Genomic DNA, 144,179 nt, shown 5'->3' on the forward strand with positions numbered 1-144,179 from the left:
TTCCAACTGACTTTCTTCATTTTTAAAAGGAAAATACAAAGTATTTTCGTTTTATTTTTTGCACTCATCATTAATGATGACGGCAAACATTTTTTAAAAGTATCATCAAATTGATTGGGTAATATGAATTACTTCATCACAAGTGCATGATATATAGTGTAACAGATGTGGCAGAAAGGGTCAATTATATATTTCATAGGTCATTTTGTTCTATTTGTTTTTACAAAAATTAAAAAACTCAAACGTGTCATACATAAAAAGTAAGTACATTTTTTTATGAAAAAAAAAATCGAAGATGCTCTAACTAGAAGTTTACATGATAATTATTAACGAAATAGGCATATTTTTGATGGTCTAAAAATACCAATATATACTTTAGTAAACGAATCAGTCAGATCACTACAGCGGTTTTTAAATTTAAGCTAAAATATTTATACACAAACCTTAAGCAGGTAACTATTTTCCATGTCATGGAAATTAGTTATCTGCTTAAGTGTTTCTTTTGAAAAATAAAAATACATTAATACTATTTTACGTAATTTTTATGCCATAAACATATGAATATGAATTTTTTTGGAATTTCCTGACAGCCATATTGTTAAACAATATTCTGTTGCAGCTGGCTATTTAAACCATCGACAAATTTTTTAATCGAGCATTCTTTTGCTATTTCATGCATATTTTTTTATAAAGATTACGAGAAATCTCATTGCCTGGATTAATTCTTTCTTAAATGTTTGAACAGTTGGCATTTTTTAATCGTATCCAATTTACGGAAATATACTTTCACACCGGAAGAAGTAAATTATACATACGTAAAATCACAATAATTTGTATATATGAAATTTGACCGTACATAATAAATGAGTATGAACAGAGAAAAATCAAGACATTATTCACTACGTATTTTCAGGTTCATACAAAGTTGGTTGAAAACCTGTTGAAATTTTGTTCCTTAATAACAGTGAAGAATTGTGCGTAAACAGAATTAAATATGACCTAACAAAAAATTTTTTTATCCGTGTTCATTGGTAGTGAAAGCTTCATGAAAATATTATTTCAAGGGTAAATATATTTTTAACATATGAAGAATTAATTTTTTATTAATATCAAACAATTTTCAATAAAGCACAGCTAGGTTTCACCGCTGTAACTATCGCTTTTATGTTTGTTAGCAGTATATTGTTAATAAAAACTCAAAAAGTTTTACTTTGAAGAGACGAATGCTGACTTTTTACATAGGAATGCTTTTATGCTCTCAAACAAAAGTTTAAATTTAATTTTAATGACAGCATCGTTTGATCAGATCGGTGCTATAATAGATAAATAAAATATATATATATTTACAAATTTTATAACAGTAATAATTTTCTCTTACAATAATTCTATCACAAAGGTAAACCTAGAATAAATGAAATTTTTAGAAATAGAATGACATGTTTCAGTTACAGTACAATTTTTAACTGACAGGCTATTATGCATATTTAATGGAATCAAAAAAACTTGCCATCTCTACTGTTTTAGACAGATTCATAACTATGACTCATCTATATTGTTTTATTATCTAAAGAAAAAAAATTAATTTTATTGAAAAATTCAAAATATATTCAAATTTATACAAGAAAATAGGGTAAAAAGTTTATTGTGAATTAAAGATTTTTAAACAATATTTTCACTCCCAAAAATTATGCGTATGCATCTAAAACAAATAAGCATCCCATATCAGGTATCCTAGGTGAAATATTTTTTATCTTCGACACAGGAACGAATACACCGTTGCATAACAGTAAGCCAAGACGCCGAGATCAGCAGCTGGTAGCGGCTCGTGCGCAAGTTTATCAGGGTGTGTCTAAGAACGATGCCAACGCAACTGTCTACAGGGATTGGCAAGCCAGGTGGGATGCATGCACAAAAGGGTGGTGGACGCATCGTATGATCGCGCACATTGAGCCATGGGCCGGGAGGAAGTTTGGCGAACAGAGATTCTGGCTGACACAATTCCTGACCGGCTATGGGGTCTTTCGTTCATTTCTGTGTGGACGAAGAAGAGCTGAAGACCCCTTCTGCTTCTACTGTCGGGAGACACGCCGGAACACGTGATATTCCAGTGCCCGTGGTGGGACGAGGAACGCCGCGACTGTACTGCCGTAACAGGGCATCTCGAGGTGGGGACCATAATTGGAACGATGTTACGCAGTTCGGTAGACTTCGACACTGTGATGGGTTTGTGTCAGGAATACTGCCCCTGACATATCAAGAACTGACGGGGTGAGGGACAGCTCGGTACAGAGCTGCCGTTCGCCCGTGCTTGTACGAGTGGACGGTGGAGATGAAGTGCGGGGACTTTCGAGCCCCTGAGCTAAAAGACTAAGTCCCGGCAGGGCCGTCCCTCCGGGGGTGTCCCCGCTAGATGCGAAGCAGAAAGGACCGAATCCCGGTTGCTGGATGATGGAGGCCGGGAACGGTATAGCCGGGCCTGGCGTTTCCCTTGTCTGGCAACTGGAGACAAAGGCATCTCCCGGAACCGTGGTCGTGCTTAATTGGAGGTGTGGTTCCGGGTGGCAGGGGGAAAAAAGCCGCCGAGATACAGATGAAATTTAGCCCTACAAGTGTCACCTTCATTTATTCAACACTGGTTATTTAATAAATATGTGCGGAATAAATATAGAGTTATGAGTGCAATGTAGCTGTTGTACACAATAACATATCAACGGTTTTATAATATCTAAATTGGTTTCGCCGCTATGCTTATACAAATATAGCTTTGATAACGAAAGAAGGCACCACACTTTGAGCTATTAACATTTTTTTACCGGTATCAATAAAAAGCAAAAATACAATAAAGTCTACTTTGTTTTAAATTTCGTTAGAATTTGAGTAAAAAGAAAAAGACGTTGATGCACATGACTAAAGATTTTTAAGTAAAAATTTGTTTTAATTAACTTAATTAATTTTGTTCAAACATATAAAAAAGGAATCGAAATAAAGAGGTCGTAATTTATAAAGGGTGATCATTTTTAATTACTTAAAAAAACTGTTTACTAATGTTAAAAAGAATAATTTCGATTCGTAAACTGAATATGGAGATATCACTTTTTTAAATAGAAAAATGCCCGCTATAACAGAAATAATCACTAAAATTCCTGAAACTTGCATAATATAAAGGCCATATTTTTACTTACATTAACGAAATATTTACAAAAAAAAAAAATACTTGTGTTCGCAAAAAATTGCGCGAAAAAACCTGGTTTTATATGTTTTGGTTTAAATATAAATGTTCCTATTTGTTTAAAGGAGTGCTTAATAAAATGTCATGTTATAGGACATCTTTCAATTTTGTTATATTATGAATTTCTTTACTCCATAACTATTAGTTAACAAAAATTATAACAGCTCAAACTCAGAGCCTTTTGTGCATGTATTAGAATTTATCTATGCATGTTATATAAGCTACAATTTAATTTTCATTTTATTACTTTTCTTTTTTTTAGGATACAGTTCAACTTAAACAAAATGGGGGCACAGAAATTTCAACATCAATCAACTGCTATTATTTCAAATCATCTGAACCATGGTATTTATTCAATATTATTCTTTATTTATATTTAATTAAATACTATATTACGATATCGTTAAATTTAAAAAATATTTTATAGTTGTTATGGCAACATAGCAGTTAGCCGATAAGGCCAGACACAACGTTAATATTCATAGTCACTACCCACCACTGATTCACAATTTAAAAAAGTAGTTTACTGAGTCATCCATTATTTACAAAAAATACAGTTTTTCCTACTTTTATAAGCTATTTGATCTGAAAATAAACTTATACAAAATATCGATTATTGTTGAATAGAATTTTATTGAATATGGTTACTTCAAAAATTTACTGAAATGTATTTTTTACGCTGATTGATAACTAGGCTTGTAATTTTTAATTAAATTTTTAAAAATATACCCGAAATTGAAGGCGACTTGCAGCATGGATATTTTTAACAGGTACTGAAAATTTAAATAGGTAGAAGATATAAAAATTAAATGTAATAAAATGTCTTTTGTTACAATTCAAGTAACAAGAATTACAGAGAATATAACTTCTGAAGAAAATATATAAACATTTTTCAAATGGTAAACTCCCAACTCTTCTTCGTAAAATATTTTCATTTTTTTTTTAGTTTAGTCTTTGAGGATGATAAATGACAAGAAAAAATCCAGTGAACAAAAAAATTAAGTAAAATATAATTTGAAATCAACTTAGAATTTTTTTTAACCAAGTTATTAAACAACTTGGGAGCAGCTGAAGAGGATTCAATATCTTCCTCTAGCTGAGCAAACTTATTTTATTTTGTGCTTCAAGGGTTAAAAATGAGATTTAATAGAATGTTAAATAATTTTTATTTAGATTTCATTCAGGGGCTTTACGCCTCAGTAATGGAAAGCCAAAGTTCTTCCGGGACTTTTATAACCTAATCTACACGTGAAAATAATGAAAACAGTTCACGTAAACATATGTCCTAAAATACTTCGTTTGCGAGTTACGACTGGTCAAAGATTTCGCTCAAATTTCAGCAACCTGGTGAAATGAGGTCGTACTGAAATTTTTATGACCTTCATGAAGTGGCAGAATTAGTGATATTTTGTAGTTTGTGACCTGAAATATCGATTAAAATAGAGCCCAGAACTGTATCTGCAGTAGTTTTTGAGAATGTGGAGCAAAAACAAATAAATTGGAGTAAAAAATCCTGTTTTTATGTCTGACGTGCAATAATTTTGTTAAATGGATAATAAATAGAGAAAATGTTAAACAATACTTGTAAAGAATATAATTTCTAATAAAACGGTGTAAAATAAGTTGAATAAAACGAAGAAAAGTTAGAAAAATTTGAAGTTTATTTAAAAACAGTACACTAGACCAAACTGTATCATACGTATCAGTTTATAAAAAATGTTCAAAAATGTGCCAGCCATTTTCAACACACTTCTGTAATTCTTTTGTTGAATTTTTTAGTTCTTTATGGCTGTCCTTAAGTTGCTCAATCACGGTTTTGTCCGCATAACGCGGACAAAATATTGCTCACTAGATGTATTTTTGTTTTGTATACGGTATTTTTCATCCATCCCCAGGCGCAAAAATCTGAAGGTGTTAAATCAGGCGATCTAACACCTAGGTGGCTAGGAATGTGTGGACCTCCATGACCGATCCATTTTTCAGGGAAATGAGGATTTAAGTGAGTGGAAACGGCACAAGAGGAGTGGGGAGGCGCGCCATCGTGCTGGAAGTATACTTGCGTCTCAGCGCTGGAGAAACATCTTCAAGCGATTGCGGCAATTCTTCTTGAAGAAAGTGTGAGTAAACCTCAGCATTTAAGCAGCCAGGTAATATGAACGGTCCAAACAGCTGATTATGAAGAGAGCCGTACCATACACTGATCGGTTTGCTTGCCATTTCTCCCACCACCACCCCATTCGGTCGCCCTAAAGCGTAAGACCCGATGTCTGTGCCACAAACGGCTACTGAGCCTCGAAACAGTTTAGCGATCAGTGTCCTAAATAGCTCCTAGAGCTATGGGTAGGCGCACCCCGTCAACTACTAAAAATATATATGTCATCCGTAATAAAATTTATTTCGTCTAGGCGGCGATTCGCTGCCACGCCTATGTCGCTGAATGCCAGGAAGTACCTGTCCACCACCTTATAGCGCTTGGAGCCATAATAATTGGCTGGTGGGAGCCATACTATACACTGTTACTAAATCTGTGTTGAAAATTGCCTCCCATCTTTTCATGAGGATTCACTTCTGCCCATGAATGCTCATTGCGTAAGTTTTTAACGCCATCTTGAATGAAATTTGCCTTGTCGATAAACAAAATATACTTGTAGAGTTGTCGATTTGTATTCCACCAGTTGCAAAACTCCAAGAGATGCGGGTCGTCTACCGGTTGTATATGTTGAACTGACTGTTTATAATAAGGATAAAACTTTTTTTTAAGTGTCCTCCAAACCATGGAATGCGAAACTCTTATCCGCTTTGAAAGACACCATGTACTGTCGCCTGGATTGCACTGAACTGCATCGATAATAATTTAATGAATAACAGCGTCGTGTTGGACAGATCGTTCGTAGGTGGTACGAATACTAGGTAGTCATTTTGTTTCCCGAAGATTGCTTAAAGTCGAGCTACTTGTGTAAGGATCTGGAATCCTACTATTCGGAAAACGTATTTCATATTCTGAAAACACATGTTTTCAGACATGTATTTTCAGTAGTCGTAACGTTAATATTATACACACCCAAAATGAATACCTTATCTGCGTATTCTTCTGTTTTAAATAAATACGGCATCATTACTTCAATGGAAAAACGATCATCTTCAAAGTAAAATTCACATAAAACCTTCGCTGAAGACAGCACAGTTCACAGTACCTGATACACTTAACGTACCTTGCAGTGTTGATTTAAACATTAAGACAGAATAGAACTAAGTATTGTTGATCTGCTGTAATAAGTTTTTCAAAAAAATTATTATATTTCTGTCATTAATAAAAAAATATTTTCTAAGTAAGTTTTATTTTACAATTGTTTGTGTGATTTCTAATTTCTTTAAAAAATTTTAACGGCAGTTTTTACAATAAATTTTGTTTACATTAAATAAGTATTTTTCTGACAAATGTAGTTACGTACTGTTTCTAAATAAAATTTGAAATTTTGTAACTTTTCTTTTTTTTCAACTTATCTTACACCATTTTTAATGAATTAAATTGTCTGCAAGTTATTTTTACACTTTTATGTGTTTATTACCCGCTTAACAAAATTATAGAACGTCAAATATAAAAACAGGGTTTTTTACCTCAGTTTAGTGGTTTTGACGCCAGATTTTTCAAAAACTACTGCCGATACGATTCTTAGACCTATTTTATTCGAGTTTTCCAAGTCAAAAACCATAATAATCTAATTCTGCTCCTTAATTAAAGTCCTAAAAATTTCAGTACGGCCTCATTTCATCGGGTTACCAGAATATGAGCGAAATCTTTCGCTAGCCGTAACTCGCAAACGAAGCATTTTAGGACGTATTTTTATAATGAATTTTTTCCATTATTTTCTGGAGTAGAATAGGTTATGAAAGTCCCAGGATAACTTCGTGATACACTCTGTGTATATCTATTTGTTATAATATTATATTAAATTAAAATAAATAAAATTTATAAATAACGCGTAAGATTAGAAACAACAATTATACATCCAAAAAAGATCGTGGTGTGCATTATAATATCCACCAAACATATAATTTCATACATTTAACTTCAAGTTTGTTTAAGTACCTTCTTGTATGCTATACAATATATCAGAAAATTCCATGTAATATTAAAGCTATTGTTCATTTCTGTTTGGTAAGCTACTTTAATAAAGTATAGTATACCCGCATTTATAAAAACATAAAATTAGTATAAAGACTGATTAATCATGCATTGTTTCACGAAAACTTATCCTACGTAAAGTTATAGACTATTTGTCATTAGTAATATAATGAGAGTTTTGTGTCCAAAAGTTTGGTGGTGATGAAATTTAGTTGCAGTTGAAATTAAAGTTTGGATCATAATTTTACTCTGAATTAAAATAAGTAAAATTATTAAGTTTAATTAAAAAATTAAGTTTTTCTCTTATTAAAAGTAGTTAATTGGTAATTTAGAAATATTGGTGTTTTATATTTATTAATTTATAGGTTTGTTTTTAATTTTTATTATTATTACTTATTATTTTTAATATTAGTGTTACTTTGTTATAAATATACGTAAATAATGTCTTAACGATTAATAATAACAGTAGAATTGAAATTTGTTGTTATTCTTATGGTAATGAAGATTTGAAAATGTCTTTTAAATAAACGAGACAAGGGTTGTGTAGAGTTTCTGCAAACTAATTGGACGGTTTATGACTATTCGAATACGTATTGATTTTTATATTTTTTTAAAATCAATATCAATTTAATTAAAAAAGGCATATTTTAACTTAAAAATTAAAAAATATAGACGATTACGTTGTTTTGTTAAATATTTCAATTGTAGTAAGAGAAAATTCACTAATTGATTCATTAGTAAAAGAGTATATAAATAACTGAAAAAAGATAAGGTAAAAGACTGAAAATTTAATGTAAAAGCCGCTTAGAAGATAATACAGATAGAATTATTTTGTACATAAGAGTTCAGTTTAACATATATATTTTATAATCTGAAGGAAAACTTCGTACTTGCAAATACCATTAAATTTTAAATAATAATAATTTGAGTAAGATTACTTAATACTTTGTTTTTAATATTTTAATTATTCATAAACTTAAAGAGCAGTGAATTCAATTGTAAATATGCTACTATAATGTTAGTGCAGCTTCTTTGAATATTATGTTTAGATTACTGCACAGTATGTCACTTTATACGAAAAAATCATATTTTCTCGAATAATATAATATTTCCATTCATAATTATAAATTAGTATACAATATTCATCTACGTATTATTTATTTGTTTAATCACTTTTAAAATATAAAAAAAGGAATAATTAATTTCCAAATTCTGCAGGTTTTATTAAGAGATCTGATACAATATTTATTTTAACAAAGTAGAATCTTGAAGTATAATAATAATAATAATAATAATAATAAAATTAAGAAAAATAAAGAAAATCTATCCGGTTTTTGGGTTCTTTAGGTGTCAAAACGTCAAGATCCGGTTGAAACCACATATGCCCAAATTGGATCGATTACAATACTTTCCCTTCTAAAGCTATAGCGCTATCTAGACAGGAAAGTAATAACCAAAATGAGAAATAGTCGATTGACCATCTCTAAACATATTCAAGCTAATCAATATTATTTGAAAGTAGAATATAAACAACCGTGGGAAGAGGAAAACCACGATTACAATATGTGGATGATATCAAAAAAAGAAGAAAATACGAGATGGTAAATAATTAACTATGCAACAAGTAAAACTGTAAGGTCCAGCAACCCTTGAGGTTGAGAAGAGAAACAGAAGCAGAAACTATCTATTAGGAAAAATATGATTACTTTAATTTTAATTTGCCGTATTTGTTAATAACTTAACAAATTAGTTGTTAATTCTATGGACTATAAATGCAAGATAATGTTTTTTTTATTTACTTTGACCTAGAAGGATTAAATAAATCACCCAGTTTTTGTTACACAATGTAATACTGACAAGGACAATGGATAAAACTAACTCAATCACCACTTAATCTTTTGCTAAAGAGGCTGGAGAGATACTACAATAGTAGCATGTTTAAATATAACACAACATTATTTTACTATACTTCCTAGTTCTTCGAGGAATTAATCAATCTGTTGTCTCTTCTTTCTTTTTTTTGTACTATCTACTAACTAATGTCTTGCATTACTTTTCAACCATTTTTTTTAAATTGTAATATATCGACCGGTAAGATAATAACATAATAACATGAATAATTTCATTTCACTTCTTCCTTTAATTATTTTTTCTACAATAACAACTTTTATTACTCTTTGAAAAAATAATATTTGTTATATTATTAAGGAACTAACAGGAAACTAAAGGAAGAATTGCTGTAGGTGGATGTTCATTATCTTTGTAAGGGTTTTAAAGAGAGTGAGGTACAAAAATATTACGTTTCTTGCGGTAATTAAGAGTGGGGCGCTGTATACATCTCACGTAAGATTTATGAGAGTTTCTAACAATCAATATTTCCAAAATTCCCTGGAGATAACAGCCAATTTAGACTTTCCCTTAGCTTTTACTCAATAATCGTAACTAAAAATGTAGTACTCAAAACTAAATAAAAAAAAAATTAATTTTATAAAGTCTTAGTACTTTACAAAAAATTCAATTCTTCTAAAATAGTTGTACTTCTTAAATAATGTACTTTTAAAATAATCGTATAATGAAGTTTTATCGTTTTCAGATACACTAAAAAACTAAAAACATTTTTTTTTTTAATTTAGTGCACTTTTGTTTTAATAAAATTTCAGGAATCTAAAAAAAATTTAATAAAAAAGATTTCAACGCGCTCTAATATTCTGTCAAATCAATTTAATTATTTAAAATTTATAAACTTTTACTAGGAATATCTAAAAACTATATTTTATTTATTAACAGACCAAAAAACTAGGAACTGTGTGGATTGTAATAGATTAACAAAACTTTATGGAAGAAAATGGAAACCAATAATAATTATTATTTTTAATAATATAAGATTTTTGATAAAATACGCCACGAAGAGGTAGTACGTGATTTGGGTGCAAAATTTTAACAGAAAATTTCTATTTACGAATCATGTTGACGAGATTATCGTCAAATCAAGGAGGCATGTTGGGTTGGTCGCCACTTCCGATCATTAAACACCATCTTACGATTATACCTCACCATCGTTTGACCTACTTGAATGCTGGTCAATGATTCGGAATTAGAAGAGAAATATCACCAATGATAAAATTGAAGCGGTCCAGAGAAAAAGATTGTTTTTAAACTTGCATTATCGTGGTCTTACTGAACATTTTCCATCTTACTAGGATGAATGCAGGTAATGGAGAATCATGACTCTTATGAAAAGGAGGGTTTCAGGATGTGATGTTAGTTTATAAGGCTGAACATGAAAGTTCTGAAATCGATATTTCGAGAATTGGTTATAGGATGTCTTACGTGGCTAACAGAAAACTTATTTCGATACATGCAGCACATTCGGCTACCTCCTTTGGCAACATGTTTGAATACACTTAATAAAGTCTGCAACGAAGTTGACCTTTTGTAGTAGTATTTGTGTCTTCAAGAAGAGAGGAAAATCTCTGGCCGCTGATTGTCATTTATGATTGGACGATTAATTAATTATATGAAAGAGATTAGAGGTGAATTATAAAATTATTCAATTTTTTAATTTTATTTTTTGGGGGTAATAAAAAATTGTTTCTATATTTGATATAGATCAATAAATATAGGAAAAATTACATCAGCAACTTGTTAAGAAATGATCCGTTAGAGTGGACAATCCCCTGGGCTGGCTATACTCCACGGTGAATCCAGCCCAGTGGGATGGGGAAACAAACCAAAACAAAAAAAAACATGTTAAGAAACTGATATTGCTTTTCTATTTTAGCCAATATATTGAGGTATCGTTACTGTTCTATTGTCCCAAAATCAAAATGTGATAATAATAATTTACTAATATAATTTAATAATAATAATTATTATTACTATTATATTAGTAAATTATTAATAAATTTAATTCATTCAATTTGTTATTCCAATCCGTTACTTAAAAAAAAATAAATGCATTCTTTTATTATTAAGAAAAATGTATTCTCCATTTTTTTTTTAATAAAAAAGCTGAAAACAAATTTTTTATACTTTTCTGGCATTGGTTATTTATTCTTATACAGTGCAAAATTAATGATGCATGAAAACAGTTAAAAAATTCAAAAAATCGACATCTTTAAACTTTGATCGGCCTTCCATCAAAATAGTGCTCCTATTTTGTCTGAGTCGTTTGCACAACTACTATGCCTAGGAAGACATAAAAAAATTCGGTAAAAAATTTGCAATAAATAAAAAGATAACTTCTTTCGATTTTTGGGGAAGGAGAGAATTTGGAGACAAATTTTTTTTAACGGTAAGAAAAGTTTGTGCTGTGTTAAGCATGTAGCTTTTCTAAAACTCATGTGCTGAGTTTTAGAAAACTGAACCGAAAAAACAATCTACCCCACCGTCTGAAGATGCTGACCACAAACCTTTATCAACAAATTGCCCCGTATATACGAGTCTGCGCCAAATTTCATCAAAATCGGTTTACCTAGTAAAACGTTAATAAGCTTCAGACACGCCAATACACTTACATACGTACGTACTAACATTATCCCCCCCCCATTTTTCTTATTACGGGCCCTGAGGCATGAAACGTTGAGATATATATTGTAAAGAAGCTTTGTATATTAATAATTAACCATTTTTTAACTAGCCAAGAGAATGGTTTAGTTTTATAACTGAAGAAAATGAAAGATAAATAAAGAATTACGAATTGAATTTATTTCATAAACGAGTTTGTACAAAAGAATAAACTGCTTAGAAACTTCATGAAATTTTCAAAACCCTTAGAGAAATATTATTTTTTAAGCATATACAGTTTTGAAGGTAAATTTGAAATTAAAAGCAAATTAAATAGTCCAAAGATATTGTAAACCAAAGAAACTTTTGTATTTTAATCCGTTACATTATTCAAATATTAACATAAATGAAATATGCTTTCTTTGTTATTCTTTAGTTTCGTTCCACTTATTAAATGAATATAGATTACAATGAACGCCAACGTCTTTTCCAATGAGTTTGAATCATAACAACTCTCCGATGTTTTTTCTGGTAAATTTAATTTCATTACTCAAATTTTCATTCAAAAAAACTAACGAATAAAACATTATCTTTTGATCGCTAATTTAAAACGACTTACGCCCCAGTAAACAAGTAAAAGAATTCTAAATAATAAAGAAATATTATACATACGTTTTTTTATCTATAATTCTGGTGAATGCTTTTTAAACTCCTATTCGAACTACATAAGTTATAAACATAGTTCTGATTTTATCAAAACAAAACTTAGAGACAAAAAATGAATTGATGGATATATTAAAAGTTACAATTCGGTCACTGCTCTCGATCAGGTCACCGCCCCGTTACATTAAAACGAAGTTATCCTTATTTTGGAGACAATAAACACATTAATTTACGAGTATATAAACTACTGATAACCATAGAAAATAGAGCGCTATAGAATGGATAGAATAAAAGTCATTTAGATGAAGGAGAAAAGAATTAGAATGATAAAGAAGGAATGATAAATAGGAGAAAGAAGAGGGAGTACGAGAAAAAAAATCATGTGTCAGTTTAGTTGTTTGTGAAGATGCATGTATTTAGGTTTATAAAAAACGTCACAGAAATATTAATATCAGTCGGTCAACAGTTTTACAGTTGTGTTTAATCATAAAAGTATAAAGTTATGTAAACAATAAATTTCTGTTTAAAGAACCACAGCGTTTTATTCATGGATATTTCAAAACACGTGAGTAAATAACAAAAATAGTATAACGAAAAATAAATAATCACCGAAATAATAATAAAGAATTTCAAAAATAATAACACAAATTGGTTAACGTTTAATGAAAATAAAACAAATTAGTCACTTAAATATACAGAGTATAATTTGAAAGTAAGTTCTTCAGTGACACGTAACTAGGATATAAATGTAAATTTTATAACGCGTGAATTCATTATAAATATTCGTAAGGGGAAATGCCTACATAAAATATTACAGAAAACGAATTACGCAAACCATAATTCTGATTTTAGGTGGTATAAAATTAATAAATGAAAATACTGTATCAAAATATATATATAAAATTTTTTTTTTATGTCGGTATTTTCCCCGCCTCCCGGAGCCGGTCACGCAATCAAATAAACTCAGCTCCTAGGGATGCCGTCGCCTCATACTACCTCGGCGGAAACAAAACTCTACCCAAACAGCCGGGATTCGGTCGTTTATTGTCATGCCATGCCTTTAACGAGGGGCCCCCTCACCGGGACTCCGGTCTTCATGCCTCGCCTCTAATCAGGAACCCCTAAAAGGATCCCTTACCGGGAACTACTGTCTTACCTTCCCCCCCAAAAGTGCTCCAAGGGAGTCCCCGCTAAAAATACTGTTTAAAAATTTGCTAACTGTAGAAAACAGAGTTTTAGATTAATTTACAAAAAATCATATATAATAATTATATTTTTTTTTATCTATAGAATAAAGGCTTTTTGTATTCGTTTAAGTTCTTTTTACGGAATGTATTAATTATGAAAGTATTTGTATTATATAAAAATGTATTACTTATTGTAAACAGATGATTACAGAAATAGTTTGTGCAAAATAGGAAGAAATTGAAAAATAAAAATAAAAAATAACATTCTAACCGCTTACGTTTTACTAAGAAAGACTTTTCAACGCCAGCCGCCTACTTAAAATTTGAAAAAATAAAAATATGAACATATTTCCCACCCCTCGAAAAATTGTTTTTTATACGATAAATTCCTCATGTATAAGTTCGTCATGACCAAGTGTGAACAAAATCGGTACATCCAATCCGAAAATATTCAGAGAAAGGTAGTGACATACAGAGATATTTATACGTGCATACGTGATCCAGAAAAATCTGTGGTTTTTGGCTTAATGGGCTCTTTCAGGTGTGTGTCGATTTATAAAAAATACGGGAGGTGATTTTTTTAACTGATTATTATACATTCACTTAAATTTTATATATCTATATATATATATATATATATATATATATATATATATATAATATATATTATATATATATATATATATATATTATATATATTATTATATATATATATTATTATATATTATATATATATATATATATATATATATTATATATATATATATATATATTTATATATATATATATATATATATATATATATAAATGAACATGTCCTGATTGACTGATTCATCAACGCCCACCAAAAACTATTGAACATAAATTGAGGAAAATTCGGATACACATGTTCTTACAGTGTAAGTGTACACTAAGAAAGGTTTTTTTTTTTTTAAATTCGAGTTTAAAAGTTAAAATGGAGTAACAAAGAAATTTACTAATTTTTTTTATTTCTCAGTAGAAAATGACGTTATCAACTCGATTTTTGGTGTGTCTAATTTTCATGTAAGTATCTAAAAACTAATTTCTAGAGTTTTTGAAATTCCGAGTTTAAAGGGTTAAAATGGAGTATGAACTTATTTTGAAACCCGGTATTTTTTTATTTCTTGGTAAGAAATAAAGATATCAACTTGATTTTTTGGGTGTGGAATTTTCACGTAAATATCTTAAAACCGGTTTCTAGATTTTTCAAAATTCAATCTTTAAGGGATCTTAAAGGTAAAAATATTTGAACAAGCTTGCAAATTTTACTCATTTCCAGCTATACTAAACGAGATATTCACTAAATTGGAGCTTAAAAATACTCCTCAGATAAATATGTAAAAACCATTTTCGAGTTGTTTTGAATTTCGATTTTTTAAGAAGTGTGACAGTGTACCGCGCGGCGGCGCAACTGAGGTTACTTCACTAAAAAACATATAAAGTAATTAAAAAAAGAGAGAAAAACCAAGTACGGTCACTTCATAGTGGTGTTTGTCGGGTAACGCTAAGAACCGGGTAAAATTCATTTCTACGCGTACGAAGTACGGGTAACCGGTTATAATTAATATTTTTAAGATTGAGGCCGCTGTTTTCGCACCAATATTCTTATATCGCTCAAAGTTAAGGTCTGTACTGACCAAACTGCTGTTGTGAAGAAATTACTATACACTGATAGTTTTTGTAAACTGACAACCTTTAATTATTTTTTATTATTATTCTCACTAGCAAGAATGTAATGAACACAGGTAGTCCAGGGGATAGAGTCCTTGGCTAGACGGGAAGGGAGAGTGAAACGAGCCCTGACCGGCTAAAAATCCCCTCACCGCGACCGGAAACGCAAGTAACCATACAGCGCGGGCGAAGCCGCCACGGGTCTTCTACTACATATATATATATATATATATAAAATAATATGTCGTGAGTCATTTGTAATCAACGCCTAGCAAAACGTACGGAAGATAAAGTGATGAAAATTGCTACACATGTTCTTATACATTAAGTGCACACTAAAAGAGGATTAAAATAGGGTAACAAATGATTAACACTATTTTTTTTTAATTTTACATTAACAAATATAGATATAAACTTGATTTTTGATGTGTGTAATCTTCATGCAAATATATAAAAACAATTTCTTTTAGATTTCTTCAAATTCCGAGTTTAAAGGATTAAAATGGATTTTTGAATTTTTTTTTTGAAACCTGACTTTTTTTTTTAATTTCCCTGTAACAAATGATGTCAACTTGATTTTTGGTATGTGTAATCTTCATTTGAATACTACCAAAAAGCAATTTCAGATATTCTGAAGTTCAACCTCGAAAATGGTGAAATAAGATAAAAAAATTAGAACAATGATTGCAAATTTTCCCCATTTCCGACTATATAAAACGAAATATTCAGTAATTTAGGTTTAAAAATGTGAAATCACATTTAATATCTAAAAATCTCTTTCGGGTTTTTTTAATTTCGATTTTTTAAGGGGGGTGCAACAGTGTACAGGGGGACGGCTCAACCATCACAGCCACTACCTGTATTTGCGACGCGACTGGCTGTACCTATCTCCATTTACTTGACTAAAAAACATAAAATAAAAAAACAATTGACCGTCACAGGAAACTCAAATAACCATACAGAGCGGACGAAACGGCGACGGATATGCCGTTTAGAAAATATTGTATATTTTGTTAATCTATTTTATATTTTTACTTAAAAAATATGCCTACAAAATAAAGCATTTTACACCTACAAAGCGCATTTTGGATGGAAAAAAATTGTCATCTAAAATTGTATGGATCGGCGAATTATTTATTATTTTTGGGTTTTTACTTCAATATTTTTCAATAATTTTCTTTAAGTTTTGCGTTAAAATACTTTAAATATCAGATTCACTTCAGCCTGCATATGTTACAATAATCCATATTACGTTATATTACGTAATATTAATGTTACGTTATAATAATCCAGTATTAAGTAATGAACCCACCGGGTTGGTCTAGTGGTTAACGCGTCTTCCCAAATCAGCTGATTTGGAAGTCGAGAGTTCCAGCGTTCAAGTCCTAGTAAAGCCAGCTATTTTTACACGGACTTGAATACTATATCGTGGATACCGGTGTTCTTTGGTGGTTGGGTTATAATTAACCACACATCTCAGTTAATTCAAACTGAGAATGTACAAGACTACACTTCATTCACACTCATACACATCATCCTCATTTATCCTCTGAAGTATTATCTAAACGGTAGTTACCGGAGGCTAAACAGGAAAAAGAAAGAAAGAAAGTATTAAGTAATGACGTCAAATCAAATAAAAAGTATTTTTAAATAATTTACGTAATCGTATAATTTTTCGTTAAAAAGATGTCTTTGATGTTATATGGAAGAAATTAATAAATGAACCACCATAGAAGCTTATATATAAATTTAAAAAAATCCAATAAATTTGCGTGTTTAGTACCGAGTAATGTTTGAAAATACCTGGAAAAAAATCCATTCTGATTGTACTGAGAATATTTTCCTTTGTCGTGTCAAAACTGGTAGAAAAAATTTAATTTAAGGAAACTCCTCCCTCATTGTTATTAATACTTGCTTCTTTGTCAATGTGTGTTTATTGAAAATAAAATATTTATTATTTTTTTATAAAGGAAAGAAGAAAAAAGTATAAATTTGAAATCGAGATTTTTACAGTAAATATTTTTTTTGTTTTCACAAATATAAAATATTTTTACATTTTTGGCAAATTTATAATTTAATTTAAATTTAAATTTGATTAAGAAAATAATAATTTTTTTTTAATAATATTTGTTAATATTTTATTCTTATATATTATAAGGATGTTATACATTCTGCACATTTTATAATTAATAAATAATTTTTTTTAAATGTTATGTACTTTTGAAATCCTTTTATTAAATAATTAACTTCGTTTGGCTATTTGAAAAATACCTACATCGTTCTCTTTTATACGGCCTTATTAGTGTTAATCATTAAACTAGGAAGATCATTTTGTAACTATTCAGTAAAGATGAAATAATCTTTTTAGAATTGCATAAGAAACAAATAAATCTACCAGCTAAATATATATTATCCTGCGTTTTGTGAAGCCAGATACAAAAATAATTCAGAGAAATCTCAACTGTTTATAAAAAAGTGAAATTTCATTATTGTTTATTTTTATTTCTTTATTTTAAATATCTATAATAACAAAATAAATTTAAATATTAAAAACATTGATAAAATGAGGAAATTGAGTTAATAGTTTTAAGGGTTCAAACGTTTTTTAATCGAACTTTCCGCTTTCGACTGAGATTGCTTAATAGTTTTAAATAAATATTTTAAAACTACTACATAATTTTTAGTGGAGTTATTTATATTTTATAAAGCAAGTATTAATGTTTTTTCTAATTTTTTTTTTTTAATTATAGTTATGATAATTTTTTTTTTTTTTATTTTCGTTTGCACTACTTAAGGATCACGTTTGCATAATTTTGGCTTTTTCTTTTTCCAGATTATTTTCATGCTGACTTTTGTTGCTCTTTTCTTTCTTCTGTCCATTCTCTTTCAAATTTAAATTGTTTTTCCTTTTCTTAAAATCTTATTTTATGAATTAAATTTCTAAATTCATCTCTTATCTTCTATTTTATCTTTTTTGATTCCTAAACTTCTAAAATCTTTTTTTAATTTATGCGAACCATTTAGGTTGCTTTTTCTTTTATCAAAATAGTTGAATATTTTTTTAGTCAATCTATTATCTTCCATTCTACAGATACGACCAAAAAATCTGTCTTAATGATTACTTATTAGTAATAATTAAGACAGATTTTTTTCTCCTTATTGATATTTAATAAAATTATTCGTTTAAGTAATAAAAAAAGCTAAAAAAAAATATATACAATTAAATAAAACAAATTGCTATTCCACAAAAGATACTCATACATGTAAAAATATTTATTTTTTTTATTACATTATTTCATTAAAAAAAAAGAAATAAATCTTTCAAAAACATCATAAAGAATATTAATATTATTAAAAAAAAATATTAAACGTAAAATTTAATTTAAACAAGGTTACATCATAATTATTAACGTGACGTTTGTTATACACAACTAATACACTATAATTAACGCTACAGTGAAACAAGCCATAGGGATACACTATCCAGTGAGGCAGAATTGATATCAATTATTCAATGGAGAGAGATGGTTTCATAGGTTATGTGACATAGAAAGGGTATCAATATATACATGAAAGTGATAACGTAATTAAGTTTTTAGAACAAGTTTTCAACTTGCAGCGGGCTCATCGAAATGTAAACCTACTTGTAACGGACTACATTTTTCGATTAATCGAAAAGTACGAGTATTTGATTTTTTTTGTGTATATCGTACATTGACATGTTTACATATATATATATAGTCTTATTCAATAAAAATCTGATGTTCAGTCAGTCATATCATGTTATTTATTTCCCCCAGTTTGTTCTTACGATCGTAAACAATTATCAAAAGTCCAGTCGGTTAGAAAATTGTAAATTATATTTTTTCACTTCTGTTACTAAATTTATTAATGAAGAGTACAATAATTTTAGTCCTGTTAGTGACATTATTTTCTAGTATTATCTAAATTCTTAATTTTCTATAATATAATCAGAGAACACTCTTGGACAATGCTTAATTAAAAAAAAAGAAGAAAATCACGAAAAAATGAAAGGAATATAACTTAAAAACAGTCCATTTTTAATCTCATAATACCGGGCGCTTGATTTAAAACGCAACCAAATTTAAAGGTAGATAATGTGATATATATTTAATTTGAATAGTTATAAATATACAATTATTTGTGCAAAACAATATTGAGATTAAATATTTTTATAACAAATATTGAAAGTGTCCACCATTTTTATCAATGCAAGCCTTTACCTTCTTTTTTATATTTCCGGTAACCTTTCGAAGTGTACCTACTCGTATTTCAATTTCTCGTAATTTTTGAGTTAGGTTGACTTTTCAATCCTTCAATGGTGTGTGGATTATTTTTGAATACACAAAGTTTTAGATATCCTCAAAGAATAAAAAGATCAGGTAACCTAGCTGGCCATAAGCCAGTCGATATTACTCCACCAAAGAAAATTTTCATAAGGTCTGTTATTGCTCGTGCCGTGTGACATCTGGCCTTATTTTGTTCAAACGATTATAATTTCTCTCATCTTATTTTAGATTTGCAATAAATTTCGTTATAATTTCTTGGCAGAGTTCTGCATTAACAATGTTTTCAAGGAATATGGAGCCAATTATTCTCCGCCTGGAAATTGCACACCGCACACCAATTTTCTGTCGGTGTAGAGATCATAAATATACTACATAAAAACATTTTCAAATTTGTCTAATTCATAATATATACAGAGAAAGAGCTGTGGTAAACCATTACAATATTAAATTAAAACTGTTTATACGATATACAATATCGTATTGTTTATTGTTTGTACAATATTTGAGATTAAAATTGTTTATACGATTACATATGAAAGACTACAACTAAATGCTTTTTTCAGTTGTTAAAACAGCCATCATCGGCAAAAATAAGTGAATTAAAAGGGCAGATAAAAATACAGTGATCCAATATAGGTTTCCGAACTTATGCTTATATGAAATTTCTATTCATTATTTTCACCATGTAGAACATGTACAAAAGGTTGTTACATTCTTCGTGAATCATTATATATATATAATAATTACTGCACAAATAATAGGTACTTAATAGACATAAAAAATTTTATCTGGATTTTTAAATTAAAAATTAAAAAACTTATTGTTTATAATATTTTGTAATAACCTGTACTGGAGTTCAAATTAAAAGCGTTAAGTTGAATTATAAAAAAGAATAGTCTAACTACTTAATATCTCCACTTCGATTTGCCACCATGCCCCCATTACTATTCACTATTTCATTATTCATTTCCTTCCTATTACATTTCTTGAAGTAGGATGGAATAATATAATAAATTTATCTTAAGAAAGACACAGATAACGTAAACCTTAAACCAAGTCATAGATATATCTCCTACGTTAACCAAATTTAGACGAAATAATTGTTAATTTTTACGATAAAATATTTTTTAATAAATGTAAAATTGTAGAATTATGAATTTAAAAGTCTTGTGATGTTTGACTCCATAAAGAATAAAATATCCTCTTAAGTTTAAGAATTTTGTTTGTGAACAGTTTTTTATCTATTTAAACTTAAGTGTGCTATAGATATTATAATTATTTTTTATTTATTATTTTTTCATAAAAGCTGTTCTAGCTAGTACCTATATATTAAGGATATTTTCCATACTTCGTTAATATTTTATAATTTTACTGCCAAAAAAACAATATCCTGAAATTACCATCGTATAAATTTATTTATCTAATAATAAATAAATGGTAAGTAGATACTTCAGTTATTACACAAAATTCTTGCAAATCGGTGACAATATTTTATATTATAGCGTTGTTATATTAAAAAAAAAGCAAACAAAAACGAAATATATGAAAATTTCATCCTGTTAAAAGGGCTCAATTATCAGGTCAAGTCCTGTTTCGCAACATACAAGGTCAAACATTGTCTTGGAGAGTTTGGGGTATGAGAATGGTGGTTATTATTTTTTTTATAACCTATTTTAGTTTTAGGATGAACTTCCTTTTAACCTAAAAATCGCAGGTTTTGTTTAATTTTTTTTAAATTAATCATACACTTAATTATTTCCATTACTTACAGATTAAACCGGAAATTAAAAACGAATTATAAGCAAAAAGTAAATTAAGATATTGTTTTATAATTTTAAATTTTACATAAAACCTTCCACGATTTATTTATGTGAAATTTTTGATGATATTTATAGATGAATATTTATGAAAGTTCCACAAATTTTAAGTTAATTTATTTTATTTAAGTTAAAATTTAGCTTTTAAGTTAAATTTGATATGATGATGACATTTCGATAATACTTTAGAGCCTGCTCAGGTTTCCCCATACTCTTGAGAATTTTTTTTTAATTTTGTAATACCACAAACATTCACACAGAATCTCGTAATTATAAGTTAAACATTTTTCTTAAATAAAATTAAAAAATAGATAGACCACTCCTTAAATATCTATCCACACAGTAAATGGATCCGTAATTTAAGGTTTCTCAAAATTTGGACCTGAAATTAAACAATTCAATTTCTTCACTCTTTGACACGATAACATTACTCGGTTATGTTCCACTATGAATAGGGAATGCTTGTAATAAATTTAAAAAAAACGTTATAAAATACAAAACCAAGTAAAACTCCAATTAATAAAATTAACTAATGCATAATAAGATTTACATAATAAATTTACTATAATTTGTGATTTACTAAATTACTGAAAGAAATAATTTAAAAAAAAAATTATTATAATAACTAATAAATAAATTTATTATATTTTTGATTAATTAAAAGATAAAATTAAGCTAGTAATATTAATATAAACAGAGAAGTGTACGTAGATTTCATTTTGAGAATAACTTATTCATTAATAAAGATATCAATTAATAATAATATGCCAAAAGCATATAATAACGGTCCCAATCTACTTCCCACACTACATAATAAGGGTACTTTTAATGACCTATATATAATTTTATAAATTGCATCAGAGACAGAATATTACTATTTATAGAATTTAATTTTTATATTTTCTACTTCTGTTAATTCCACCACGTTTAGTATTTATATGATATTAAATACTCGTATATCCCAAAACAAAATACTTTAAATATTAAAACAAAAATTATTTGTAAAAAAATGATGTACCGCATTAATATAGTAATAACTTGATTAAAATCTGCACAAATAAAGATTACTTTAAATATAAAGGAAACTAATATTTATAAGAAGTTATAACAACAGGCTCACTTTTAATACCGTTACGTCCGAGATTTTTTACAATATATGGAAGACGTAAGTTTTTCCGACATAATAAGCACCCATAAAATAAAATCACAGATTTGGTATGATGATAATATTTGATAATAAATACTGAAAAAATCAATTAAACTACTATATAACCCTTAAAAAACTAGTTTTCATCAACCTATACAACAATAATTAGAAATAGAATTCAGTAATACATTTCATATTTCGATAATTAGAAAATTAATGAAGATAAAAATTATTGGTAATACCGGAAAATAGCTAAAAAAAAGGAATAAAAAGAAAAACTACTATTTAATGATTAATAAAGCCCTTAATTATAAGTTTACAAACCAAATTTTAAAGATGAGTCATGTAATTCCTAAAAAAATATCTTTCTTTTCGAAAGAAAACTAAAAGCGTATATAATGATAAATTTAAGAAAACTTAAAGCAGGAATAGAAATTCCGGACAGAGAAAATCAGAAGTTTACCAAGAAAAACGTTGAGGAAACCTCGGAAAGTTTTCTAAAAAGAAGAAACTCTAAAACAAAAATAATAGTAATAGAAAAATTCAGAACGAAGGCCAGTGAGTGACATCAAAATGTATTGACAGGAAAAAAAAGGACGCTATGAAAAAACGTTAAAAATGGTCCGTAGTTGGCCAAAACGAAAAGAAAACATAATTTTAATTTAAAATTTTCAGCATGTAAAGTACTAAATGAAAATTATTTTTAAGAACTGTAAAAACAATTACAAAACTGTAGATTTGAAATTTAATTTAATGGACGGTTGTATTAAAAGTATTACACAAGGGTAATCATTTTATAAAAAATCAATAAAAATATGTCTAATTTTTAAAAAAATTGAACAGTCTTAAAGCCTTTAATAAATAAACAAACGCTTCTTCTTTGTTGTATTGGGTTAAATATTACTTAACTAACACTATTAATTAAAGGAAATTGTGCATATAATTAATGTGCAATTTTTAAAAAGGAATTTAGTTAAGGAGGGAATTCTACGAAGAACTAAGTCCCAAACAAACAAATAGTAGCAACTGAAGAACTCAGGAAAAAGACTAACGAGAAACTTTAAAGAGTGGTAGTTAAAGAAAAAGAGGGACCTGCAAAAAAAGTGTTAAAATTGACATTGATCCGAGACCGAAAAAGAGAAAAAAACTTAATTAAAATCATGAAGTAAATTAATAAATTTCAATTTAAATAAAATAATAAAATAAATTTAAAACATACAAAAAATAGTTTTTTATATTCCTTTAATTATAACAATATCACAATATCTTACGTCTTCCATATATTGTTATGAGTAATAATATCACTCGTAAAATAACAATAAAATATTTTATGAAATAATTAAAAATTATAATATTTATAAGTTCATAATTCCAGAAAAATTGTAAAATATATTTATTTTTCAATGAAAATCTGAAAATTAAACGCTATCAATATTTGTGGAAATATGTTATTTAATTTTTTATACGTAACTTCAGCGTCTTTCTCCTTATAAAAGTGATTTTTTTTACACTAAAGTACGTAATAATAATAATTCTCGATATTATTGTTAGGACTCATGTCTCTTTTTCTTCTTATTCATTTGTAAGAATAAATTTGTTTATATTCAGCTGGCCTATGTTACCAGCTGATATTTTACAGTAACAATGTATCTAATTTATTGTATTGTTCAGTCTTCATCTATACTTATACTATCATTATGTATATATTCATCAACTCAAAGCATATTCATTAATGTAATATTTTATAGCGTAAAGTTTAAAGATTATATTAAATTATATTTATCATGGCTGAGCAATGACTATTATTTATTTGAATTATGAACCGGCGAAATTAAGATATATAATTAGTACGTCTAACCGAGGTATTAAATCAAGGCGGTTATTGATTCGAACAATTATGTTAAGACAACGCCTTTTCCATTTTGTCTCGATAACCACGAAAATTACTAAAGCATTCATGACAAAATTTTAATTGTAGCTTTCTTATAACCCTGGAATGTTTACATCACAGTTTTTAAACTGAACCACACATTTCAATTCTCACAGCTATATAAATCATAAATATATAACCAAAAACTTTATTAAATTTAATGAATTTGTATATATTGATTGTCATTATCTATACTGATCACCATCTGCGTCAATATCGACTTCTTCAGATACTTTATATGATTTACAAAATTTAACGTTATTGTCTCCAAAAGTTCAATTTTTATTATTATCCTATCATACGTAAAAACTAGTTAGTTTGATAATAAAATAAAAGGGAATGACTATTTACACATTACCAACGTTTTTATTATATAATAAATATTAAATTTCGATAATAATATCGATTTTTATAGCAAGTTATTCCTTTTACCAAATTAATGTCGTTGTATAATGCGTTGGCGACCCGCGAGAATTCATTCTCACGCACTCTTAAAGTAGTCTACTTAAAGTAGCACGCTATAGATTTTTATATCATGAACTAAAAAATTCCATCAAGGTTAGCCACATAATCGGCATAGATTCCACTTTCAGTTTAGTATTAATATCTTCATAACGCCTAGGTCTGTGAGGTCACAGATGGAATTTTAGTAGCTCTGGAAGAACTTCCAGGGCAACTAAGATTTATGATCGTAGACGACGTGAATATACGTCAGAGCGTTCTTGAGAGCAAGAGTTGAGAGCAACGTACACTCTCTTGAGAAACGTATTACTTCTCAAATCTAGCTTTAAATTATAACACTGAAATATACCCTGAATTTGAAAGGTATTCAAATAAGTAACACGATTAAAATATGTGACCATTTTTAGCGTTAAAAATAATGCCATGCCTCACCGGGATTCGAGCCTGGGACCTTCGGATGAAAGACCGAGACGCTAACACTTCACCGTGGATATCGGATTTCATTAAACATTTTATTTTAGGAACACATATTTTATCTAAACATTTCTTAGTTAATTTTAAACTCTTCAATATCGTATTTAAAATTGCATTATTCGGCCCAAAAGAGATAATAGAATGGAAGTTGTGAATAGCGTTAACTCTGAGACTACTGCCCAAGTAAAATTACTAAAAAGATATTTCAATTTTTTTAAATTCTATACGAGTAAAGCGCGGGTTAAGACGCGACAGGGGATAGTAATACAAAAAAGGCCCAGTTACATCAGGGAAATAAATGCATATTTTCAAAAAATACAAAAAATTATAGCGATAAGTTTAAATCCATTTTCATCGACAAAATATTAATAATTAAAAAGAAAAATATAATTAATAAATCAAATTTGAACTCGATGATTTCATTAGGGAAATAATATACGTCTTTTTAAATTATTCAAATTTATAATTATAAACAAATATTCAAATTATGAAACTAAAGAACAATAGTTTCATTATCTACCAGTAAATTTAAGTAGTAACACAGTAGTTAATGTTATACCAGTGAATGAGATGATAAGCGTACCTCTCCGAAATATTCATTTATATTTTAGATTAAATTTTATACAAATATATTCTGATGAAGCAGAGAACTTTGTACAATTATTAAATCTAGAGAAAACAACAAAAGAAGTAAGAGAAAAATTAATTTTATAAATTTATATATATTCAATAAGATACTACAGTTATTTACTCGCTCGAATTCTGCTGCATTCTTTACTTACTGTTTTAACTGCTTCTTTTTACTTATTTCTATCAGGTGAAATTTCGATATGAAATCTGTTGTCAGATATCCTTTAACGAGTCGCAAAGATAAAAAACATAATTATATAAAATAATTGAAATTTTTCGAAATTCATCAAATTCAAAGACATTTTTAATTTCTTTAAATTCATTTTATTACTATTGTACAATTGATTGTTTAAATAACAAATTATTATCTTAGGAGCTTAGTTTAAATGTATTTGTTTTATAATTAATCGAAATATTTTATAAATATTTCAGTTTTTAATTAACTTACTCCTATTCGTACCTAAATAGTAAATTTTCAATTTACATTGGCTTGAAACTAACGGTTGTTCTTTTTTAAAACAATGTTAGATTTATATATTCGTTTTATGCATTTTAATATTATTTGTATTTTAAGAATTTTTTTAATGTTTAACCGATTTATACGTAATTACTAAATGGGAATTTATTTTGTATTATCTATATATATTATTTTAATCTGTATGTTTTTCTCAATTAAACCGTCTATGGATCGCACTAACAAACAACTTTGCATTTTCTGCCTTCGGTTGGTTTGCGTTTGGTTTCCTTTTCTCCTAACACACATTAGTTCTTTGACTAACTTCATCTCACTCTCTATCTCTCTCTTTTTGGGAAACTTTTCTTCGCCTTTTTCCTTGTGATTTTCCTTAAAACTCTTGAAATTTTTAACTTTAATTATGAAAGTATTTTGGTTCTAAATTTCTTCTTCTTTACTATTTAATTCTTTTAGATATTTGTCGATTCATGAAACCATATATTTTTGTTGTTTAATTTAGAAAGAAAATTTACGGTCCTTTTTGTTAATCAGTTGTCTACCAGTCTTTTTTAGCTTCTGTAAAAACTTAATCTTCTTTTTCTTATTGATTCCATTATTTTTTCAAATATCTAGTAAGTCTTTTCATTTAATCTTTATATATTTCGATTATTTTTATGTTCAGGTTCTTCTTTCTTTTCTTTATTTTTTTCCAGTCCCGATTAATTGACTGTCATCATATCTTCTGCAGCGTAACCATTATGGTTTAATATTTTTATAATAGTCTTTCGTTAAAAAAGGGATTTTTTGTTATATATACGGAGTGAACCAAAAGTAGGTGAGCAGTAGGTTAAATAGAATTTGTGATAGGGTTATGCTACAACAACGGTAATTGTGTTATATTAAATATTATAATTAAATATATTTACTAAATTTAATCTTTTTCTCTTTTCAGAGAGTTCGGAAACCCATAGGGTCAAATAATTTAAATATTATAGTTTCTGTGTTTAGTACTGCCTACCTTTTTTAGCATTTGTAACTTTTAATATACTTTTAACAAATTTCTTGCATCAGTATTTAAATTGTTGTTAAGATAATAATTACTATCATCTTTTCTGCTAAGATCACTCTAGTTTCTATGTTTAGTATTGCTTACCTTTCTTAGCTTCACTTTTTTATCACTTGTTGACCCGTTTCGGAGCCACTCCGTTATCAAAACTTATTGTAGTAGTATTTTTAAATATCTGTTAATCTTTATATAGCGTTTAGTCAACTCCACTCCCTATATTTGACATCATGTCTTATGTGGCCTTCTTGTTTATTTGTTATTAATGGTTACACGTATCTTTTAATTTTATTCGACTATTTCTTGTTTTCAATAAATTGAGGTTCATGAAAAGGACATCCCCTTGATTGCTGATCTGTTCATTTATGATCGTTTTATTGCTACTTTTTCTAAAAGAAATTTAAGGATTTCTAGATTTTCTAATATGTTCATTTTTCTTCCTTTAACACATGTGTGAATTAGCCTCATTGATTTTTCCATTTTCATTGGGGTATCTCCTTCTTTTATTAAACGCGCTGCATAATTAAAATCATTTCTTTGATTTTTAAAAGATCTCATATGTTGCGTTCATTACATCTTAATTTTAATTTTCTTCTCGTTTGTCCAATGTATTTTTCTTCTATGATAATATTAAAATTTAGTTTTATATATATATATTACTTCTCCATAATATATTATATTTTTCATAGAAAATTTGTAATCCCGTTTTTTCTACGATTTCTTTTAATGATTCTATTTGAATTTTTACTGTATTCGACATTCTTTTTTTTTAATAATATATTTTTACTCATTTAAATATAATTTTATTGTTCTTCAGCTGCCAGAAAAATTATTACAATTATCCAAAATTATCGATCCCGGACCTTAAACACAGAAAGGTTTTTGTGAAAATTTGTATGTTCTTGTTTTAGCCTTAATTGGAGGGGTATTAGATTTATAGAAACCTTTACTTAAGCAAATTTGTTAAGCTTAAACTGTAGGTGGATATTTAAAAACAAACTTTATTTTTAATTTCTTCCCCGCCAGTAAAAAATTTAACATTCTACTTTGTTTTTTCGCTCAAAATATTTTAATATTTATTATTAAAAAATCAGATTTTTTAATATTTTTGTTTATCACTTTAAGGGCAATTAAAATTTAAGTAATTTTGGCCCCTGTAATATATCTCTGATCCAAAACAAGAAGCAATTTTTTTCATTATTATCATAACAGTTATACTTTATTTTTTCAATATTTTTAAACAATTTTTTTTTTTGTGCAAGGATCACTTCTTTATGAAAAATTGTTTACTAAATCGTCCTCATAGAATAGGGACACTACAAAATCAAACATTTTTTTATTTGAAATTTTTAGGCTTATGTTTTACTTTGGTAATCTATAAACTCATTGATAAGGGAGCCCCAAATTTTTTAAAAATTCGTAAATTTTTGTTTTTGTTAGTTATATTTAAACTTTATTATGAAAATAAAAATAAAACTTAGTGGATGAATTGCAACGACATTCCGGCTTCGTCGAAAAGGTCTTACAATGAAAAAGCTGTGCAAGTTATTGTATGATTTGACCGGCAGAGCCTGGAACGTCAAACAAAACATTTCTAGCGTTTTCTTAATTATTATCATTATTATTTTAATAATATTTTTATACTCATTTAAAGTAAAGTTATACAAAAGTAACCTTTAATAATGTGAAAAGTAAATAAGTTAAATTGATAAATTACTGAATACAGTATATCTTAAAGTTTCATTCCCGCCTAACATCGTTAGTTCCTGATATTCTCACTAGGTGGCACGTGCGAATGAGTAATTTCAACAGTCATCATAGAGACATTTTGCGATGCAAGCGAGCTCTGTGTTGTTTATGGTTTCATGAATCCAAATCGATTACTACCGTTCGGAGACAATTCATGACTAAATATCGCAAGAAACCACCTCAAACACGGTCTGTTATTGCACGATACAATCGTAATATTGAATAAGGTTGTGTGTCATATAGAACACCAGGTCAGGGCAGACCTTCAGTTTCTGAAGCGGTAATCGAACAAGTGCGGCAGACATTGATCGATTTATAGTCCAGGTAAATCAACAGGACGAGCCAGCTTAGAATTGAATATTCCTAGAGTTACAGTGTGGAGGGAATTACGTAATCGACTGTTATTTAAACGCTACAAATTACAACTGATACAACCTTTGAGTTAAGATGATAAAGAGAGTTTTGCGTAAACGTGTTAAACAAAATTGAGATTGAAGATAATTATCTTAATAAGATTGTGTCCAGACGAAACAACCTTCTGTACCAGCGGTAATGTGGTTCAACATAATGTTCGGATATGAGGTGAGCAGAATCCACTTCACACAATCGAACATGTACGGGACATGCTTAAAGTAAACGTTTTTTGGGCTGTAAGCTGTCACAAAATTTACGATTCTTTTTTCTCGAGTCTACTGTAACTGGAATATCGTACCTGGACATGCTTCAGATTATTATAAACAACATTTAATGCTACAATTACAAGATATGGGCACAGAATTCACTTTCCAGTAAGATGGCACGCCACCACTTTATCATCGAGTAGTTGTCGCGTATCTCAATAGCAAAGTGTTGATTTGGATTGGACGTGGTTGAACAATTTCCTTTCCACCACGATCGCCTGATTAACTCCAATGAATCTCCGTACGGGATTAAGTTATAGACAAACTGTTTGTTTCTCCACTTTCAGGAAATGTCGACGAGCTGCGACACCGTATAACATAAACAGTTGCCAACATAGATCAAGACATGCTTCATAGGATTTGGCAGGAAAATGATTGCAAATGAGACAATAGTATACATCATAAATTAATAATTTATAATAAATTGTTTTTTTTTGTTTATAAATCCAAATACGCTTGAATTTTGCGTTGTAGCTAGAAAAAAATTCCCTCTGATTTACGTTCCAAAATTTTAGAATTTAAATTAATGCGTAAATTTAATAGTTCAAACTAAACATTTAAATAAAATTGATCTTAAAACCGTACCAATATTTTGTAAGGAAATTATTGTTTAACGCAATAAACTAGTGTCGTAAAACATAATGCTTTTATGTTTGATGTACAAAGAAGTTGTGAGTAAATAAATAAAATTGTGTAGCAAATTTTTAGAGAATTTAATTATATAAAATCTGTGTAAGTAACATTAACAGAACATAAAGAAGAGTTTATGACACTTGGCTTTTATTAAGAACAAAACAGACCGAAAGTGAAAGAAAAATACTGTATTATAATTTTAAACCAAAATAAAACGTCATTTCAAGATTGGAAATATTTAGAAGCAGTGCCTATTATTAAAAAAAATAATAAAAATTGAAATAAAAAATCATTTAATAGCGTTATTTAAATTTTTTTTCTTAAAAATGTTCTTTAGAAATAGTTTTGAAAAACTATATTGAGAAATTTTTTTCGTTAAGTTAGCAATATTAATATATAACAACGTTTAATTACTGAAATACGTTTATTTTACATAAATGTATTGATTTAAGACAAAGTGATTAATTAAATATTAAAGCTTAATAATTAAATTTAATATCATATTTAAATTTACGATGTAGGTTTTTATAATCTAATTAACAAACATTTTCTCTATAATTTTACATTTTATTATATCAATTTAATTTTAGAAACTGTAAAAGTTTACTTTTAATTTTTTGAAATGCTGAGCAAGACATAATTTGATATAATAAGTTTATTTAATTTTCACAATTTATAGGTTTATTTTTATTTACAATTTACTTACTAAAAAAATTAAGATGTATTTGAATAAATATTATCAATGGGATCTTCTTATACTTATAAATGTAGACTTACAATTCGTCGATTTCACCTAAGTTTTCATGACAAATTTATTGACTTTTTGTTTATTTTGTTCAGGGAATCTGTTTGTTAGACGGTTTTTCTGCTTCAATAAAGTACGTTATTTTTGTTCAACGTCAGTAATTTCTTTCCTGCAAACCTCGTAATTTTGATAAGTTTGTTTTCATCGAACAAAAATTTGTTGATTGTAAAAATGAAATTTTCAAAATGTTCAATTAATGAGTTATTCGTTATTCATCAAACTCTTCTTTTTGTTCTCAGGATGCTAAATTGATATATCTATATACGCATACACGCACACGCGCGCGCACGAATCTTTTTCTTGACTGTTTTATTTCATAAAGTTTGGTAGAAGTATTGATATAATATAAAATTTTCTTTTTAATATTACAACTTTTGATTTCCATTTACGTTGCATATAATTTACAGTTATCTACATACTCATATTTACCTACTCTTGCTTATAATTAAATTAGAAAGATACTAATTAGAAATAAACGTTAATAAATATTTTGACAGTATATTTAAAAATGTAATAATCATTTATTAATTTTCAAAATAAATTTTCAGCCCCCCTAAAACTTTTTCACGTTTGGTATTTAACATTCAGTGTCGTTCAAAGATTTAAAATGTAATTGGATATCTAATACCTGGCCTTTTATTAATTTTCCGTAAGTTAATAATTTTGTTTTAATTCATTCTTAGAAATTCCTAATTCTAATTCGGCAATTTTTTATTTATTTATAATAAAAAATACCACAATAATTGAAAAAAATAGTTATTAAATGTATTTTCATCTCATTAACACTAATATAAATTTGTATTAATAAAATAAACTTCTCGCAACAAATTTATTTCTAGTAAAGTCCCTTTTTATCAAATTTATACATGACTTAAATGCGTTCTTTGAGTATTCAAAAGACAGTCTTTGAATTTTCATTCTCTTTGTATGAAACGGATCTTGTAAGCCTTCTTTTAGTAATAGTTGTTCTGAAATTGGATTTTAATGGATTGTCAAAGAAAACTGGTGAGTTAAGGAAAATTTATACAAAAAGGATATAAGAATTAATTTAAATACAAATAGTTATGTTATACCATCGAAATTTCTATTTGTATTTGCGTAACATCATATTTTACAAAGAGATAACGTATACGCTTAAGCTATGTTTTTAATCAAACGTATATTTTTTAAAGTCAAGAACCGCTCTATAATTTCATTTGTATAACGTTAGTTCCGCTTAAAATTTCATAATATAAAAATGTATTTTTTGAAACGAAAAAATATACACGTTGCCAAAAGCTACGTTTACATTTTTTCAAGTGTTTATGCGATTAGGAAAAAAATTCTTTGTAAATTTTATTTAAGATTTTAATACGGTAAGTTTACCTATTCGTTTACAAACAGCTCGACTCCTGATTTTGTCCTGAATTTAACACACAACAACCACTGAGAAAGATATGGAGTAATTTGTTTATATAACCGTGTACAGTAACGTTGTACCGTACGTAAGGTACAAACTATAATGAGTTAGTCAACGTATTCTGGATGTATAAAATTCTGCTTAAAATTTACCATTAAAGTGAATACAGAAAACCTTAGATTTCATCTAAGTTTATCCTGAACTTTTAATTTAATTAAAAGTTCCCAGTATTTTTTAATTTAGTTTGAACCGGAGTTCCATAAATTAGCAAACGTATTAAACGAATGGACCAACACCAAAAATTACTTGTTACTTATAAAAGCGTAGTTAATGAAGTTGGTATTTAACTTGATTAATGTAAATCATTTATTAATTAAGTGATTTACATTATTCTTGACCCAAATAAACTTATAAATAAATCACAGTAAATGAATAATTCATTTTTACCGAGAGAGTTTGGAATAATATTTACAGAAGATAGGTAAAAATATATCACCGCACATTACGGACTAATTTTTTATTGTATTCATAACTATGCTTTTTAGATTTGTACATCATATGAAATATTTTTTTATGTTCATTAATTCATTTAAAATATTTGAAAAATTAGCGTGACTGCTTACAGATTAAACTAAATATTTCGTTCAAATTAAAAAAAAAAAAAAAAACAACAAATGTGCTCAGGAAAAAGGAAAATTTAAAAACAAATAATTTTTAAGTAAAAAAGTTAATTTGACAAAATTTTTGACACTTCCTTTAGATAAAATTCTACAGAAAATGAAAACTTATGAAATCAGAGGAATTATAAAACTCTAAAACTCTCTAGAGTTTAGGAGAAGGATCTCAAATAATTACATCTTTTCGTTTTTCTTTTTTTCTATTTAGCCTCCGAAACCACCGTAAGGTATTACTTCAGAGGATGATATGTATGAATGAAGTGTAGTCTTGTACAGTCTCAGGTCGACCGTTCCTGAGATGTGGTAAATTGAAACCCGACCACCAAAGAGCACCGGTAACCACAATCTAGTATTCAAATCCGTATAAAAGTAACTGCCTTTACTAGGATCTGAACCTTAGAACTCTCGACTTCAAATCAGCTGACTTTCAACGACGAGTTCCCCACTAGACCAAATAATTTCACCTGATGTTCTATAAATGTAACACGTGTATCAGTTACACGTGCAAAACATAACATGTGTGCATTAGTACATGTGCGAGGTTCAATTTTGGATAGCAATAAGGAACTGTGATTTCACCTCTACTGTTGTCATTACATGTCAATGACACAATAAATAACATTAGTTATAAACGATAAAAAATGAGAATTGTAAAATTATCTCGTCTGTGGTTAACGCTGAATTATTTTAAATTTTATGACGTATGGGTTAATACATTGCGAACATCTTAAACACGAATATAACAAAGAAAAAATGCATGATATTTTTCAATAATAAAACTAGATAGTAGTTTGTCTACTATTAGAAAATGTATTTTACCTTAAATGCCATTAAATACCATTATGTGGGAAATTTCTTAAATGGGATCACCACGCCGCATATATTTGTCAAAAAATTAAATTTACTTTTTATATACAATAAATATCAATGCTAAAAACTGTATTGTGGTTTTGTAAAGTCAGTGCTCCAATAAGAGGTAGAGATTTTGGGTGGGAATACGATTAACGTCTGATACTCCGAGTAAACAAAGGATATTAAAGCCATCACGAACATGCCTAGATGTGTTTAATGAATTCAGGGATCCCTAATTCTGCAGCTAAATTTTATAAATTTACTCAAGTATTAATTTAAAGTCAGCTTTACTATAAATATAAAAAATAGTTGTAAATTCAGAGTTTCTACTATAAATGTATTTTCAAATTAATAGTACTGATTTATCAATTGAAGAATGGTACATTATAGCCTATAATGGTAGCCATTTAAAAAAACGTTAATGGCTACTATAGAGAGTTGTATAACGTATTTTTTCTACGGCTGAGAAAATATTGAGATTATTTATTTAAATCAATGATATAATACGTTATTTACAGAATAATTGTTTTTTAAGTTTTCAAAAAAAAAAACGTTTCTGTGACAATAGGTTGTAGTCATAAGTTCTGCCTTTTCTTTAATATCGATCGGTGTTAAAGACATTTTTTCCTCGGAATTCGATATAATTAACAAAGGATAATCAGTGTAACATAGAAACTTAGTACTCTATTTGTGTATTTTCAAATTAACCACAGTTTGCTACCTACAAAATCAAATTAAAATCAAAGTTAAAAAAAAAAAAAAAAAACAGCAGATATATTAAGCAATACCCGGTTCTAATCGGTCAGTGGTTAAAAAGGGTAGGCTTTTGATTGGTTGAACAAGTGTATCGCAATGAAAATGTGTTTCTTAATAGTCATTATGATACACGTTCCAGCCGCGTAATTTAAACATTATAAAACAGCCGCAGAAAAAAGACTATTTTATTTTGTTTCATTCGAACAAAATTTATTAACTTCACTCCAAAAATTTAATAATTAATAATATTAACAGAAGCTGTTTAAGTAAGTAACAAATTTTACCAGCAGAAAACAGTTTCGACATTTCTTACAGACTGCACTTCAAAAGCCTCTACAACACCGTTTTGCAAAATTTATGTGCTACTTTCACCGTAGCTACCGATATTTATTCTGGTTTCCTTGATCTTTTTCTTTTCCTGTTTAGCCTCCGGGAATTACCGTTCGGTATTACTTCAGAGGATGATGTGTATAAGTGTAAATGAAGTGTAGTCTTGTACAGTCTCAGTTCGACCATTCCTGAGATGTGTGGTTAATTGAAACTCAAACACCAAATAACACCGGTATCCACGATCTAGGATTCAATTCCGCATAAAAGTAACTGCCTTTACTAGGACTTGAACGCTGGAACTCTCGACTTCCAAATCAGCTGATTTGGGAAGAATCGCTCACAACTAGACCAACCCGGTGGGTTGGTTTCCTTGATCTTTGAAGTTACCTTTATCACTCTGCTTTCCGTGACGACCACTCATAATGATTGTTATTTGACCTATATACAGTATGTCACAACTTAGTCGATCAATAGTTTCTTATCGCTTCAGACTAACAGCTTTATACAGAACGTACTTACACAACCGGATAACATCTTGGTTTGCAAGGCACTTCTCCCGCCACCACCCCATTCGGTCGCCCTAAAGCATAAGACCGAATGTCTGTGCCACAAACGGCTACTGAGCCCCGAAACAGTTAAGCGACCAGTCCTAACTAGCTGCTGGAGCTAACCTAATTGCATGAGCGAAATAAGGGTGGTACCACACAACACTCGCTTTGTGTCCCACCGCTCACTTCTCATATTACCAAAAAAAAATGGGTAGGCGCACCCCGTCAACTAATAAAATATATATGACACTCAATAAATTAATTCACATCGGCAAGATAGCAATTCGATAGACCTCCCCGCAGACGCACAGTTCATCAGCTGCCAGACGGAACCGAAACAAATATTGGTTCAAGTTTGCGTGGTTGGAGAGCACCTGGGCAACCATTGCCCTTAAAAACAAAGGAGAGGCATATCATCCCCTAAGTCCTGTATAAATCTGTACAAGGACCTTTTCTTAGTCGTGGCGTGCCATTCTTGCTGCCATGCATCCATCTCGACGCTGTAAAGCCTCCTACGCTGGCGGGAGATGGGCTACTGTTCGAAATTTAGATCCGGTGCACTGAGATCACCGTTCCGCTCCGGTATGTATCTAGATATATCATGTATATATCGCTCCGGAGTATAGCTAATAATTTATTAAGCAAATAATCCGGTTAAAAACGCCATCGATTGAAAGAAGATAATTGACAACACAGATCAAGCCGGCTGGTTTACTGATTAATCTGTTCAAGTTCCGTTTCGGCCGCCGGATGACAAAGTAGATAATTTTTTATAAAAATCTAGCCGTAGTTTATATTCCTAAGGTGACCAACCAAATGCGTTGATTAATTCTGTAAACTCACTGGTCAAACGGCTCTTTTCACAGCTAACCTATTGGAATGAATGGTCATTAGCCTATAAGCCCAATCACCAATCAACCCTTCTCTAGGACCCGCAATATTTAATATACCTTTTGTTATCTGACGGTAACTAATGAATATTTATATATAATGTAATGTGAAGTTTAAAGTTCATTATTAAATTAAAATTCATTTTCTTTTTTAAAATTAATTTTAAAAAATAATTTTTCAATTATAAAATAAATAATGAATGAATTCGTTTTAATATATAGTGGTTTATTTACTTTATTTTCACTAGTACATACCGGTCAATTCAACGTGTAAATTGAAATTCAGGTCTATTTATATTGGATAAGCGAATAAATAAAGTGGTAGTCTATTTCCCGCAATATCACGGAGTAAATACTACAAGTTGAAATGGTATTTGACCTTAACCTCAAGCCTTAAAGCTTTATATACATATATATAAGCTAACTCGTACAGCGTCATCCATTCAGCAAATAGTAAACTGTTTAAATACATTTTATTAGAGTAAATAAACCGTTTAATAAACTACACTAATCAAAATCTCTTTCAAAATATCCGCAATTTTTTAATCTATTTTTAATTAAATAATGTAAAATTAATATTTTGAAATAAAAATAAAAATACATTAAAAATTTTGAATAATTTATTATATTAACTATTAATTACGAGTACAAATAATTAATTTTAATAGTAATTATTATTAATTTTACCTTGACCATGAACGCGATATTTTAGAGATCGAAACTGATAAATGTGTGATTACGCTGTTATAATTATTATTTTAAGTTATGTTTTTTTACGATTAAGGCTTAAAGATAATTCTTGTTTTTTGTATGGAAAATTAAACGATATATCTTTATAAAATATAATTTGATAAAAATATTTACTTTACAACTCAAAAAAAAAGAAAAAAAATTAAACAAAATTAAATGATAAATGCGGGAGAATTTATTAAAGAAATCTATAATACAATTAACTAATATTTTTTATCATAGTCACTGAAAGAATTAAATATTATAATTTAACCAAGATTTTTTTAACCGCATTAATAGATAATACATGCGCAATATTTACAACCCGCTTTTTATAATTAAGTGATTTAAAATATACGATTTCTTATTAAATATCTTGTAACACAACTAACTGATTTGACCGTTGTTCTCCAAAAAGCCGATTTTAAATTTGATTACATTTTTAATTTTGAGAAATAAAATTCATAAAACTCAGTCGTCGATTCGGGTTTCAAGATTTCGAGACTCCAACTCCTAAAATTATTTATCTTTTTATAAAGAAAGACATTGCAATTAGAAAAAGGCTTTTTTTAAATTATTTAAGCTGTTTTAATACCAATTAATCGATTCAAACAAACTGTTTTGTTAGAATACCTAACCGTATCGCTAAATTTGAAACTCCTATAAGTATAAAAAGTTATAGTTTCAATGTAGCAATACTGATTTCAATTTAATAAACATTCTGGAAAGAAAAACTTGGTTTTTTTTACTCGAAATATCATTTCAAGAAAGAAAAAAAATTATAAAAATTAATCCTAAAATTAAATTTAATCGGTTAAAGAACTCTTTTTTACTATAAAATAAATAAAACATACTTAAATAGAAGCCGATCTCCTTGGCGAAGTGGTTGCATCTCAACCTTTCACCCGGGAGTCCCGGGTTCGAATACCGGTCAGGCGGTAATTTTCATTAATTACAAAATTCTACTTCCATATTCGTGGGAACATGATAAAACTTCCAACTTGGTAGGAATCTGTTTTTTTAATTTTTTAAGCTTGTACGTGGGTACAAGATTTTCTGTAAGCTTCTGTGGTGAATTAATTTATGAAAAAAAAAAGAAAAGGAACATTTTTGAGATCAAATGTGTAATAATTCGTTAAAGCAAAATTCAAGATATGGAATTAATTACAAAATCAAAAATTATCTTAAATTTTAAAATTATTCTTGTCTAAATAAAATAAATTATTCAACCTTCAAAGGAAAAGGAAAAATGACTAGTGAGAAACGGAAGATAATAAAAACTGAACAATATAAAAAAGGAATGAGTAGATTATTATAAAATGAAAGACGTAGAAAGACAAGGCAATAATGACTGATATGAAAAAGGTATATAAGAAAACTGAAAAAAAGAAATAGTTGAAAGATAATACACAATAATAGATTTATACAATAATATTTTTACACGACTAATAAATTCAAACAAATACGAAAAAAGAAATACGTCCTGAAGAAAAGTTATTTTATTTAAATAATTTTTGAATATGTTAAACTCTTTTGTATTTGAAACTGAAAATATGAATTAATTAGTTAAACAAATGGACATATTTTCGTGGAATATATTTACCTAATACTTTTAAGGATGCGTTTACATAAAGCATAACAATATCTAGTCTCGGTAAAATATATTGCTGAAAATAAACTTACTAACAAAAGAAACTTTATTCTATACATAATCTACTTAGATTGTAATTTATTTTAAACATAATTTTTATTTGGTTTTTAAACAGCTGTATAGAAAAACAAAACATATTATTTGCTTTTTTAACATAAAAAATAACAATACATTTTACAAAAATTTTAAATATTTAAAAAAGGGCAAAAATATACTACCAGATAAATAAAAATAAAATCAATCCCCAAAAAATAAAATAGAATGGTAAAAAAAGTTATTATATATATATATATATATATATATATATATATATATATATACTAGCATCCCTCAATATCCATATCCCGTACTATATTCATACAGAACTTCAAAAAATTTGAAATAATTTTTCAGTAATTATGACTGTTCCTCACAAAGTTACCGTTACTCATAAACTTACCAGAAAATATAAATTTTAATGAATAACTTTTCAGTTATTAAATATGTATATAGTCGTTATGAAATAAATTTTGTAAATCACGTCTGAAGAAGCTGATATTGACATAATCGACCAATAATGCTTTATCAATTGACAATAATCGATATAAACAACGACATTTAAATTTAGTAAAAGAATCTGATGTGGACAACACATGACTTCCTTTTACGCCTATTATATTACATTTACACATTTTTTAAAATGAACTTCTGATATTTTTTTTTCATATTCTATTCTTTATTGTTATTATTGAATTATTATTTATCGTAAAACATTTTTACAATCAGAGGTTAATAAACCAATTTATTTAAAGTGGAAGTCGACCCGATGTGCCTTCCCCTTGTAAAATCCAAATATTTCATTAATTAAAATTTCATTAGGCTGTAACTCTGAAACCAATGAAATTAAGTACCACTTATAATATAGCGTTGAAAATCTCTCAATGAGGGCTTATTACTGCAGTTAAGAAAACGTCCAAAATCTAAATGTTTTGGATTTTGGGCTTTTTTGTCCAGTCGATTGCAATCAAAAGGGAAGGTGTACAGCTATATGTAGCAAGAGTCCTTAATCCAAAATTTCAACTTCCTACGGCTAATCGTTTTAGTGGTTATTCGAGATACATACGTACGTACAGACGTTACGCCGAAACTAGTTAAAATGGATTCAGGGATGGTCAAATTGTATATTTCCGTTGAAATCTGGAAACCGAAATTTTTCGCGATCACAGTATATCCTTTACTTCGTACAAGGAAATAAAAGGTTCCTACATTATTTATTTATATATTTTTTACTTCCGTGTATGAAGTAAATTAATTTCAACGGAAATATCCATTTTGACCACTCCTGAATCCATTCTGACTAGATTCGGCGTTACGTCTGTACGTGCGTATGTATCTCGCATAACTCAAAAACGATTAACCGTGGTATGTTGAAATTTTCGGTTTAGAACTGTTTTAATATCTAGTTGTGCACCTCTCCTTTTTATTGCAATCGACTGAATTAAAAGTGTCCGAAAAAGCCCAAAATCAAATATATTTGGATTTTGGACGTTTTCTTAGCTGCAGTAATAAGACCTCATTGAGAGCTTTTCAAAGATATATTATCAGTGGTACATATTTTCATTGGTTCCAAAATTACATCAAGATAAAATTTTAATTAATGAAATACGTGGAGAAGAAGGCACATCGGTTTGAATCAGACTTCATCTCCTTTTTTTTAACTTGTTTTTTTTTTAATTTAAATATATTGATTTACTAACAATTACTAACCGGTGATTGCAAAAAAAAATTACGATAAATAATAATTCAATAATAACAATAAAAAAATATTTAAAAAAATGAAGTTATTAATGAAATAAAATTTTACGTACTTTTCATTTAAAAAAAAATGTGTATATGTAGTTTAATAGGCGGACAAGGAAGTTATGTGGTGTCCACATCAGATATTTTTTATGACTTATATATTAGTGAGGTAGGTGAGTTTTAAACTGTAGTAAACATTCCGGGGGTCGTAAGAAACTACAGTTATAATTTGGTAATGATTCGTTCAAAAAATTTCACAATAATCGGAAACAAAGACGTCTCATATACGAAAAAAGATAAAAAGATGTCTCATATAGTAGTAAGATATATCGTGTGGCTGAAAAGTAACTTACCGCTCTAACATTTTTTGTAATTGAGATAACTGGATACGGTTTGTGGCATTCTTCCTTGTACCTCGGGGCTACTTCAATGAACGTATATTTCACTCTTTTCGATATTTGGTCAAATTTTTGGTGTAGGGAGGGCAACTCAAAAATTTCAAACGGAACCAATAGTGATTTGATATATCATTGTAAAGAGTGTGATGCGACGAGAAAAATTATACAATTAAAACTAAATTCTGTTAGCCAATCCAAAATGGGCATCAATGTATTTGTTTCAGATAGATAGAACTACCCTTTAATTTTAGCTAGAACTAAATAAAACTAAAGAGGGTTGTATGCTCCCCTTTAATTGTTTTTATTTAATGTATTCCGATTCTCTCTTTGAAGAGCGGGTCGTCGGGGGGGGGGAGCGTCTCTACGATTTAAAATGGGATATATGGTCATGTGATACTTTATTTTAAAGGTTTTTGCGAGGCTAGCAAAACGAAATCAAAAAGTTTCAATTCTGACTATTAAACCAAAATGGTGACCACAGATGTCAGTCATGAAGTTAATTAAACATTTAAAAAGTTAATTATCAAAAAATTTTTAAATAAATATTCATATATATTAAGTAAAAATTGTGTAAGCTTTTTAATTAAAAATTAACAGTTGGTTAACTATTTAATAAGTTAGATCTGAAGATTAAAAAGTACGTGAACTAACGATAAATTCTTAATTTACTCACCAGTAACTTTTGTACATTTTCATTATTAATATTGTTAATTTTGTACCACGGTTGGGCTTTGATTTGATGCAGTGAATAACTATTTCCATCTTTACACGCGCACTAACACATAATCAATTTTAAAAAATATGTATATTCTAAAAATACCCCCAAGCCATAATAGTATGCAATTTTATTCGTTTGGTTGATGATAATTTCCATATAATCGATAAGATTTTAATCAATTTTTCAATAAATTTTCACTGAACCACAAAAAAATAATATAGTCATAAAATTTTAAAGTAATGATCTCCTCATCACGTACAATTAATTATGAAAACTCTTCAAATTTTATTGCCAGAAATACCATTTGATGAATAATAAAATGTTTTTTACGTAAACATTGCATTATTGTATTAGGTATGTACATCAAACATACATTCTTATTGAAAGAAAAATTAGTCTTTGCTGGATTAGTTATGTACTGTTACTTCAAATATTATGATAATATTATTATATGTAGAATTATTATTAATAATTCCATTATTAAATTCCAGAAATTTGAATTCCTGTAATAGGAATTTTACCAATTGTAAACTAATGAATTATAAATTAATAATATTATTAACAAACATTATTGACTTCGAATAAATTTCATGAAATTAACTTTGCATTATTATTTCATTTAAAATAATAAAAAACAATAATATTTAGTTAATATTTAATATTTTTCAAACAAACTCTATAAGTACCAGTAGTTATATTCAATAACGGAATAAAATAAAAAATGCAACGTTACTTAAATGATTTCTGTTGTAAAAAAATAAAATAATTAAATAGTTACAGTAAAATTTATTTTAAAACACTTTTTCAAACCGAAACGTCACCAAATTAAAAATAAATATAGATAGCCAACCTTAAAAAACTAACGATTAAAAAAAAATACGCGCGTTTTCATATACCTACTATTTATATACTTTTTCTTTTTTTTTATCGTTTAACCTCCGGGTCCGCAGTCAAGCAATTCTTTCCGCAGAGGATGAGATGAGTGTTTTGTAGCGTGTGTAAAAATGCCATGCCTGCCCGGGATTCCAACGCAGGACCTCCGGGTTAAAGGCCGAGACGCTACCACTCGCGCCACGGAGCCCGGCACTATTTATATGCCTAACATGTCACACCTGTGACAGGAAAAACATTTTTTTTTTTTTAAAAACAGCGCTATCTGTTGGACGTAAGAGCAACACACGCTATACTAAATATTTTACGATTCCATTTCAGTGTTTCCGACATGTGTGTCCGCTATAGACTAAAAAACTACTGGACCGATTTGCGCGCGGGGAAAAGGGAGAAATGGAAGAAACGGAAAAGGGGAAAATCGATAAAGGTAAAATTGAAGAGGGTAAAAAGGGGAAAAGGAAAAAATAAAAACGGGGAAAAGGAAATGGAAAAGGTAAAACAGAAAAAAATTAAAAGAGGAAAGAGGAAAGGAAGGGGAAAAGTGGAAAGAAAAGTGGTGTGAGGATGGGAAAGGAAAGAGAAAACGGGAAAAAGGGAAAGGGAATATAGTAAAATGAAACTGTGAAAAGGGGAAAAAGGAAAGGGAAAGGGAGAAAGCGTAAAAGAGAAAAAGGAAAGGTTAAATTTTGTGAAGTTTCGTAATGTTCATTTTGTTAATGTTTTATCAAACTTTTAATTGTGTTCATTTATTCTATATATATACTCAAATACTCAAATCTGGTAATAGCGAATCATTGCCGGGTTTGCTAGTACATGTATGGATAGTAACGTAAATGTAATTTATTTAAGTTTATTTTCGTCTTGAATGGATAGAATTAAATATAATAACACATATTTTACTTTAAAATATTATCTCTCTCTTGGGTTAGCCAATCAACTACAAAAAATTAAATTAAATTCACTACGTTTCATTTAGAATTCTCTAAGCTTACTCAGGTGGCAATACACATCATACAAAACTCTCTTGCATACTGTCTTACATATTAAGTATGTAAGAGAATTTTGCATAATGTGTGTATGAATGTGTACTGTCACCTGAGGAATCTTAGAGAATTCTAACTGAAACGTAGTGAATTTAATTTATATGTTTGTATAGTTGATTGGTTAGCCCAAGAGATTAATAAAGATAATATTTTTAAGTAAAATATAGCTTGTTATTATTATTATTATTATTATTATTATTATTATAATATATATATATATATATATATATATATATATATATATATATATATATATTATAACTTCAAATTCTTTAGGTACTCGTACAAAGCAAATTTTTCGTTTAAAAATTCTTCAAAATAATTTATCTGGAAAAAATTTACAACGGAACTACGAAACGGAATTTTAAGAAATAATAAAAAAGAACTACAGAGATCGGCCCTTTTGATGATAATTGAAATTTAAATAAATAAAAAATAAATATGGAACGAAATCGAGAACTTTTTTCTTTGTATACGATAAGGAATTCTTCCAATTAATAAATTAGACTTGTTAAAACATAATTTTAGTAAATAACATATTAATTTAACACTTTATAAAAGATTCAGATGATGATCCGAAGATGGTGTTTTTTCTTCTTTTAAAATTAATTAATAAAATTTAATTAAAAAACACTTCTTGTAAGATTAATATTATGACAGAATATTTTCTCTTTTAGAACTACACTTTTCGTCATTTTCAACCAAATTTTTTTTTTCTCCAGATCAAATACAGAAGTTTAATTTTAAGTTATAAAATATATTGCATATCATTAATTAAATAAGTTTGCGCCTTTCTCTATTTTTCTCTTTCCGCTCATAAAAACTCGCAATGAATTATTAAATTGCTACGCTAAGAGAAATTTGTAATGTCTAATTGGAAAGTTTTTAATAAAATTTAACAGGTATTTCTTTTTTTAATATGATTAAGTAAATTTTCAAAAGACAGCTTAACATGTTTAGTTTATATGAAGTTGGTATTATTGAATAACAGTATCGAGAAGCGAGTTGTAGAAATAATAATAATAGTAACAGGTTGGCAACTATTGAGAGAGATGACGTGCTAGTAGCAGAACGGTATGAGTGAACGTGGTTGGTAGTGGGTTATGAGCAATAAGACTAGTATAGCGGAGTGGTGGGATGTTGTATGATATTTGAGTGGTGGAACCCAAGTGTTCTTTATAAAGAGCAGTTGACTGGAGAGGGAATTTCAAGTTACTCACTCACCCCAGTCGCCGTATCCTTCGAACAAACTTCCTCCTCTCAACCAATGAACATAAATATAATCTTCAACCTTATCTTTCCATGTTACGTACATCTACTACAACACACGGCCGTGAACAACTATTTATTTCTTGCCACTGCGTTGTAGAAAACGTATTATCAAGCGACTGTATTCACAGGTCGCAACACCTGTTTACTTTGCATATGTTTCATTTTTTGTTTACATAACAAATTATATATTAAATTAAAATGACGTTTTATTATTATTAATATTGTTATTATTATTATCGGAATGATGAAAAAGGGCAATGAAAACAAACTGACTTCCACCAAAGGTCTGGCATTTAAAATTTTTCAGGCCAAAAATTAAAAAATTTTCTGACCAAAAAAAAATATAAATTATGTTTTTTTTACATAGTACAAACTGCCTTACTTTATCTACGGAAAAAAATCTTCTGAGTTTAATGTATATAAATTTTGTAAAGCTCATTTTTAAAACTCATTTTATACAACTGTAAACTCGTGCTCTTTGTTACATCGTTATATTAAGATGTCTTATATTTTTAGGTAAACGCAGAAATATAACATTTTACATTTTAATGTTGGTATACACGATTTCTAACCTCAATAAAACAATTTTTAGTACTATTGTAGAATCTGTGTATAAATTTATTTTGTCAAGCTGTATTTTTAAGGCATTAATTACCTTTAATAATAAACGACTAAGTAGTAAACCATCACAAAATTCAAGTCTTGAAAGTATAATTTGTTTTAAGGGTGCCAATTTTGATTTAGAACAAAGTAAATTAGAAATTGTATGAGTAGTAGTCAGTTTTTATATAAATACAACAGCCTTCCTTTATGGAGGCATCGGAGAATCCATGTATTTGAATAGAATTAATTCTATTATCAATAATGGGTTTGATGGAACGTATTATTTTAATGGATTCAATCAAACGCAACTGGCTGTATAAATTGAGTCGTTGTGTTCGTAATGTATTAGGTAATGTTTCGTCCCAATTAATTTTAAGTTGTCACAATGATTGCACAAAATGTCTATGTGAGAAAACAATAGGATCAATGAGTCCTAAAGGATCAAATACTCCTGCTATGATGGACAGATTATTTCTTTTAATGTTTTTTTTTTTAGAATCACAAGCATGAGTAATTTGGAAAGTAGCATGTCTGAGGAATTATTCCATAGAACTCCTAGAGTACATAAGTTCTGTTTTTGATTTAAAGGAATGGAAGTATTGTGTTCAGAAGTAGAAATGATGCTATTATTGGAAAATTATTGAAAATTGATGGAGTTTAAAACCATTCTGTTGTAATAATTTATAAATATCAATTTTTAATTGAATAACTTCATTAAGGTTGTCTGAACCCGTTATGAGATCATAAGCATTAAAATCATTTCGAATGGACTTACGTGCAAGTGGAAATTCATTTTCATTTTCAATTTAAGTTAAATACCGTGTGTCTAAATATGGTGTGCACAAGCGGTTAAGAACGTTAACGTACGTAATGCGTAGTGTTTTATCTCCGAATCTGGAGAATCACGCCAAAGAATACGTTGTAAATCGAAATCACCATATTTAACTAATACTTGATGATACATTTTAGGTATGTCAGAAGTAATGACGTAATAATGGATTCTGAATCTAAGCAATAGGGAAATTAGATCTTGTTGAACTGCAGGTCCAACTAATAGAGTATCGTTGAGGGATAAACCATTAGTGGTTTTCGCTAAAGCGTCAAAGACAACTCAAATTTTAGTAGTTAAACTTTATGATTTAAATACCGGATGGTGAGGTAAATAACAGACATTCCATTTGTTAATTAACAAATCATTGGAATTAAGTAACGACTAAAGCTAAATGTAAATGAGCTATATGTAAATCTTCTTCTATGAAAGTGGTATAGTCCTTTTTAAGCTTAGGATTGTTAATCAATTTCCTTTCTGAAGGTACAGATTTGTTTTTAGCGTTAATAAAGGATTCGCCCAAATGAATAGTGTCAGTTTTGTATGGTAACGTTACAACAAATCTGCCCTGGTTTTTTTCGAGTAGTATTCGATTAAAAATGTTCTTCACATCTGGAACTCTTATTGACTGACGTATCTGTGGTAATCTCTTCTGTTTTCCAGAATTTTTCAAGTATGTTTGATAGATTTTTATGATCGTTACGAGTAAGAAAGGATGCTACAGTATTATTACTCATATTAATAGGAATGCAACCGCTAATTATGTATTCTAATTTAGTCTCTTGAATAATAGGATATCTAAAGTTTTGAATATATTTCCCTGGCAGGATAAAACTCAAGTAATATTGATCCTATCAGGATGTCAGTGGTATTTGATACATTGAAACTAGGATCACCTAGAAATATATTATGAGGTAATTTGAAATGAAAAATGTCAAATGCAGATTAAAGGAGGCTGTCAGTAATATCTGGTAAAACAGTACATTGAAGCTTGAAAGTAAGTTTCTGTATCTGGAATGTAATTTCGACACTATATTCTGATTGTGATAACGAATTGTTTATTCCTAAAATAGGAAGATCACTTTTCCTAAGTTTGAGTCCAAGTTTGCGGGCAAAACTAAATGTGAAAAAATTTGCCGGTAAACCAGAATCTAAAGTAATCTACATGAATATGTATTACCGTGTATGTTAATGATATCACATACAACTGTTGACAGAATTAGATTTTAATTTAAATGATTTTTAAACGAACAATATATATTAATTTCGGATTTATTATTTCCTAACTTAGAATCATTAAATTTGTCCATGCGAATTAGTGTATTATGTTTCTTTGCGCAAATTTTACAAAAAATCTTAGAATAGTATTGATTAATAGAATGACCTTTACTCAGATAATTAGAACAATAATTATTATTTTACAAAAACGTTTCACGATCATCAATGGACAAGTTTAAGAATTCCTTACGTTGATATAAGTAATGATTTAAATTACAGAATGAACATAGATTAAAATTAGATTTTGCATAATAACTAACATTATGCTCTTTAAATTGTTTATTAGGATTTAAATTAAAACATTTGGTTAAAGATCTGATTGTATTTTTATGACGTTGTTCCGTGGTTTCTTTTTCTGTATTCACTTGCGTGTTGGACGTGGATGGATTGATATTTTCTAAAAGTTGTCGTCTGGAATTAAGGAATTCAATGAAGTGGGAAACCTTTCATTTGACAATCTATCTTTCCACAATCTTGAGGTGTTATAATCCAATTTAGATGATAGAAATTGACTGCTATAAATTCATATGTATTTACAGGAAGTTGTACACTTTAAGCGAGTTTACATTTGAGGAAATATCATTAATAAATTTTGACAAAGTATCTACAGATTCTCTTTTTAAAGAATCTGATCTAAAAATGCGTTCAGCATTGTGAAAAGCAATTATATATTTATTATCAAACCGTACGTTTTTCTAGAACAACATAATTTTCATTTGTTATTGGAAGATCTTTAATGATAGCTAAAGCCTCATTCATCAAAGAAGAATGTAGGTAGTGTAATTTTTGAATGTTGGTTAAATCATCTCTATTATGTATTAAATCAATAATTATATTAAAATAATACTGCCTTTCTAACACATTGCCTTTAAATATGGGTATGTTTATATGTTGTAATTCAGTTTGTTTAAATATTGTATTCGGATTAATTTCTTTATTTGATGATTTTTGATTATTATTGGTATCATTTATTAAATGTTTTAATTTGTGTCCTCTGATACACAAGTTTTGTTTGACTTGTTCACGATCTAAAAATAAATCATCATCATCAAATTCCATTTCAATCTTTGATTGAATGATATTATATCTGTCTTGTAAATCAAAAAGATTCCTTAACTTAATTTGTAAGTTAATTCTATCATCTTGTGACCGATCAAATTTATCAGTAAAGTTGCGAATTCTCGTTATAGAAACATTTATTGGCCCTTTTTGTCTTATTAATTGTTCCAATTCCATAATGCTATTAAATAACTTAAATTAATAATACGAAATGTTAATAAAGTAATTTAAATGTGAAACGAATCAATTATATTACATAAGTGAAGAAATAATGTAAATTAAATGTAATAAATTAAAATAAATTTCGATAGATAAAATGGTAGCTATATTTGTTGCGATCCCTGGTAGTATGAAGTTTGCTGTTATTTAAGATTCTTGAAAAATTATAACCACGGTTTTGGAAGATCAAATGTTGATTCTTTAAATTTTTCAAAGAAATATATTATTTGCAATTGGTAAAAGCCATAATTTATGAATAGGCCTTCTTAATGGACTGTTAACTGTTTGCAAATCAACAACTCTTACAAAATTGTCAGAACTCGATAAACCCGGGTGACAATTCCATGTTTCCAATGCACGGGTTAGGAATTTTCGTCGGTAACTAACAATAAGTCTCAAACACAAAGATTACATGATGAAAAACACCATTTATTGTGTGGCTGTAAATAATGTAAATAGTCCTTTGACCATCGTCTCCAGACAGATTGAAAAAATTTTTGGAGTAATTGCCAGCGGCCTAATCTATTAATTTTAAGTTCTTGGTAATAGGGATTAGGTAAGGAAATGAGGGGTCATCCAATAAGAAAGTGTCCCGGTGATAGTGGTTCTGGGTCTCTGTGATCATTTGAAATAGGGAAGATAGAACGGGAATTGAGACAGGCTTCAATCTGTATTATACGACGCATATGGTATTTAACGCTTTTGATTGCGCTTTCCCATAAACCACCAAAATGGGGTGAAGGGGAAGGAATGAATGACAAAGTAATACCTTGTATTATAGAAAATGCTCCAATGTCTGATTTTAAGTTTTCTGAATCTACAAATTGATACATATTATAAAGTACATATAAGTCATATATATATAAAGTATATATATATATAAGTTATATATAACGGAAATTGGAAACTTTATCAGAAAAGACTTGAGTGGGAATCCCTTACGTGATATGAATCTTTTAAGTGCTGCTATAAAGGTTTAGATGAGATCAGAAACTAGTTCTGAATGAGTAGCTTTAGTGGTTAGACGTATGAAAAGTGCCATATATGCTTTACTTAATGTTTTAGACCTCTGCCCGCCAAGACGAATCATAATTGGACCGCCGTAGTCGTCTGCGCAAGTAGAAAATAGTCAGGAAGGAGTGACTCTGGAAGATGGTAGCTGACCAAACTGCTGTAATTGGGTTTTTGAAATATATAATACATTTACGAATGATAGAGGAAATAATTTTCTTGCCATTATTATCCAATATTTTTGTCGTAACGAATGATAAATAAGTTGAACACCAGCATGCGATAATCGCAAGTGTTCAGCATTAATAATTAGTTTCGTGACGTTAGCATTAGAATGAATAACAATAGGATGTTTGACTTAGTAATGTAACAGAGAGTGTTGCATTCTGCCACCTACGCGTAGTAAGCCTGAATTATCGAGAAATGGATCAAGTAATATAAGTTTGCTTTGTTTAGAAACAGTTTGATTGTTTTTAAGATTCATCACTAAAACGCATGTGTTGTGATTGTTGAATAAAAAAGGTAAGAATGTGGTTTAGTTCCTGAGTAGTTAAAGGACCAGAAATTCGTTCTGATTGTCTTGTTTGGGCATTATGAATAAATCTGAAACAAAAATTAAAAGTGCGAATTAAAGTATGTAGTGATGAAACCGTTCTGTGTATTCGAATACAACAGCAGATAACATCATGTTACAATATGTTTACGTTTTTCTATTAAACATTCAGCTCTTATATACAGTTATTAATATCCAATATTTAATATCTTTTGGCCAACGGGCAGAATTTTTTGAAAGCCAATGAAATGACGTAACATTCCACCAAAGTGACATGTCAATTAAGGTAGTTGATGATCAACCACTAGACAATACATCTGCTGGATTATCAGAGGATTTGACGTAATGCCGATTAGCATTTGGGAAAATTTTTTGAATCTCAGAAATTATATTGCTGACAAATACTTTCCAATTAGATGGTTGTCTACAATTCTAAAAGTAATTCGCTGAGACGGTCGCCTTGAATGTAGGATGTGGATGAATCCTGATAAAAAATTTAGAGGAAGAATAAAATTTAAATACATAACCGGATTATTGAGGATGTAAGGTGTTGTAAAGATAGTGATTTTAAAAGATAAGCGTACAACTGGATGAAAATGAGAATAGCATCATATCCGTAAGGAAACGTGACTTCTCCAAGAAGGAAATTTTATATACAAAAAAATTTCATTTAACTCTTGGTAAATTTTTAATTTTTAACTCTTACTCTTTTTATCGTTTCTAAGATTAGTTTAACAAAATAAGTGGTAACTTTTATTGTTAAAAAATTTTGTAGAATAATTTTTCTTTCCTCAAAAGGTTTTCTTCTATATATCTACTAAATATTTTATTAATTCATCCCCCTTCATTTAATTCCTTACTTTACTTTGTTTGTGTGTACGTGGGCGTTCTAGCGCGTGATAACGTACCTTCCCTTCTTAAACGTCACTGACTGTTGTCTATTGGATGTCATTCGTATAGTCTATGTTCCGGGCGAATGATTGGGTAAGCTATACCGTTTAACTTAGTAGTGGAAGTATTTCTCCATTGATGGAAAGAGCGATGAGCGTGGAAGGTATCTCTTTGTAACATTATGAGAAAAGAAAAAATGATTCTGCTATAGTTTCTTTACAGATATAATTAACCTAAAAATTTGTTTTTTATTTGTTATCAGACCAGTGCAGTACTTATTTTTGTAGTTATCAACCCAACAACGTCTACCACATTCCTATAAATTTATTTTTCTAATGCTTCAATACTTCCATTATAATGGCTTTCTTTATTTTTCGATATTTTAAAATCGGTACTCCCCGAGTATTTTTCTTTATAGATTACTACTTTAAATTAAGCTAAGCGGGTAAATTTCTTAGGAAAATTTCACACACAATTTCGGAAAATGAGCTACGTTACATTCCTTTAGTTCTCATCGGGCTCTTTAATTTCAAAACATTTTTTCTTACTTCATCCAGGATAAAAATACAACAATCTCCCGAAGAATTTCAAGCGGAATGAACGCTTGCTTCCTGAAATGTATCTTGCAGGTTTCCTCTAGCTGGGAATTTTTGTTTCGTACATTTTAGTTCATCAAAGGATAGATTATCTTTCTCATCGCTATTCCTTTCCATTATCATTGATTCCTTTGTCATTTTCGGTTCTGTACGTGTATGTTTGATGTTTTTAGGTCTTACCAAGGATATTAAAAGCTAGTACTTACTTATTGTGATCCAGATATGCTACTTGTGAACCAACTTGGAAATTTCATTTCCTGTCTAGTGGCTAAACAGTAAGCCATGAACAAAAAACTAAGTCTCAAGGAAAATAGAAATCAGCCGCTCTTTTACAGAAGTGATCAGTTAGAAACGAAGTAACTGTGTCGATCATTTATTACGTCATTTGACGTAATGTTGTTCATTGCTTGGGGAAGGAATGGTAGCGGGAAAATAGTAAGAGGATGATAATAATAGCTTTCCTGAACCGCGACATATGTCATAATATCAAATCAAACAGCTGGATTAAGAGATAAAATCCTTGGAAGATGATTATAGTACACAACAACCGTTGATTTAAATAATGAAAGAAGAGATGGAATAAAGTATTATGAGAAAAAAAGTTTCGTTAAAACAGCTTAAATAAATATTTCTTATATAGGTCCCGAGTTCGAATCCCGGTCAGGCATGGCATTTTTACACGCTACAAAAATTGTCATTCATCTCATCCTCTGAAGTAATACCTAACGGTGGCCCTGGTTAAAAACAAAAAATAAAATAGTTCACAAATTTTCCATGAACGTTTTACGGTATAAAAGTAATTCAAATAATTTTAAATAATCAATGAGAATTTATCTGAATAATAATTGTTTTCCTTTGTTTTCATTAAATAATTTAAGATACAAAAAACACCTCAAAATGAATATTTTTTTGGGAGCGATTAATTTATAAACTTCTGAGAAAAATATAAAAAGATTTCAATATTATCATACGAGCTTTCACTTTAATTTTTTCTACCATCTTATTTTTAAAAATCTTCTATATATCTAATCGATAAGTCAGAAATTAAGCTCAGAAATAAATAACCTTCTTAATAGGTAATATTTCAGTCAAGTTGTTAAGCTGGAATTCGTTATAAATTAATTTATATAAATTTTCTCCAAAATTATTTTATTGATCAGCTGTAATCACCCACATAAATAAGGAAATAACATAGCAACTACACTTTCTGATTAATATTTAATCTGGTTTGGGGATATTAATTTGAGAAACTGAATTTAAACTCAGATTTATTAATAAACCACCACTTTAATTTTTTTTTTGGAATTTTTATTAACAGTTATAGTTTACAGAGCTTTTTTATTGAAAAATTGTGATAACATTAAAAAAGCATTCGAAATTTCAAGAAATACGAGAAAGAAATACATAAAAGAAATGTCATAGCAGTTCGAAATCTGTCAAATCCCATTACCAGCCGTATCAATCGTATATGCATAATGTCATAGCTTTTATTTTACAGAAGCGACTTTTTGTGTCATAAATAAATAAGTTATTATACTGCAAAAAAAAAACAGTATTTTTTATGTAAGTTTTCTTATTATTTAAAGATTTTTAAAATCGGCTCTAAACAATAAAAAAAAGCTGACAATATAGTTGTAGGATTTTTCTACAAAGCCGACACGCGGCTTTTTTCTGACACAGGCTTATACACAAAATTTAAAATATTTATTATTTTATTTAAGGTTTAAGGCAACAGTTACCAAGTTAAACGGGCGATAGAGTTCGAAACCTAACGAGACAAGTTACTTTTTTTACATTTTAAATATTACTCATTTATTATTTCTACCGTTCACCTGTGACGTCACAACATAGTAGAATACAACAGCTGTACGTCAGTACTACACTAGCGTTCCTTGTGGGGACAAGGAATGTCGCCACAACAGTGGGTATTGACGCAGTATACCCACTTAAGACATTAGTTTAGAGTATGTTTTGGGATGGTGGTGCGATTTTGCAAAAACTTATTTTTTTGAAAATATTATTTTTTAATTGTTAACAAATGTGTCCAAGAAAAATAAGATCTTAATTACGCGAAATCTCGAGATACTGAGCTTGCTGTACAGCCTTACCTCCTTAAGTTGAAAATTTAATAGCATCAGTGCCCCATATAAAAAAGTAATCTGACCAAGTTTGGTCAAAATTGGTCCAGTAATTCTAGAGATATAAGTTGTGAAATACAGAACACACACACGTACCTACGAACATCCGGAAAATTTCCATTCTGTTTTTTGGGTTCCTTCGGTGTCAGAACGTCAAGATCCGCTGAAAACCGCATATGCCCAAATTGAACAGATTACAATACTTTCCCTTCTACAGCTATAGCTCTGCTATAGCGCAGGATGGAAAAATAAAACTAAAAATCTTTAAAAAGAGTAAGTGTTTTGAAAATATATATCAGATGAAAATAAATTTTATATACATACATTAGTAATATTTAAAAACATATAATTAATAAACTTACTTAACATGCGGTGTTCTTATATTGCAGTAAAGTAATAAAGAAAAAATGTTGATATATTCGTTGTTATACTGTGCTAATTACAAAAAGAATTACTTTTTTCAATTATTATTAACAGATTTACAAAATTTCACCAACTTTATTAAAAATTTGTGTACAGTTTCATATGGGACAACCGTTATAATAACGTAACTTATTGGACACATCAGAAATAAGTAGATTTGTTGCTCTAGATAAAAAATAATGGCAGCTAGATCTCTTAAATTTATACTAAAACCTTATTTTTTTTAGTCACTCGATCTTGCAATTTTTTAACTGTTTAAAAATTGCAAGATTTTTGCAATTATCACAAAATTATATCAGTATCAGTATAATATCTTATAATATAATATTTATTATATTATATATTATTATAATAAATAATATATATTTTATATATATATATATATATATATATATATATATATATACAGATACATTATATTATAATGTATCTGATAATATCTTATCAGTTTTAATAATGTGCACATATTGTCGTGTGTCATTATATATGTATGTATTTTGTGTACGAAAGGTATAAAAAAATTGATTTCCGATTGAATTTCTTCTACAATTTCAGAAATTTAATTTTTCGAAAACCACAAAAATGGTTGCCATACGTCCAAATAGGCTTTAAAACTAGTCACATACAGCAAAAATCATCAACTCTAACGAGATTACTTAGTTAAGCTGTAGTGTTTTAATTCAATCTGATTACATTTTTTGCATGTTATACACTTACACCGTAAGAGGTACAATCGAAATGTAAAACAGAGAATCTCACATCACATTATTAATATGCTACAAGAATATGTTCAACATTACAAGGACAGATGTTCTTTCTCAGAGTAAAAGCAATATGAGCCGATTCTCATTCATCTGAAACCGCTATTTGGACAGCTAGTTTTTTGAACTAGCTGTTATTCAACTATCTTGGGAAAGACCTAAAAATATTTTTTCCATTTTCTGGAAATCGACAACTTGCTCTGTCTACTATTGCTGTACCATCTGCAAATAAATTTCAACAGCTTTTTCTGGATACAAGATAAATCTAATGTTTAGGAAAGATATCATAAGGACCGAGACGCTGTTATTAATACACGCGAGTTAGTTCACCACCAAAGTTAACTCTTAAAACATATTCAATCATTTAAGCTTGAATATAATACGATATAAAATAAGTATGAAGCAATCTGTTACACCAAATGTTTGGAAAAGCCTAGAAAATCTTAATACGTTGGTTATCAGAGAAAAATATCTGATGTGGACACCATATTGCTTCTATGCACGTCTACTAAATTACATATACACATTTTTTGCTGCATTTCATTTAAACTTATTTCATTTGAAAGTGATATACGATACTCCAATTCTTTAATAAGGTGGACGTTTACACAATTACATTGCGGCTAATACCATATTGCATCAATTTTTTTTAGTGGTGATCGTATCAGCAATTTATATTAGTTTTGTTTCATGTCGCTCAAGCAGTTAGGTTGTGTAAGTGAGAACCTGTCGGATCCGTAACCGTGGACACATCGGTTCGAATCCGACTTCATATACATATTTTTTTTTTTTTAAATATACTAATTTATTAATAATTACTAACCTCTGAAAAAAGTTTTGAATTAAAATGAAAAGTAGATAAAATTTTATTCATAAATTAATATATTTAAATTAAAAAAAGGAAATGAAATCGGATTCGAATCGATGTACCTTCCCCTTGTAAGATCCAAATATTTCATTAATTAAAGTTTTATTTGGTTATAACTCTGGAAGTAATGAAAATAAGTACCACGTATAATATATCGTTGAAAAGCTGTCAATGAGGGATTATTGAAATTAAGAAAACGTCCAAAATCCAGATTTTTTGGGGATTTTGGTTTTTTTTTGGACACTTTTGGTCCAGTCGATTCCAATGAAAAGAGGAGGTGTACAACTAGATTTTACAACAGTCCTAATTCCAAAATTTCAACATTCTACGGCTAATCGTTTTTTAGTTACGTGAGATACATACGTACATACAGACGTTACATCGAAACTAATCAAAATGGATTCAGGGATGGTCAAGATGGATATTTCCGTTGAAATCTGAAAACCAAGATTTTTTTGCGATCACAATACTTTCTTTGCTTCGTACAAGGAAATAATTAAAGATTGACTAAATTAATTATTCTGTTAACTCGTTCACCGACGGCACACTACACACGAAAGCTCAACAGTTTCGTTACATCTTCCAAAGACGTCATTATCTTTTCATGAAAAATTCTTTTTACAGAGAATAAATGTTAACACAATAACAAAATTAAAGATAACGTGGATTTTTCTTAGGTTTCAGTGTCACAATTTCAGTTATTTTTAACTGACTCGGGTTTTAGCCTGATCATTAACTGGCATTTAATGAATTAAAAAAGGCGCAGTTTTGTCTCAGAATTTTTCCGTTATTAAATCATATACTAGTATTCAAGGAAAAAGCGTCAGAAAGAACGTAGAGAAATTTATTAAGAAATAAATTAATGAAAGATTTTCCATCAACATTTTAATGAACCAATTTTGTATTAAATAATACAAAATCATTAAGATTAAATTAATTAAAACAAAATTAGACAAGATCACTATTTGCCAGGTAGATACACACCCGGTTCATAGAGATCGTAGATGCATACAAGATATTCTTGGGAGTAACCAGTTTACCTATAGCCACAATACGTGTATATGTACTAATCGGAATATCTCCTATGGCATCCAGTTCGATGGTTTGAGTTTTACTAGGGTAAGTCAGTTTCTGGGCTACGGTGGCGTAGCCCACCGTACCGTAACTTAAGGGTCTGTTCGTCTGCCCAGTGAGACGGGTGTCATTCCCTGAACGATCAGCTTCATTCAATGGTTCACCATGATTACTCCAGATTGTTTGTAGTTCGTTTCTGTCAGGCGTCTTCTCACATACATTTTTACAAATCGTATCTTGGTCGGTCACATTCATAAGTATTCCCCTTACTCAGAGGAACCAGCAGAATCGAGATATTTGTTTACAACGATCAGCTGGGCCGAGCGTCGAAATAGTTACACTTAGAAAGTATGTGGGGGTTATCTAGTCGAACTACCCCAATTATAAAATATTAATTCCCGAGCGGGCTATTTCAAATATTATCTAGTAGTTACCAGTTCCAAGGCCGATTTAAACACAAATAAAATCCCTTACTGAATCACAAATCAAAAAAATATATTGAAAATAGGTCACCTAAATAGTACAACTAACACGTCGCACAGACAGCTGATGTCTATGTGAGAATGTGCTCCGGGAGAATGCGTTCGAGAAACCTCTTTCCCCGAGCAACAGAGGAGACCAAGTCATCTTAACTCGGCTAAGGATTGGACACACCGGGCTTATCCACGTTCATCTATTTTGCTCTCCTCAGCAGATCTGTGAGGTGTGCAAGGTCAAATGGTCCGTGCACCATCTGCATTTTCATTGCCCAATCTTTGGAACCATCCGATAAACCTAGACCTGGGTTCCGATATGAAATCTCTACTACCCAAAAATAGTCTGTTGCGGTTCCTCTCCTACAGTGAAATGAAGAGTGCAATTTAGTGGTTTTTGTCTGATTTATGTATTTTATTGTGTTTATTGTTACTTGACTGTTTATTCTTTATTGTTCCTGTTTCTTTATTGCTTATTTTACTTTTTTATGATCATGTAGTGTTATTTTAGTCGCTAATGACTGTAATTGTGGATGCGACTGTAAATAAAAGCATTAAAAAAATATTTACAAGCAAATAAGATTTCAACAAACAATTTATTTTTCTACTATTTCTATTTAAATTCATTTAAACGCTACAAAAATAAAATTTATGAAAAATGAATCATTTTGACAAAAAAATAAATTTAATACCTTCAAATTTTGAAAAGTTTTGTCGGTTGTTATTCCAGTCATTGTAATTTTGTACCATTCTTTACATATTCATTAAATCACTAAAAAATTTTAATTTAGTACTGTTGTAATGTTTGACGATTATTTAAAATGAGTTTTGGTCGATCAAATAAATATAATTTTTAAATAAATTCTTCGCCAAAAAACTTTTAATTTTGATCTACTATATAATTTTGAAGTTCTTAAAAATAATTTTACGTGAATACTTTGAAAAATCTTGGTTAAAGGTTTAAAGAAAAAATGCAAGCAGTATTATTGGAAGAAGAAATAATGAAATCAGAACGAATGTAGCTTTTACTGAGATATATATAATGAAGATAAAACATTTCAGCAGCAAAATTAGAAAAAAATACGTTACGGTGCTGTTGAATAAATGTAAAGCTACTATTATCTCACGTGCTATAGTTTCAATCATGATTTAGTTGACATCATTCACATTTACAAAATATTTTTAATTTCTTTTCTTTCCAGGTTGTTTAAACATGTTTTATGTATTCTTTTATAAAAATGTAGAAAACTACCTTTATAATAAAATATAATTAATATTGCTAGGCAATTAAAGTAACAATGAAAAATTAAATAATAATAAAATATAATATTGCTAGGCAATTAAAGTAAGAATGAAAAATTAAATTTTTAACGTGTAAAATCTATAAATCTAATACAATTATTTATAATGCGGTCGTTCTTGTGCACGCATCACGCAAAAACTCCTGGACAGATTATAATAATTTTTTTAAGATTTATTCCTTAGAGGCTTCATCATTATCTCCAATCAGAATTATCACGATATTTTTAATGGGGGTTACAATACCAAATATATCATAAAAGAAAATGCTTTTACTCTTTAAATTTCTGTTACCGTGGGTAAAAGAAATATAATAGAGTGAAAGCGATAAGTTTTCCTTTAATGAATATGTGTAAAATATTTAATATCTATTAGCTTATTATTATTATTATTGCAACTACGTTAAATTAGCACATTTAGAGAATTTTTATGGATTATGATTGTTTATTATGGCTGTCAATAATGGATTGTCAAAACTGAAAAAAATATATCTCCAAGAAAGATTAGTAATCTTTCTTCAAAGCATTCATTTTGACAAAAAAATAAATTTAATACCTTAAAATGTTTTAAAAATCATTTCCTCTGTTCCTCTCAGTCAGTTCCTCAGTTCCTCTGAAACAGCTGAAGTGTGTGATTCTCGGTTAGCTGCTGATCGAGAGCGCTACTCTCAGACTGGAACTGTAGATTCGTCTACAGCAGAAGCGTATCAATGTCAAGTACGAGAGAAACGTTGGAGGAAACAGAGCTTTTTCAGGCTTTATTTATCATTATTATTATTCTCACAACCATGACGATAACGAACACAGCAAGAGTCCAGAGACTTCACCCCTGGCTAGACGAGAAACTAGCCTGACCGGCTAGTTCTATATAATATAAAAGAACATTTTATATATATATATATATTCTTGATTAGAATCTGAAATTAAATTGAAAATATAACTTTCATAAGAAAAAAAATTTAAAACGTTCTTCGCACATATAAATATTGAATATTTAAGTTTTTATTCAAATTTTCTCTTTCGAGCTTAAGACATTTCGTGTATGTATAGCCAACTTTACTTTTTTTTTTTTTTAGGAAAACCCCGGATATTAATATAATTTTAAAATGTTTGTAACGATTATATAATACGAAGTTTAATTCGTTTATTCTACTTGAATTTTAGGGGTGGAGTGATGAGTTTTAGGGAAATTAATGAACTTTTATAAACTTTTTCTCTAAGAACTATTGGAGTAATTATTCCTGAATAATTTATTTGGTACTTCCTACTATCTCATTTTATGCCCGTTTTGAAAAATTCTTGGTTTGAGTCTCCTTTTATTCCTTTAGGAGATAGTAGAATAAATCTACTAAAGTTTATTATGTAAAGGAAACATTTGCAGGATATTTCAAGTTTCCAGCTGTTTCAGTCATGGCACTACATTTTTCTTTAAAATGTTAAATTTAAATTAAATAAAAAGGTAATAAAATTAAATAAAATTCATTTTATTAAAGGTTTTTAGGTATACATATATATATTATATAGAGTATACTTATTTATTTAATGCATAGCTCTTACGATAGCAAACCACCATCGTTTAGTTTGGCTATTTTGGATAATATTTTACTTTTAACAGTTAACTTTAAATTCAGCTTTAAAAAAAAATATTGAAAATTATAGTCTTCCACCAATAGCACTAATCGTTAGATAAAAACAATGCTTCCTCGTAAGTAATAATTTAAATGGAAATGGGAAGAGGAATTTAAAATGCGAATCATTAAAAAACTTTGTTATACGATAACCCTAATCAAAATGACGGTCATTTACTTTTTACAGAAGTAGTTTCAAAGTTGTCTACAGTTCCTATAAAATAACCACTCATGATCCTATCTTAAAATCATGTATTAATCAGATAAGACCGCTATTTGTAGTGTATTGCTGGTCCCTTTTGAAACTAGCTGTACAAAAATATTTAATGACTGTTATTTTGATTAGGGTTGTCATACCCCGAAGTTTTTTATATCAAAATTCTTTTTGTTCACTGTCATTTAAAATGATAAGGCACAACCCATCACTTACGTTTAAATCTTTTGAGTTGAAACATTATCTCCCCAAATAGATTTTCTTCTGCTGATGATCTCATACCAATCATTTTGAGATAAGAGCGTTTACTAAATTAAATTTTTCAATGTATAATTTTTAGAACGTTAATAAAGGTTTCCGTTTGCCCTTTGTTAACTTTATATATATATATATAGAGTGTGTGCGCGCGCGCGTGTGTGTGTGTGTGTGTGTGTGTGTGTAAAAATGAAACTTAAGTATACTCCAAAACAAGTACGTATAACGCTTAGGTAAAATATATATTTTAATATTTATTAAACAGCTAACATAATTTATACGTACAAAGTGTATATTTGTATTCATAGATTTAACTATTCATAAGTTCATGTTTATGCATTATAGTTAGTAATATCATTCATTCAACAATTATTTAATCATGTATATATAATGAATACAATAAATTGTTAAAGTAAAAATAATATAAATTTTGTTCGCAGGTGAGTGATTTTGATTTCATTTTAATCTACGATTAAATTCGCTTACGTGAGTAAATCTGAATTTATTTAAATCTAATTATTCTGTAAATAAATACAGTTTATTTAATGAAGACACTTTTACGTTCCAAATAAAATAATAGAAGCGGTGGTATATCAAGAACAGCTCAAAACAGATAAACACAGTCTATCCTGCTTATATATATTGAAATATAAATATTGTTTTCCGTTCATGTCGATCCGAATGTCCACGAGCAACTTATATAAAATATGATATCTTTTAAAACTGAAATATTACTTTTTACATGAATAAATAGTATATAATAAAATTAATTGAATGTTATAATCGCGTGCAATTTGATCAGAATTTATGAAGAAACGTTGATACATGAATGTAAAAAAAAATATCGGAGTTTTATATTTTATCTCTTGGATAAGGTGTATACTGTTCATTCGAGTCTAGAATCAAAAAGCATAAAGGACAGTTTTAGTCGGACGGATAGCCGTAGATTGAATCCCTATCTTTCTGTTTGATAGTGCCACTAGCATAGATGGCGTCCTGAACTGAAAGATTTCTATGTTTTGCAGTTTACTAAATGTTAATCTGCGGTTACAGTTCAACGAACATTCCGTAGAAAGTTTAATTGTTGTCCTCCAAATAACAATAATCCGCTGATGGAATAATCAATTTGTAACTACCGTACGTTTGTGTAAAGGGAAGGGTACAGAATAACCGAGAGTGTCTGAAAATAATGTTATCAACTCAGGGAGTCGTTCGTGTGTAGTCCACAAATATTCGTTAGGAAGGCCAGCCGCGAACTAGCGATGCCGGTTATAATAGTATGGAATATTTTAAGAAAACGCTTGCATATGCGTTCTTACCGTTTACAAATGTTACGTGCTTTCAAGTCCACTACACTGTGAGTGCCAAATTGCAATCTAAGTATTCCAGGATAACGATGACTTTCTTGATCGTACTGTTTTTAGTGATGAGTTAACATTTTCTCTTAGCGAATAAGTTAACACATATAAATTCCGTATCTGGTGCGGGGTCAGAAAATCCCCGCAAACCCTTACAGTGCGAAAGGGACTTCCCAAAATTAAATGTTTCCAGTGTGATATCCCGACAGCAAGTTTATAGACCATTCTTTTTCGCCGTTGCAAGCGAAACATGAGCTGCTTATTTGGATGTGCAGCACAGACATTTTTTCCTCAACTCAAGGTGGACCTAAGAATTTCATTTGACAACAAAATGGTACTTTACATAGAAAATTGATATTTTTTAAAGTTTTTCTTAAATTAAAAAACAATTTTTGTTTATGTAATACTGAGGAATTGAAATTTTGTTTAAAAAACATCCTAAAGTTAAACAATTTGAGTTACCTGTTATATTAGAGTCATACAAATCAGAAAAGAAAAGAAATTTAATTTTATGTTGTTGGAGGACTAAAACTTTTTCATACATTTCATAATTCCTGACGAACCAAGGCGGTCGGGTTATTTCCTCAATATTTTGTTCTGTGACCTTTGAATCACTTTAATATTGTTGTCGTCTTTCAGAGCTGAAGCCCATACGTCCATATCGGTTTCAAGAAAGCCTTATGCAGAAGAACCCTGTTATAGAGAGACAACCGAGAACCCCTACCCATTAGCTGATACATACACTTGAATTTTTTGTCAATCTAATCTTCTTTCCCAGTACATGACCTCTCCATCTCGTATGTCGATTTAGGTGTAAGCCAGCTATATCACACTAGTTGTAAGATTTATATTAAAATGTAAAAATTAACTTTTCTACTTACCGCTTTATTTTTCCTTAACTTTTAATTTTTTCACAAAGATATTTGCTTTATATGAACCTTTAGTGGAAATTATAAATTTTTACAATTACGCATATTTTTTATGTAAAAGTTCTCATACACTCTCGAATGTCTCAGCTTAATTTAAAAAAATTTAGCTTATTAATTTCTTTTTTGCTGATTGTTTATTTTGTAAACTTTATTTATTTATATCAGGTGTTTAACTTTTTTTTTAAATAAAAAAATTGATTATAAAAAATTTAAAATTTTCAGTCTGAAGACCGAAATTACAAATTACTATCTTTTATATATGTTTTTTATTAAAAAGTTTCATAAATTTTGTAAACTTTATTTTATACAGATGTATTTTTTTTTTTTTAACCTGAATTGGATTACAATATTTCCCACTAGCCATCAAAAGTCACTGACTTTTATTATGGTGGAATACGAAGAATAGTTTTTGTCAAGTTATACGATAATTCAAATACTTTTTAGCATAATAAATAAAAAAATTTACAAAAAATAATTAAATTATACGGACGTATGTTTACCGTTTCAGTTACTGATATAAAATTAACCATTTTTTTGTTAATCTGTGGCAAATATCAGAAAAATATTCTTGGTGACATAATTTGAATATTTATTTTATGCCGGCCTCCGTGGTGCGGGTGGTAGCGTCTCAGCCTTTCATCCGGAGGTCCTGGGTTCGAATCCCGGTCAGGCACGACATTTTTCATACGCTACATTTCCATATCCCACGCACAAGCTTCGAGCTTATGTGGCGATATCATCAAGCAAAAAAATTTACTAATTTAAATTAAATGTATTATTAATATTAATACATTATTATATTTCCATAATACATTTGATATTTTCGAATTTTATTCATTTATTAATTACATTTTTTTGTTTTTTTATTAAATGTATTTTCTCGAGAGTAAGGAATTTATTTGTAGTTATTAAATTCTAATACTTGTTTTTTTTCCATACTGCTAATAGTATGTCTGTTATTCCTAAAGAATCAGGGTAATTACATTTCTGTTTATTATTACATAACATATGTGTATGTAAATGTTCCTGAAAGGATTTTTTTATTTCTGTTTTCATTTTTGTTTACACTTTTCTCTTTACATCTGTTTTTATAAACATTTGGTTGGCTTTATATAGTATAATTAGATGAATTATTTTATGTAATCTTTCATTATTAGTTTTAAAGCAATTTTCTAATTCATTATTATTATTATTATTTATACCTTATATTCACTTATTACTAACTAGTTATATTAGTTAAGATAAAATTGCTTTATTATTTATTAAAATTTATTTAAAGAGGTTTTTTTAAAGATAAATCTTTTGTCCATATCAAAGAAATAAGTGAGACTATATAGGTTTTAAACGTAAGCGACTCTTATTATAGAACAGCAAATGACTGTGACAAAGAGGATTTCTTCAGCAATTATCTAAACGAATAGGGAATTCGAGAAAGCTAATTAGAGCGTGTGATCTCGGTCTAAATTCCAATTTTCTGAATTCAGTACAAGATAACAACTAAGACAACTTGAATAAGGCAGAAGAGAAGTAGTACTTTAATTAAATAAAATATTTCTTTAATAGGTGTAATGTACATAAATTATATATTTTTTATTATTAATACAAAATATTTTTTAATTTTAAATAAAATTTTCTTACGAATTTATTTTTCTTTATCAGTAAGAAATGGATGAATAATACTGTGAATTTTGACGGTTTTTGTAGAATTTTTAAATACTTGAGAAGAAAATATTCTGTAATTTTACTCTGGTTTGTATACATACGCTTTTTCTGTAAAGTAGATAAATTTCTTAAATATCACATTACATTACTCCTATTTACATAATCTAATATAGTTAAATGAATAAAATTAACACTTCAATAATAATAGTACGTCATTTACTTGTAAAATAATTAACAGTAATATTTTTTATCGTACTTACATTTTCTTTTTTGGAGTTTGGCTGAATGAGGGCCACGTGAAATAACATTTTGCATTCCTTTTATTTCTTTTGGGGGTTCTGTTTACTTTCCTGACCTTTCAATAGTTCTCTATTCTTTTGCTTTGTTTCTGTCTTCTCTTTCCTGACCAGACGTCGGTTTCATTTTTACCTTCTTTGGAAAACCCTTGAAATCTTTTACCAATTTTCTGAAAGTTGCTCTATCTTTTACTATTTATTAAGATTCATTTCTTTTAGATATTTTTAAACCGCTGAGATTTATTCATTTCCGTCCTTTTTGTTGTAAACATGGTGAGCATTTATTTTTTTATTTTATTATCATTCAATCTTAGCTTTATTATCATTCAAAACCTTTCTTCTTTTTCTTGGAATCTGACATCTCATTTTTATTACTTATGAATATTTAATAATTTTCTTTCACCTATATTTATTTTTTCTAGGAGTTTTCTCAAGAATTTTTTCTATTAAATTTATTTCATCTGATTTCAAACAGAATATTCGTTCTGATTCTGATTCTTAACAGCTTTCTGTACATTTTTTCTGCATATTTTTATTATTGATTACATTTATTTTTATTTACAACTTTATATTTTTAAGTCCTTTTTAGTTATTTAAAAATTCTGTAAATAATTGTAAATAAAACCGAACAAAGAGTTATCCTTAATAAATAGGATTGGAAATCATCCACGTGAAAAAAAATCTGAATAAAAATTTATATTTAAACGGTTTAAAACATAAACACCATAAGCAAAATTTAACATTTTATAAGTTTAAGCAAATACATTTATACTTAAGCAAATTCTAAAAATTCTACATGCATATTAAAATACTTGACTACTTAATGTTATATTTGCAAAAATAATGAATGAATTTATTTGATGATAATTTTTAATAAAATGCGTTTAAACGTATCACAATTTCCCAAACCTTTATTAATGTATCATTATTACCCTAAATTCTGCTAAGATAATTTTCATTTATTATTCTGAATATACTAATATTTACCCGATTGGGTCATGAAATCCGTATGAAAAGTCACTTTTTCCGGTTATTCACCGGCCTCGTTTATAAATCCCCCATCACTAATAATATTATCAGAAGAAGAATAAGCAATATTATTGAGGACGAATAAGAAAATTTCATTATCAGTCATCCTATTATAGCCACCATAGTTTTTTTATTAAACAACTAGCCTTTTAAATTACACATATATATCAGTAATATTCAGTAATCAGAAATATCAGTAATATTTAAAAGTACTGAAAAAAATCTGAAAGACGAATATCATCAGACCTTCTTTATTTGAATCACAAACTTCAATAAAAAAAATCTACCAAAATATTGCGTGATTTTTCCGGTTACGCCGATCATGACATGACAACAAAACAAGATTTAAGCATTAAAAATCTCAAATTTCAAATAGTAAATTTACCATTTTAGGGGTTTCCTTACCCTGTTGGGAAAATTTAGAAATAATCTATTTATAAAATTTCCTTAACAAAAAAGTATTATTTAAAAGAGAACTGTTTAAAATTATTGAAAAAACAAAATATAACGTATGAAAATAATGAAAAAAATTATCTCTTACCTTGGGTTCTGAATATAACATAGGTGCCAAAGTTACTTTAATCTTCATTTCATATGAAACGAAATTTTTAAAGAACTTTTTCGTATATATTCCCATGCACAAGCTTCCCCACTTACTCGTATATGGTGAATTAACCATCTAAAAAAAAAATTAATACCCCTTTACGTGATAAAGAGAATTACAAAAAAAAATGTTTAATAATAAAAACAGTTTGAGAAAAAAGAAAATACAAAAAACAGAAATATACTTTTTAGAAGTGGGGAATAAATTTTAAAATATTTTTCTCCAAAAATATATTTATATAGGTTAAGTTTAATAAATTTGCTACATTAAATTTTTCTCTAAATCTAATTCCCATCTCAATGAAACTGAAATAAAACACCTATAATGCTCTGCCTTTTTTGGTCTAGGGATATACCCTATTTCAAAAAAGTGTAGACGTTTCTTGATAGCTCTCCATACATGAAGTATAAACTTTTAAAAACGTTTTGAAAAATATTTAAAAGGAAGGGTATTAGAGTAAAAGAAAAAAAGACATATTTCAATTTTAAGAGGTAGGGTTTGATTTTTTTTTAAATCTTTTTTTTTTATTATCTACATATGCACTGTAGATAACAAATTTGTTTGAATAAATTTTTCTCTAAAATGCCCCTGAAGAAAATGAAAATGGTTTTTCGCGATATCCCCTTTATTTTAAAAAAAGTTCTTTAAATATACTATTCAATAAAAATTAAAAAAAAAAAAAATTAATATTATCAATGCCCCGCCCCGTATGTAGAAATAATGAACCAAATTTGAAGAAAATTCGTTCGGTCAATCCTGAGATTTAAAACCAAAAGCAGCGTAACACAAATACGTGCATACGTCGCACATACATACGTTTCTTTTTATCTAAGTGAATTAGTTGAAACCAATTTCTAAAACATAAAGATTTGAAAAACACTGGATGCCAAATTTTTAAGATGATTACCATATTTTCCTTTAATTAAGTTATTCTAGCTATATTCACAGGTAACATATAATATACTGTATTCATATAAACGGAAATTCGAATCGGAAATGAATCGATAATATTAAAAAATAATATATTTGAAATAACCTTTACCTTTCGTAAACTTAAAAATTAACATTTTTACATAAAATGTTAAAATATAAACATTTTACACTTAAAATAAACTTTAATTTTTTTTTTGTATTTATTTCAAAATATCATTATTTTTATTAGCACTACTTTAAGTCTCTTCCCTATAATAAATGAATTAACATTCTTAAACAAAAAAGCTAGCATTTTCTAGAATTTTAACCTCCGCATAAAAAATTCAATTTTTTTTCTAAAATTACATTACACATTTCCATATACAATCTTTGTAATGTATTACTCTTCTTTCTTTGTTTACTCCAGGAAAACATCTGGTTTTGTGAAGGAACCCTCCTTCACAGGGGAAATTATAATTTTTACGGTTTTCTAAAATACATCATTCGAATTTAATTCATATTTATCATAATGCTTTTATTTTATTCCCAGTTTTATTGTGTTATTAACAAGATAAAACATCTGCGTCGTTTACTGTATATCAAAAGCCATATTGAATGGTATTTTATGCTATTTAATTAAAAATATTAATGCTTTGTAATCAAATATAGCAGTATGTTAAAGAAAAAGGGATTAATTCATTCAATTTTTCCCTTTTAGTTTTACGTTGTAAGTTATTCAAAGGGTTTGAAAAACGTATGTTTGGAAAGAATGAATGAAGGTTAGGTAAAGAAAGCAGCTAGATGTACAATAAAAAAGAACACAAAAAAGAAATTGTATACTACGAAAGAAAAGGGTTATTTACACATTTATTCATTCGATGAAAGAACAAGCTCTATGATGGTGCTTTTCTATTTATAACGTACCGACACAACAGCCATAAATCATAATAATATTATATTACGTTAAATAATAATAAAACATGTTATCTATAATAATAAATTTTTAGGTTAGAATAAATAAAATAAATTTTTAATAAAGCGACTGCTTACATAAGAAATTCGCATTTTTCTTAAATTTTGTTTTACTTAAAATTAAATTAACATATATTTCAACAATAAAACAATCCTTTGAGTTAACTTTAAAGCAGTATGCTTTATAACATATGTAAATTAACTTAAAAGAATAGAAAAACATCATGTTTCTTAAAAAAAATAAAAATAACAAGATTAGGCCAACACCTTCTAAACCTGTGCATTCAATTCTTTATTAATTAAAGCTCATTTCCCTGAAAAAAAGAAGCTGTCTCTCCTCATTTTATTAAAAAAAAGGTCTGTGTAATTACCATAATCCTTGTATAACTTCTTTTTTTTAAATAAGTATTATATAATCGTCTTTTATTCGTATTTAGTAATCTACTGTTTTGTTTATTTAACTGACAAATCGATAAATTAGAACATCAGAGTAAATGCATTGGTTATAACATTAGCACAAAGTTTATGTGGGCAAACCAGGTAGCAAACCGACTGTTTGTTGAACTAAACTTTTCGGTATGTATTATTAATTCTACTTTAAATTATTTTTATTGATATTATCAGAATTAGATCCATATGTATAAATCGAGTAGACCGATATTTAGAAAACTTCAAAACGTTAATTATTCTTGTGTTTATATTTATAAATGTGCAATCTTTGCTACGAAAAATAGTCATTTATTCTTTAAAAGAATTATCTTAAAATAAGCAGCAAAATGTGTTTAAAAAACCTCTACCAAAATCAGACAACAAAAGTGTTTTCGTATAATTCCAAAAAAATAATTCAGCTTATAAGAAAGTGGCTTATTATGATTTCGTTGTCACTTTTTAATAAATTATCCTAATAATTTTTAAAAAACCTTTCTACCAATTAAAAGATTTTTTTACAGAAATTATATTTCTCCATCGATTAATTTTTAATAATACTAATTAAAAATTTAAAAAAAGAACCTGAATTTTATGTATCCCATTTAACGTGTACATAAATACACGTTAAAATTATTTTCAATAGCGCCTTCTAAATTGTGAATTATTTTGTAGTTATTTTTTATATCATCTTCATATATTTTTGTTTTATGTTTTGTTTACCGAATAACTAATTCACCCCAGAAGCTTATACGTGGAAATATGAAAATTGGAATTTGTAGCCTATACAAAATTCCATGCCTGATCGGGAATTCTTACCCGCGAACTCCGGATGAAAGGCTGGGACGCTACCACTTCATCATCTATATTTTAAATGTCTAATATATATTCTTTTAATATTATTATTATGTTGCACTCATTTATAAAGTGATCTATATAACGTATTGTTACATACCGATCAGAATAAAAAATTTATTTATTTGATTTACTTCAGATAAAGAATAGATACTATTTCAATACTGTTTTAAAATCGTTCTAATAAATATCACGAATACTTATATTACTAAAATTAAATATAAGCATATTAAAATGTATATGTAGTCAATTAAATAAAATATACACATACTACTGTACTATTATATAAAGAGGAAGAGGGTTTTTGTTTGTTCGGGATAAACAAAAATACTACTAGATCAATCGCAACCAAATTTTTGCCCATGTTTCTAGGCATAACTGAGAAGGTTTTTAATGAACTCTGAACTGTGAGTCTCTACCACTGTGTGAGCTGGGTTTGAACTGAATTATCCAAATAAATCGAATGAATAATATTACAAAAATTAAATTTACGTTAAATAAAATAATACTGAATAAATTTAAAAAACATTCTGTTTAAAAATAATGGCTTCTCGTGGGGATTGTGTGTGAGGCTAGAGTGGTGAGGTATGCGAGCACCTATGAGGAGGCTAGAACAATCATTACCATCAACTGGTAACAAACGGGGTGCCCCTGGGGCACTGTTTTGGGAAGTGCAATTAGGTACTCTTATAAAATCTCTACAAACAATCGTCCGATTTAAAAAATTCAAACTGGGTATTTGTTAGGAGGGTGATGGATATAACAGATAACGGTTATTTAGAAATGTATATCACGACAAAGTTTGTGTGTTTGTTACCACATCAAGCGAGAACCAACCAACCGATTGCTTATAAATTTGCAGGATATAATCGTATTATCCCACGGAAGGTTTTAAGCCATCGACCGAAGTCCTAGCTGCCTTGACAGTTAGGATATTAAAAATATTAATTATATTTTCGTCTCCCAGGAGGCTGAAGTTGTAAATTAAAAATATTCATTAAGGAAAAATTAATCATTTTACTTCATTCATATATTTCTGCTACCGTGGAAAAGAAATAAATTATGATTTTTCGTTGTCAAAGGTGTGTGTACTCTAGTTGCCATAGGTACTATTATTTATCTTGTGTAATTTAGTTCCCTTTTTAGGTTTCTATACAGCCTGAATACTATAATTATTATTTTTTCAATATTACTCTCACAACCATGAGAATAATGTATAGTTCAGGGGTCCAGGGGGTGGAACCCTCTGGGTAGATGGAAATGGTGACCGAAGCAAGCTTTGCGGGTATCCAGGTCGCCGGTCCCCCTGGTAAATTGGCAATGGCGAGCGAAGCGAGCTCCGTGGCCATGGGGTAGGCGCCTTGGCCCCGGGAGCCCTCGAGGAGCCCCTGAGTTGACTCCGGAATTTTCCTGGACTGAGCCCCGAGTACCGGGTTCTGGCTAGAGGGACCGGCTAGTATGTGTAATATAAGTATATTATAAGTATAATAAACAGATTTTATATGAAAAATTTACATTTTATTTATTTCGAATTCTTTTGGTAATCTTTATTGTATAATAGCGATTAATGTATACTGTAGTCGCAAACATACTACAAAAATTATCGTACTATTCATTAATGGGCAACCTCTTTCTAGCACAACGTAACACTTCTACTGCTTTATCTTGTTACATTGTTTTTCAAGTAGTTAAAAACAGTAGATATCAGACTAATGAATGAATTAGATGGTGCCGATTTATTACTTTTAACTTTCAAAAAATTTTGTTACAGTCGAATTGATAAGATAAAAGGTAATCAATCTTATAAAAATACTAAGTACATAAAATATAACTGTTATATAGGTTGCATTTAATTATTTAATCGTGAGAGGTTAGGTTGAGATCTGTGAGTACAGGCGTGTTATTTTTGATCAGTCTTTGAATGCTTACTGTATCTTCGCTTTCTTGTTTTTTGTTGTTCTTTTTGTTATTCGTTGTTTCGTTTATTGTTTTGGGATCTTTCGTTAAGTTATTTTAGGTTCTTGTGTTTTTTTTTGTTTTCGTTACTTTGTGTTAGTGCCGTACTGGTAACTTTTCTTTACGAGCTAATTAGTGACTTGTATCGTTCGGTTGGTCTGTGATTTCATATTAACTATCGTTTTGGAGATGTTTGCTGTTTCGTGGTTTAATTTAGTGTTTTTTTTTTAATGATATTAAACTTTATTTTAATACTTTGGCCTTCCTTTTCTTGTTTAGCCTCCGGGAATTACCGTCAGGTATTACTTCAGAGGATGAATGAGGATGATATGTATGAGTGTAAGTGAAGTGTAGTCTTGTACAGTCTCAGGCCGACCATTCCTGAGATGTGTGGTTAACTGAAACCCAACCGTCAATGAACACTAGTATCCACGATCTAGTATTCAAATCCGTATAAAACTAATTAATTGCCTTTAATAGGACTTCCAAATCAGCTGATTTGTGAAGACGCGTTCACCACTAGCGTAACTAAAGCTTATTAATTAGTTACGCAGCTGGTGATATTATTTTTTTCGGTTTGTTTACGTTCGAGTTGGGAAGTTACGTAACTCGAACCTTACAAGTTTACATAGACTTAGGAAAATGTTAATCTTTTTTTTTATCGGCTGTTTCAAGCAGGGAAATTTTGAGAAGTAAATTCCCTCTCGCAGTGTTGTTTTATTTATGTTTTGAACTGGAGACTTTCTTTGTACTTAAAGACTACTCTTTTTTTAAGTTTTCCGGCTATTCTTGTTAATTGGATACTTGGTTGATTGAATTAATTTGAATCATTGACTGATTTGAATTAATTAACTGATTTCGTTTATTTATATTTTGTTTTTTTGTTGGACTATGGCTAAACAAGATTAGTCCCGGTTCCTCCTTCTCCAGGTGAAGTTTTCACGCCAGTTGGTGTGGATGAGATCCAGAAGGGGGAGGCCCTCCCGGGTTATCATCCGTGAAGTTAAGTCAAACAGTTGTGAAAGTGACAATCTTGTAGAAATGGCGGTTGAAGAGATCAGGCGTGCGGAGCGGCTGCTGAGTAAACCTCGAGAAAGGAAGAAAGAAGAGGCATCGACCCGGCGGCAGCTGAGGGCTGCGGGTGTGCCGGCTTCAGTCTCTGGAAGCGATGATTGTGCCAAGCCAGTTGTGGAGGGGGGGGGGGGTGTTCAGCCTCCTGAAGCAGACTCTCGTGTTGTTGTGGGTGTTTAACTTAAATATCTAGTTAGTGTAGCCAAACGGATTAAGGCGACGAACAGCCGCATCCCGTAGTCAACTACTGTGAACCGAAATATTTGAAGCCGACCGGGAAACAACGACTGCGTTTCTCTCCTCCGGCTACGGAGAAGAAAAAGAAATCAAAGGCGGCGGGTAGTAGGAGTTTCTTCTCATCATGGGAGGAGGCCTCGGATCTGGATCGGGAGTATGCCTCCCCGATGGAAAAAGGAGAGCTCAAGGAGGAGCGGGTGACGAGTAGTGTGACTTCTGATCCTGGCAAGCGGAGGTGGTGTCTAGCTAATAACACGGCTATTCTTCTCTGTTATGTTAAGCAGCTTAGTTCTCTAGTTAGTCAACATGTAGATACGAATGCAGAGATAAGGGAATGTTCCCATAATATGGATGATATTTCTCGGTTGGGACACTGTTTCGAAACATGTTGGAGGATGCATCTGAAGAGCCAAAGAACGCACGATCGACTCAGTTGTACCCAGGGAATGAAGTACGCAAAGTTATTTCATTAATTCCGATGTGGCCTCTCAAACGACGGATGGAGATACTCCTGAGATAGATGTGCGGAAGGCACTGGAAAGTGGGGTAGTTGACAGCGAATTGCCCCGGCTGATCCTTCAGAGAGGGCCCAAAGAGGTAAATACCTCCTTGGGCCCTCAGTGGACGTAAATACGTCCACTGTGGTACTGGAAAATATCAGTGGAGCTGATATTTTCCAGTACCACAGAGCCCTGCGTGGCTGGTCAACCTGGAACGAGGGGAAAATTATTGGGCCACCTCGGCGTTATTGGGGGAGATCCCCTGGGTGAGCCCGATGCTTTGATCGGGCTCACTGCGGGCTGGTCATGTTGTTGCTGGCAATACCCGTACGATAGATTTTGCCGGTGGCTCAGTGGACGTAGGTGGACTGAGTTACTTGTGTTAGTGGACTCATCGGAGGGTGAAGAACGTTTGGTCAATCGCTTGATGGAATTAGCTCGGTTGATGTTGGGTGAAAATGCCAATGCCTGTTTTTGTGGGCCTCATGGGAGAGTAGGGCTTCTTTTGTATCGAGTGACTGAGTATGAGGCTCAGTGGCGATCTGGTAAGCTCCGACCGTGCACACATATGTCATCACTCGGTCACACATTGGGTAGGGTCTCGCTGAAGAAGCCGGTATGGTCACCAACCGCGATAGTGGTAATGCAGGCGGGAGGCCGCACGTATGCGGATCTCTTTCGCACTGTAAAGGACTCCGTGTCACCGGGCGAAGCAGATATATTCTCAACGCGTCCAGGTCAGGGGAAGGACTTTCATATCACTGTTACAGACACTGGAGACGTTGATGAGCAGCTACGCCGGCAAACATTAGACGAGGTGGAGGGCACGACGTTTACGGCCGGTAGAGGCGTTTGACGTGTTCACTTACTCATAAAGGAAGTAGACGTCCTTATCGCTGAGGTGGATTTAGTGCATGATATCCGCAAGGTTGCTGAAGACTCAGTGACGATAGTTGTCCTCTCCCTGCAGCCCTCATTTGGGAATATAAAGAGGCAACACTGGCGGTTCAGCCTCTGCTCACAAATAAATTGCTGAAGGACGGTCGCATCCGCGTTGGATGGGTGTCTTGCTGGGTTTCAAGGTCAGCTGAGAAGCGTTGCTATAGATGTTGGGGGATTGGGCACCGGACTGGGTCCTGCGGCGGTCCCGATAGGCGAGGAGTTGTTTCAACTGTGTGATTGTGGGGCATCTACGTAAGAATTGCCTAACGGAGGCCAAATGTATCCTTTGTAATTCTCGGGGGAAAGTGGCTGCAGGACCGAGACCAAATAATAAAGTGCTTTTCCTGCGTTTTGGGGGACTTGGGTTGGGAAGTCCTTGATTGGGAATTTTAATAGTCCAGGAGGGATGGGTCGGTCGCTTAGGTGTCCCGCAGCCGGTGATTGGACAGGGACTCCCTGTGTTCCGATCAGACTTCGATGATGGTGGCAAATTAAGACCGTTGTCCCGGTGGGAGATCGCTTTGAGGCTCCTCATTTGAGGTGCGGCATCAAGGTCCCCTCATTAGAGGCATGGCGACTAATAATGACAGAGTCCCGGCTGTGTGGGGGGAACGTCAGTTCCTGACTAGGCATTTTGAGGCGATAGCATCCCCTGGAGCTGTGTTCATGCTTGGTTTCCGGTTTGACTGCAGGGGGCAATAAAAAACTGATGAACTCAACAAAAAAAATTAAATGTAAGCTTGTAAGTAAATGTATTGTAAGTAAATGTAAGCTTGTAAATGTATTGCATGTAAGCTTAATTTATGTATGTTCAGGGTAAATAAATATTAAGGAATGGTTATTACATAGCAGGAAGGATAAAGGAATAATATTAAAGGGAATATAATAATAATATAAAGGGAATATATTAATATCATGTTTCGTTTGTAATTTTATACGATTGTGAGATTTTTATTCTAAGAAAAACTAATTGAGATAAAATAAAAATAATTTAAATATAATAGGAAATCTGATCCTAAAAATCAATGGTTCTCGTAGAGTAAGGAAATAGAAAATTTTACAAAGAAATTTGATCCTTACAATAACGAGTTGAAAAAGAGTCGTAGATTTGAAAATGTTTTGAGAGAGGTATATTTTTCAAGTTGTATAATAGAAAAAACAGTAAAAGTAAGTATGTCAAGAGGAAAAAGGATTCAATTTGTGAATAGTGTGAAACGAAGGGGAATATATCATTATCAACATAACAAGAAAGACGCAATGTATCATGTATAAGGATAACTGTAACCAGCTGAGTAAAGGTCTAAGATTTTTATTTAAATAGTAAATAATTAAATTTACTACTGAATGCTCAGTTACGTCTTTGCACTCAGAATAATTAAACTGCTTTATCACTATCAATAAAGGTATACTTCAGCTAAAATACTCAGTTTCTTCGTCAAATTTGTAAATGTTTGTTCTAAATAATTTTATTTTTTTTTTACTGTACTTCTTTTTTCATTAAAATAATATTTAAAATGAAATCCTTGAATTTTCATTAATTTCAATTCTGAAAATAAAAGTCTGATGTGCAAAAAGTAAATCTTTTGTATTATTAATAAAAATAAAATAAATTTCAGATCCTTTTTTGATTTACACAGAATAGGGGATCACTTGATTGAAAAATCAACATTGTTTATTTAAATTTTTTATACAATCCTTGGGGAACATAAATAACTTTTTTTTTCTTTTAATATAATAAAAATGAATTTAAAAAACAACATACTGCAAAGTAAGAAGTAATATTTTTAAATTTCCTTCATATTATAACATTGAAACCGATGCGAAATTAAATACAGAAATCAATAATTTAACATGTAATTTGACTAAGTTATTAACTGACAAGTTAATAATTTGGCAATGTTAAAGCTTTACAAGATTAATTATTGTATTATTTTTTTATGTCGTTTTATTACATTTTTACAAAATATTTATTATTTAAAAAATAGATGATTAATTGTTTCTTTATTTAAAAGTATCGATTGACCCAAAATAAAACACAATCAGTGTTTTAAAAAATCTGATGCGGACGCCACATGGACTTCCTTGTATGCCTATTAAATTACATATACACATTTTTTTTTAAATGAAAAGTACGTAAAATTTTTTTTCTTTAATAATTTCTGATATTTTCTCATATTTTTTTTAATTTTGTATGGTTATTATTGAATAATTATTTATTGAATTTTTTTTTACAATCAGAGGTTAATAATTATTAATAAATCAATATATCTAAATTTAAAAAAAAAAAACGTTAAAAAAAGGAGATGAAGAGTGATTCTAATCGATGTGCTTTCCCTTGTAAGATTAAAATCTTATTTGGCTATAACTCTGGAACCGATGAAAATAAGTATCACTTATGATATATCGTTGAAAAGTTCTCAATGAGGGCTTATTACTTCAGTTAAGAAAAGGTCCAAAATCTAAATATTTTGGATTTTGAGCTTTTTTGGACACATTTTGTCCAGTCGATTGCAATAAAAAGGGAAGGTGCACAACTTGATGTAACAACAGTCATTAATCCAAAATTTCAACTTCCTACGGCTATTCGTTTTAGTGGTTATACGAGATACATAGGTACGTACAGACGTCACGCCGAAACTAGTCAAAATGGATTCAGTGGTGGTCAAAATGGATATTTCCGTTGAAATCTGATAACCGAAATTTTTCGCGATCACAATACTTCCTTTACGTTGTATAAGGAAGTAAAAACAATCGTTCTGATGAATCGTAAAAGGAAAGAAAGTAACGATAAAAAAAAAGAAATATAGAAAAACTAGATAATGATATTACTAACAACACCCCGCGCCTCAGCTAAAGCTTTTTAAAAAACCTTAACAATGAATATTTTTGAGGCAGATTTCAAATAATTTTTACAATTAAATCCATAAAAATTACATTTAGGGTCAATTAACACAAACTTTTCCAGTTAATTTTGTGGAAGTTACAAGCCACATGGTTTGTGTACTATTTTATAAAAATCCTATAAAAGCGATGAATGATAAAGACAAAAAAATTATCAAATAGTATGTGTAGATCGTATGATAATTCATTTTTAACATTTTCTACTAAAGTTATTTAGAATAATCTTATTACGTGAATATCTAAGAAACTTGCTTTACAAAAAAAAAAAAAAAAAAAAAAATTGTGCATATGGTAATAAGTAAGGCTTAGGAATTCATAAAACAGACACAGGGTTCGAACTGAGAATCTTCTTCTTTTGTTAAGTTAGTTAATAATCACAATAAATCCCGTCTTATTAACTAATTAACTTAAATTAACTACAGTAAAAAGATTAAATTAAAGTAAAGAATAAATTGAGTTAATATAATTTAAAGCAGTTCAAATGATACCATAAAACTTAAACCGATTTAGGGATGGTCTGAACAATAAAAAAACGTTTTTATTAATGGATCGTCCCTGTAAAATAAAATGGAAACTTTATTGTCAGTAATAAATTTAAATACAGATTTCTAATTTCTTTCTAATGCCATATTATTAATCTTATATCATCTGAAATTCGTTGAAAAATATCTTTAAATTACATTCGGACATTTTTATTAAATTTATTCATTTTTTGATAAACCTCTGACCATTTAAGAATTTAGGTAAAAGTAATTTTTTATTTAAAATGTTACAAAAGTGTAGTGTATGTAGTTAAGAATAAAAAACAGAAATAAATAAATCAAATTTAATAAAAATACCTACTATATGACGTGAAAAATGGATAATTTAAGCCCAAAAATGGAAATAATAGAAGTTTTTGAAATGATGAATCAACAAAATTACAAAATTTAATTGAGTTAACAGATTAATAAATAAAACGTATTTTAATGACACTGAAACACTTCGTTAGAAAAATCTAACGCAGCATTTCACGCCTTAATTGAATGCATTAAGTTTATTTTGAACGCAAAAAACGTTAAAAGCGTGTGAAAGTTGTGAAGGAAACAGATCAGAATATCTGGAGCGGATATTGAAGAAATTTTGAAATTAATAGGTCTTCAATATTCGAATCGATCTTTAGAACCAGAATTCGCTGTTAAACTGGCAAGACCAATACAATCACAATCTATTTTCTGAATTAAGTATAAAATAGACATCATAAGAATAATAAATTAATTAAATTCAGGGTGCAATTTTAGAAAAGTCTTTCTAAAACAATTATTTATAATACTTAAATAAATATCTGAGAAACGAAAAATCATGCTTAAAAATGTATGAATCTAATTTATTAATACTTCATTAATTACACTTATTACTTTACAAGCCGATACAACATATTCTTAGCGAGCACGAACGGGATGGTTGTTTTCTTATGAATTACTAAGCTATTTTTGGGAGTAACTTATAACATAAATCAGATTCTTTACCGTTACAGTTATTTATTTATTACATCCTGGTAAGTACAACCTTACGATCAAATATAGCTAATCTTCTGTTTTTTATTCTTTATATTTATAACATGTAAAAAAAAGTAGATTGCCTTTATTTGAATTGTAACCTTCCAGATTAAAGTAGAGATGCAATAGAAATCGGCTAACACACCAATTGTATTTTGTCTTTTGAATTCAAAAAGAAAGGCTGGAATTCCGATGACATTTTAAGTATGATATATAGTTAAATAAATGTGACAATCTGTGAATGTAATAATGTTGCCATGGCATAGAGGGCAAAGTGCTTCCTTTGTTGCCAAAGTTATAATTTCAAGGTCAGGCGTAAAATAATATCTTCCGTACTTTCAAATAAGCTTTTCTTGAAAAACAATGTCGTAAGAAAAGAATATATTTCAAGGTAAAATAACAAAACAAATATCAAATAGTAAGAGAAAAAAAATTGATTGTTCGTAAGAATTTCTGATACGAAAGAACATGTACGAGAAAATATATATAATATAATCTACACAGCGATATATAGTATATAAATGAAAAAACGGATCGGTCATTCCACGGATTATGATTAGTGTTTTATGACATATAAGAACGATATAGAATATAAGTACAAGAAGACAATAGGAAGAACAAGAAAAAGAAAGATAAGAAAAAATGAGTGAACGGCTTACAAGAATGAAAGTTTTATTACTACAGCGATATATGTCTTTTTCTCCCGTAGGAACACCATCTTATACAGCAATCCTATGAAATTCCATTCGTATATAAGAATATTTGTATGACTATTTCCCATCTAACTATGAGGCTTAAGTTATCATCAAAATCTACAAAAGTTTTTTTTTCATGTACCATAAATATACTTACAACTGTGCATGGCTATTTGTGATTTATTATTATTATTATTATTATTATTATTATTATTATTATTATTATTATTATTATTATTATTATTATTATTATTATTATTATTATTATTACTACTATTAAAATAATTCAAAGGAATCCTTCTTCTCTTTACGGTAATAATAATTTTAATAGAAGAACTGCAGATAAAAAAAATTAAATAATAGAATTTCTTTTGAAGCATATTTTAAATAATTATGTTTTCATAGTTTTTAATTTTTATTCCTCTTTGTACATCTAAAGCAGCCTCCTCTGGAGAAGTCACAGAAAGGTGCTTGTTATTCAGAAACGCTTCTACCTATTTCTATGAATGTCCAAATGCCAAAAAGTAATTTATTTCAAAACTAATTTTTTTTTCCTGATGTGAAACGTTTTTCGACCAACACTAAAGCCCAGCAAATGAACCCTTTTCAATCATCTGTCATTACCGTCGTCAGCAGGTTCAAAGCAAGGAGATTTACATGTCTACTTAGCCTAACCATGGATTTAGAACTGAAATGGTCAATCTCATCCCGAAATACGGGATCCCAGGTATTCATGTATTTCAGAATTCCTGACGAACTAAGGCGGTTGTGTCATTTTCTTCATTATCTTCTTCTGTGACTTCTGGATCACTTTAATATTTCTGTCACTAGTCATCCCTCAGAGCTGAATCACATGCATCCATATCGGTTTCAAGAAGGTTTTACGCAGAAGGACCCTGTCAGAAAGAGATCAGTGAGAACCTCTACCCATTAGCCAATACATTAGCTTTAATTTCTGGTCAGTTCGTTTCTTCTTCTTCACTACATAACCTCTATACATCATACATGTATCTAGGTGTAAGCTAAGGTATCTCACACTAGTTTCACGAGGAATTTCATTGTTATCCAAGTAGACTGGAAGGCAGTATTCCCTTCTAGTGATAAAGGTAATATGGGTAGATTTCACCTATTGACTATAATCTTCCATTTGTGCAGCCACAGTGATTGCTTCAAACGCCGACTGAAGCTTCTCCGAGGCTACAATCCGGTCATCATCAACTGCTGAAATCACCGTATCATCCACTTACGATGCGATTGTAACAGATCCTGGTCGAGGGAGATTAGCAGTATACACTAGGAATAAAACCGGTGCCAATACCGAGTCTGCGGCACTCCCAAGGCTTTTTCAAAGAAGTTAGATAGATATTGATTATACCTAACCTGCAATAAAACAACCAAAAATAACTATGAAGAATCATATAATAAGTTTGAATAAGGCAAGATTTCAATTTGAAGAGAAGGCCTGGTAACCAAACCTTGAACAAGGCCTGCTCTACATCTAAAAATGCCGCAGGTCAGGATTTCTTTCTCTCGAGACAACGAACAATAACATTATATATTCTGTGGGTTTGCTCTATGATTGATTAACCACTTCTAAAACCAAACTGATGGTCGGGTATTACATTTCGCACTCCAAAGTGGGCCACAGCCTTCAAGAAAAGCCTCTTGAAGATATTTGATAAGATCGGCAGGAGGCTAATCAGCCTGTACAAAGAAACTTCCTGTGAGAAACCTTCCTGTGAACCTGACTTTAGGATCATCGTCACCTGAGGGACTTTCCATTCCAGAGGGGAGTGTGTCGTTCAAAGAATCCCATTTAACAAGTTTTTTGTGTAATGTATCCGGCAGCATAAATAACATCTTATGCGTTATAGGGTCAAAACCAGGAGTCTTTCTTTTTTCTCTATTCCCTTGAGGTTTTCTATATATCACTTCCAAATAGTATTATGGACAGTTTCAGAGAGATAGGGCTATTCAAAAAGTTAGAAGTTTCTGCCTAATTTGCTCCTTGCTCATCATGTGGCCGGAACACCATGCCAGGATACCTAGAAAATAGCTCGTCCTTCTCTACATCGACGCAAGCCCATCCCTCGGGAGTCCTTAAAGGAGGAAATGAGAGAGGTAGCAGCCTGAATTTCTTCATAACTTTCCATATTGTGCAATCGTCTTTCTTAAGACGGATCAGATTTTCAACTAAATCCCTAAATTACTCGTTCTTGATCTTCCTCAGCAATTTCCTTAGCTTTGAGCAGCCCTGATCAGAACTGTCCTGTCCTTCGGCCTCCTGAAGCGCCGCCACCTCCTTTTAATCCTTCTCTTGTGAGAAATCAGCTCCAACACCTCTCTCGGGTAATCCTTGCCTGCCATATCAGCACGCTTCCCACTAGGCGTAATGCGCCAAGCAGCCTCCCGAATTGTTGTGCTTAAATACCTAGCGTTTTCGTCGATATCATCTGCACACTTCAGTGGAATATCCAAAAGCATCCATCTATCTAGTCACGATAAGACCCCCAACAGGTTTTTGCAACGCAAGGTAGAGGAGTTTATCGTACGTATGGTCATTCTACTAAAGGTAAGAATTATAGGAGATTGCTAGAGTCGCAAACATTCTGCAAATGCGTTCCTGTCACCACTTGCAATAAATTTATTACCGATTGTGTTTAAGTACTCACAAAACATGACCTCCGAGATAGCGTGACGTGGTAGACAATAGATTGAAGAAAGGCTGAGTGACCCAATCCAATCCAATATCTCCACAGAGGTGAACCCCCATGGGCCCTACCAAGAGGATAACTGGTGACATGCATTTTGAAACCTTGAATGTACAGAAAATTTTGATCCGTAAAGTGAGATTCTGAGATAAAGACAACGTACAGTTTCACCAAGTAAAGTAGCGTCTCCAGCTCCTATCGCTGGTGCAAAATACTGTTGATATTACATGCTGCGAATTTTAAGCAGTTCCTCATTGAAAAATCTTAGAAATGACTGTTGTAAGGAGTCCCATCAGATTCCCGATTTGCTTCACCAGGAATTCGCAAAGAATGCGGGTAGTGATCCTCTAATAGTTCTACGGCGGGCACTGTCGATACTTCTAATTTTATGACCTTTACTCTCAATATCCTCTTTTATTACACTCAAAGGAATAGAATGATAAAGTTTTCTCAAGACTGATATGAATCTTGCCTCGTGAATGTGTGACCTATAGGAGTATTTTCTCTCATCACCTGAATAATCTCGTTATAGCTTTTTATGTTGTGAGAGAAAAGCCATTTGAAACATATTCATCTTTATTTATATTATGTATTATTTTTCTCTATGGTTTTAGGTTTTCTTTTTAGAAAAACTTGCTTCCCATTATGCGTTAAAAAAGAATCTATTCCACAACCTCCCGCTTTTAGTTTTTCTTAAGTTTAATCCTTGACCCGCGACTTACTAGATCACAGCAGATTAATAAAATACAATACTGTAATACTGTCTCAAAGAACAAATTACTTGTACATTTTTTATCAGATTTTATTCTTTTATACTTCTTTCGAAAAAAAGTCTCGCAATGTACAACTATTATATGAAAACTATTTTGAACATATAGAAGCCAGAACTATAGTTCCGACAGTACGAGTACAAATAAAAAAAAAAATTAAATAAATATTCCTCACTTCTAATGTAGCAGTTTGTTACGCAATGGTATTCCAAAATTGAACAGAATATTCGAACTTCTAAACGATTTCAAGGGAATTCTTAAGGAATTAAATAATATACTAATAAACCTTTATAAGAGATTTTACAAGGAGCTAGTTAAAGATAAAAACCGTCGATAGAAAATAAATTGTGTATTAAATATTTTTATATTCCTAATTTATAAACATTTTAGTTTTAGTGTTTAGTAATTTTAAGTTTTTAAGGGCCAAAATTAAAAAGTTTGAATAAATATAAACCGCTGACTTGATGATGTAGTCAAGGGAGACGGGTATGTGGCTGCGGCTCTCTCGCAGCTTACACTTGTGAATTGCTAAATTTCGTCGAATTGTAGCCTGGAAAAGTTTGATGAAATAATTGAACAACTAGAATGTTTCATAAGGCGATCTACCAGTCCGGTTATTTTAACTGGAGATCTAAATGAGGAATGAGCTTGTTGGAATGAGATCTACTAATCGAAGTTATAAGCTAGGAGCCATGATGGACTCGATCAATAGGCTGGTTAGTACTCCAACAACACCAATTTTTGTCGGGAGGGGAATTGGTTCAGTAGTGGATATTACTGCGATACCAGAAAGTTTCGCGGAGAGAGTGGCTGGCTGGCAAGTCTTAGATGATGAATGTAGCAGTGACCATAAGGCCATAATGTTTGAGATACTGGTTACCAGACGGCAGGTATAAAAATCGCGGCTAATATGGAAACCCACTGGTGCACAGACATTAGCGTTTTCCAATTCTGTGATGGCCAGATATCAGACTTTGCAATTTGGGAGTGCGGAGGATTTCTCAAACATCTTGAAGGCAGAAGACGCCAGACTGCGTAGTAGCAGTGTTCCAGTAAGGAAACGAGCATACTGGTGGACAAAAAAAAATTGCTTTCTTAAGATCTGCTGCACTGCAGGCGAGGAGGCAGCTTCAACGAGTTAGATCTAGACATCGTGAGATGCTTAAAGGGGCTGAAATTGCGTATAAGACCGCCAGAAACCAGCTTAGAGCGGAGATAAAGCTGGTAAAAAAGCAGGCTTGGCAAAATCTGGTTAATCAGGCTGATCGGGTAATTACCAAAACGTTTGGGAGGCCTCGCCAATTCTTGTACAGAGCACAGACGTTTGGGACAGTATACCAACTACTTCCTATGGTGAAGTCTGAGCATTATAATATGGTTACCCCGGAGGTGAGGAGATTTACCAACAGAGAGCTCAAATGGGCAGCGAAGAAGATCAGTAACAGAAAGTGCCCGGGCCCTGACGAGATACTGGGATCTATGATGAAGAGACTGGTGGTGCTACACCCATGGCCGATCCTTGAGATGTTAAATAAGGCTTTAAGCTGTGGTAGCTTCCCCAAGCCTTGGAAAGAGGCCATGCTAGTATTAATCCCCAAAACCGGATCCGAAGATCAGGACAGGAAATTTAGGCCTATATGTCTGCTTAACGCTCTGGCCAAATTATATGAAAGGATGTTGGCAGGAAGGCTCCGAGAAGAACTGGACGCAGCTGGGGCCTTTCCCCCAATCAATTTGGATTCATCAAGGGGAAGTCCACGGTTGACGCCACTAAACGATTTTTAAACTGGGCTGGGAACCGTGCTGCAGGGACGAGGCGTAGGAGGAGAATTACATTTATAGTGCTATTGGATATTCAAAGTGCTTTAAAAAGCGTCCCCTGGCCGGTAGTGCTGGAGGCGCTGAGTAGGAAACTGATCAGTGAATATTTAATCGCATTACTGAATGATTACCTGTATGAGCGGAACCTGAAGGTTATAAGGAGGAGGATCTAGAGGAGTTTAAATTGTGCTGCGGGGTCCCTCAGGGATCGGTTTTGGGCACTATCCTCTGGGACTTAACCTGTGAGGAGCTTTTGGGGTTGGAGTTCCTGGGGGATACATCCATTACCGCATATGCGGACGATCATGCCCTGCTTTTTGTGGGACATACTGAAAGAAAAGTAGAGCAAACAGCGATGGAAGCTGTACACCAAATCAGTAACTGGCTTAAGATGAGAGGTATGAGGTTAGCGAACCGGAAGACCACCATGATTGCGATGGTTGGTAGAAGGAGAATAAACGATATCTGCATCCAGGTAGAAAATAGGAATGTGAGTTTGTCTAGATATGCCAAATTCCTGGGGGTTTGGCTTGTGGGGTCACGCCATTTTAATAAGCATATTGAAGAGGTCAAAAAAAAGCGGAAGGGCGATCGATGTGATAGGCAGGCTCACGGGCACCAGATGGGGGCCCAGAGCTAATAAGAGAAGGCTGATTCTGACAGCCCCCACGTCGGTTCTGTTTAGAGAACCGATGTGGGGGCCCTCAAGAAGAAAAATAATGGTCGCCCTTCAAAGGAGGGCCACGATTAAGATTACTGCAGCATACTGGATGATCTCCAGGGAGGCGGCTGAGGTCCTAGCGGGCGTCCCTCCCGTTCAATTAGAGCCTACTGGTTGACGAGGACTTATGAGGGAATGACTAAGAATGAGGCAAATCACTTAATTATTCAGTAGTAGCACGCTGAGTGGGAAACTACAGACATAGCTGAATGGAATAAGAAGCTGATCCCCAGATTGGAGCCATGGCTCGGTAGAGGATACGGAGAAGTAGGCTTTCACCTGTCATGTTTCTTGTCCGGGCATGGTGATTTTGGTGCCTATCTCTACCGGTTTGGGATCAGGGACTCTCCGCGATGCATATACTGCGGGGAAGAGGATACGCCTAGGCACACATTTTTCGTCTGTTCTAGGTGGATGCAGATAAGAGCAGACTCAGGCCTGGAAGGGACTAGACCAGAGAATATTATCACTTCCATGCTTACTAGAAAAAATTAATGGGATTTAGTAGAGGATTATGTTGTGAGGATTATATAACGTAAGGAAGCAAACCAGCGTGAATAGTGAGCGGACTAGTTCGACTGCTGACGATTGAATAGTAAACCAAGTCTTGTGGTGAGAAAGAACAGAGCACCTGGTAAAAGACCTGTGAGACAGGAGAAGAAAAAGACCGGTGAGCGAGGGGGTGAAGGACAGCTCTCAACGGAGGGGGCGTTCGTCCACGCCTGTGAGATGGGTGTCAGTGGTGGAACACGGGTACTCCTGACCTCCTGAGCTCGAAGGCACTCCCCGGGGCTGAATAATACTTAATTGCTGGACCGACCCCGCGAGGGGGAGGATCGTTGAGATAGAAAGTTTACTCGGTAGGACGCAGGCACACATACGCACTCTTAACAACATCTTGCCGAACCTGTTAGCGAGTCCGTCACGTAGCCCGTAAATGGGGTTCTTCCGACTCATCGGGAAAAAAAAGACCGCTGACTTGTCTATTTCCAGTGTAAGTTATCCTTTTTTTCCCTTTTTAAGAACTGTCCACTCATTTATAAATTTTTTAAAATTATAATTAAAAATGTAAAAACTGAATTCCATCAATTATTAAAGGTTGTATGTTTGTTTATCACATACTCTATTCAGAAAAGAAATTGTACAAAGACCAAATATACCTTGCGTATGTTAGCAGATTACAGTCGGAAGCTTGATAGCCACTTTCGATTTATTTATAAATAAATACAAACAATTGGCTGATGTCCAATAATAGTAATTATTGCGGTAATAAATTTTATAACTAATGAAAAATACCGTACTTGACCGGGATTTGAACCCGGATAAAAGTCAGAGACGTTGCACTCCTACACGAGGATCGAAGATCTTCAACGTTAAAATACTTTACCTCATATATTTACACTCATATATTACCCGTATTTATTAAAAATTTATTTGTTTTTATCTGTAAATTTTTAAACTTAAATCACTGGTGTATTAATCAAATTTAACATTACTATATAATCTGTTTATTCGCTGAGATTATCTACATAATCAAATACAAATGAAGCTACCTTCATTTGCAATTTTTTATTACATAATCGCCGTTCATGAGCAAAGGGCGCAAGAGTAATAATAAAACAATAGCGTCGGAGAAACTGTAATCGGAGTTAGACCTTCTCAGTAAATAGCTAACTAAATAGAACGTACTTGTTAATAATGCAAAGTCGAGTCATATGATGTTTGCTATGCGGATGGGAGTCTGCCCAGGAGTCAGCCTAGATGAAGTTTACATCCCTCATTCGGACAACGTATGATGTCTAGGATTACATTTTGACCGCCGCCTAACGTGGAAACATCATGTGAAAGAAAAGAGAATGCAATTAAATATCAAACTTAGGTGGTTGAACCGGTTACTAGGAAGGAGATCCGTGTTGTCGTTAAATAACAAAATGTTATTGTATAAAGCGTTTTTAAACCAATATGGGTTTATGGGATACAATTTTGGGGTACGGCACGCAATAGCAACATCGACAATCATCCAAAGGTTCCAGAAAAAAGTGCTGAGGAACATATCGGTGGCGCATGGTTTGGGAAGAACAAGGAGGTCCACGACTACCTAGGATTGCCATCTATTTGTGAAGAAATTCACCGATTAAGCTGAAAGTATATACTTAAGTTACACACGCATGAAAACTATCTGATTGTTAACCTATGGGATAACAGAGAGGATGTGTGACGACTAAAAAGGTAGCATGTATTGGATTTTGACACTGTTGTGCTGTGAATATTGCACTTTCTTTGATTTATTAACAATTTAACTATTGGGTTATCCATGTACCCTTTTTGCTCTGTTTCATTACTTTTTGATTTATTTGTACTTTGTTTTACGGACTTTGTGTGCATTTTTAGTTGTGTTTTATTTGTTGTATTTTTAATTTTATTATTTTTTTGTACCAACTTTTATTGTATTGCTTTGTGAGGTATTGCTGGATACCTCTCTTTCACGTCATGTTGCTTAATACGATTTACTTATAGTTTCGTTATTTGAGAAGCTAATCAGTTTAACAAAATAACCAGTAAATAAAACAACATAAAAAAAATAAAAGAAATAAAAATTTGTGTTACAAATATCCTTTTATTATATTTCATTCGAAAATCTACCTTTTATAATTGTTATTTTTTTAAATGAATAGAACGTAGAATAAAAAAAATATAAAAGAAAAACGCACGATAATAAAAATTATCCGACAAATAAAAGCCCAGATATTAACATTGATGTAGCTACAACGTATTTTATTCGATAGTAAGAATATTATAACTAAAAAAGAGTAGCGTAATTGAATGAAGTGAAACATATGATGTTAAAATTTAGATAAGAAACAGTCATTTACAATCAAAAATTTCAGCTACGTCTTACATACATTAAATTAAATACATTAACGTTGATCTCAAGTCTGTTCAATGATATATATTATCATCGCAGATGACGATTCGACATAAATTAATGCGCATCAGTTTTAAATTACAAATTTTATGTAAATTTCATTCACGCAATCGTGTAGCTTTCTCTTACAAAAGTACATTTATTTGAAACCGATAATCGATAAAATGTTTTTTTCTTTTTAATAAAAATATTTTTAAAAAATTACTGACAGAATATATTCCTTAAAATTCGATATTAAAAGGTAAAATGAATGTTTTAAAAAAGAAATAATTATTCCTGCATGCATGATCAAAATACCAAATGAGAACAAAAGGACTAGCTTTAATAATAAATTTTGTTTTACAAAATAGCACCAAAACTGCTGGGATTAAAAACTACAGGATAAGTAAATATGTATTTTTAAAACTTTATTTTTTTTTTTTTTTTGTTTTAAATATATAAATTTTCTATTTTCAGAAGAAAAACGTACTGAAAATTCCTTTTGTTAGAATGCCATAAATAAATCTGTTTTAAAAGGGCCTCATAAATAAATGGAAAACTAAATTAAAATATAAAATTACCCGTGTTGCTCCGCAGCATCGGTAAATATTAACTTAAGTTGCAATGGAAAATGTACAGTCTGGTTCGTAAGACCACACAGGGTAAGGGTTGACCCTTACGTTTCATCTCCACTTTCACATTTTTAAAAGATTTTAAGCGTGATAGAGCAACGTAATACACAGTTTCAGATTCTTCTATTGAGTGTTTTAAACAGTGTGTTGACCCAAACTAATTCTGTATCATAATTAGTTGGTCAGATATCTCGATTTGAATGCCATTGAGTTAAGGCTTTGAGTATGAGAAAAATTATGTTCCCTTAAGACTCCTCTCACAATTGAGTAAGCGTATTCGGTACATGATGTAATGACGTAGCTTTCGTTGTATGTGTAGCCTGATGTAATCAGTGTTTTAGGATGCCAACGAAATCCTAACTATTACTCAAAACCTTGCAATTCGAAGCAAACGCCGAGGACTGCTGTCGAAAAGTGTGTTGTTACACGACAATGCCCGTTCACGTACTGCTGCCCACACTGCTGAAACGCTTCAGAAACTCAACTTTGAAGTACTGGCTCATCCTCCGTATAGTCCTGATCTTACCCCTTCTGACTACCACTTGTTTGATCCACTCAAAGAGGCATTAAGGGCCGTCGATTTACTTCGGACGAAACAGTGAAAGAAGTGGTGCATTCCTAGCTCGCAGCTCAACCGAAAACCTTCTTTTATGAGGGCATCAGGAAGTTTGTGCAACGATGGATCAAGTGCGTTGAAATTCAAGAGGACTATGTTGAAAAATTATGTACATGTAAGTTTCCTATTTGTATTGCAATAAAATTTTATAACTACATTGCGGTTAATAATTGAGTTATCCTCGTATATAAACGTATTAAAATTAAATAATAATTATAATAAAACTGTTTGTACATTCATTATATTGAAAATTAGTATTTAACAAAGTTCAAATCTCTCTGATTTCAAACTCATCGGCAAAGATGTATCACCATAGCTTTATATTACTGATAATATTAAAATATTTCGCGATCTCCTTGACGGAGTAGTAGTCTCGGCCTTTTGTCCGGGGTCCAGGGTTCGAATTTCGGTCAGGCATGGAATTTTTAATACGCTACAAAATTTATTTCCGTATTCCCACTTGCAACTTACTCTGCAATCTTCTTTGGTGAATAAATTCAAAGAAAAAAATCGTATTGATTTTAATTTGATTTGAAACTAGAATGACTAAATTAAAAAAAATTTCTATAATCTTTTAATTATATTTAATTAAAATATGATTTTGGGGCTTTGGTATTAAGCTGTATGATAATTTTAATAATTAAAGTTAAATGAAGAGAAGCTGGAATACATTTTTTTAATGAAATCGCTCGGATATTTTTTTAATGATTTTCTTAAATTAAACTTTTTAAATTATGATTTATTTAATCACACATAAAATATTTTTTTAATATATATATCTATATTTATACATTTAAAGGATAATTAGGAAAAATTACGCTCCGAAAACCAAAGAAAAGATTACGGCAATAAAGACCAGCAGAGAATCGGTTGGTTTACGCGTGAAACAAAGAAGGCAAAAATACAACTTTGTCAACCAATAAGTTTATGACGACTGTTCTGGGAGGCAAAAGGAATTATCTTTATTGATTACTCTGAAAAAGGTAAAACAATCAATGGTTAGTATTACGCAAATTTATTGCAACGTTTGAGCGAGGAAGTAAATAAAATCATCACATCTAGCAAAAAGTTTGTTTTATCATGACAATGCACCACCACATTCGTAAATCGTCCCAGTGACTAAAATCAATAAATGGAAGTTCTAATATTGCTTCTCCAACCGCCTTACTCGCCAGATTTAGTAACCAGCAACCTATTCCTATTTCACCTATTTCCTAACCTCAAAAAATGGCTTGGTTGAAAACGATTTGAGAGTAACGAGAAAGTCATTGATGCTGTAAATGTGTGTTTTGAGGAGCTCAACAAATCGCATTATAAAATTGGTATAACTGCATTAGAGTACCGTTATGAAAAGTGTATAAATCTTTGTGGAGATTATATTAAAAAATAAAAGCAAAAAAATTAAAGAAACTGGTGTTTTCTTTCTCAAGCCGGAAACGTTTCAGCCCAGCCTTTTACCCTGGATTTTTTAAATAACTGTATTCGCTCTACATAATCCTAACAGAAAGCATAAATTTATTTAAAATACATTTATACCTCAATTCAGAGTACCCATCATGACTTGGAACATTTCTGTTTTTCAGGTTGAGTAGATAAAACTAAAATAATCTGAGAACTCCTAACCTCTCTCATGATCAAAGTTTTTACGGAGGTAATATCTAAGTTTTATTTACCCAAAGTAGGTACAGCGAAACTCCCTTAACGGACTCCTCTTAATACCCAGGCAGTTTTATACCGGTATTAATGGATAAAATACTTCTCAATAACGGACCTTCTAATTAACGAACGCGGACAATGAATTTACCTATAAAAACTGTTCAATCACTTCTGAAAATGGACAGCAGGAATAAAAATTGTAATTTTTATTTTTTTATTTTATTCTCAGTGCGACTAATTTATCTGTTGTGAATTGCAATACTTTCCACCTAGACGTTGATGTTATGAATTCAATCAATTCGTCCAACGTGATTCGTGATCAGTTGTTGTGCAAAGTGTAAACTGCACATTGAACACGTGTAATATTTCTGTTACGGTATAGTAATGTATTTTATCTTGTAATACATTAGAATTTATAGAATACATTATTAAAATTTATTACAATTTATATTACTTCCTCCAAAATACTACTGCAGTATATCAACCTCTTGAACAGGGGATCATTCAGAACTTTAAAATTCAAAACAGAATAATAGAGTTACGGTATTTATTCTGAACAATGAAAGTTACGGATGCTGATGAGCTTTCCAACAGCATTAGTGTGTGTTAGATGCAGTTTTATGGATTCGTAAGACTATAAAGCAGGTTAGTACTACGACAGTGAGAAATTGTTTCGTAAAAGCCGGTATTAAACCTCCACAACTAAGTTCAATTTTAACATTGAAAATCTTACTGAACCAAATGAAAATTCTAGAACTTTTCTATAGAAAATAAAAAATTCTATAGACCAGAGTGAATGACAAGAACTTATTGAATCGTTTGGAAACTACAAAGAGTACCCTAACATTGACGACGCGATCAACACAGATGCCGTATCGACTGAGATTCGAGATCTTCTTGCTGCCACTGACTGGACTACTTCCAAAACGAACGAACAATGACTTTGACGACGATGATGATGACCATGAACCCGGATTTACCATCACGAGAAAGGAAGTAAGAAAAGACGTCAGAAAATTAAAGCAATATTTTTTTAGAAAAAGGAGTATCAGAAGGCGTTGTTTTAATATCGGAAGTACAGTCGCTTATTGAAAGAAATTTCTACCAGAACTTAGTTCAAACTAAAATAGACAGCTGTTTTAAACCAGCTACGTATAAATAAATTGTCCTATCTGTTTTTTTTCTAGTTTGATTTATACATTATTTTTATACATGTGTTTTGTTTAATATTCTTGTATACTGTAGCTTTCTTGATTAATATTTTTGTAGCTTACATTGTTTTTATTCCATTTTAGGATAATACAGTAATTTTATAGTTCGATTAAAGTAGTACAGTATTCGTTTTTTATTCAAATATGAATATAGAAGATAGTGTTTTATTTTCAGAAAAAACAATAAAAAAGTTTGAATTTTACAAATTAAAATTCAATAAGATTTCAAAATTCAAACAAACAAAACATTCAAACGAAGAATCAGAATTAAAATTCAATACGATTGTCGTTACCCAGGCATGTCCGATATTGGGAAGTTTTACTGTATATTAAATCGTAATGGGCAGTCTGAGTTGAGAGTTTAAATATTCAGACGTTTTAATAGTCGTAGACTTTTAAACAGTCAGGCGGATTTAATTTACCCTTTTTACTGAGATTACTTTGAATGATTTGTACTTTTATCACTTTTACTTTTTTTATTCTAAAATCCTGGATAAAACTATATATTTTGAAGTGTTCCGTAATTATCTTTTATTTATAAATTAATATCTTTTATTATTTTTTTTTTGTGTATTTTTATAAATGCTTTTCGTAAGTATATACTATTAATAATTTATGTTTAACAATCAACATGACTTTCTAGGTTTAAATTTTAAGTAAATTTCATATTTTCAACAATTTTTGGAGCGTAATCCTGTTTTCTAATCTATTCAATTATCAGAGATAAAAAAGGATTACCTATCCCACGTGCGCAAATATAAACACAACCATTACTGAAATGTAAATGTTCACACATGCACACAGTTTAGTAATCCAGCCGACAACGAAATTAAGATAAACACATAATCATACCCAATTATATACAGTTGTTTAGTAACGTTATCAGCGGAATGGACAATCGTAAGCCATGTTGTGTTCACCGTCGAGATTCTAACAACATGCTATTACCACCGAGCGATATCTCTCGATTTGGTCCTTCTATTCGCATAAATGCATTCAAACCGTTTTATTTTACTATAGATACAAAAAAACAAAACGTTAAGGATTTGAATAACTATAAAAACTTAAATTTTCTGAAAAACCAAAAATTCATATTTTATTGTTTAGCTTTTCAGTTTCATGTTTGTGATAAATTTCAAGTTTTTTCAGTAAAATAATAACGTAATGAAAGGGTATCACAGACTGGGTGGGTGTTCAGAAGTATGAACTTTGAAAGAATTTTTTCCCTAATTTTTTGCGTATTTCAATGATCTTGGTCATACCTTGAATTTTCCAATAATATTAACACTGAAAGAATTTGTTTTAAGACTGACTCTTCTTTAAAAAAAGGAGTTTAAAGAAATATTACTATAGAACTTTTAGTCTATGCTTAAACATTAGTAACTATATAATATCTAATGACTTTTCTTTTAATTGCACTTTGTTTTTATTAGCTTATAATTATTAATTTATTTATTATATTATTCCTTGTTACATTAAATTATTTAGTCAAACTATTCTAAATTCCAACGATTTATTTAACTATTCTAATTTACATTTGTTATTAATTTTTTTGTTTTTTACATTTATTATTTATTTAGCATTTATTTATTAATTAATATTATGTCAAAATTAATTTGTAAACTAGTACAAAAAATCAAATTATCTAGCTGTCATGTTTAAATAAATAAATAAGCGGAAGATTGAAACTAATTTTATTTATTATATCATAAATTAAGTACCTGCATTCCCATAGTAGACAGAAACACTACGTTTAAAATTTTCACGTTTTTAAGTTGAAATAAATTTAAATTAAATTTCGATTTAAATAAAATAATAATAATGAGGAAAATATATCTAAGAAAAATTATCAACGATGTAAAATAAAATAATTTAATATTTTGGAGAAATACATCAAATTATTTAGTTATTGAAAATGTATAATTAAATTAAAAATTAATGTTAAAGGAATTGTCTACTGTAATTCTTCAGCTAATGAAAAAAAAATTATTTCTTGAATTCACGTAACGGAATATTATTAAATGGGTACGCAGAGTACATACATTTACATAATCTGGCACTGCTAAATACTTTAAGCCGCTCTAAACCAAAGGTTTATTTGGAAAATAAACGCATGTAAAAAAAAAAAAAAACTAGAAACACATTGATATAAAATACAGATATAAAACATCACTAAAAAAATAAATAAAATTTGTCAGTTAAAAACAAAAAAATTACTACTCACAATAAATAAATATATCCTTATAGCTTTCAAGCTACTCTAGGAAAACAAGTTACAGCATCATTGACATACCTTAGAGATTCCATTCAAAAATACATTTAATCTCCGTAAAATCGTGCTGACGCATAGCCAGTACTGTAATACATAAATATATTAGCACTCTTATTCCCGAAGAAATTAATTACTTCAGTACTTCATACGAAAGAAAATTATAAAATTCACGAAAATTCGAAAGAAACATCGACTTGATTATAAACGACCTAATTATACAGAGTAGGTTGTCCACAATATGCTTTCGGCGCATCCTCCGCTTTTTCAGTCATATAATCCGCAGGCCCGACAAAAATTTTGAGAAGCTAGTCGTACAGGGAAAAATCGAGGGCAGCAGGTCACCTGGAAGACCGCCGAAAAGATGTCTGGACCAAATTGAACAGACGACTGAAGAAGCAACTACTCTCTGATTATATATAACATTAGAGAGACACCAATTGATCTTTTCAGTCTTATGTATCTCATCATATCCATTTACATTCAGTTGATTTTAAAAGTATTAGTGTTATCTATATATCTGATATATTCGTTTTTTTAAAAATCTAGTGGTTTCTGTAAATCTTCTTTTTTTGTTTAGCCTCCGGAACCACCGTAAGGTATTACATCAGAGGATGATATGTATGAATGTAAATTAAATGTAGCCTTTTACAGTCTCAGATCGACCATTCTTTAGATGTGTGGTTAATTGAAACCAAACCAACCACCAAATATCACCGGTATCCACGATCTAGTTTTCAAATCCGTATAAAAGTAACTCCCTTTACTAGGATTTCAATTTTAGAACTCTCGATTTCAAAATCAGCTGATTTTCGATGACGATTTAACCACTAGACCAGCCCGGTGGGCTGGTTTCTGTGAGTCTTTCAATTAATTTTCTGATTGAGCGGAAATTTTCCATGAACATATTTTTTATAACTAGGAAAAATAAAGGACTATTGCCATTACGAAATGTTTCAAGATGGTGACCGTTTTAATGGTTTACAGTAATAAACGGAATATTTTCCTTGCCGATGTTCAACAACACCTTGGCTAAACCGTCGATCAAATCGAATTGTGAGATGACTTGCAGTATTTTAAATTAAGTTTTCTGAAAAAAAAGAAAAAAGGTGTCATTTACCATATTTCTTTCGGTTATCGAGAAAAGTACCTTTAAATATGTGACGGTGTACGGTGTGGCGTCTCAACCTATACAACATAACCACTTACATTGTTTACTTTATGTATATCACGACGTGCCGTGTTTGGTTGCACCTGCCTCCGAACTAAAAAATATTAAAAAAAATTAGAAACAAAGTTTTACGATCATCTCCTCGTGGTGATAACGCTAAAAACTGTGTAAAATTACCCGTACGAACACATTGGCTAGAAGGGAAGGGCTCGCTAAGGGCTACTAGCCGATCAGAGCGAGCGAAGCGATATATATATATTGATATTAAATTATTTATTTACACTATTTCTTGACGCAGGTTTTGTAATAGGTAATCTTTTATTTATCTATTACTACTATTATTAACCCTTCAAACACTATTACGTAACCCTTGTAACCCTTCAGTTTGTCCTTTATTTCATTCATTACGTCGATATGCAAGTTAAAAAGCAATCGGGATAAGGTACATTTTTCTTTCAATTTTATTCTTGTATTGGAATTTCCCTTTTTTCATAATGTGCCCGAATCTGATTTTTATCTAATCTGATTTTTGTACAGGTTGTAAGCAAAATTTTATTTCTGAATTTTTTGCAATGTAAATCAAATCTTAAATTCTTCTCTACATTCCTGCAGAAGAATAAAATCATAATCTAAAACGGGATAATTCCCGTTGAAAACGCAAAAAAATTACATATAATTATAAATTATTAAAATTTATTTAAATTAAAGATTAAAATTTATCGAATACATGAAGAGAACTAATATTTTAAACAATAAATGTTTATATTATTAATGTAATATTTTAAACTGTTATCAACCTTTTATCACCAGTTTTTTCTTCATAATAAATATCATTAAATTTATAATGTAAGATTAAAAAAATGCTGCAGTTAAAAAACGAACAGCAATTCAGTTCATTTGTGTAAATCAGATTTAATCTCGGTTAATAATGTGTGTATGTATTTGTTATTCTAAACTTTAATAAATTTTCCACCTTTGTATTTTACATTTCTTTTGATGGTGTATGAGTTTAGTGAAAAAATATTTTAAACGGAAGAATGCATATTCTAAAAAGTTGATAAAATTTAATAGTACTAGCACATTTTTTTCATTTTTTTGGAGAATTATTTGTGAACATGTATTCGTTTTAATGAAACCCTCAGGATGATTTTGCCTTATCCCGATTAAAATCTTGGATAGAATAATTTTTAAAATATTTAAGAGGTTAACATGCCATACCGTTTTTTTGAAAACAAACTTTTTTTCTATTTTCTCGATTAGATTTTAGTTGAACTTATTTAATCTTAGAAAATTTTAACTAACTTTATTTTGCGATCGGACTTCTTAAGGGTCACGTATACATATTTATGACTTCTTTATTTTCCAAAATTCTTTCATTCTTTCCTTTAAATTTTTTCTCCTTTCTTCGGTCTATCCACTGTGTTTTCTTTTTTTTTGGAAATTAAGATTTATCTACAAGTTTCTGAAAGACATTCAGTCAAAGATTATCCCTTTGGAAATATTAAATAATTTTAGTTATTTTTAATTTCTTTGAACCGATTTATTTTGGTTTAATTTCTTTTCGAAAATAACTTTTACCGAAGACTTTTTTTTATTTTATATACAATATTTAAAGTCACTAAAAAGGTTCTGAAGTTGGATCTGCCGTTTACTTTTCTTTCGTCTAAACTCAGCCTATACAAAAAAAAACCATACAACTTCCTGCCATAAAAACAAACCACTTACTTATACATGAAAAAATATTAATATTTTTACCAAGAAGATGATGTTATTTTCTTCTAAAATATTGTTTAAATAATAGTCTAAGCCTACAAAAATAAGCTTTCGTTAGGGCCCAACACATATCAAAAGGCGAATTTGCTTAAAAACGAATATGCCAAACTGAGTGATATAATTAAAGCAATTTAATTTTTATGAACTGAATATAATACGTAATAAATAAAGCTGAAGTTTATTTTATACATACTCTATATTTAATAAACATATAAATGCCAAACCCTTATTTTGTTGAAAATTATCAAATAAAAATAACTGTAATCCCTTCAAGTTAATATTACTAAATTTAACTATCATTATTTTTTTGTTAAGTAAGTATAGATTAAATCAGTCATTTCCCGACTGTGCGCTGCGGCGCTCCGGGGAGCCGCAGCCTTTACACAGGGGCCCCACGAAATATTGTAAAAGCTTCATAATTAACTGAAGCAAGACATTTATATTAATTTAATGTTAATAACGTAAAAAAGTAATGAAGACACACGATTTTTATTTACTTTTATCTCTTACTTACGAGTAGTCTTACTTAGGATAGAACGCAATGGAGAAAGTTTAATTGAAAAAGGACGCCGCGACTCGGAAAAGTTTGGGAACTACTGGATTAAATAATATTTTTCGTCAATATTTTAGCCGTTAATTTCACATATTTTCAATATAGTTAGAATATAAATGAAAATTCCTCTTGCAGAATTTCCTCTTGTATGTAATAAACTTCTTCTCTTGTTCGTTCGTAAAAGTAAAATTTCTTAAATTTAATTTTCATAGTACAACAAAGAAAGGATATAAAAAACCTTGTACATTTTTTTACTTTGATATTACGCCAGTTATTTTCTAATGTATTTTATTTCCAGTACGACTGCACACATCATTTTTTTTTTAAATCATAATTTCTGTCTAATTTCTACAAAAAAAACCTCCCAAAATTACGAAAATATTATGATTTTAAATAAGGTTTGTCCAAAATTCCTATTTAACTCGAATTTTTAACTAATAGGCATTTATAACAATAATTTTATTTCGTATTTTTGATATCTGTAAGAAAGTATCCTAAGATTAATCGAAAAATAATGGTATATTAAATGATTTACGTTAAAGTTTGTAAGTGATCTGATATAATCTGCAGTATCATTTAAATCGGCATAACCATTAATAGAACTACGAAACATACTCACTATTGAGAGAAATAAACGTGTTGCGTTCATCTATTAAAAAACTTTGACTTTTAGACGAATATATAACTTATTATATGAAAATGACAAGCTACCAAAATAGAAGTGACATTGATAATTTCATTTATTTCCTCTTGTTACAAAGAAAAACCCAATTAGAGAAGGATGCAAAATTCGTTCTTCCATATTTTGGCCAGCTGCATACGTAAGAAAATAAAATATCCTTAATAATGAAACTTAATAAAAAAAATAATTAATAAATAATGATAATAATTTTGTTTTATTTGTACAAAATAATTAAGTCAAGTTTAACTGAAAAAGTATGACAAATGAGCAGCTTTCCGCAACGCCCCTTTATTAATAACATAATCAAACTTGTTCAATCATCAATTCATTCATTTATTTCATATTACTGCCAAATAACTTAGCTCGCTAAACTTATGTTTTTTACACAAGCAAAAAAAGGTAGCTTAGCAACGTTATCCAAAATAATCATGTCACCGATTTTCATATAATTAATAAATATACCAAAATATTATGTATAAATAATATATTATAAAACCACATATATATTATATTGTAAAACCACAATATCTATTTCCCAATAATATTCAACCATACATAGCGAAATATTCACTAGATTCACCATAGTAATAGGTTGATTAATAAATATCATTACTTTTATAGAAAGCAAGTCTCATCGGTATCCCTTGTATGACATATACTTTATCTACGTCACGTTGAAATAAGTTGTGTAAAACGACGAATAACTTTAACCATTTCTGTTGGAAACAGAACACGATAAATAATTTTTCATAATGTGTACGTTGCAATCTGCTCAACTAGAGAACAGCAAGTAACCCCTCACGGCCGGTTGATATGTAAATGTGTAGTCTTGTACAGACGCGGGCCGTCCATATTATAAATTTTGTAAGCAGTAAATAAGATGATCGATCGGCCCTGTGCAGTATTTCTTATAGATACTATATTTCAAAATTGAATTTCTAAATAGATCAATAAATACCATCTTTATAAAACTGAATATAAAGAATCCGTTTTTTATATATATATAATTTGAACGTAAAATTAATATCGACAAGTGCACTGAAAAAAAGTAATCTTTATTTTACTTTTTTGTAAACTACTACCTTTTTTAATATTGATTTGAAATATTACTTTTTTTTTTCCAATATCTGTAAAACTCTTCTCATTTGTGGCTGAAAGTATAAATACTTAACATCAATAGATATGCGGGTATTATTAATACTTAACTAACTGACCCCCCACAATACTTCGCTATTGCTAGATTTGAGTATATATATATATAAGTATACGTAGATTAAATAAACACAATTAAAAGTTTGATAAAACATGATAAAAAACTGAACATTATGGAACTTCACAGAATTTAACCTTTCACTTTATAAAAGTCACAATGTAAATAAATCCAATAAAGGACCTATTGGATTTAATTAAAACCACTCTCTGAACACAACAGTCGGTTGAAAATAACTTTTTAACGGAATGAGATGTGGCTGCAAAATCATCACTATTAGTACTGAATATTAAGAAACTTACAAACCGCTACGGAACTTCACAAAATTAACCTTTCACTATATAAAAGAAAGAATGTAAGTAAATCCAACTGTCAAAACAACAGCACTACCTACCAGATTTAACACAAACTACTCTCTAAACACAGTAGTCGGTTCAAAGTACTCCTAACATTCTTTCTACTGGTCAGATCGAGATTTCAATAGCTTTAAACCTTCTCCAAACAACGCAGACCATTTTGCAAAAACCTCGCGTAAATCGGTTGAATAGTTTTTTAGTTTATAGCGAACGCATATACGAAAATAGCCTTTTATATTTATAATTACCCCGATTTAAAAAACGCTTTAATAACTTTGCATGTTTAAAATTTTATTTAATTTGAATATACGCTTACAATCAATTTAATTTGATTTTTATATATTTTTGAAATGAGGATGAGATAAAAGGATGGAAAGATAAAATGGATAGACAAAGTAATTAATAAACAGAAGTGTTTAATACATTTATACTTAAGAGTGGAGATTGATAAAAATAAATAAATAACAGAAATAAAATAGCGGGAATAAAGCACGAGAATTAAGATGATGAAGGGTGTAAAGTGACTGAATGAAGAAGGAAATAATAAGGGATACGAAAAGAGAAGTTCAAGATGGAAAAATATGGCAAAAATCCTTAATTGAGGCTTGTTATGGAACATATATTATATTACATTGATGCGACGATAGTAATTTATGATGAAAAATTTTTATTGTAAAATTATTTGTTTAAATCACCAGAAAAAGTTTTAAAAATTTAAAAATCGGTATTTTATTTTTTTCTCTCCTCCACCTCAAAAATCACCTTCCAACAATTTTTTTTTGTTTGTTTTTAGGTTTACTATGTTAAATGGAAGAAACTAAAAAAAATTCACTAAAAAATACAACCAATATAAAGTGACCTAAGTTATTTTCCTTAAGGGTAGGGGGGATGAATCATGATGAAATTCTATTGTATTATAATACTAAAACTTTGTTATTTATACTTTTAATACTATTAAACGTTTTTTAATAATTTTAATTTTTCGAATAATTTTTAATCGTTTTTTAAAAGTTTCTTAATATTATTAAAAGTTTAAATAAACCAAAAAGATTTATAAAATTCAGAAATCTATATCTTTAAACTCTGATCGAGTCTTCTACCACCAAAATATTACCCTCAAAATATTTTTTGGGTCGCTTGTACTACTACTATTACTATGCTTTTTTAAGAGGTGGATGAACCACATTTACGGGCGCCTGGACAGTGTCAGGTGCGGAACAGGTTCCGCAAGATATTATTAATTGCGTATATGTTCCTGCGCACTACCGACTGAACCTCCACCTCTGGCCTTTATTCATTCCGCATAAATCTTTCACCTTTCACTACTACTCTGTCTAATAAGACAAAAAAAAGGTTAAAAAATATTCAATAAATAAAAAATAGGTTTTTTCGATTTTTGGGAAAGGGCGAATTTGGGTCAAATCTTTTTTAAAGAAATTGTAAGATAAGCATTTAGACATGTTATGAGCTAAACATAAAGCCAGATTACGGTAGCAATTTTCGGTGAAAATTGTCCTTCTAAAAACCCTCACACCGTGGAGATAGTGGCCCCAAAATGTTTTCAATAAATTGCCTTATATACTGAAGTATATGTACAAAATTGGTTTATCCAGGCAAAGGTTATAAGCTTCAAAAGTCAACACATGTAGAAACACCGGAACATTACCCCCTGTTTTGGGGTTCCTGTATCATGAAACGTCGAGATATGCAAAATAACCTATACACCATTTTTACTGATTACACCATTTTTTGACTGATTACCCATACACAGCATAGCTCTGGAGATATGATGCCAGGAAATTAAAATTAAGAAAATATTAGCTTGTAATTTCCAATACAGTAAACAACATTTATTTCTATCAATAGACGTCTGTTTCAGGTGTAATGAGGTAGAATAATTAATTTTAAATTTAATTATTTCAGAAAAATAAGATTTATATATCTTATTTTTATATATATATATATACGAGTATATTTATCTTATCTTATTTGTTTTACATTGTACATAGGAACATAGAAACTAATCAGATACAATGAAGTACCATTATTATACTATGGATATTAAAAAAGGATAAAAATTTCATTTGTCATAACTCTGAATCGAAATAAATAAGTACTACTTATTATGTATCGTTGAAAAGCTCTTAATAAGAGCTTATTATTGCAGTTAATAAAAAGTCCAAAATCCAATTTTTTTTTTATTTTGGACTTTGTAGAAGACTTTTGGTCCACTCCATTGCAGTCAAAAGTGGAGGTGCAGAACTAGTTGTTACAACAGTCATAAATCCAAAATTTCAAAATTTTATGGCTAATAGTTTTTCTGTTATGCGAGATACCTACGTACGTACGTTTTTCACGCCAAAATTAGTCAAAATGAATTCAGGGATGGTCAAAATGGATATTTCCGTTGAAATCTGAAAACCGAAATTTTTCGCGATCACAATACTTTTTTTACTTCGTACAAGAAATTAAAAATGATGAAAAATCAACACATCAATAAAACTATTTGTTTGAGTTAGTAATTAGAATTCTCACTGCGGCACATTAATACAAAACAACGCTTCTGAAATACAAACAAGCACCAAAAACATTTTTCGTCGGGCAGAGTACTTTATCCACTGTGGCGAAGAACATTTTCAGCACTTTTAAATTACTTGTTAATCGGTTTTATTGTTTATGTTTTTGTTTGTAGTTTTTCAAGAATATTTAATTCTTTGTTTTGCAATATTAAAAATTTTATTTTGTTTTAATACCAAGTTAAAATCTGACAGATTCTGATGTTTTTGTTTTTAATAAAATTCAAAATTCTTACGTTTGTATTTAATTTTTGTTTACTTTATTCATACCATTTTACTCAGAATAAAATTCTGTACGAGTTTTGTTAAAGACGTTTATGTTTATTACCCGTTTATAACAAAGTTATTTTATGCAAAACATAAAATAGTTTGTTATTTGACCGCAGTATTTTGTCGTTTACCCCAGATTTCTCAAAAACTACTTAAAATACAGTTCTGCGACCTACTTTTTTCAATTTCTTAGGTCAGATTTCATATAAAACCACTAAATTTACCTTTTGATTTGGGTCCAAGGAATTACGGTTCGGCTTAGTTTTATCGAAGGCACAGAAATAAGACCGAAATCTTTCGCCAGCTGGTATTCGTTAACAAACAGTTTCTGAATCTATGTTTATATGAACTTTCTTCTTTAATTTTTACTGTAGAAAATGTCCTAAAAGTTTGTTACGTTCTTCGTGAATCACTCTGGGTATAAGGACAGGGTAGGTTGTTAATTATTCTTTTACGATGCCATTAATAAATCTTTATTCATCACGTAGAGGTAAACTATACTACACGAGAGTTTAGATTAAGATGTAACTCCCTCTGATAAGAATCCTAGATTATAACCAGCTTCCAAATCGTTAAGCGTGTATTAATTTCAAGCTTATAGAGTTCACGATTACAGTGATTATATAATAAATACAAAGTGAATTAGTATAATTTTCGAAAGATATTATTAGTTTTTTTTATTATTATTTCTTTATATAGAGTTATTGTAATGTAATTTTAAGTTGCGGCATCACCGCAGTCGTTTATGTAAATCTACGATAATCTGTTTTTCTTGCTTAAGATATAGAATAATTCAAATATTAATGTTTATATTTGAATATTCGTTTAGTAATTCTCATGATCAACCTAATGGAACTACATCACCACGGAAAAGACATCGTACGCATATATATATATATATATAAATAATGTCCGTATTTATGTATATATAGAGCTTCATCATATATGTAGCTACATCTTTCACATTGAGAACGGCAATAATCCGGGGCAAAAAAAAGCTTTTAACATTCAATTATCGACTCTACCAGAACACAAAATATCGGAAAGAACCCCATAAAATATTATTATAATGATTTTATTTTAAAATTATGATAAATTAGTGTTTATTTTACATATTTCAAAATATTTTTATTTTATAATTTAAATATTTCTCACTTAATTTATTAAGTGCTTTCAAAAAAGAATACCTCGTAAATAGATTAAACTCAAAACATTTACGATATATATTACACTACGTTAATACACCATATATTATTTTAAGTAATTATTTTTTTTTTTTTGTAATTTAACCTAAAACTGAAGAAAGAAGAACTAAACAGTCCGAATGAAGAACTTCTGGAAGAAAAGGAAAGAAACTACATGAAATGATATTTGCATGGTCTTTGAAGGCCTATCCGCGGAGAAAAAAAATTAATAGCCTCTAAACAATAGATTAAAAATAATTCGTAATGAAAATAAAGTACATTATCGACGAAAATATTTCAGTGAAGCGTGATAAAAATTACTAAATAAAATATTTATGTAAAATAATTAATTTACAAGAAATAATTATAACTAATATAAATCTAAAGAAGAGGGTTTTTATTACATTTTTTAACAACGATTGTGATGATACTCTTATCTAAATTTGTACTTCGTATATATATATATATATATATTGATAAATAAATCAGTCAATAAATAGAAAACTTTGTTTATTAGGATTATGATACATTTTTAAATCTACTTATACGTTCATTTAAAACGTTTATCAGATATTAACACCAAATTAGATACTACTCAAAACATATTAATGTTATCTGATAGAATAATAACTTACCTCAAGGATGTCGATAGAATATTACGACATGAAAATTAAATAATAATAGTAAGAATTTATGTATACAGTGCGTTTCGAAGATAAAGAACGAAATGTTTACACAAAGAATTCAATATAAAATTGATAGAATACGCCTCCAGCACATCATACGTCTAACGCTCCAGAAAATTATTAATGGGCTACTAGAGAAATGTTGAGATAAAACTCTTTCCCGATATTGGTAGGCTATTACAGACGAAAAAGTTTCAATATCCCTTTTTTTCCATTTTTTTCTTTCATTTTATGTAACTCGGTTACTAGAAAAAAATTTTTACGACTATAATTTCACCAAAGAATTATATAAAATAATTAAATGTACAAGTGTGAGTGTTTTTGTAAACGGAAGAGAAAAAATTATTTAAAAGATCTGTTTGGGGTGATTCCAAAATTGGAGAATGACTGAAGAGCTGAGTAATGATTTACGTGAAAGGACATATGGATTTCCGGTGATGACTAACGGACATCCCCCGGTAATCATACGCTACCAGTAATCATAAATATCGTATTGAGAATCCTAAGTATAATTGAAGACCCCCGGGCCTACATCTCCTCGTTTACGTCATTTTCAAATTATGATATGGACGTTCTCTATTTCTCCATTGTGTTGATATTGATTAGGAAATTTAATATCTAAGTTTAGTATTTAATAGTTTATTAGGAAATAATAATAAGGTTATTGTTGAATCCATACGTTGCTGAAATTCAAATCCAGGTAGGAGGATCAAATAAATATGTTGATTGTTTGAAGTTGAATGATTATAGACGAATACGTATTAAGTTTATGCTTTATTTGTTTGCTTGAATACATTTGTTATTGAAACATTTTTGATTGAATTTGATAGCTTTACTTGTCGTAATTGTAATAACGCATTGAATATATTGAGTAGTATTATGTTAATGAATTGAATAGAATAGAATGAATACGTTGAGTGTAACTGTATAACTGAACTACTACATATTATGTTTAATGAATTGAATAGAATAAATGAATACGTTGAGTGTAACTATATAACTGAACTACTACATATTATGTCTTGTCTACAATAGAGTCAGCTGAGCGGCAGAAAAAGAATTACGACAATTACAATACTTTTAAATGTAAACAAAATATGATATAAAAACTTAATAGTTTTGCAGTACAGTTTATGATAACATTAACTATACTAGAATTTGAATACACCTACAATTCAATTTATTTTAAAATTGATTATTTTTTTTAAATTTCACTAAAATAAATTATAATTTTAAATAAAATTGTTTAAATATAACTCTACATAAAAAAATTTCAGTCAATATTTACCAAAAATAACATTTTTTAATATACCATCCTCATTAATTACAATTTTTACTTTATATACATACATCATAATGAACACTTATAACTACTCTCTTCAAGAGAACAACATTTTGCCAGTAGATGATTTAAAAAAAAAAAAACAGCAAAAGAATGCAAAACTTTCCCGGCGCTGTATGTTCAACAAAATTGTAAAATGGAAACAATACATTAAAATTAAGTTGTATGGTAAAATTTATTTCGTTTTAAAAAAAATTGTAAATATTAATAATATTTTTCAACTATTACGAATGCAAAAATCAAATATTATTTAGTTTTATGTGGATAAAACTTTTTAAATAAAATAAATGAAAATAAAACAGTCTGCTATATGAGCATCACCATTTCGAAAACATTTTACAAGTTTTCCAAAATTTGGGAGCTTATGCATCAGGTGGCTTTTCTAATTATTAAAATATTAACTAAAACAGATATTAAATAAAAATAAAATCAAAATTTAAAAAAGATTTTTCGATTCTATTTTTAATTTGGGAGCTCCTTCATCAAGGGTATTGATGTTATTTTATCGTTTAAGAAAATACATTTTGGGTATTAAAAATTTTAAATTGCGAATAAAAACTTTCATTTTCGGTGTTGCCATATTCAAGGGGAAGCATCCGGTAAAATAGTTTTTAAGAAAATAATTCCTAATTGGTGATAATAAATTTGAAAAACCTTTTAATAATGTTTAGAAAATACAAAGACATAGCCATAATTTTTAATAAACAAAATTACAATTATCTAGGAAGGGGGTGAAAATTTTTGGCTATTCTTTTTTTCAAGAATATTCAAGACTATCAAAAAATTTAGATTTTTACATTTTAAATGAAACAGATGGATTTAAATTTAAAATAAATTTGAAAAAATCTTTTTTTCTCAAATTAAATAATCGGTTACTCTATTACAGACACCATAAAAAAATACGATCACATACAATAATGTCTTCCATCGAAGCTTCTTAAAAATTGCATGCTATTCGTATATGGAACATTTAATGTACACATATAAAGTTAGGTTCAAAGAACGGCGCCATTGTTAGTTCAGCACAAAACAAAAACAATCATAAGAATTCATAAACAAGAAAAATGAAAATAAAACTACAATAACTAAAATTGAATGAAGTTAAAAATAAATATGATAGGATACACGCAAGGATTGCAGTTCAAGCTCAAATCACATAAAGTCACCAAGGTTCAACACTTTGGAGTCGTTTTAGCTTTTATACGTCTTCACTATTGTCTAGAAGGTTAATAACTAAATTGAGGTTGTTTATCAGCAATTTATACCAAATTTGTACCGAAAAAAAATATTTTTTTTTCAGACCACAGACAAATGGGAATGGGATGGGTAAAAAGCCTTATAGTGGTTTGAAGGCCTATTGATGTAGAAAATATAATATAGATGTAAAAATTCTTTTTCTGAAGCAAGAAATAGTTAAAAAATATATATACACACACACACACACACACAAGTCAGTCATTATTTGGGGAGGATGGTGAATATTAATAAATAAATATTTTTGGTAATTTTTAATCTTGATAAAAAACTTCAAACTGGGTCCACAGTTATAAGACCAAATACAGACAAACGTACGTATTTATGTACGTAAAAGTGTCCGTCTAACAAAAACAGATTTTTTGGACTTGGGAGCATTGGAATAATTTTTTTGCAGATTACTTACAATTTATTTAAATTTATTTTTTTTAATGTCTCCTTAAGGGCTTAAATCTCAAAAAAGACCACTTTTTTAAGATTTCTTTTTTACCGATCTATATACTATCCCGTTATAGGTATAACAGCATATATAGCTATATCCAGGAAAATAAACGTGCAGTATTAATCCATTCAAATCTACCGATTTCCGTGGCGAAGTGGTAGTGTCTCGGCCTTTCATTTGGAGGTTCCGGGTTTGAATCGAGGTTAGGCATGGTATTTTTCATACGCTACAAAATCTAATTTCATATTCTCATGCACACGATTTTAAGCTTATATGGTGGTGATAATCATTATGGCTTATATGGTAATCATCCAAAAAATTAAAAAGAAAGTTCATCCAAAATTGTATAATTTTAAATGAGTTACATTCATATTTCTTATGAAGAAACAAAAATGATAATCAGAATATCTTCTACGTATGATGATAAATAAAAAAGTTGATAAAAATACCCTTTTGGAAAAGCTTTGTTCTGAATTATAACAAACAAAAAATTTTGACCTGTTTTTTGGTCCAACAATAAAATAAATCTCTACTTCAACACAAATTATTATTGGAGATGATGGTGATTTAAAAATTATTTGACCTTAAATAAAAAAATTGAAAAAACATGATTTCAGGAGTATTCTCAATGTTTTCGCCCCAAAAAAGGAAATTATTATTTTTTTAGGTTTGTCTTGTTAAAATGTTTTTTTTAATATTAAACGAATAATTTGATAATTACTCATGAAAATTGATTACATTGTTCTAAAGTTATAGGAATAAAAACAATAATGAACAATTTACGCTAAATGTTTATGGCGTATTTGACTAAAAGCAAATTCAACGTGTAAAAGCATTCAAGAAAATTCATATGTAAATTCCTGCAAACAATTCATGAATAAATGTAAATTAAAAAAACAAATTATATATTTAATTCTTAAGAAAAATGTTTCAGTAATAGGAATGAGTAATAACAAAATTATGTAAATCTAAGTAATAAAAAAAAAAAACAACTTTGTTTCGTTATTTCCATTTTTAAAGCCCTACTTTAGAATGAAATAAATTAGAATTTAAAGGAAAACTCCTTAATTTTGATCTTATAGATCCTACAAAACGTACTAAAAAATAATTTAATTTTATATGTAAATATATATAATTTTTTTTTGAAATCATTAAATTTTAACCGGATTGAATTTTGCAACTTTTGTTTCATGCTACACTTTCCATTTTCTTTTATCGACTTTTTGAAGAAAAGTACGGTATTATTTTTGATCGCATGGTGTGAATGGGAAGAAATGAATTTTCTTTACGTTTTGAGATATGAAGAGTATGAAAATTCCACTCACTAAAATTGGGTTTCTTTATAGATTTATAAGTTTATGTATAAAATTATTTGGCTCAAAAATCTCCAAAACCGCTTGATCAATTTCATTGAAATTTTGTTACGGTGCAGAAGTTAGTGTTTCTGAAGTTGAGCATGAGAAAATTTTATGAAGATTGGTCGAGTTGTTCTTGAATTACGCTTAATTTATGTTCAAAAAAATTTGAGGGATTCTTACATTGCTGCAACGTCAGGCTTGGCAAACCGGTTACGGGGGATTACAATTGCTGACCTATATACGTACGCTCAGACCTGACAGTAGCTGGAAAACTGGTCGGAGAAAAAAAAAAGTTATATATATATATATATATATATACACACACACACACACACACACACACACAAAGGAATATGCACTAACTGAATCATAATCAACGCCTAGCAAAAACTACTGAAGATAAAATGATGAAAATTTACATACACGTTCTTCTTACGGTTTAAGTGAACACCGAGAAAGAATTTTTTGAAATTCCGAGTTTAAAGGGAGTAACAATTATATTTACTACGTTTTAAAATGTCGGTAAAAAATGTAGATGTCGACTTGATTTTTGGTGGGTGTAATCTGCAAAAAATCCGATTTCTACATTTTTTTCGAAATTCGATCTTGAAAGGAATGAAGAAAGTTAAATAAATTTTGAACAATGATTGCAAATTTTCACTATTTTCGACTCTACTAAAGGAGATATTCAGTAGACGAGTGCTTACTCTTCACATAAATACCTAAAAACAATTTTAGGATTTTTTTTAATTTCGATTCTTTTTAACGGATGCGACGGTGTACGGCGCGGCGGCTCATCCAACACACCTATTGCCACTGTTACTGTATGTGCGACGCGATTAGTTGCACTTGCCTCCAGCTACTTGACTAAAAAACATAAAATAAAAGTAATTAATTTTTTTTTTTTTTAATTAAAAAGTATACGGTCACCTCCTAGTGTTGTTTGTCGGTAACGCTACCAACCAGGCAAAACACATTTTTACCCGTACTTCGTACGGGTAAATATTAGTTATAACTAATATTTCTAACACACACCCACACGCGCGCAAATACAGCGGAGTCCAAGGGGCCGAACCCTTTGCTAGACGGAAAGAGCAAGCTAAGCGAGCCTTGACCGGGCTAAATATCCCCTGACCGCGACGGGAAACCCAAGTAACTGTATAGCAAGGCGAAGCCGCGACAGGGATGCTAGAAGAAATTACAATACACACATTTTTTATTAATTAAACAGTCTGTAATTTTTATTTATCATTATTATTCTCACAAGCATGAGTTTAATTAACACATCGGGGTCCAGCGTGGCAGAGCGAGACGGAATTGGTCTGACAAAAACTGTTCAATTTTCTTATATTCCATTTTACTTTCTTGTACAAAGTAAAGGAAATATTGTGATCGCAAAAAATCTCGGTTTTCAGATGTCAAAAGAAATATCCATTTTGACCATTCCTGAATCCATTTTGACTAGTAGGCGTCTGTACGTACGTATGTATCTCGCATAACTCAAAAAGATTAGCCGTTGGATGTTGAAATTTTGGATTTAGGACTGTTGTAACATCTATTTGTGCACCATCCCTTTTGATTGCAATCGACTGGACAAAAAGTGTCCAAAAAAGCCTAATATTAAAAAAAAAATGGATTTTGGACTTTTTCTTAACTGCAGTAATAATCCCTCATTGAGAGCTTTTCAAAAATATATCGTAAGTGTAATTATTTTCACTGGTTCCACAGTTTTAACCAAATTAAATTCCAATTAATGAAATATTTGATCTTACAATGGGAAGACACATCGGTTCGAATTAGACTTCATCTCCTTTTATTTAACTTTTATTTTTTATTTAAATATATCTTATTGTAGAAAATATTTACAATAAATAATAATTCATTAATAACAATAAAAAAAAATATCAGAAAGTATTAGACGTTATTAATGAAATAAAATTTTATACACTTTTCATTTAAAAAAAAATGTGTATATGCAATTTAATAGGCGTTCAAGGAAGTCATGTGTCCACATTAAATTTGTTTTGTGTTTATATATTTAAGCGTTGGGCAACAATTCGCTGTTTATCGTATATTCCTTCTTTGTTTTTAATTAAAATCTTTTATTTACCGTTTTATCAGGATTTAATGAAACTCTAAAAACAATATTTTTGATAAAATAATCTTTATAAATAAATGAATAAGTTTGCTATTAAAACAATTTCGCGGATGAAGCCGCGACGGGGAAACGCTAGCTTATATACAATATATATCGTTTGTTAATTTTTATGGATCTTACTGTTAGTTAATTTTGTTTCCGATAACTACACAAAGATGTCTATTAATATCTTCATTTTTATTTCTTTATAAATTTTAGATATACGCAACAATAAACCGTACTGGATTCTATAATTGTTGGCATATTTTAATATGGAGGTTTGGACATTAAATACCTATCAGGCCAAAAATACTTTGTTCCTTTAAGTAGAAATCTACAAGTTTTTTAAGTGTAACAAAGGGACTCGAATCATCTAAACGTAAAAGTGTAATGTTCTGGCATTTATTTTTGTGGCATAATCTTGCATTTTTGAAATTTCATGTTTGTATATTATTAATGTTTCATGTTTGTATGTTTGATAAGAATATATATATACAATAAAATTCTGCTTCTAATTTTTAAATTTCAGGTAATGCCTATCTTGGCATATTCAAAAGTTGTGATTATCAGCAAAGAAAAGAATTCAGAATTAAATACTGAGAATGTAGAAGAACTTTCTCTTAGCTGTACTATAACAATCCCTGATATCAATGAAAATTGCCTGATGTATACTTATAATATTTCTAAGCCATCTCCTATGAACTTGCCTATCCAGTGGATCGTTCAGTGATAATTATACATTGCCAACTAATGATCTGGGATGAATTCTGTATCATAAAAAAAAATTAGTAAACCAAGATATAAGAACCCGAAAAAACAGTTTTGTAACATAGAGAAAAATATTTATTGCAAATAGAAAAAAATTTAACGGACGATTATATGGACTTTTGAGAAAAGCATTGCTTCCATTAAATTCTAACAAATATGCTAATCATGTACTAATGAATTAAAAAATAAACAGGTCTTAATGTATGATGTATAAACAAAAATTAAGAAATTAATTCTCTTTTCATTGTATGAAAACTAACGAAATAAAACCAAGAAAATTTTAAATCGTTTTTTCTTTTAATATTTTATTGGAGTAATCCAAATAATTATTTTGTTCAAAATAAAATTTCGTATGATTAAGTCTTTCATTTTTGTTATTATGTCGCAAAATCTCCGATCCGTGTCCACATAATTAGTCAAAATCTCCAAATTAAATATATGTTACTTAATATATATGATATGTACGTACCATTAGCGTATACCGACAGAATCTAATATCCGTAATGGCTCGCCTGTTGGTGTTATATGAAACGTGATAAATAGATCAAATATTATTTACGATGATAAAATACCATCATCATTAAACATTGTTTAATTACAGTATAACAACACTGATATATTGATAAGGTAAAACCAAGCAGGGGTTGGGTTGTACTGAGTTTTTTTAAGTAGAGAAAGAGAAAGATAAAACATGACAATAAATTACATGTAAAGGTTTAAGGGAAATGGAAAGGGTGATGTTTAGACAGAGAAGGAGAGATGCATAGATAACGAGATAAAGTAGCCTGCACTCTCAAGGGATTTTAATGTTTTTTTTTTACTTTTACCTTGTATATTATAGTAACTTCTAAATTTTATTGAGACCGAACACTTCGTAATAAAAAAAAATGTATAGATTAATTAATAAAAAGATAATAATAAAATAAACTTTAAAAAATTATAAAACCGAATTAAAAGAAATCTGCAAAAAAAATTGCACGCCTACATAGACAACTTTCAAATGTTTTTTTAATTTTTATCGTCATTACCACTTAGTACTAAATATTTAAAACATTATTATTATTAACAATGTTACGTAACATTGTTAATAACATGTTATGGTAGCATTGTTATGTAATAATGTTATTTTATTTTATAAGGTACTAGCATCTCCCCGACGCGGCTTCGGGTGCGCTATATGTATATAACTTCAAAATTCAAAATAGTTTTATTAGTAATTATGTGTGGCCTGATGTTCTCAGAGTTATCTTTATTTACAATTTACTGGAAAAAATATATTAATTTGAATGAATAACAAATTTTCAGTAAAATAAAATTTTATAAAACGAGGGAACTGGGTAAACAATATTTCTTGGGTATTGTACTATAATAATTTTATAGTTTAATAGCATGTAGGATATTCTACTGTTTAGAATTATCAAGAAAGTTTTAGACAAAATCAAATTTTTAATGAAATCAAAATAATGAAGTTGTACTAGAACTATTTTGCTCCCGGCACAGCAATGTCCAGAGGATTCATCAATCCATTTTTTGACATCGGAACGGTTTTAATCGTGTTACTTATCTGAACATCTTTGAAATTAAAATAGTCAATTTCAGGGTGATAATCAAAAGCTGATAACAGACCTAACATATTACTTAAAAGGTCGAATTCGATTTTGAGCCGAGCCTATACACTTGCTCTCGAAGATTTCGAGAACGCTCGTAGATTATTCACATTGTCTACCTATGATCGTAAATTCTATTAGCCCTATAAGCTCTCCCTATCTTGACTTCGTCGGCGTTATGAAAATATTAATACCGAATTGAAAGTCGAATATATGCCGATTACGTTTATGGTTTACCCTGATTGAACTTTTTAGTTCAGGGTATTAAAATCTTCAGAGTTTTACCTTACTCTCGTGAGCATGATTTATCGCGGGTCCCCACCTGATTAAACAATTACATGAAGCTTAGTACGAGTAAATAACATAATAATTATATAAAGAACTCGATATCGACATATACAATAATCTAAATATCAATGACCAAAAATTAATATATTTCTAAATTTTAATGATCCTAATTTATCTGTACGTTTCAAACAAAATTAAAATGACGGTTTTTTCAATTTGTTTTCTTATACAATTTTTGCTCATTATTTCAACTAGTATATATTTTAGTATTTTTACGAGATCTGGAGCCTCTCCAAAAAAATGTTAACCACACCTCTTATTTATTTATTTATTTTTTTTGTTTTGTACGCCTTATTAACTTTGAAAGGATTGTTCAAAACTGTTGTTTTTTCTGTAAATAAAACTGAATAACTTAATGTTTATGTACGCCCATAATCTTAAAATCTTTACCGTCGCTAAATACCTCTCTGTCTTGTAATATTTACAAAAGTAAACATAAGAATGTTTACATTATTATATAGCCTAAATACTAGTGCATGATTATGTGAATAAGCGTGAGTGTGAATACACTAGTAAGTTAATTAATATTGCTATATTGAGTAAGACGTATTATACACACACACATTATATATATATATATATATATATATATATATATATATATATATATATATATATATAAAACAGGGGAAGTGAGAATGATATTTGACAGTTTCCTAACTATATATAATGTTGATCACATTAATTTTAGGTACCGTGTTTCATCGCCCGAACCCTCCCCCACTTTACTCCTTCACTCCCCCATCTCTTTATTGTTTCAGTATAGATATAGTCATCTATCTGTTTAAACAAGAGGTCATACTTCGAGAATACTATTAGCGTGCCTGTTGTTGTTGGTTAGATAATATATACATTCTATTAAGTTGTAACTTAATTACTGCAGGTTGTAACCTATCAACCAATCTTCCTTTCCAAAATTATAAACACTTCTTGTAAATTGAATAATATTAAACTTGTTATTTAAATTTTATTACAAACATAAAAATAAGTGGTAAATTACTTTAATTGAAAAAATAAAATTATACGGTTTGAAATATAATTTATATATATGTTATTTTCCCGGCGAATATGCTGGAATAACTACATTAAAGGTGAAAGTATGATGATCATGTAAAAAACGAGGTCAAGTTTTTTGCAATTTTTTTTGATTTAGGATAATTGGTTCATCTAAACTAAAAAAAAAAAAAAAAAAAAACATGAATGTTTGTTGTGCAAATGTGTGAATCTGTCACAAACCAATTTTTTTTCAAATTTGACTGAAATATTTTGATATATAATTTTTTTTAAATTCGTTTTCGTTAATAACTTGGAACTTGGGGGATACCGAGACAAAACCAATTTCGATTTTCTTCAGAGGCATTTTAGAGAAAACATTATTTAAGCAAATTTATTTTACCTAAAATCCATAAATCCACCAAAAAAAAAATTTTCAAAAAATCAACACCGACTAAATACCTCCTACCGACCCCGAAATAAATAATTTCAGAATATAGTTAATACAATTTTAAAAACCAATCCTAGTAGGCCAATCCTTTCTGTATAAAACCATTTTTGTTTTGAAATCAATTGTAAAATTATGGAGATATTTGATATCGCACGAAACGTGTTTTTTCCTTGGAACGCGTAGGACCTCAAAACTAACCAAAATGCATGATATTACCCGCAAAAATACAAAATTAAACGTTTTAATCATTAGTTGCAACATATATTAAATATTTATCATCAATCATTTTACTAATTTGTTGCAGAATTTTAATCTTTTTCTATTGTCCAATAATATTTTTACTTTAATATATACTTACTACAATTTATTTTATTTTATTTACCGTAATATTTTACTGAATATTGACACGCATCAACTTTGTATACTGCTAACCGGAATGAAGAGGTAGCCGATTGTCTCGAAAAACTACTCTTATCAACCATGAAATTTTCCCTTCACCTGGACCTCGATTTCCTATGATTTTTCCTTGTAGTATGAAACACGAGTAGTACTTCTCTACATATATTACTACTACATGTGCAAAGTATTGTACCTTTTACTTACTCTTTACTTTTCCTTTAAGTACAAACAGAAAAGCTAAATCCATACTGCCTTAATATACATGGCCTACAATCCCTAATCTTTTTTATTAGTAAAAGTTTTTTCTTCTGAAATTTTGCATGAAATTTCTTCACTCATAATCATTCAGCATATATTATTTTCAACATTTTCAAAACTTCATTTCAAAAGCCAGTAATCTTTGTCTTTCTTTTAAATTTGATTTATTTAATTCGTTACATAACATTAAAAGGGGTTATGAATGATTGAGATTTCATTTTTAAAGTCTTTCTAATTCCTAAACTTACATTTAAATTTAGAATATTTTTCTTCTACATAAAATTTTAATATCTGTATCAAAAAAGATTACGTAGATTCTAGTTATATTATATTAACCTACGTTAATATTTAACTAGTAAATATTACGTTTCTCTTTTAAACATTTCATTGCGTTTGTTTTACTTTTACTTATTTGTAAACCGATTTTTTTTTAACCAGTTAATTTATACCTTTTATTATTACTTTTATCTCATAGTTTATTTTACACAAGAACTACATCAGCATATAATAATAATTATTTTTTGTCTTAACACAAAGAAGTCATTTAGCTTTTTATTATTTTTTCTACGTTTAAATTAAAACAGAAACGAAAACCTTTTTCCACTTTTTTATAATTTAATACATCTTTTCTCATCTTCCACTCTTTATATGCAGATTTTTTTTTTTTTTTTACTTGATAAATTAATTCACCACAGAAGTTTTGAGGAGTTTACACTTGAGAATTTGGAAATTTATAACTGTTGCAAAATGCTACACCTAACCGGGATTAGAACCCCGAACATCAGGATGAAAGCCCGAGATGCTACCAATATTAATGAGCCTATATTAATTGTATAAAAATATTAAATTAGCAAAAACTTGGTTTTTTAAAAAATATTTTATTAGTTACGCTGAGTCTAGTAAATGATGAGAAAGGTTGTTTTTTTTAACCTCCGGATCCACCCACCGTTAGGCATTCTTCAGAGGATGAAGATGAATGATTTGTAGCGTGTGTGAAAATTCCATGGCTGACCGGGATTCGAACCCGGGACCTCCGGTTGAAAGGTTAAAATAAAAGATGAGAAAGGTTAAAAAATATTTGCAATATACAGATTCACAAAATCCAAATTAAAAAAAAAAATTATTTCATTAATTATTTAAAAAATTATCTAGCATCTAGCAAATTAGCAAAAACTTTTATCGTGCATCCGTCATTATCCTCTTCAGTATTTTTAAATCCGCATACCACGTATCTTTGTTTCCCTTGTATCTTTCTTCGTAGTATCTTTCTTTTTTCCGTTGACAATAGAAATCTAAAAATTAATTCGTTTAAATTCTCTGTAATCAGAATCTTTAATAGAAATACCAGAATAATTGAGTCAGTAAATTTTATCGGGATTACGATGGATGCTAAGTTGAAATAATAATTATAATTTCAGTTAATAATAATTTCTGTTTCAAGAGTTAAATGAATCAAAATTAATTTCTTGGGACTTAAATTAAGGAGTAAATTTGATGATTTCTGACCTGAAAATCTGAGTTAAATAATTTTCTGTCCAGTATTTTTTTGAAAAAATATTGTAAAACATAAAAATCGGTGTGGCTCTTTATTTATTTTTGACGTCGTTAAATTGCCAGTAAGGAAATAAAATTTTGTAAAAACTAATTTTTAAATAATTTTTAGAGAAACGTTTTGTTTTTTTTTCACTTGGAAGACATGTCCTAAAATTCTTTCAGTTTTTTATGAGAAATACGTCAACAATCACCTAAAAAAATGTATGAACTACAACTCATTTTTTCTATTTTAAAACGTTTTTAATAATCTAACCATTTTACTTATAAGTATTAAATCATCTACCGTTTTGTTTTATTATATGTGTGCATCTGATAAAAGTTTTATTCTATTGGAATTATTTCGCGTCACAACATTTCTAATTTGATGACATTCTTCCTTTTATTATAGTATTTATTTGATAAAAATATATATAAACAAAACAGCTACGTTTTGTAACAAATGTAAATCTTATATTATCAGGCGTTTATTCTCTGCTTGACAGAATTTTTTTACTTTTAAATTACAACATAATTTCGTTTGAATGAATATATATTTTTTTTTTTGTTTTAATTAATAATTGTATAGATATTGTTTTATTGTTAATAAAGAAGAGAGCGTAATAATTTCAATTCCCAAAAATTATTACACAGAGTGATTCACGAAGATCATAACTTTCAGAACATAATCTACCGGTGAAAATAAAGAAGAAAGTCCTTTATACATAGGTTCGGAAACACTTCGTTAGCGAAAGTCGGCTGACGAAAGATTTTCTTCTAATTTCTACGCCTTCAGTAAAATTAAGCCAGATTGTAATTCTTGGGATCCAAATTAAGGGATATAAATTTAATGTCTTTATGTGAAATATGACCTGAAAAATTAACAAAAAAAAAAAATAGGTTCCAGATCTGTATTTTTATTAGTTTTTGAGAAATATGGAGCAAAAAACAAAGACTGGGATCGAATAACACACTATTTTATGATTACCGTAAAACAACTTTATTAAATGGGTAATAAACTCGTACAAGATTTAAACGAAAGTAGTAGAGAATTTGATTCTGACTAAAACAGTATGAATAAAGTCTACAGAAACTAAATACAGTCGTAATAATTTCAAACGTTATTGAAAACAAAACCCATCAAAACAAAAAATGTAACATACGGGAAGATTCTACGAAGTAAATGTTGTACCATTAGTAATTTAAAAGCATTAAAATGAGGAAAAAATTATTTTACGCCAAGTAAATATTTCTGGGACCTATTTTTTCAATATTTCAAGTTAATTTTTTTTATAAAACTACTTAAATTATACCTTAATTTTAGTCTCAAAAATTTCAGTCTGGCTTAATTTTATCGAAGGGCAAAAATCAGGGAGAACTGTCATCCGACATTTTTTTTTTTCGCCAACCGACAGTCGTGTATCCTAGCCTATGTTTATATGAACTTTCATGTTTATTTTCACCAGTAGAACATGTCTCGAAGTTTGTTACATCAATCGTGAATCACTCTGTATATTGTATTATAATTACGAATTTACTGTTATATGTCTTACGTCACGTGCTTTTTTTATTTTGATAAAAGCAAAGTTTGATAAACACGAATTTATAAAGTACTAAAGTACGCTTTATACTTTACCTACTTTAGGCATTCTTTTTTGTTTCATATATATAAAAATACATAAATATATATTAAGGTCAAAAAAACAACGAAAGTTTTCTTTTTTAAACTCATCCCATTAAAAATATCTACATTTTATACGACACATATGCCTAGAAAAATAAATATACAACTCACTGTATACATAATGTGCATTAAAATATCCAAGCACCTAATCTACAAAGTTTCATTTTACATGAATGTATATATACATATGGGCGTGGCATTAAAGAAAGAGTTTGGAAAACAGATGAATGATGGTTGGAACAGTTTATGATTGATGTGGGTTTTTTTTTATTTATTTGAGAACATTTACATGTTATACCGAACGATTAGATTTTTTTATAATTCATTAATATCTAAAAAAAGGTTAACATTTCCTTCAGTTTGTTTCATATTAGTTAATTAATTTATCATATATTATCATTATTATTATTACAATTATTTTTAAATATACTAAAAATTCTTAAAGTACAAAAAATTATACTAACACACATTAATATTTAAATATTTAAAAAATGTATATAGAATACTTTTAATAAATGGAACATTTGAATTTTGGAAGAAATGAACTTTTCTTGTTTATAATAAACTTCATACAGTAATTTTAAAGATAGATTAATTTTATTACAAAAGTTTGCGTTATAAAACTTTTCTGTTTAGATGTACTGGAATAAGTAATAATTAACTGTAATAAGTAATAACTGGAAGCTAAACGAAAGTGCGTTTCCCTTTGTTTTAATTTTTAAATATACAAGTAAAAAGACGGGAATAATTTATTATCACTACTACAATGGACTGATATTTAATACCCGATTTAAATAATAATAATAGTAATTAGATGTCATCCAGTACGTAAGAAATTTGTTCTAATATACAAAATAAAAACATTACGTGCATACAAGGCGTAATCAATAAATGAATCCTTGAAACATTATAATCTTCATCGGTTACCTATTATTTCTACTTCTCATATTTCTGCTTAATACCCCTGAAGAAGTTTCTAGATATCATTTCATAAGGATGGTAAAGATAAGCTTTTAAAAGTCGGTTGTAAGGCAAAAAGGTTTTAAAAGTTGGTTGTAGGGCAGAGGGTTGTAAAAGGTTAGTTGCATTTCCTCAATTTTTTTTATAAAGGAAACATTTCGATAAACTTTTGTCTATTATTAGTCTATTGTAAATTTGTTTATTGCTGACGTAAACATGTTTTATCGTTTATAATTAAATCCAGATTAATAGTCCATAAAGTGACTCGTTTTCTGTAGGCAAGGAGCTGTTACTTATCTGAAATTCATCGCCGTAGAGTGATGTATACATGACATAATATCTAAGGTAGATATTGCAAAACGGTGCAAGTTGTTTAAAAAAGATCTCACAGATATCGAGAATGATAAGGAAGACCACCAACTTCGACGATTAATAACAACGTTGAACGTGTTTACAGATTTTTGATCGCAGACAAACAAACCAGAGAGGACAAAATTGCAGCTCAATTTTTTCTGGAAGTATGCCCGACATTATCGTTACACATCTGAACTTTTCAAAAGATTCTGATACGTTGAATGCCTCATTTATTGACAGAAGAACAAAAGAGGAAATTTTTTCAAACGGCCCTCGCATTTTTGAATCTTTATGAACCAAATGTAAAATACTTTCTGGACAAGCTTGGGACCGGCTGACTAGCATTGGATCCATCATTTTTCATCTGAAACAAATGGGAGTTTATTTGAGAGAAAAGTCTTATTTTCCACCTCCGAAATATGTATTAAATGGTTTCATCTGCTAGAAAAGCTATGCCGACCCTTTTATCCAACAATATGTTGAGTTCATAATGAAGAGCTCCAATATTAATGCTGAATTTTGTGAAACCTTAAAACGGCTGAGATAGGTGATTTTAATTTCAGAAACCTCACGACAGAAATTATACATCTGTATGACAGTAACACCCCTTATTAGGCATGTCTCATGAAGGTTTTCCAAAAAAAAATTCAAATGCAGAGTATAGGACCCTTCTTACAATCCTCTCCTTGACGAATGTGATCGCCAGCGCCTAATTCTATGATAAAAGCTAGCGGTTAATGCATCTGATAAAAATCCATAATCAAAATTGCAAAATAAAAACAATATTTTTTTAGATTTTCACAAGTTTTATTTAAACATGACAACAGTTTCGATTCACGGTACCTTTTTCATATGTTAAGTACAGAATACCAAAGCTTACAAATCAGATTTAAAGAACAAGAAAAAGAACTTCCTAGTTCTTTGTATCTAATTTTTAAGCTTTAGTATTCTGTACATAACACCTGAAGAAGATAATGAGTATCAAAACAGCTGTCATATTTAAATAAAACCTGTGAAAATCTAAAAACAAATATTGTTTTCATTTTCTAATTGCCGACTTTTCAAAGAAAGGTACGGTATTAATTTCCGTTGCACGGTTAGATTGGGGGTAAAATTAAATTTTTGTTTACGTCTTTAGGTATTAGGAGTAAGAAAATACCATTCACTTAAAAATTTACTTTTCTTAAATTATATATATATAATTTATATATATTTTAATATAATGTGTGTGTACATATATAGGCCTATATATAATTTTAGTGGCTCAAAAATCTCCATAACTACTACATAAGTTTCATTGAAATTTAGATATGCTGTAGTATCTGAAGTTGTGCATGTGAAATGTTGAAGACTGATTGAGTCGTTCTTACGAAGCGCTCGATTTAAGTTCTTTATATTTCCTGTTTAGGCTCCGGTAATTACCTTTCAGATAATACTTCAGAGGATGAATGAAGATGATATGTATGAGTGTAAATGAAGTGTAGTCTTGTACAGTCTCAATTCGACCGTTCCTGAGATGTTTGGTTAATTGAAACCCAACCACCAAAGAAGACCGGTATCCACGATTTAGTATTCAAATCAAATTAAGTTCAACAACAGACAACAGAACCTCAATTTGAGATTATGTTGACTGTGTAGCGGTTTATTTTCATACGCGATTGTGCAGTGAATCACAATAGTGAATGAATTGAAACTTATTGCTTGTAGGATCTACTAGTTAATCGAACTAATGTAGTACGTTGTACTCTGAAAATCAGTGCGTTTTTGAGTGCGAAATAGTTAGGCCTTCGGAAACGAACAGTCGGTCTTCTTGCACATAACTACGTAAGAGTTTTTTAAACTTATGACAAAGTTCTTGCCAAGAAGCCTTATTATCTCGATAAAGTACGAGTAATTTAAATGCGATGAAATCATTACCGTATAGGGACGAGAATTTTTCAACAAATTCATGGAAAAATTCCTGTCATACTACCATAAGCATTTACACAAACATAATAATTTTATAAAAAAGTAGATTAATTAAATACTTTACTTTGAAGTAAATATAAAAATTTCCATAAATTCTATATATGTTGTTTTCTTCATCGTTAGTTACAACAATTACGATTGTGTTAATACATTTAATTTACTAAATTAATAAAACAGATTAAATAGCAATTTTTTTTTTTTAATTCCGTTTAGCAACTGAATAATTAATGTAGCAGGTTGTAAATATACGACAAAAAAAAGTGTTTCACAATGTTACGCGCAATCTAGTAAATATATTTAAAATACAAGTACATGTACCAAGAAAATGAGCCCTGGATAAAAGAAACCATTCAAAAAAATAACAAAGGACAAGAAACCTGCCTTATTACTTAAAAAAATAAATAAATAAATAAAAGAAAAGCAATGCAAAGAAAGAACAATCAGGCAACTACTATCGAACACGAGTCAAATTTTTTCGGAATGTGGAAATATATACTATATGTTTTTTAATTATTTTTTTATAAGTTTCTCTTATGAAACCAAAATTAAAAATATCAAGTTATTGCGAACGATATAACTTTCCAATACTAACTAATTATACGATAAGCAATAAAAAGTAAAGTTTCATACCACCTACGTAATCATATAACTTTTCTTTTAGGAAATCATTTGTTTATCTTATCTGCAAAACATTTTACCATAAGGCAATCAGAGAAATTTCATGTATACGTAAAGACTAAATTTATATATTATTATGCAGGATTAGGAACATTTTTTTTTTTTTATATTAATCGATTCAATTTTAAAAATTAATTTTTTTTTATAATTTTCCCTTCCCTCGTCGGAAAAATTACAAAAATAAATAATCTTACCTTTAAATATTGATCATATTTAGTAAACCTTTCATAGTGTAATAAGCAAAAGTTGTAAAATTTTATAATTTAACTAGGTTAAAGAACGAATAACATAAACCAAAAAAAAAAAATGTAACATTAATTATTTGGTAATATTCAAATAAATCATGCAAAACTTATTTCCAAAATTTAATTTAAAAATAATAGAAGTAAATTATGTTTTTTTTTTTTTATTTCCAAAGATACTGATTTTAAACTGGTATAGGTATCTTATTAAGCGGTCTGAAAAGATGTGTTTTTTCACGTTACACATTGATGGTGAGATAACCTATAAAATCCCAAAGATCGTTAACCAATTACGTGACTTTCAAGAAAGTATTACGTAACCCTTTATCACCTAATTTCAGTTCAGTATATATCTTGAAATTATATATATATACATAAAAAGTAATAAAAATTAATGCTATAAAAGGTGATCATAAATTTACGATTTAAAAATTAAAAATAACATCATATTTTACCGAAAAAATTAAAAGAAAACGAAAAATATATACCGTGATAGAAATAGCAAAAGAAGTGATGATAATAAAGAAAACATATTATAAAATACCAGTGCCTCAAATTCTAAACGTGGTAATACTGTTGTATGTAATAGATAATTACTAGTTAGCAATTTTATGCAATTTAAAATTTAGGTGTACAGAATGCAATTAGCATTGTAAAAATACCCTAAATCAATGCATATCTGAAGGCAATGTACTACTACAATTAGTGAAAAGTGGTATTAAAATCAGTTAAAATTTCCTGATAAAATGTTACTTTTTTTATGATTAATCTACCACATAAATTTCTAACTTGTGTGTTTGAATAGGAATGGAAATTTTGTTGTGTATTAAAAATGCACGACCGGATTCGAATCCGGAACCTTCCGGTTGAAAGGCTGAGATGCTATTACTCAGCCATATAGGTCAGCTTTTCAATATTTCTTTCGTAGAGATGTAGTAACGTGTCTGATAATATTGTACAACTTATTTTAAATGTATATATGTATATAAATTGGTATATACGCATGAGTATATATATTTACAGTGTTCATTTGCAGAAGACCACCACATCTCTAAATCTACCAGAGTTACGAAGGAATTAGTCTTACCCTTTTAAAGATATTAAAAATACGTGCCGAAACTTCTGATGTCCTGCCCATTTTTCCAAAATGGCGGAAAACATATCTATTAAACCAGTTCCTAACAATTTATAACAGCTTTGGATAGAAAATATCATTAAAGACGGTTTTTATTCTTGAAAAGTCTTATCAGACTATTCCTTAAAGACCTATAATCAATTTAAAGGATAATCTTTTGCGTTATTTTGGGAAAAATTTTATTTTATTTCATTCCTTCAACAGATAATAAGGTTATCATAATTATTACATAACAGGTTTTTGTTATGAATTATAAACAGGGCTAACTTGATAAATTTTTCTAAACTGTAAATTCTCTGTAATTTGAAGATCTCAAAATTTTATAAATTCAACACTCTTAATTATAAACTTCATTATTGCACGACAGCCCAAAAAGGAGTGTAATGTATTTAGGGCGTGTGTATGTTTGTTCCACCGTAGCAGTCCAACGGCAAGACCGATTTAGATATACGACCTAGTGTTGGAATCCTTACGTTACCGGAAGTGTCATAAGCTAAATAATTATCTATACATATACCGGGTGTCCCAAACGTCGCTTAACCGAGAAATACAATATTCCAAAAGCTGAGAACAATACTTGTGCTATTAAATCAACAATAACGTTTTTTATATATAGTAAAATTTATTATACATTTTTTTAAAACCTTACATGAGTTGCTCAAATGCTACCCATGTACTTCAATACATTTTTCACAGCGGATTTTTACACCTTAGCCATTTTTTGACACAAATCTTTGTTTGCGTTTAACGCTTCAAATTCATCTTCGATTGTTTGACTCAACTGTTGCAAATCTCTAGGTTTATGAGAGAAAACATCATTTTTCAAAATTCCCCAAAGTGAAAAGTCTAACGGTGTAAGATCACATGATCTTGGTGGACAATTAGTTGTACCACGTCTTCCAATCCAATATATTCTCTTACCGATAAACTTTAATGCAGTAGAGCACCCACCATCTTGTTGCCAAATTAAATTAATATTTTCAAACAAAGGATTATTTTGCAGCTCACGTAAAACTACTTCTTGCAACATTTCAAGATAAGAATCAGCACTTTCAGTGCCACTGAAAAAGTATGGACCAAAAATGTCTCCACTAAACACACCAGCCCACACACTGATGCCTGCAACATTTCGTTCTTGCTCAAGTACTTTGTGTGGATTTGTGTCACTCCAGTACACACGGTTATGACGATTGATACTTTATATTAAAGGAAGCTTCATCCGTCCACAGAATGCGATTTTGAAAGTTAGGCTGTGCCTCACAGCGTATCACAAACCATTCACAGAACTCAAGACGCCTCTCGAAATCATCTTCTACTAAACTTTGATGCAGTTGTGGACGATAAGTTTTTAGTTTCAATGCTTTCAAAATACAATGCACACTACTGCGAGCAATATCCAACTCAACAGATATTTTACGAATAGATTTCTTTGTGTTCTGAATAATTGATTGCAAATCAATCAATGTTTTGGTTCAAAACATTGCTTACTTAAATTTTTTAAATTATTTCTACCCTCTTTTATTCATTTTGGTCTTTATTAGAGCATAGTATTACTACTTGGCAAAATTCTTCATAAAAAAAAAGTAATAAAAAAGTTCTTTCTGGTTTTGTAACCGATTATATTTAAAATCCTTAAAAGTAATTAGATAATTCCTAAATCAATATTGTTTTTAATAGAACTTCATAATTTCTATTGCATACAAACTCTCCTTTTTTGTGTTAATCTGTATATAATGTATTTTTTTTTATTATTATTTTTTTTTTTTTTTGTTAATATTTGCGGTGAATTTTAAATATTTATGCAAATAAGTTTAAATTATATAAAAATAGAATAAAGTTTTTTTTACGAATTAATTCATTAATTCCCCACAAGAGCATTGAAAGTTTATACGTAAGAATATGGGAATGGAATTACGTAGCGTATGAAAAATGCCTTCCCTAACCGTGATACAAATCCGGGACTCCTGGATGAAGTTACCACCCCGCCACGGAGATCGGTTTTAATAATCTAATATAAATTATTAATTTTTCACATTAAATTTATGTAACCCACCTAATTGATCTAGTAGATCACTGATCTAGTGTTCAAAATCTAGAGCTGCGGTAAAACAGCTGATTTTTCGAAAACGAAGGCTCTGAATTTTATAAACAAATAAAGGTTACGTTTATACGGATTTGAATATTACACACAGATATCGGTGTAATTTGGTGGTAGGAATTTCAATTAACCACACATCTTAGGAATGTTCGGCCTGAATCTGGACAAGACTACACCTCATTTACACATACACGCATATCATTTCATCTCATTGGAGCAATGAGTTTGTAATTGTTCACATTTTGAACGGATTGCAACGTGAAGTTTACGAATGAAAATAAAGATAACAAAATTTACGTACGACTCAGTGACACATAATCTTAGAGAGAAAGAGAATTTCTAAAAGAGAATATGAAAAATTCGATACATTTATTGTTCTTATTCTAAGAACGTATTCTAATAAATCACCAAGGTTAAGTAATATTTTATAATAGTTATAGAAAATATTAATTAAATATAATAAATATGCTTTTAATGCTAGCTTAAACCACTAAACGAATTATTAAGTTACGTTATTATTTATATTACGATTGAAAATGTTGAAAGGACGTACAGTACTTTATAAAGAACTAATCATTTCTAACTGAAGAATTGCGTTGCAATTCAATAATTTATAATTGTGATTTTTATCGCTGTTAAACCTTTTCAGAATTTTCAATAATAACAGATTTTATTCTTAAAAAAGTGAATTGACGCTGCTGTAATTATTATTTTTTTTTTTTTTTTTTTTTTTTTTTGAGGTTTTTAGGGGCATCGACTACTTTGGTCATTAGCCCCATCCCACTTCAAAAAAAAATAAAAAAAAAAGGTTCAATTATTCACATTTCTTTGAATCAAAAATGTTCAAAAATTTATGTTCTCCTAACTCGAATCCACAAATTACCGCCTAGGCTTTCCTTTCGGCCAACCTTTTTTACACCGCTTTTCCATCCTGCGAACGGCCTCAACTTCCGACGACAGAGTGTCTGAGGCTTCGGACATGGCTTCGTCTTCTCTTTCTGACGCCAGTGACGTTCGCCGGCTTACATCAGGCGATGAAAGCTTCAATGGTGCTGTGAGCATCGTTGCAATTGAGTCTAAACTTGCAACCGATGCACTTTCGGCGGCTGATGAACTCGATTCGATATCTAAGGCTGTGCTTGGGCCGGCTGATACAGATGCTCTCGCCACAGGTGTTCTCTGAGCTTTTGGGGCCTCTGTAGGTACGGTTTTAATATCGTCTGTGTCTGGTGCTTTTTCGATAGTTACTTGCACCTCCATTTTGGTTGACGCAGATTTTTCCTGTACTCTTGTCACAGTATCCTTAGCTATATGACTCGTCGTCGGGGTGATCTTTAGATCTTTGTTGGATAGATCAAGATTTTTCTTCATTACGTCTATTGCTGGAGTTATAATCGAGGATTTTGCCGGTTTTTTAAACTGCGCTGGTGCGGGTCTTCTGTCGGCGACGTCAGTCCGGGATTGAGCCTTCTCATGTTTACTTTGTTGTATCTGTTGAGTAGACTCGATCTTGGAATCAATGATTCTTTCTATTATTGTCGCGAGACTTGGCGCCATCGTATTAAGCAACTGCTCCACGTTGATTTTAGGTGTGGGGGGAGCAGCAGCTGCTTCTGCGTATGAAGTCGATGGTCTAGGTGTACGTAGGTTTACAATCTTCTTCGCTTCAGGGTAGCTGACTTTTTGAAGCGTTTTAACCTCCTGAATGGCTGTTTCTGATTTGTATACTGGGCAGTTCCTGGATCGACAGTTATGGTGCCCTTTACAATTAATGCAGACTGGAGGGTCTTTACATGGATCACCCTCATGTATCTTCGATCCGCATATACAAATTTCCTGCGCTTCACATCTAGCGGCAGTGTGTCCGAAACGTTGACATCTAAAACATCTCATCGGCTGTGGAATAAATGCCCGTACATCAAGCCGATGGATGCCAGCTCGTACCTTTTCAGGAAGACTTGGCCTATTGAATGTCAATACATGAGAGGCCGAAGGAAGAATCTCACCGTTTCGTCTCATAGAAAGTCTGCGACAATGTGTCACTCCCTGGCTAGACATTTCCTGCACTATTTCTTCTTCAGTACAGTTAAGAAGATCACGGCAAACAACAACTCCTCTAGATGAATTGAGTGTACTATGCGGTTGAACAGTAACCGCAAATTCGCCGATCCTCTTCAACGCCTGGACTTTCTGACTTTGCATGTCGTTTATAGTTTCGACATGTAATCCGTTAAACGTCTTACGGATATCCTTGACAGGACCACCAGCACAATTTGTAATCTCTCTAGCAATTAAGAATGGACTTACCTTTTGGAAGTTACCATTCTCTTTTGTAATGACCAAAAATCTTGGTTTGGGAACATTATTACCAAACAAAGCTTTTCTCAAATCTTTACTGATTTTATCAGCATCTTTTCTAATTCTATCACTCTCTTTACTTTTTTTCCGCTTCGCTTGTGGCGAATCGGCGGTTTCTAAACGAGGGTGTTTACGTGCACCCTCTGCCACGTGAGTTTGTTCAGGAAAATTCATGAACATTGATCCCTTCTGTAGCAAGGCTAGCCGCCGGGGTACACCCCCACTCCAGGGCTACTAACCTTGGAGGTCCTATCCGGTACTCCGGTGGAACCGGCATATGTCCTGGCAGAGAGCGGATGCGCAGTCTCTGCACTGACTCCAGGCTCCTACTCACCGAAGCTTTCAGAGCTCCCATGCACCGACATACATGGGCACCATTGCTACATGCTTGCCATCGCAGGGGGCATGTGGACAACGGAAGGGTCTCCGTTACACCTGCAATAACATTGACCCTGGCCGCCACATCGCCAGCTCTAAGAATGGTATGAATCCATTTCCAAAATCGTTTGTTATTTCATTTCCTGCAGGTAGCCAAAAATCCAGTCCGTTTAGTGACCTGAAGTTGGAACCAGGTCAAACTTAGAAAAGCATAACCGAGGAATTTACTCGGAACCCCGTTAGCCAGCTATATGTGATGTACAAAGGTACAGCTGTTGCCGCCCTGGACGTGGAACATAGATGTTGTGTTCCGGACGTGGGGATTATCTACCTCAGGGCATAATTATTATTATTATTATTATTATTATTATTATTATTATTATTATTATTATTATTATTATTATTATTATTATTATTATTATTATTATTATTATTATTATTATTATTATTATTATTATTATTATTATTATTATTATTATTATTATTATTATTATTATTATTATTATTATTATTATTATTATTATTATTATTATTATTATTATTATTATTATTATTATTATTATTATTATTATTATTATTATTATTATTATTATTATTATTATTATTATTATTATTATTATTATTATTATTATTATTATTATTATTATTATTATTATTATTATTATTATTATTATTATTATTATTATTATTATTATTATTATTATTATTATTATTATTATTATTATTATTATTATTATTATTATTATTATTATTATTATTATTATTATTATTATTATTATTATTATTATTATTATTATTATTATTATTATTATTATTATTATTATTATTATTATTATTATTATTATTATTATTATTATTATTATTATTATTATTATTTTTTTTTTTTTTTTTTTTTTTTTTGAGGTTTTTAGGGGCATCGACTACTTTGGTCATTAGCCCCGTCCCACTTCAAAAAAAAACAAAAAAAAAAAGGTTCAAAATTTCACAAAATGATCAAAATTTTGCTTTTCCTTATAATTTCTGGTCCAATTATATCATTTTCTAGGCTTTCCTTTCGGCCAACCCTTTTTACACCGCTTTTCCATTCTGCGAACGGCCTCAACTTCCGACGACAGAGTGTCTGAGGCTTCGGACATGGCGTCGTCTTCTCTTTCTGACGCCAATGACGTTCGCCGGCTTACATCAGGTGATGAAAGCTTCAATGGTGCTGTGAGCATCGTTGCAATTGAGTCTAAACTTGCAACCGATGCACTTTCGGCGGCTGATGAACTCGATTCGATGTCTAAGGCTGTGCTTGGTCCGGCTGATACAGATGCTCTCGCCACAGTTGTTCTCTGAGCTTTTGGGGCCTCTGTAGGTACAGTTTTAATATCGTCTGTGTCTGGTGCTTTTTCGATAGTTACTTGCACCTCCATTTTGGTTGACGCAGATTTTTCCTGTACTCTTGTCACAGTATCCTTAGCTATATGACTCGTCGTCGGGGTGATCTTTAGATCTTTGTTGGATAGATCAAGATTTTTCTTCATTACGTCTATTGCTGGAGTTATAATCGAGGATTTTGCCGGTTTTTTAAACTGCGCTGGTGCGGGTCTTCTGTCGGCGACGTCAGTCCGGGATTGAGCCTTCTCATGTTTACTTTGTTGTATCTGTTGAGTAGACTCGATCTTGGAATCAATGATTCTTTCTATTATTGTCGCGAGACTTGGCGCCATCGTATTAAGCAACTGCTCCACGTTGATTTTAGGTGTGGGGGGAGCAGCAGCTGCTTCTGCGTATGAAGTCGATGGTCTAGGTGTACGTAGGTTAACAATCTTCTTCGCTTCAGGGTAGCTGACTTTTTGAAGCGTTTTAACCTCCTGAATGGCTGTTTCTGATTTGTATACTGGGCAGTTCCTGGATCGACAGTTATGATGCCCTTTACAATTAATGCAGACTGGAGGGTCTTTACATGGATCACCCTCATGTATCTTCAATCCGCATATACAAATTTCCTGCGCTTCACATCTAGCTGCAGTGTGTCCGAAACGTTGACATCTGAAACATCTCATCGGCTGCGGAATAAATGCCCGTACATCAAGCCGATGGATGCCAGCTCGTACCTTTTCAGGAAGACTTGGCCTATTGAATGTCAATACATGAGAGGCCGAAGGAAGAATCTCACCATTTCGTCTCATAGAAAGTCTGCGACAATGTGTCACTCCCTGACTAGACATTTCCTGCACTATTTCTTCTTCAGTACAGTTAAGAAGATCACGGCAAACAACAACTCCTCTAGATGAATTGAGTGTACTATGCGGTTGGACAGTAACCGCAAATTCACCGATCTTCTTCAACGCCTGGACTTTCTGACTTTGCATGTCGTTTATAGTTTCGACATGTAATCCGTTAAACGTCTTACGGATATCCTTGACAGGACCACCAGCACAATTTGTAATCTCTCTAGCAATTAAGAATGGACTTACCTTTTGGAAGTTACCATTCTCTTTTGTAATGACCAAAAATCTTGGTTTGGGAACATTATTACCAAACAAAGCTTTTCTCAAATCTTTACTGATTTTATCAGCATCTTTTCTAATCTTATCACTCTCCTTGCTTTTTTTCCGCTTCGCTTGTGGCGAATCGGCGGTTTCTAAACGAGGGTGTTTACGTGCACCCTCTGCCACGTGAGTTTGTTCAGGAAAATTCATGAACATTGATCCCTTCTGTAGCAAGGCTAGCCGCCGGGGTACACCCCCACTCCAGGGCTACTAACCTTGGAGGTCCTATCCGGTACTCCGGTGGAACCGGCATATGTCCTGGCAGAGAGCGGATGCGCAGTCTCTGCACTGACTCCAGGCTCCTACTCACCGAAGCTTTCAGAGCTCCCATGCACCGACATACATGGGCACCATTGCTACATGCTTGCCATCGCAGGGGGCATGTGGACAACGGAAGGGTCTCCGTTACACCTGCAATAACATTGACCCTGGCCGCCACATCGCCAGCTCTAAGAATGGTATGAATCCATATCCAAAATCATATGTTACTCCATTTCCTGCAGGTAGCCAAAAATCCAGTCCGTTTAGTGACCTGAAGTTGGAACCAGGTCAAACTTAACAATGCATAACCGAGGAATTTACTCGGAACCCCGTTAGCCAGCTATATGTGATGTACAAAGGTACAGCTGTTGCCGCCCTGGACGTGGAACATAGATGTTGTGTTCCGGACGTGGGGATTATCTACCTCAGGGCATTATTATTATTATTATTATTATTATTATTATTATTATTATTATTATTATTATTATTATTATTATTATTATTATTATTATTATTATTATTATTATTATTATTATCATTATTATTATTATTATTATTATCATTATTATCATTATTATTATTATCATTATTATTATTATTATTATTATTATTATTATTATTATTATTATTATTATTATTATTATTATTATTATTATTATTATTATTATTATTATTATTATTATTATTATTATTATTATTATTATTATTATTATTATTATTATTATTATTATTATTATTATTATTATTATTTTTTTTTTTTTTTTTTTTTTTTTTTTTTTTTTGAGGTTTTTAGGGGCATCGACTACTTTGGTCATTAGCCCCATCCCACTTCAAAAAAAAATAAAAAAAAAAGGTTCAATTATTCACATTTCTTTGAATCAAAAATGTTCAAAAATTTATGTTCTCCTAACTTCGAATCCACAAATTACCGCCTAGGCTTTCCTTTCGGCCAACCTTTTTTACACCGCTTTTCCATCCTGCGAACGGCCTCAACTTCCGACGACAGAGTGTCTGAGGCTTCGGACATGGCTTCGTCTTCTCTTTCTGACGCCAGTGACGTTCGCCGGCTTACATCAGGCGATGAAAGCTTCAATGGTGCTGTGAGCATCGTTGCAATTGAGTCTAAACTTGCAACCGATGCACTTTCGGCGGCTGATGAACTCGATTCGATATCTAAGGCTGTGCTTGGGCCGGCTGATACAGATGCTCTCGCCACAGTTGTTCTCTGAGCTTTTGGGGCCTCTGTAGGTACAGTTTTAATATCGTCTGTGTCCGGTGCTTTTTGGATAGTTACTTGCACCTCCATTTTGGTTGACGCAGATTTTTCCTGTACTCTTGTCACAGTATCCTTAGCTATATGACTCGTCGTCGGGATGATCTTTAGATCTTTGTTGGATAGATCAAGATTTTTCTTCATTACGTCTATTGCTGGAGTTATAATCGAGGATTTTGCCGGTTTTTTAAACTGCGCTGGTGCGGGTCTTCTGTCGGCGACGTCAGTCCGGGATTGAGCCTTCTCATGTTTACTTTGTTGTATCTGATGAGTCGACTCGATCTTGGAATCAAAGATTCTTTCTATTATTGTCGCGAGACTTGGCGCCATCGTATTAAGCAACTGCTCCACGTTGATTTTAGGTGTGGGGGGAGCAGCAGCTGCTTCTGCGTATGAAGTCGATGGTCTGGGTGTACGTAGGTTAACAATCTTCTTCGCTTCAGGGTAGCTGACTTTTTGAAGCGTTTTAACCTCCTGAATGGCTGTTTCTGATTTGTATACTGGGCAGTTCCTGGATCGACAGTTATGGTGCCCTTTACAATTAATGCAGACTGGAGGGTCTTTACATGGATCACCCTCATGTATCTTCAATCCGCATATACAAATTTCCTGCGCTTCACATCTAGCGGCAGTGTGTCCGAAACGTTGACACCTAAAACATCTCATCGGCTGCGGAATAAATGCCCGTACATCAAGCCGATGGATGCCAGCTCGTACCTTTTCAGGAAGACTTGGCCTATTGAATGTCAATACATGAGAGGCCGAAGGAAGAATCTCACCGTTTCGTCTCATAGAAAGTCTGCGACAATGTGTCACTCCCTGACTAGACATTTCCTGCACTATTTCTTCTTCAGTACAGTTAAGAAGATCACGGCAAACAACAACTCCTCTAGATGAATTGAGTGTACTATGCGGTTGGACAGTAACCGCAAATTCACCGATCTTCTTCAACGCCTGGACTTTCTGACTTTGCATGTCGTTTATAGTTTCGACATGTAATCCGTTAAACGTCTTACGGATATCCTTGACAGGACCACCAGCACAATTTGTAATCTCTCTAGCAATTAAGAATGGACTTACCTTTTGGAAGTTACCATTCTCTTTTGTAATGACCAAAAATCTTGGTTTGGGAACATTATTACCAAACAAAGCTTTTCTCAAATCTTTACTGATTTTATCAGCATCTTTTCTAATTCTATCACTCTCTTTACTTTTTTTCCGCTTCGCTTGTGGCGAATCGGCGGTTTCTAAACGAGGGTGTTTACGTGCACCCTCTGCCACGTGAGTTTGTTCAGGAAAATTCATGAACATTGATCCCTTCTGTAGCAAGGCTAGCCGCCGGGGTACACCCCCACTCCAGGGCTACTAACCTTGGAGGTCCTATCCGGTACTCCGGTGGAACCGGCATATGTCCTGGCAGAGAGCGGATGCGCAGTCTCTGCACTGACTCCAGGCCCCTACACGCCGAAGCTTTCAGGGCTCCCATGCTCCGAACATGGGCACCTTAACTACATGCTTGCCATCGCAGGGGGCATGTGGACAACGGAAGGGTCTCCGTTACACCTGCAATAACATTGACCCTGGCCGCCACATCGCCAGCTCTAAGAATGGTATGAATCCATTTCCAAAATCATATGTTACTCCATTTCCTGCAGGTAGCCAAAAAATCCAGTCCGTTTAGTGACCTGAAGTTGGAACCAGGTCAAACTCAACAATGCATAACCGAGGAATTTACTCGGAACCCCGTTAGCCAGCTATATGTGATGTACAAAGGTACAGCTGTTGCCGCCCTGGACGTGGAACGTAGATGTTGTGTTCCGGACGTGGGGATTATCTACCTCAGGGCATTATTATTATTATTATTATTATTATTATTATTATTATTATTATTATTATTATTATTATTATTATTATTATTATTATTATTATTATTATTATTATTATTATTATTATTATTATTATTATTATTATTATTATTATTATTATTATTATTATTATTATTATTATTATTATTATTATTATTATTATTATTTTTTTTTTTTTTTTTTTTTTTTTTTTTTTTTTTTTTTTGAGGTTTTTAGGGGCATCGACTACTTTGGTCATTAGCCCCGTCCCACTTCAAAAAAAAATAAAAAAAAGGTTCAAAATTTCACAAAATGATCAAAATTTTGCTTTTCCTTATAATTTCTGGTCCAATTATATCACTTTCTAGGCTTTCCTTTCGGCCAACCCTTTTTACACCGCTTTTCCATTCTGCGAACGGCCTCAACTTCCGACGACAGAGTGTCTGAGGCTTCGGACATGGCATCGTCTTCTCTTTCTGACGCCAATGACGTTCGCCGGCTTACATCAGGTGATGAAAGCTTCAATGGTGCTGTGAGCATCGTTGCAATTGAGTCTAAACTTGCAACCGATGCACTTTCGGCGGCTGATGAACTCGATTCGATATCTAAGGCTGTGCTTGTGCCGGCTGATACAGATGCTCTCGCCACAGTTATTCTCTGAGCTTTTGGGGCCTCTGTAGGTACGGTTTTAATATCGTCTGTGTCTGGTGCTTTTCCGATAGTTACTTGCACCTCCATTTTGGTTGACGCAGATTTTTCCTGTACTCTTGTCACAGTATCCTTATCTATATGACTCGTCGTCGGGGTGATCTTTAGATCTTTGTTGGATAGATCAAGATTTTTCTTCATTACGTCTATTGCTGGAGTTATAATCGAGGATTTTGCTGGTTTTTTAAACTGCGCTGGTGCGGGTCTTCTGTCGGCGACGTCAGTCCGGGATTGAGCCTTCTCATGTTTACTTTGTTGTATCTGATGAGTCGACTCGATCTTGGAATCAATGATTCTTTCTATCACTGTCGCGAGACTTGGTGCCATCGTATTGAGCAACTGCTCCACGTTGATTTTAGGTGTGGGGGGAGCAGCAGCTGCTTCTGCGTATGAAGTCGATGGTCTAGGTGTACGTTGGTTTACAATCTTCTTCGCTTCAGGGTAGCTGACTTTTTGAAGCGTTTTAACCTCCTGAATGGCTGTTTCTGATTTGTATACTGGGCAGTTCCTGGATCGACAGTTATGGTGCCCTTTACAGTTAATGCAGACTGGAGGGTCTTTACATGGATCACCCTCATGAATCTTCGATCCGCATATACAAATTTCCTGCGCTTCACATCTAGCGGCAGTGTGTCCGAAACGTTGACATCTAAAACATCTCATCGGCTGCGGAATAAATGCCCGTACATCAAGCCGATGGATGCCAGCTCGTACCTTTTCAGGAAGACTTGGCCTATTGAATGTCAATACATGAGAGGCCGAAGGAAGAATCTCACCGTTTCGTCTCATAGAAAGTCTGCGACAATGTGTCACTCCCTGACTAGACATTTCCTGCACTATTTCTTCTTCAGTACAGTTAAGAAGATCACGGCAAACAACAACTCCTCTAGATGAATTAAGTGTACTATGCGGTTGGACAGTAACCGCAAATTCACCGATCTTCTTCAACGCCTGGACTTTCTGACTTTGCATGTCGTTTATAGTTTCGACATGTAATCCGTTAAACGTCTTACGGATATCCTTGACATGACCACCAGCACAATTTGTAATCTCTCTAGCAATTAAGAATGGACTTACCTTTTGGAAGTTACCATTCTCTTTTGTAATGACCAAAAATCTTGGTTTGGGAACATTATTACCAAACAAAGCTTTTCTCAAATCTTTACTGATTTTATCAGCATCTTTTCTAATTCTATCACTCTCCTTACTTTTTTTCCGCTTCGCTTGTGGCGAATCGGCGGTTTCAAAACGAGGGTGTTTACGTGCACCCTCTGCCACGTTTAAATGTTCAATGTTCATGAACAGTGGATCCCTTCTGTAGCAAGGCTAGCCGCCGGGGTACACCCCCACTCCAGGGCTACTAACCTTGGAGGTCCTATCCGGTACTCCGGTGGAACCGGCATATGTCCTGGCAGAGAGCGGATGCGCAGTCTCTGCACTGACTCCAGGCCCCTACACACCGAAGCTTTCAGGGCTCCCAAGCTCCGAACATGGGCACCTTAACTACATGCTCGCCATCGCAGGGGGCATGTGGACAACGGAAGGGTCTCCGTTACACCTGCAATAACATTGACCCTGGCCGCCACATCGCCAGCTCTAAGAATGGTATGAATCCATTTCCAAAATCATATGTTACTCCATTTCCTGCAGGTAGCCAATAATCCAGTCCGTTTAGTGACCTGAAGTTGGAACCAGGTCAAACTCAACAATGCATAACCGAGGAATTTACTCGGAACCCCGTTAGCCAGCTATATGTGATGTACAAAGGTACAGCTGTTGCCGCCCTGGACGTGGAACATAGATGTTGTGTTCCGGACGTGGGGATTATCTACCTCAGGGCGTTATTATTATTATTATTATTATTATTATTATTATTATTATTATTATTATTATTATTATTATTATTATTATTATTATTATTATTATTATTATTATTATTATTATTATTATTATTATTATTATTATTATTATTATTATTATTATTATTATTATTATTATTATTATTATTATTATTATTATTATTATTATTATTATTATTATTATTATTATTATTATTATTATTATTATTATTATTATTATTATTATTATTATTATTATTATTATTATTATTATTATTATTATTATTATTATTATTATTATTATTATTATTATTATTATTATTATTATTATTATTATTATTATTATTATTATTATTATTATTATTATTATTATTATTATTATTATTATTATTATTATTATTATTATTATTATTATTATTATTATTATTATTATTATTATTATTATTATTATTATTATTATTATTATTATTATTATTATTATTATTATTATTATTATTATTATTATTATTATTATTATTATTATTATTATTATTATTATTATTATTATTATTATTATTATTATTATTATTATTATTATTATTATTATTATTATTATTATTATTATTATTATTATTATTATTATTATTATTATTATTATTATTATTATTATTATTATTATTATTATTATTATTATTATTATTATTATTATTATTATTATTATTATTATTATTATTATTATTATTATTATTATTATTATTATTATTATTATTATTATTATTATTATTATTATTATTATTATTATTATTATTATTATTATTATTATTATTATTATTATTATTATTATTATTATTATTATTATTATTTTTTTTTTTTTTTTTTTTTTTTTTTTTGAGGTTTTTAGGGGCATCGACTACTTTGGTCATTAGCCCCATCCCACTTCAAAAAAAAATAAAAAAAAAGGTTCTTTAATTCATATTTCCATGATGAAAATAAGTGAACAAAATTTCAATCTTCTAATTTAAAATCCACAAATTACCGCCTAGGCTTTCCTTTCGGCCAACCTTTTTTACACCGCTTTTCCATCCTGCGAACGGCCTCAACTTCCGACGACAGAGTGTCTGAGGCTTCGGACATGGCTTCGTCTTCTCTTTCCGACGCCAATGACGTTCGCCGGCTTACATCAGGTGATGAAAGCTTCAATGGTGCTGTGAGCATCGTTGCAATTGAGTCTAAACTTGCAACCGATGCACTTTCGGCGGCTGATGAACTCGATTCGATATCTAAGGCTGTGCTTGGGCCGGCTGATACAGATGCTCTCGCCACAGTTGTTCTCTGAGCTTTTGGGGCCTCTGTAGGTACGGTTTTAATATCGTCTGTGTCTGGTGCTTTTTCGATAGTTACTTGCACCTCCATTTTGGTTGACGCAGATTTTTCCTGTACTCTTGTCACAGTATCCTTAACTATATGACTCGTCGTCGGGGTGATCTTTAGATCTTTGTTGGATAGATCAAGATTTTTCTTCATTACGTCTATTGCTGGAGATATAATCGAGGATTTTGCCGGTTTTTTAAACTGCGCTGGTGCGGGTCTTCTGTCGGCGACGTCAGTCCGGGATTGAGCCTTCTCATGTTTACTTTGTTGTATCTGTTGAGCAGACTCGATCTTGGAATCAATGATTCTTTCTATTATTGTCGCGAGACTTGGCGCCATCGTATTAAGCAACTGCTCCACGTTGATTTTAGGTGTGGGGGGAGCAGCAGCTGCTTCTGCGTATGAAGTCGATGGTCTAGGTGTACGTAGGTTAACAATCTTCTTCGCTTCAGGGTAGCTGACTTTTTGAAGCGTTTTAACCTCCTGAATGGCTGTTTCTGATTTGTATACTGGGCAGTTCCTGGATCGACAGTTATGGTGCCCTTTACAATTAATGCAGACTGGAGGGTCTTTACATGGATCACCCTCATGTATCTTCAATCCGCATATACAAATTTCCTGCGCTTCACATCTAGCGGCAGTGTGTCCGAAACGTTGACACCTAAAACATCTCATCGGCTGCGGAATAAATGCCCGTACATCAAGCCGATGGATGCCAGCTCGTACCTTTTCAGGAAGACTTGGCCTATTGAATGTCAATACATGAGAGGCCGAAGGAAGAATCTCACCATTTCGTCTCATAGAAAGTCTGCGACAATGTGTCACTCCCTGACTAGACATTTCCTGCACTATTTCTTCTTCAGTACAGTTAAGAAGATCACGGCAAACAACAACTCCTCTAGATGAATTGAGTGTACTATGCGGTTGGACAGTAACCGCAAATTCACCGATCTTCTTCAACGCCTGGACTTTCTGACTTTGCATGTCGTTTATAGTTTCGACATGTAATCCGTTAAACGTCTTACGGATATCCTTGACAGGACCACCAGCACAATTTGTAATCTCTCTAGCAATTAAGAATGGACTTACCTTTTGGAAGTTACCATTCTCTTTTGTAATGACCAAAAATCTTGGTTTGGGAACATTATTACCAAACAAAGCTTTTCTCAAATCTTTACTGATTTTATCAGCATCTTTTCTAATTCTATCACTCTCTTTACTTTTTTTCCGCTTCGCTTGTGGCGAATCGGCGGTTTCTAAATGGCGAATCGGCGGTTTCTAAACGAGGGTGTTTACGTGCACCCTCTGCCACGTGAGTTTGTTCAGGAAAATTCATGAACATTGATCCCTTCTGTAGCAAGGCTAGCCGCCGGGGTACACCCCCACTCCAGGGCTACTAGGTCCTATCCGGTACTCCGGTGGAACCGGCATATGTCCTGGCAGAGAGCGGATGCGCAGTCTCTGCACTGACTCCAGGCTCCTACTCACCGAAGCTTTCAGAGCTCCCATGCACCGACATACATGGGCACCATTGCTACATGCTTGCCATCGCAGGGGGCATGTGGACAACGGAAGGGTCTCCGTTACACCTGCAATAACATTGACCCTGGCCGCCACATCGCCAGCTCTAAGAATGGTATGAATCCATTTCCAAAATCATATATTACTCCATTTCCTGCAGGTAGCCATAGATCCAGTCCGTTTAGTGACCTGAAGTTGGAACCAGGTCAAACTTAACAATGCATAACCGAGGAATTTACTCGGTTATGCCTCGCCCTGAGGTCTATTATCTACCTGAGGTCTATCTGAGGTCTATTATCTACCTCGCCCTGAGGTAGATAATCCCCACGTCCGGAACACAACATCTATGTTCCACGTCCAGGGCGGCAACAGCTGTACCTTTGTACATCACATATAGCTGGCTAACGGGGTTCCGAGTAAATTATTATTATTATTATTATTATTATTATTATTATTATTATTATTATTATTATTATTATTATTATTATTATTATTATTATTATTATTATTATTATTATTATTATTTTTTTTTTTTTTTTTTTTTTTTTTTTTTTTTTTGAGGTTTTTAGGGGCATCGACTACTTTGGTCATTAGCCCCATCCCACTTCAAAAAAAAATAAAAAAAAAAGGTTCAATTATTCACATTTCTTTGAATCAAAAAATGTTCAAAAATTTATGTTCTCCTAACTTCGAATCCACAAATTACCGCCTAGGCTTTCCTTTCGGCCAACCTTTTTTACACCGCTTTTCCATCCTGCGAACGGCCTCAACTTCCGACGACAGAGTGTCTGAGGCTTCGGACATGGCTTCGTCTTCTCTTTCTGACGCCAGTGACGTTCGCCGGCTTACATCAGGCGATGAAAGCTTCAATGGTGCTGTGAGCATCGTTGCAATTGAGTCTAAACTTGCAACCGATGCACTTTCGGCGGCTGATGAACTCGATTCGATATCTAAGGCTGTGCTTGGGCCGGCTGATACAGATGCTCTCGCCACAGTTGTTCTCTGAGCTTTTGGGGCCTCTGTAGGTACAGTTTTAATATCGTCTGTGTCCGGTGCTTTTTGGATAGTTACTTGCACCTCCATTTTGGTTGACGCAGATTTTTCCTGTACTCTTGTCACAGTATCCTTAGCTATATGACTCGTCGTCGGGATGATCTTTAGATCTTTGTTGGATAGATCAAGATTTTTCTTCATTACGTCTATTGCTGGAGTTATAATCGAGGATTTTGCCGGTTTTTTAAACTGCGCTGGTGCGGGTCTTCTGTCGGCGACGTCAGTCCGGGATTGAGCCTTCTCATGTTTACTTTGTTGTATCTGTTGAGTAGACTCGATCTTGGAATCAATGATTCTTTCTATTATTGTCGCGAGACTTGGCGCCATCGTATTAAGCAACTGCTCCACGTTGATTTTAGGTGTGGGGGGAGCAGCAGCTGCTTCTGCGTATGAAGTCGATGGTCTGGGTGTACGTAGGTTAACAATCTTCTTCGCTTCAGGGTAGCTGACTTTTTGAAGCGTTTTAACCTCCTGAATGGCTGTTTCTGATTTGTATACTGGGCAGTTCCTGGATCGACAGTTATGGTGCCCTTTACAATTAATGCAGACTGGAGGGTCTTTACATGGATCACCCTCATGTATCTTCAATCCGCATATACAAATTTCCTGCGCTTCACATCTAGAGGCAGTGTGTCCGAAACGTTGACACCTAAAACATCTCATCGGCTGCGGAATAAATGCCCGTACATCAAGCCGATGGATGCCAGCTCGTACCTTTTCAGGAAGACTTGGCCT

This window comes from Lycorma delicatula, chromosome 4, assembly GCF_047948215.1.
Source record: "Lycorma delicatula isolate Av1 chromosome 4, ASM4794821v1, whole genome shotgun sequence".
Taxonomy (NCBI): Eukaryota; Metazoa; Arthropoda; class Insecta; order Hemiptera; family Fulgoridae; genus Lycorma; species Lycorma delicatula.